This window comes from Saimiri boliviensis, chromosome 15 (genome assembly GCF_048565385.1).
Source record: "Saimiri boliviensis isolate mSaiBol1 chromosome 15, mSaiBol1.pri, whole genome shotgun sequence".
Classification (NCBI taxonomy): Eukaryota; Metazoa; Chordata; class Mammalia; order Primates; family Cebidae; genus Saimiri; species Saimiri boliviensis.
In genome coordinates, this window is record NC_133463.1 from 89,266,422 (window position 1) to 89,405,622 (window position 139,201).

Sequence of the window (139,201 nt, forward strand, 5' to 3'; positions counted from 1 at the left end):
CCTGTCCCTCCCTCTCCCCCTCCCTCCCTCCCTGTCCCTCCCTCTCCCCCTCCCTCCCTCTCCCTCCCTCTCCCCCTTCTTTCCACCTCCTTCTCTCCTTCCCTCCCTCCCTCCCCCCTCCCCCCTTTCCCTTCCCCTCCCTCACCCTCCTCCCCTTCTTCCTTCTGTCCCTTAGTCTCCTCCCCCTGTCCCCTCTCTGCCTTCCTCATCTCTCCTCTCTCCTCAGCTCAGGGAGCTTCACCGAATCTGGAAAGAACAGGGGAAAACAGCCGCATCACAAACGCTCCAAGTTGTTCTTGGATTGAGGGTTGGGAACTTCAATGCCAGAAGCAGGGAGGTTTTCCTGGTTTAGTGGCGGTCTCTGAGCCCTGTGGGCCCCTCCAGGGTCTACGAGGTCCCCAGAAAATGCAGCTGGATGAGAGCTCTGTCAGTGCCCTCGCACAGAAGTACACACAACGGGCTTCAGGACGGGCCAGAGACCCACGCCCAGGGTACAGGGGACAGGAGTGTTCTGAGCCTGGGTGGGTGGGTTGGACAGGCCCAGGTGGAAGGCCACTCCCCAGTCCCCTGGAGACCTCCCGTGGGGCCTGCCCTCTGCAGACTCAGGTTTGCCTAGGTCACATGGAGGGGCCGGCTTGCTGAGACCCAGCCGGGGGTCTTCCTGCAGACCAGCCGTCGCTCCCCGCTTGCCAGTGGTCTGGGCTGCACCTGCCGAGGGGTCTCGTCCTCCCTCTTGGGGACTCGGGGGTGGGGAGCCGGACCCCAGCTGCGGCTCTGCCTCTCCCCCTCAATGGGGTGCTGCAGGACTGGCATGTGGGTGCTTTTTGCTGGCGTCTCCCTTGAACCCCAGCAGATGAGGAGGCCAGGCCCAGGTGGGGGCTGCAGGCAGGACACGATATGTAATTTTAGGGGCCTGGGGCAAAATGGAAAGGCAGGCCTCTCATTCAAAGATTAGCCTTGCCCTACATCAGCGGCAGAGCCTTAGACCTGGCTGAGGGCGGCGCCCGGGATCTGCGCCTAGGTGGCACCCGCGGCCCTGCCCACAGGCCCCACGAGGGGGCGCCCGTGTGACGTGCCTGAGGCCAAGGCCCTGAAAGCCGGCCCTCCCGCCCTGGCCCTCCGGGGCCTCCTCACAGGCGGGACCGCCTATGGGCGGTGGTCCTCTGGGAGCTGGGGGCCACCAGGTGCAATGGCAGGTGCCAGATGGGGCTGAGGCCACACAGGGCTGCGTGTGATGGGACATCTGACCATGGTCAACCCGAGGGAGGCCCCGTCATCCCCCGGAGACACCCCAGCTCTTGCCTGGGACCGGAGCACCAGGCCACAGAGTCCCTGCTGATGCCCCCCTCCTGCCTGCTGAGCGCCAGCCCCTTTCCTCTAGGAAGCACGCTTGGCCGGCAGATCCCTGCTCAGATGCAGTGCCTGGGACATGCTTCCTGTGTACCCCGCTACAGTAGCTGGGGCCCTGTCCTCGGGGCTCCTGCCGCAGGTCCCAGGGATGCCTGGCACAGGTGCTCAGTGAAAGTTTGCCAAGCATGGGCAGTGGGAGCCAGGAGTGTTTTCAGCTGGCAAGGGGCCACACGGCTGGAGCATCCAGGCTTAGGGGAGCCCCACCGGTGCAGGGGTCCCAGCCCTGTCCCATCCAGCTCCCACACCCTCCCTCATTGCTGGTCTAAGAAGTCCGAGTCAGGACTGCCCCACCTTCACCCTAGCCGCAGGGCCCAAGCTCAGCCTGCAATGACCTCATCCTTGTAGGCTCAGGAAGTGCTCCTATCCCGCCCATGCCAAGTCAAGGCAGGCCTGGGTGCCCCACAGAACACAGCAAGGTGGCGCTGGGTGGCTTCTGAGGCCAGATTACATGTACCTGGCTCTCCTGAGGAGGACACCCAAGCATCCCTACAGAGGGGCATCTAGAGAAAGACATGGAGGAGGCACCTAAGAACCCGCACGGCCTGCCCGGCTGGGATGGTGAGCGGGCTCTGCAGGGGATCCCCCAGCCACAGTTGGGCCCTTGCATGCCTGGGACCCCAGCCATGTGACTGTGTCTCATGAGACCCCAGCCAGAACTGCCCGGCCCAGCCACTCAGAACTCCCGACCACACACACACACACACACACACACACACACACACACACACACACACAGAGCAAGCTTCACAGGTGCAACTAATACACAGTGAAGATGTCATCACAGTAGCGTGGCCGCATTCATGGAACTGGGGGAATGAGGGAAGTGAAAATGACCCTCACAGCTCCTGCACGCCATTGCCCCAGGTCCAGCTTCCTCTCTGCACGGGTGTGGGGCACGGCTGCTTCCACTGGCTCCCTCGAAAGCAGAGCCTGAGACAAGGACATGGTGCAGGTGGTTTGTTTGTGGTGACGCCAGGTGAGGGAGCCATCCAGGTGTGTTATCAAGGTCTCAGCTGGTTTCAGGACCTCCTGGGGCTTGTGCTGGACACCTGAGGGCGGTCCTTCTGCAGATGAGGGCGGGTGCATCCACCAGCGCCCTGCCACGCCTTGGAGGGCTGGCCTGGGCTGCTCCCTCCTCTGCCCTTTGGGGCTTAGTACACACGGAAGGCGGGCACTGTTGGGTAAGGAGGAGGGTCCAACTCCCCCTCAGCATGGGCCACCGCCACTGAAATCGGGGCACAGAGGGGATGTGAGGTGGTCCCGAGAGCATCATCCCCCACACTTACTCTCTTCCTAGACGTATACTGCTGCACCCTGCTGTTTACCTAACTTCCCACCACATGACACGCTCGTTTTTCTCGTTTGACCCTCAGGGCTGGAGGAGGATTCGGAAGGACAGTGCTCTGTACAGGCAGAAGCAACCCAGCCCTTGACAGGCACCATCTTACGGGGCCTTCCCAAGAGCCCCATGAGGTTGGAGCTACTGTGACATTTACAGATGGGGAAACTGAGACCAGGAGTGGTGGAAGGGTGCAGCCCAGTGATGGGGGCTCAGGAGCTGCTGCTGGTGCCATGAACCCACCCATGCCCTCCGTGGCTGGATGTAGGTCCCCCAGCCTGGGCCCCTCCTGTAGGATCCTTCTGGGCTGGAGGAGGCTTTCCAGAAATCCACTTAGCACTGACCTCATCTTTCTCCTCCCTGGAGCTAATCTGCTAATCTCGCCAGCCCCACTGGGCCCCACCACCGTCTAGACTGTCCTGCGCCGTCCGCACCCCACCCCCAATCTTCTACCCGCTGGGGGCCTCCTCCGGGCCATGCCTCCAGGCCTGGGCAGGTCCAGTGACCGGCGTAGGTGGAGCTGGGATTCATTCTGTGGAACGTACCTCAGTCCCAGTGGGGGGAAGATTCTGGAGTCTGGAATCCAGGAGCCTGGGCCTGAATTCTGACCCCACCTTTTCGTGGCTCAGCCATCATTACCGAGGCCCCATTTTCTCCTCTATAAAACACGATCACTGAGCTCTCTTCAGCTGTGAAATCCCAGGATGCTCCCTATACCCCTTCATGCCCGGCCCATTCCACTCACAGCAGCTGGACGGCTCTGGCTTCACCAGGCCTGGGTTTGAATCTCAACGCCTTCGCTTAGCTTCTGCTTCCTAATCTGCAAAATGGGGGTGTCGGGGACTCCTCTGCAGGGCTCCGTGTGGACCTGGTGGGATGGCAGGTGGGTGGCAGTCCCTGGCGCATGGTCAGCACTCGGTGAGGGTCTGAGAACTGAAATGAATCCAGCGAGGAGGAGCCTCCTTTGCTCCTGACTCCCTGCAGGATGACAGGAGTGTGAGGAGGAAGGAGGCTGCAGCTCTCAGGAGCCCCCACTCACCCCAGCAAATTTAGGTGGCCGGGATAGAAACCTCTCTGAGATTCTGGGCAGGGGAGGAGAAAAGGCACGGAACAGGCAGGGGTGTTGCTGCTGCTCAGGCTAGGTGAAGCCAAGCATGCATTTATTAATGCTTTTCTTTATTTTTTTGAGACAGGGTCTCACTGTTTCGCTTAGGATGGGGTGTGGCGGTGAAATCAGGGCTGACTTTAGCCTTGACCTCTCGGGCTGAGGCGATCCTCCCACCTCAGCCTCCCGAGTAGCTGGGACTACAGGTGCATGCCACCATGCCTGGCTAATTTTTTATTTTTTGTAGAGATGGGGTCTCACTATGTGCCCCAGGCTGGTCTTGAACTCCTGGGTTCAACCGATCCTCCTGCCTCAGCCTCCCAAAGTGCTGGGATTATAGGTGTGGGTCACTGTGCCCAGCCTGAAGCTAAATACTTAAGAAGTAATAATTACAATGGACCCACAATGAAATGGGAAGCAGCTGCTTTTACAGGTGCCGAACTTCCTAGCAATAGAAGCATTGAATGGGAGGCTCCCTTTTTCCTAGGACCTCAAAGCTGGAGCACCAGGGATGTTGCCTCCACCTTCCCGTGCATGCTTGAACACACCAAGTAGACACCCGGTTTAGCAGCTAAATGTGGGCATTGTACCAGCTGTACTCCCAACTTGCTGGGCAATCTTCGGGACTTGCTGACCTTGTCTCCGTCTCATCAGTAAAACAGGGAGAACACAAGCTCTCCCAGCATGGGCTGTGTGAGGACCGAATGAGCTGATGAGCTCAGATTTGAACCCGGGTCTTCCAGGTTCTGTCCCCCAAGCCACCTCCACCCCTGCCCTTAGGAAGGACCAGGGCCCTCTGGACACCATCAGCTCACCCACCTGTCCAGGATTTGCCATCTCCACCCCTGCCCTTAGGAAGGACCAGGGCTCTCTGGACACCATCGGCTTGCCCACCTGCCCAGGATTTGTACGCGCCTGCTCTGCGCCAGATGCTGGGCACTGGGGACTGGCCCATGACGTGTGTTGTCTCTGATCGGGGGATTTTCTGGCAGAGTCGAGACTGCAGTGGGGCTGAGAGACTGGAGGGCCAGCAGAGGCTGAGCCCTCAGAGGCGGCGGCAGCTGATGGGGACCATGCAATTCGAAGGAGGGAGCCCCTGGGATAGTCTGGGGTGAACTTCCAGGCAGAAGGCACAGCAGGTGCAAAGGCCCTTAGGCGGGAAGGAAGCTTTGGGCTGGAAGAATAGCTTGCAGGCGCTCTCAGAGAGGCTGGCAACCAGGTGGCCGGGAGGGAGCCCAGTCAGGTGCTCTTGGGACACTTTAGGGTCTCCGGCCTTTCCCAGTGAGGTGGTGCCTGGAGGCTTTGTAGAGGAAGGTGGCTCTCGCTCCCATCTTCCCGGGGTCTCTCTGGCTGCTGAGGGTGAACAGGTGGAAGGGCATCTTTAGGGGAAGTGGAGGCAGGACTCGAGCAGTTGAACATCCGCCTGGGCCAAGAGTCCAGGGACTGGCATGCAACAGGGCCGGGTGGGTGAGGCCCCCTGGGAGACCCCAGCTTGCCTCTGTTTCCTCTTTTCTTGGGCCTCCTACACGAACCAGTGCCAGTTTTTTTCCAGTAACTGGAGTCACAAGCCTCACTAGGAAGGGGGTGACCCAGAAGAGGACGTCCTCAAGGTCCCCAAGGGAGCCCCCTGAGAGCTCCCCATGGGCAGGCTGGAGGCTGAGAGGCGGCCCTCACCTGGGCGGGCCTCGCCGCCTGCGGGCACGGGGCGGGGCGCCTCCTGCCCTTCCGAGCATCACGTGTCTGGTGGGCGCCCCACCTGCTCTGATAACACGGGGGTCGGGGGTCCTGAAGCCGGTCTGACCCCAAGTACCCGGACCGGGTGGCTTCTGTCTTGTCGCCCCAGCCCATCCCCCTCAGCTAGCCCCCGTCAACTGAGGGGGAAACTGAGAACTCCAGAAGTTTCGTGAACTCCCTGGCCTCCGCCGCATCCCACCCTCTTCCTCTTCACTCGAGCTTCAGAACTGCCCCTCCGACGCCCGCCCGTCCCAGGCCGACCCGGCCTAGGCGTCCGCCATGCCCGGGAGCCAAGGTCAGCCCCCGCGGCCGCCTCCTCCCGGCCCGTGGCGGTCGCGGGGGCGGCGGGCGCGCGGCCGCGGCCTGGGGTGCGCTCCCATTGGGCCGTGCCCCCACGTGACCCGGCGCGCGCTCCGAGCCGGCGGAGCGGCGGCCGCGCCTGTGCGCCAGGGCGCGCGCGTCCCGAGCCCTCCGCCCGTCGTGCCGGCGCCGCCCGGACCGCCAGGTCAGTCTCCTCCGCGCCCGCTCGGGGCGGGGGCGCGCGGCGCTTTGTGCAGGCGCGTGGGGGGCCGTGCGCGCGCGAGCCCGCTGCCTGCTCCGGGCACGGCTTCGGGGCGCGCAGGGGGGAGGGCCGCCGCCTTCCCCCTGCCCGCGCGTCCCGGGACCCTGCGCCTGGCGGCCGCTCCGCGGACAACGAACGTGGGCCTGGAGGCTGCCACGTGCCGGGCCCGAGCCCCGGGAGGCCGCCCTTTCCCCAGGCGAGCCACGGGACACCCCTGGCTGGAAGGGGTGACCCGCTCCTGTTTCTGGGGGCGCGGAAGACCTCCTGCTCTGAGTTCATCCTGCCCAGGGTCCCGCCCAGGATCTGGCTCTGCCCCTGTTCACGCACGGCTCAGTTCTTTCCTCAGCTGCACAGTTTGGGGGGCTGGAACCCCCACAGCCTTCCCTGCCTCCAGGGTGGGTCGTGGATGTCCGTGGAGTTACGGGGAAGCGGAGCGTCAGATCTCGGCCGGGTGGAGTCCGGCTCAGACCATCCAGTGTTGGGACTCGGGCGGCGCCTCAGCCCTCCAAGCAGCCCAGGGTAGAATCAGGTCAGCAGCCGCTGTCCACGTGCCGCAGGAATTAAACGGGTGACTCCTCACATGCCCCTGGGATCTCCTGGGCAGTTGGTGGCCGCAGGGGTGGATGGTGGGGTGCTTAGCTCCAAGTGGGCAGAGCAGTTTTGCCCTGGCCTGCTGCTTCCTGGAGGGAAAGCCCTGACAGCCCCTTAGCGAGGGGGCTTCCCTGACCCTCTCTGATAGCAGCTTTAAGGGCAGTGTGGGTCCAGGCCAGCTGCTCACAGTGTGCCCGGGCACCCCCAGCCAAGGCAGAAAGGCAAGTACTGCACCTCCTCTCTCTGCCTGTGGGCTCTGGGGTGTGCCCCGCACGTGATGGTGGGTGCTGGGCATCCTTGTAGTCTGCTCTGACTGCTGGAGCAGTGTCTGCGGCTCCAGACCAGATGGAGGTCACTGAACACAGGGTTCCCATGGCCTTGCACAAACAGCAGCCCCTCGGCAGCCCTAAGCAGAGCCATGCTTCATGGAGCTCCTGAAATCCTCCCAGGAAGTTTGCTAACTCCATATCTCAGATGAGGAGACTGAGGCCCAGAGAGGAGGAGTCTGTGCAGCCCCTAACCCGCAGGGCTAAGCAGAGCCTTGGCATTCCCATCTGCAGAGGGGCGGCTGGTTGGCCACTCTAGAGGCTGCTGTAAACGGGGGGCCCGAGCCTGTCGCCTGAGTGGAATTAGGCAATTGGGGGTCTCCCCATTGTCACACTGGCTCCCTTCACTGTTGTAAGGAGGAGAAGCTGCCCTGTGTAGTAACTCCTGGGCTGTTTCCAAATACCCCCACTAGGGATCTGGTCACCCCTCAACACCCTCAACGTGTTTGCCAAGCACTTACTCTGTGCCACGCCCAGCGCTGGACCTGGAGGGTGGGCGTGGCTGGCTGGCGGAGCTGGCAGGTCACTGGCAGGCTCCCACAGGCAGCTGGTGAGATGGGAGAAGATGCAGGCGGGATGACACGTGCCCTCCAGGCGGTTTCCTCACTGGCCTCCTCCTGTCTGCCTTTGCCCTCCTCCCGGAAGCCTGCCCTGACCACTGGAGTAAGGCTGGGGGCCTCATCTGCTCCTTCTCTGCAGTGCCAGCCCAGGACGTGGTGAGGGTGGCTGGCTAATGCAGTTAGGCACTGGACTCGAGAGGCCGGAGGAAGGCGGGGCGGGTGGCCTTCTCTCAGACGGGTAGGCAGTTTGGATGGTGAGAGGTCTTGGAGTCGTCATGGGTGGCTGGGCTCAAAAGTGACGGGAGGGCACACCTGAGAAATGCCAAACCAAATCCTGACTTGGAGTGTTGGTCAGTTTCTGTGGCATACCTCCTTCCAAGCCATACAGACATGGCTTTACTGCCCCAGGACTCGGGAACAGGTGCACACAGTCAGCCTGAGAGGGGCATAAGCTGGCATGAGCCCTCCCGCTCACCGCTAGGGTGGGCAGTGTCCGCTGGTGCCCAGTGCCTGGGCACGTGACCTCCTTGGGGACTTATGTCCAGATGGCAGTGGTGTAGCTTGGGGAGGCCCTTCCTTGGTTGGCAGGTCCTGGTGAAAGGGTGAGTTAAGTGGAAAGGGTACCAGGCTGGTTTCCAGGTGGCATTTGGCCAGAGGGGCTGAGCCGGGCGCTCCTGGGCCTGGGGCTGGCGGAGAGCAGTGATTTTTCCCCCCAAGACCTTGGGCTTGCCTTGGTCCATGGAGGTCCCAAACCTGAGCAAAGGCTGTAAGCGGATGTTTGCCTCTCCGACCACCGCAGGGCACTTTGTCACCTCTGCCCTGGCCACCCTTGCTGGCAGCTCCTCCCTCTGGTCCCTGGCACCTCCCCTGCCCGCAGTGGCGTTTCCTAGCAAGTGCAGCGGGGAGGCGGAGCTGGCAGCAGGAGGCGGCTTCCCAGTTGCTTGCTGGAAACTGGGCTTCTTCCCACTCCGTTTCCGCACCTGTGAAATGGGAGCAATGACAGGTCTTCCTGGCAGGACAGGTGTGACGCTCAGTCACATGGGTGAACAGCCATGAGGTATAAAAGATTTCCCATCCCTCCCTCCGACCTGGACCTGCCCGCAGGACCCCTAGGCAGGGACCTGGGTGGGGTCCAGGGGCCGATAAGACCCGTCCTGTCCACGTGGTTCGGGGTTGGGTGGGAGTGGCCGAGGCTGCAGGTGGGGCACCGCACTTCACACAGGGACGTGGCCGAGGCTGCAGGTGGGGCACCGCACTTCACACAGGGACGTGGCCGAGGCTGCAGGTGGGGCACCGCACTTCACACAGGGACGTGGTCGGTGTGGCGTCGCTGCCGCCTGACTTTGGTGCCCTGTGAGTGGGGTGAGTGCGATTGCGGGGTGGCCCAGGGGGCGAGGTACCTGCCCCACGCCCGCCAATCGGGTAGGCTGGCCTCCTGGGGCCGGTGGGATGGGAACAGGGATGGGCGCTTCCTTCCACCCCCGAGCCTGAGCAGAGGGCGGAGGGTCCTGGCGGCCACCTACTTGGCTGCCTCAGTGGCAGCCTCATGGTTTGGAAGTGGAACTGAGTCAGGGATGACCACATGGCTCAGGGCTCAGCTGGGGTCCTGAGAGTGGGCCCTCAGGTCTACCTTCCTCCTGGAGAGGAACTGGGGGCGCTGGGGACCGTCATCCAGTGCACCCCCGCTTCTCCTTAGGTGCATGCGCCACCCCGCCGTCCTGCAGCCCCCATTCATCTGCCCCCATGTCCACCAGCTCCTCTCCTGGCATCTTCTCCAGGTGTAGGGATGCCCCCATGTCCCTGGCTCCTCTCCTGGCATCTTCCCCGGATGTAGGGGTGCCCCTGTGCCCCCGGCTCCTCTCTTGGCATCTTCCCTTAATGTAGGGGTGCCCCTGGGCCTCCTGGTACCTCCTTGGCATCTTCTCCAGGTGTAGGGGTGCCCCCATGCTCCTGGCCCCTCTCCTGGCATCTTCCCTGGATGCAGGGGTGCCTCCGTGTCTGGGTCGATGCTTCTGGAAGGAATGGAAATGCAGTGTAGTTATTGCTGTTGCCCCCAAGGGCATCCTGGCAGGGGACAGATGGGGCTCCCTCCCCTCACCCACCCTGGCCTGGCCCTCGCTCCCCGGCCCCCTGAACCCTGCCACTGGCTCAGAGGAAGCAGGCCTAACCCAATGTGTAGCCCCCGCCCCCCCCGTGACTGTAACCCCGTGCCATGTGAAGGTGGGGCTTCCCGGCAGTGCTTGGTGGTCAAGGTACAGCCAGGACCGACCCCATTATCTGAGCTGCGGTGCCACCGGTCAGGACCACGATCGACTCATACGTAGCACTTGATGCGTTTCACCTCCCTTAATGCTAGAGGACTGAGACCACTGGGGTAAGTGTTCATAATCCGTCCTGCCCTAGAGCCAGAGAAGGACCCTCGGGGAGAAGTGACGTGCCAGGGTCCCTGCTGGGAGGAGGGCAGGAATTTGAACACTAGCTGTGCCTCTCTTTTGGGGAAAGGTCAGTTAATGGGCAGGGGAGGGGTCTTGTCATCTGGGCAGCAGTGCCAGTGGGGTGGGCAGCTCAGGTCATCAGGTGGCGTGGATTCTGGCCCCGGGAGGGTCGTCAGGTGGCGTGGATTCTGGCCCCGGGCAGCCAGTCCAGCATTCCTCTCTTACTGAGCTGGCTAGCCCTGGAGCATCTACTGTGTGTGCCTGCTCTGGCCTACTGGAAACAGGATGGCACCGAGTGGGGCAGCTGTGCCACAGGCCCATGTGGGACAAAGGGCGCCTGCTGAGGAGTGGGCCTGGAAGAGATAAGGTGGGGATGGGGGTTACAGGATGGGAAGAAGGTGGACTCAGGAAAGGGCTAGCTTGGCGGTGCCAGCTTGGCCATGTCAGCTTCTGAGCCTCAGTGTACTCTTCTCTCATGTGGGACGAGACCATGCCGACAGGCTGCGTGTGCGGAGCTGACGAGCTGAAGTGCGGATCCTGAGCCTGCCGAGCTGCTGGGGTTCCAGGCACAGTGGACGAAGGATCCAGGGAACGCAGCCGGCTGGGCTGTGCTCTCTGGGACACGCCCTTGAGCCAGGTGCTCCTGTGGGAGGGTGGCCGAACTGGCTAGGGACCTGGAGCAAGCCTTTCCCGCCTTGCTGTTTTCCTAGCCAGGAGGGTGCCAGGCTGGAAGGCCCTGGAAGGCTTAGGGGGAAGAACGCAGGTTGATTTGTGTTGAAGGTGGCTCCAGCTGCCTCCTGAGGGCCAGAGCGGTGCCTGGAGCAGGACAGAGAGCTGTGTTACAGGCGGGGAAGCCAGGGCTGGGGAAGGTGGTTGCCAGGGTGTTCAGGGCTGTGCCAACCCCATCCTGGTGGGTCCCTGTGGCGGTAGGACAGACCATCTGCCCATTGTACAGTGAGAGGCTGAAGCTTTGTCAGTTCGTGAGGTCACACAGGCTCCAGACAGTGGGGGCTCTTGGAAGGAGGTCCCAGTGACCTGCATGGAGCCCCCTGGGTGGGCTGGGGTGTCTTCCTGTAAGGCCTGTCCCGGGTTGGGGTTGTGGTTGGGTGGGAGAGGGTGGGGGTCCTGCTGGGAAGTGCCTCTGCCATGCCCAGCTCCTACCCCAAGCGCAGAAGGAGGACCTCTGCCGCCTGGCTGCTGGGCGGACGCTCCCTGCTGGCCCCAGTCGGGAGTCCAGTGAGCCGAAGGTGAAGGTGGGGCACGCATCCCCCGCAAACCCTCACGAGGCACGTGGTAGGGTGACATGCTACACGTGAGGACCCTGCCTCCCGGCCCGAGTGCCTCAGTGGCTGTGGAGCCTGGTTCTGGCCTCTTCGGCACCAGCGTGCTCGTCTGTAAAAGGCAGTGATCTTTTTTTTTTTTTTTTTTGAGACGGAGTTTCGCTCTTGTTACCCAGGCTGGAGTGCAATGGCGCGATCTCGGCTCACCGCAACCTCCGCCTCCTGGGTTCAAGCAATTCTCCTGCCTCAGCCTCCTGAGTAGCTGGGATGACAGGCATGCGCCACCACGCCCAGCTAATTTTTTGTATTTTTAGTAGAGACGGGGTTTCACCATGTTGACCAGGATGGTCTTGATCTCATGAGCTTGTGATCCGCCCGCCTCGGCCTCCCAAAGTGCTGGGATTACAGGCGTGAGCCACCGCGCCCGGCCTTAAAGGCAGTGATCTTTCTGGATAGCTTCAGTGAGACTCTGTTATCCTTGCTCATCAGCTGTGAGGGAGTTTCACAAAATGTTTAACGGAAATTGGACCTGAGTTGGGCATTGCCCTCCTGCTGCCCCTGGTTCTGAGGCCTTGGCACCACTGACCCTCTGTGCAGGGTCTGCAGGCTGCTGCTGTTATGATGTGTGAGACCGGCTGTCCTGGACGGGCCGAGACCTGGATGCAGGACCCTGGCTGGTCAGCGCAGGCGGAACAGGGAGGGAGGCATCTGCCTGAGGCTTGCCTGGAGGTGGCCAGGCGGGAGCCTTGGCCCTGGAAGATGTAGTCAGGGTCCGTTGGAGCTGGGATGGCCTAGAAGAGGGCCCCTGTGCCCTCTGCCCGGGGCCTGGCATAGCCAGGGCTCAGGGTTTATTTGATGTGTGAGAGGTGGAGTGGGCCAGTGGGGCCCAAGTCTCCTGCTAGGTGACCCTAGCATAATCGGGGGTGGGCATAACCCCGTGGGGTCTCTGCTCTGTACTTGCAAATAAGAGGCTGGACCTGATGAATGGTTATAAGTTGAATGGTTATAATGGTATAAGGGGACCGCATCTCAGTCCCCTTCCCACGGGACTGATCCCCTGATTGCTTGGTTCTGTTTGAGGCACACCCCAATTCCTGGAGCTTCCAACACCCCTGCAGGAGCCACCGGTACTTACTTGGGCAGACGGGGGTCTGGGAACCCCCCCACTGCAGCTTGCTGGGGTTCAAGTCCCTGACTCCCATCCTGGGGCATGGAGTGGCAGGAGCCAGGGAATGTTCTAGAGTGAGGTGGTACGGTGGAGCAGGGCCTGCAGGGATCAGGTTTCCCTGGCGTGAGGTCCTGGAAATGGGTATCAGGAGGAAGCCTCTACACCTGGGCGTTGGAGGGTCTCGGGTCTGTGGCTGAGGGCGGATGTGCTAGAACTGGACTCGGGAAGCTGAGGACCCCAGGGTGAGGGTGCTCAGGGCCTGGCTGAGGAGACTCCTGCCTTGGTCTCCCCAGTGTCCGGGCCTGGGCTGCCCGGGGCACGCTTTAGTTGATGATGTCATTGTCCAGGAGGCTCTTCTCTTGGACCTCAGTTTCCCCTTCTGGAGGATGGGCTGGACCCACTCTCTAGCTCCACCACCCGCCTCCCTCTGGGGAGCTGCAGGAGCCTGTTCCCACGGCCTCATCCTCACCCTCCACGGAGACCTCAAAGCCAGGCCTAGCCCAGCTGGAGGAGGTGATGGGTGGCCCTGCCCTATCCCTGTCCCCATCTCGGTCCCCTTCCCACGGGACTGGTGCTCCCGGCTGCTCTCCTGGGCTTGGGGCCCTCCTGTGACTCAGGCTTCCTGGAAGAGGCTCCGGAGGGCTCGGAGGATTCCCTGCCACCCCACCCGGGGTTTCTCCCGGCCTGTCTCCTGTCCCCATCACCACCACTGCTGTGGCACACGGTATGCTGTACCTGCACACCCATTCTGCCCCCTGAGAGGGTGCCTCTTCCTCCTGGCACCACCAGTCTGGCATCTTCTGCTGGTGCCTGGAACGCTGGCCCCCTCCTCTCTGGCTCGCCTGGACCTGGGGCCCGTGCCAAGGCAAACATCTCCTTTAATCTCTCCGTCCTGGGTCAGCCTCGGAGGCCCTTCCTCCCGGGCTTTGCTTCCCTCTGGCCGGCTGCCCAGAGGCCCATCTGCTGGGAATTGCCGTATGGAGCTCAGGGGGTCCCTGGGGGTGCCCGGGGCTCCCAGCTGCCCCTCCCTCGGTGGCCTCCCTGTCCCCTCTGCATGGCCCTAAGGATCTACAAGTTCTGGCCCTGGCTCTGCCAGCTCTCTGTGCTCCTGCCCTTTCTGGGCCTCAGTTTTTGTAGCTGGAGAATAGGGAGCTTGCGGGAGACCCCAGAGTCTGCAGCAGATGAGTGGGGATTAGGACAGAGGTCTAGCAGCTGAGCCCCCACCACCCGCGCCAGGCTGCCTGCTCCTGAGCTGGTGACTGGATGGACCGGGTTGTGGTGGCATGCACTTCCTCTCTTCCAGGCCTTCCACCTGGGGGAGGGCCGTCCATGGTGCCTCAGTTTCCCTACCTGCCAGGTTGTGTTCTTGGGGCAGGCTGGGGACCTGCCATGGCAGCACTGCTAGGATGCACGAGGAGTTCCCATGGGGGAGAGGCAACATTTGAACATATACTTGTTTTCCTTTTTTGAGACAGTGTCTCGCTCTGTCCACGCTGAGTGCCGTGGCCCGATCTCGGCTCACTGCAGCCTCCGCCTCCCAGGCACAGGCGGTTCTCCTGACTCAGCCTCTGGAGTAGCTGGGACCACAGGCTTGTGCCACCATGCCTGGCTTTTTTTTGTAGAGGTGGCATTTCACCATGTTGGCCGGGCTGGTCTCCCTGCCTTGGGCTCCCACAGTGCCGCGATTACAGCGTGAGCCAGGGTCCGGCGCAAACACGTAGATAGTAGTTTAGTCACACGCTTGGTACCGTTCGTCATGCGGATTCCAACAGCCGGGAAGTACACAGCTGCCGTGTCCGGGCTCGGCTTCACCTCGCAAGGACGGGGCCGGCCTCGTGTGCGCTCTGCCGTCTCACCTGAAATTTCCCTTGGTGGTGACTGTGGTCCTTTCCCAGCGGCACCCTTGGACCCTGGTCTCTGGGTCTGGCAGGATGTTTGTTTATTAACTAGCCATGCTCCCACCCCCCGATGGGCTCTCCTGAGTGAGGCCGTGGACAGCCAGGACGTGTCAGATGGGAGGGTTGTTGGTGCCCGGCTGTGTGCCCTGCCACCCCCTTCATCCTTATTCTGGCTGCTGTGTAGCTCCTGTTGCCTCCTAGGGGGGCTGCCCAGGCCCACACTGGCCCCGTGAGGATGGCAGTAGGCAGAGGGGTGGTCCTGACCCTCGAGAGATCCCACAGTGAGTAGGATTTGTAGGAGATGACAGTCACCTTCCTGGAGCATGTGTCCCCAAGACTTTGAGGTCTTGTTGGGGCAGGATGAGGATCCCCTTGCCAGGTAGTCAGGGTGGACTTTTGGGAGGAGGTGGCATCACCATACCGAGGGGGTCGTGGATGAGGCTCCAGGAAGGGGCAAGCTGGGTGAGGACGGGCTCCTCCTGGGGACCCAGGACCTGATGAAACGGCGTCACTCTCAACAGCACCGTTGAGAGCCTCTTCTGGGCTGGCAGCAGGAGCTCACCCAGGGCACATCTTTAAACCTCAGGGTCCTCTGGTGGCAGCTGCCGTGGTCACCCTGTTTCCCAGCCTGCTAGGTAGCACAGTTGGGGAGTGGCTGGGATGGAACAGATGTGCTGGTACCTTCACATCTGCATGTCCTGTCGTGATGGGGGCCTCCAGCCAGCTCATCCGCCCCTTTGCAGATGAGGCCAGGGAGATGGAAGGGAGGAGGGGAGGGCACTGGGTTTGATGGGCTTGGGGCCCCGCGGCTGGCCCTGGGGTAACTGTGCCTCAGTGGCCTCCTCTGTAGACAGGGTGTGACATCCCCCCGGCCATGTTGGAGGCTCCGAGAGGGCAGCGGGTCCATCTCAGCAGATGTTCTGCTGACGGATGCTGCTGGCCAGCCCCTGCTCCCACCCTCCCTTCCCTTGGTGGCCTCCCCAGGCTGGGCTGTTCCCACGGCTGCCCAGCCACAGGAAGCCATCTGGAGGCCTTGTTTAGCCCTCCCCCTGGCCTCCCTGGCAGGAAGTCACCGGAAGGGCTGTCCCGAGGGGCCCTGGGCCTGTGAGGACAGCCAGCGGCTCAGAGGTCTGTGCCGTGGAGTCCCAGGATAGCATATGGGGGCAGGGATCTGAGAGAGCAGCAGGTGGAGCGGAGCTCCCGGGCGCTGGGGCACGTGGGCCGGAGCGTGGACTGAGACATTCACCGAGCGTGACCATCTGTCCATCCACACAGCCACCTCCCCTCCCCCATCGTGAACCCCCGCAGGGCCCAGGCCCACAAAGCTCACAGCCTGGGCATGGACGAGGCCACTCAGCTTCAGCCCAGGGTGGCCTGTGTGATGCCAGGGGCTGATCCTCCAGCTCCTGGGATCCCACTCCCGCACTGACATCACACAGGCCACCGTGGGTGGGGCTGGAGGAAGAGACCTGGGGCAGCAGCTGAGGTCCGGGAGAAGGGAGTTGGGGGGGGTTGCTGGCAGAGGGTGCAGCCTCTGGGAACTTTGGAGGCCACCCCTGGTGGCGGGTCTGAGGCTGCAAGGCGTAGGTGGGGCAGGTGGAGGGAGCGGTGGAAGGTGCAGCTGGCAGGGACTGGCGTGGCCAGCAGGGGCCGAGGGCATGGATGGTACCAGTCAGGGTGCCTGTGGCGCTGTAGAAGCCCTTCCACCACCTCCCGCAGCCCTCTGTGCCCTGCTCAGGCCCCCAGATCACCCTGTAGGTCTGGACCTTCCTGGAGTGGGCTCGGGCCTGGATTTCCACCCCATGGGATGGTGCAGCTGCCCTGGCATTTGTGGCAGCCCCCAGTGCCCACTGACAGGCCTGAGTGTGGCTGGCTGGGCCCAGGGCCTTTCCCACGGACACTGCCAGCGGGGCCTGCCTGGCCCTAGGGGGAACTTTGAGCCTTGTGGGGCCTCGTGCCTGTCCCAGCCTCCTGCCTTCAGGAGTCCCCGCCCACATGGGGAGGCTGGGGAATGGCCCCTCCCGCTCCGGCTACCCCTTCCCCTCCCCCTACGCCCTGCTCCCCTCCCTCCTGACTTTCCCCATCCCTTCCCCTCCTGCTTCCCCTTCCTCACGCCTTTTGAAGGCGCTACTCATGATCTGCATGGGGGAAGCCCTCCCTGAGACTGTGTTGGGGTTTCAGGCTTTGTCCCCAGCCCTCTCTGAGGAGCAAGTGAGCGTGAGAACCGGGGCTTTGGCAGATCCAGGTGCCTGTGGGTGGCCGGGAGGTTTGTTCTTCAGGGGCCTGGCCACCGGGGCCTGTCCAGAGCAGGAATCGATGTCTCTGGAGGGTCCCTGGCTGCTCCCAGGCACCTCCTGTATGCACCAGACCTGCCGTTGTCCGGTCCAGCCTCCCAGCAGCCCTGGGGTGTGGGTGCCGCTGCTTTGGAGGCAGTGGTAGGACTTAGGGTTCGCCACCTCCCTGGGTCAGGCAGGCAGAGCCCTGTCAGCTTCTCCTGCGTCCTGACTTGTTACACAGATAGTGAAGAGCGCATGCAGCCAGCACGCTGCCCGGAAGAAAGCCTGCAGTGGCCTCTCGTGTAGCCAAGGAGGCCGGGCACCATGTGTGCGGTGGCCCTGCTCTCACCAGCATTGCCGATGCTGCTGAGAGGGGTATACCTGGAGTGTAGCCACGGTATTCAGTAGGCGCCCAGTAAGTGTGTTGTGGGATGTTGGGGGAAGCTCTGGTCTGAGAGTGCTGAGCCTGGGGAAGACCGCCTTGCTGGGCCTGGGCTGGCCCAGACTTTTCTCCTGGGCGCAGTGTGCAGTAAGCCTCACGCAACGTCATCCGTAGTTTCTTGTAAGCTGTGACTTTAAGCCGTTTTTGTTTTGTTTTGTTTTGTTTTTTTTGAGACGGAGTTTTGCTCTTGTTACCCAGGCCGGAGTGCAATGGCGCGATCTTGGCTCATCGCAACCTCCGCCTCCTGGGTTCAGGCAATTCTCCTGCCTCAGCCTCCTGAGTAGCTGGAATTACAGGCACATGCTACCATGCCCAGCTAATTTTTTGCACCTTTAGTAGAGACGGGGTTTCACCATGTTGACCAGGATGGCCTTGATCTCTTGACCTCGTGATCCACCCGCCTCGGCCTCCCAAAGTGCTGGGATTACAGGCTTGAGCCACCGTGCCCGGCCAAGCTGGTTTTAAGTGCAATTTGGTTTAAGGAAACTAGTGTTACCATAGGTTGATAGATATAAGAGTTAAGTTCCTACCAGATATTTCTGGTCACAGCAACGTCACCAAGCTTCCAATGAGGATCCCAAACACTTCTAATATTAAACACTGAGGTAAATGTGAGCTACACATACATGTAAGAAAGCTGAATTACACAGGAGAACTGCTCCCCAGCCTTCGGTGGGCCAGTGAGTGGTGGTGGAACAACGCATCTGAGTCACAAACGTGGTTGGGGCACCTTCTGCCACCATGCACTTCAAAATCAAACCATCACAAACGCCACAGCGTATTCTCATGCGTTCGTCTATGTCTATTAGACGAGTTTTTATTTTGCAATAATTTTTATTTATTGATTCATTCATTTTCCCACCCAGTGGAAATTCTAGTTCAGGGTCACGAGTGGCTGAGCCTATGTCAGCAGCTCCAGGCACAAGGTGGGACCCGACCCGGCTCAGGACTGTCCCGTCGTAGGGCACACCCACATGCACAACTACAGCCAGTCAGGACCCTGTCCCCTCTCATGTGCACAGCCACACCCACTCAGGACCCCTTCCTCTCTCACATGCACAGCCACACCCACTCAGGACCCCGTCCCCTCTCACATGTGCAGCTACACCCACTCAGGACCCTGTCCTCCTCACATGCACAGCCACACCCACTCAGGACCCTGTCCCCTCTCACATGCACAGCCACACCCACTCAGGACCCCTTCCCCTCTCACATGCACAGCCACACCCACTCAGGACCCTGTCCCCTCTCACATGCACAGCCACACCCACTCAGGACCCCTTCCCCTCTCACATGCACAGCCACACCCACTCAGGACCCTGTCCCCCTCACATGCACAGCCACACCCACTCAGGACCCTGTCCCCTCTCACATGTGCAGCCACACCCACTCAGGACCCTGTCCCCCTCACATGCACAGCCACACCCACTCAGGACCCCATCCCCTCTCACATGCACAGCCACACCCACTCAGGACCCCTTCCCCTGTCACATGCACAGCCACACCCACTCAGGACCCCTTCCCCTCTCACATGTGCAGCCACACCCACTCAGGACCCCTTCCCCTCTCACATGCACAGCCACACCCACTCAGGACCCTGTCCCCCTCACATGCACAGCCACACCCACTCAGGATCCTATCCCCTCTCACATGCGCAGCCACACCCACTCAGGACCCCTTCCCCTCTCACATGCGCAGCCACACCCACTCAGGACCCCTTCCCCTCTCACATGTGCAGCCACACCCACTCAGGACCCCTTCCCCTCTCACATGCACAGCCACACCCACTCAGGACCCTGTCCCCCTCACATGCACAGCCACACCCACTCAGGATCCTGTCCCCTCTCACATGCGCAGCCACACCCACTCAGGACCCCTTCCCCTCTCACATGCGCAGCCACACCCACTCAGGACCCCTTCACCTCTCACATGTGCAGCCACACCCACTCAGGACCCCGTTCCGTGGCAGGACACTCACATGCACAGTCACGCCCACTCAGCCGGCTTGTCGATACACCTGTTCACCTGATGTGCACAGCTCTGGGGTGTGGGGGAGCCAGAGGATGGGGAGAAAACCCACGAGGACCCGGAGGGCACGTGCACACGCCGCACAATGGCCCTGAACGGGAAGCGATTTTTTTACTCATCAGTATTTTCCCGAAACCATGTTGAAAGCAATGGTGTTACTTGAGGTGCTGTTGCACTTGTCGGGTGCTGCGGGGACAAGGTGGACCCTCTTCGGAGCGTCCGTGCTTCTCCTCCTTTCAGGGAGTTGGGGCAGAAACTGGGTCAAGGGTAGGAGATTCTCATGGGGTAAGAGGGTCTGTTGGGGCAGGGCCCCCCAGCAGCTGAGGGCCTCTCTCCTCTGTCCTGCGCAGGGGTGCTTCGGGTCCTGGGGTCTCTGGCCCCCATGAGTCTGGCTCCTGGTTGCTCTGGCAAGTTTGCTGTCATGTTAGGAACTGAGCCTTTCCCCCCGTGAGCTCCCTTGGACCCAGAGTATAGCCATGGTATTCAGCAGGTGCCCAGTAAGTACGGGCTGGTGAGTTGGTCTCCAGGAAGGTAGGACTTGCATGGACAGAGTGGACAGACCCTCTCGAGGTGGTACTGAGTCAGCAGGGGCTTGGGGGCAGAGCATCTCCGTAGAGGCAGGGCTGTATCCTCAAGGACCCCCTGAGGGCCTCCAGGAGGAGGCGGCTGTGGGACAGGCATGGAGGCAGGAACAGCAGCTCTGAGTCGGCTTGTCCCAGCCCTAAGCTGCCTCCCACACCTCCTGTCAACACTGGGGGTGGGGGGGCACACAGCCTTTACATGTAAAGGGCATGGAACAGCACCTGGCACTCAGGAAGCACCACCAACTGGCAGCACTTACTGGGTACCAACTGTCTGCGTTGCCAGGAGTGTTCAACAAGTAATTTAAACTGCCAGAAATCCTCATCCCACAGCGTTAACTGACACCTGCTTTGGGCCTGACCCTGTGCTGATCCTGGGGACCCCACATGGATTAATCAGCACTTCCTGTCTGCTGCCCACAATCCATGACAGGGACAGTCAAGACACCCCCAGGGCTGCAGGGGCTGCCGCAGGAATGAGCAGGACCTCTCTGGTGCTGTTTCGAGCCCTGGCCCCCTGGTGAGGGAGCAGCGGGGATGTGGGGACCCTGGTCCCTTGGGCTCTGTGGGCCTGGCTCCTGGTCCTGTGGGTCCCATGCAGAAGTGGCCCCAGTTCTTTCTGGGTGCTTGGCCATATCCTGTCTTCCTTGGGGGATCCCCAGGCAATTTTGGCTAGACACCCAGCAGACACTCCTTCCTCTAGGGCCCCCAGTCTCCAGGCGCCTTTGGTGGGAGCCTGTTTTCCACAAGACCACCCAAGCAGGGACTTTGGGCCCGCTCACAGGTGCCCTGGTGACTGTGCTGCTGGGAGTCCTTGGGTGGGAAGGAATGGCTGGCAGGCCCTCCTTCCTCTGTCCTCAGCGTCCTCAGCCATCTCTAGGGGCGCTTGACACTGCCTTCCTCCTGCTCACGGGACAGTTGAATGCATTCACACCCCCACTGAGCCAGCACCTGCTTCGTGCGGTCGGTGCCCACTGAGAACCAGGCAGCCAAGGGTGGGGCTGTGGCCGGGCTCTCATCCTGTGTGGGGTGAGAGGCTGACAAGCTTTGCCAGGAGGGGGACAGATGATTCCTGCTGTGGTTGGGGGATGGAGGACAGGTCTCGGTGGCTAGCAGGGGGCACAGGAGGACGTTGAACCTGAGATCCCAGTGATAGGAAGGGGACCAGCACCGGATGGCGTGGGGACAGAGTGGGTTCCTGGCTGCCAGCACAGCCAGGACAAGAGCTCGGAGGCAGGACTGTGCTTGGCAAGTTGCAGGAAGAGCTGGAAGGCAGGTGAGGCTGCAGGAGGTGAGGAGCGGGGAGTGGCAGAGGGCAGAGGGCAGAGGGCAGAGGGCAGGGAACAGGTCGCATGGGGCCTTTAGGGCCATAGGATTTCAGGCTTTCCTTCTGAGTGATGTGGGTGCCATTGGAGGCTTTGAGCAGAGGGGCTATGATCTGACGTAGGGTGGGGGCAGGGGTGAGGATACCCAGGATGCCAGATGGGTATCCCAGATTCTTGGTGACCCTTGGTGGCCCCACTGGGCGGTGGCTTTAGGCTTCTGGGCTTGGTTGTCCCCAGTGCACTTGTCAGCCACCCAAGGCTGCTATTCTGCCCCGTCTTCGGATTCCGGGACTTTCTACTTCCTCACCTTGCACTTGATTCTGTGACATGCCTGGACTGGGACCGTGAGGACCTGTCCCCGCCCTGAAGTACTTCTGAGAAGCTGGGGAGCAGTTTCCCAAGGCATCCCCCTGGGAAGCCCTGCCTTCCTCTCTCTACTGCCCCCCAGAGCCCACCCCTGGGAAGGCCGGCCTGCCCTCCTGCCTCTGGCCCTTGCTCAAGCCGCGCCCCCGCCTGGATGCCTCCTTCTGCTTTGCGGTGTTGGATTGATTAGGCCAACTCTGTGGATGTCCACGTCCACTGTGATCAAACAGGGCCCAGACTCATTGACACCCTGCGTGAACTGCGGAGTTTCGGTAGAGGTGCCAGTGGCTTCTGTGTGGCAGAGAAGATGGTGAGTGGTGGGGGCCGCGCCGTCTGCAGTCAGGGACAGCCTGCCTCTTCCCCATCTTAATCCATTGTGCGGTCTCTCGAGGGCTGCAGGCACTTAGCCCTGAATCCTCCTTTGAGCCGGCTTTGCCTCCTGCTGTTCCCGCCGAGTGAATTAAATAAGTCCTTGCCCTGTGCTCCTTGTCTGCTCGAGGTCATGCAGGTTATGCGTTTAGCTTCCAAAAACATCTTCATCTATCTTTTCCGCCCTCTAAGGCCCGTCTCTGATGCCACCTTCATCTTCTGGGTTCTCTCCAGGGGAGTGGGCGGGCCCTTGGGGGGCACCGTTTGCCCTCTCTGCCAGGGACCCTGGAGGGCCCTTCCCCAAGTTCCCCGGCCACTGGGACCTCCATCCCACCCTGACCTGCCCAGCGACCTCCCCAGCAGCCTGGCACAGCCCCGAAAGGTGCTGGAAGGTTGCCCTGTGTCCCCCCAACCTCCACGTGCCGGCCTGGACTCCCAGGCCCCCCCACTCGCAGTCCTCCTGTTCCCTCCGTTCCTTCACACACGTGGGCACGCTGTCGGGACTCCCACAGGGTGCATCTGGTAGGACCTCAGCCTCCTGTACTCGACAGGTCTTGGCAGGACAGGAATTGTGGGTGATGGTTAAGGTATAGCCCTCCCCCAGCCTCACAGTGCCCCGCACAGCCCCTGGCTCGGTCCCTGAGAATAAAATTAAGACAGACCTGGAAATGACCCAAATGTCCATCCGCGGAGGGATGGATGAATAAAACATGGCAGGCACATACAGTAAACAAGCTTGCCCAACCCTCAGCCCAACACAAATCTGTAAACTATTTTTTGAGATGCAGTGTTACTCTGTTGCCCAGACTGGAGCACAGTGATACCATCTTGGCTCACTGCAACCTCCGACTCCCGGATTCAAGTGATTCTCCTGCCTCAGCCTCCCGAGTAGCTGGGATCACAGGCGCCCGCCACCCACGCCTGGCTAATTTTTGTATTTTTATTAGAGATGGGATTTTGCCATGTTACCTGGTTCTCAAAGTGCTGGGATTAAAGGCATGAGTCACCGCACCTGGCCAAATTCATAAACTTTCTTAAAACATGAGGGTTTTTTTTTTTTTTTTTAAATAATCAGCTATCATTGGTGTTAGTGTGTTTTATTTGTGGTGCAAGACAGTTCTTTTTCCAGTGTGGCCCAGGGAAGCCAGAAGATTGCACATCCTTGCAGTAGAATGTGGGCAGCCAACAGGAGGAGCAGGCATGGACCCGGGCTGTGCTGTGGCGGAGCCTTTAGATCGCCAGGAGAAGCAAAAGGAGCCAGGTGCAGAGGGGCCACATGGTATGTGAGGCCATTCATAGACAATGTCCCCACCAGGCAAGTCCTTAGAGACAGAAAGCAGACTTGTGGTTGCCAGGGGCTGGGGGAGGAGGGATGGAGTGACTGCTGAGTGGGGGTGGTGGGGTGGGGGAGTGGGGGTAGGGGGTGGGGAGGTGGGGTGGTGGGGTGGGGGGTGGGGGAGTTGGGGGGTGGGAGGGTGATGGGGGTCGGGGGGTGGAGGTTGATGGGGGTGTTCTGGAGTTAGTGGTGATGAGCACACAGCACTGTGAGTATATTAAAACATTGAAGGGGACACTTGAAGATGGTTCCAATGGCCAGGCATGGTGGCTCACACCTGTCATCCCAGTACTTTGGGAGGCCGGGGTGGGTGGGTCTCTTGAGGTCAGGACTTTGGGACCAGCTTGGCCAACATATCGAAACGCTGTTTCTACTAAAAATATAAAAAAATCACTGGGTGTGGCGGTGGGCATCCCCAGCTACTCAGGAGGCTGAGTCAGGAGCATTGCTTGAACCTGTGAGGCGGATGTTCAGTGAGCCGAGATCGTACCATAGCACCCCAGCCTGGGTAACAGTGAGATTTAACAAAAAAGGCTAAAATAGTGGATTCATGTTTTATGAATTTTATCTAAAAAACCCAAAAATTAGACAGCACCCCGCCTACACTGGCTCTGTCCTGAGCAGCTGTCAGAAGTTTGTAAAATAGGGTGAAAGGGCCCTTGCCCTGCCCCTGGGTTCCCGGTGCTGTTGGGAACAGGGATGCTGGCACCCGCCCAGGGCTCAGGGCAGGGTGGGAGCGTGGTGGGCGCTAGAGACTAGAATGAGAAGCCCCTCCCCGGCCCTCACGAGTGCCTTGCTGCTGGGGAGGAGGTGAAGACGTGGGCAGGGCTGTGAAGTGCCCACCTACCTCGCGTTTTCTTCACCCGTCGGAGTGGTCTGCCGCAGCATTTGATTCTGGAGGGTGGTGTTCCAGGCTGCATGGTTCCCTGGGGATCCCTGGCCTCAACGTGAGGGCAGTTTGCCCCGAGGGCCTCCCAGTCCCCGAGGTGCTGAGCCGCCACCGCCTGCCTGAGTCGTCCGTGGGCCCCGCTGGGGGAGGCCTGGGGAGCTGCAGCATCCGACAGGCCCGTGTGAGTGGCCTGGCCACAGCACTGCGAGACAGGGCCGAGTTCCTGGCCGGGGCTGTCTCTGAGCCCTGGAGCTGGAGGGTAGGGACCAGCTCCTCTGAGCTCCTTCCACCCCCAGATCCACCCCTCAGGTCCAGGGCTGTTTGGTGGCAGCCCCTGGTGGGGCAGGGAATGGGAGGGATGTGAGCTTCCATCCCTGGACGTGGCGCCTAGTCAACCTGCGGGCCTGAGTGTGGCCTGGACTCCTGCACACCCGTGCTGGGCACCGCGGTGATGCCCAGAGCCCCTGAGGGGCTGTGCAGGGAGGGCATAAGATGGCACAGGGCTCCAAGTAGCCCCTAGGCTGGCAGGATGTGTTCTGAGCTGAGGGCCTTTGGAGTGTCTGTAGGTTTCTGCCCCTCCCTGGGGTGCGGGCTCCCCACCTGCCTGGAGTCTTCAGATGCCTGGGAGGGCAGGTCTCCCTTGGGTCTGCTGGTTGTGATGGTCCCGTCCTCTCCTGGGAGCTGGGCAGGTGCTCACAGAGGGCAGTGCAGGCCGCTCAGCATGCCCGGCTCCCAGGATGCACCACGTGACCCCGGCCGCCGCCTGCCCTGGCTGGGCTGGCGAGGGGCGGTGACTGGGTGCCCAGTGGTGCTTGCTAACAAGAGCCCCTCCTTGGGCAGTGCCTGCCTGCTGCCCACCTGGGCTAGGCATCCAGTCTAGCCTTGCCTGTTGCCATGGCAGCCAGTGCCTGCAGCTGGAAGCTAAACTTGCTACCCTCCAGCCACTGTCACCATGGCTGTGACAAACGTCGAGACATACAGGCTGGGTTGGGGAGGTGACCAGGCCTGCTTCTGCCCAGCCCCTGCTACTGATGGTCACGGAGGTCACCACCCACATGGCCTGCCTGCCTTCCCTTCATGCCACAGCCTGGGCTGTCATGGATGAGGCCCCAGGACCGCAGAGCTGCCCACAGTCACGTGATGGGCAGGAGTCGGGAGGCCCTGGCCCCTAGGCTCCCAGCCAGACTGGGGAAATGGGGCTGGCCCAATCCAGCGTTACCAAGGTAGAGTTCTTTGAGGTATCATTGTTGCTAGTGCCTGGTTTCAAAAACATTCCAGAAATGTCCTGCTGGCCACCCGCCTGGCTCCGAGGTCCCTACATCTGTGGAGGAACAGGGCTTTAAGAAGCCCTGCGGGAAGAAGCCGCATTCACCCAGGTTCCCCTGAGGGTCCGGGTCCTGAGGTGCCTGCTGGGAACTGTCCTCCAGGTGGCGGCCCTCCCAGGGCACTCAGTGTCCTCTCAGAGCCCCGGTGGGCACCTGGCACAGTGCCAGTGTTCTGGGGACTCAGGCGAGGCCTCTTGGAAAGGGGAATGTCCCTCCGATCCCAGAACACCAAGGGCAGGTCCATGAAGGGCAGCCTTCCAGTGACCCATCTTACAGATTAGTAAACTGAGGCACAGCAAGGATGAGGGATGTGACCATCACACAGCTCACAATGGAACCAGGAGGGGAACCAGGTCACACTCCCAAGCTGGCAGCCCTCTGTGAGGACAGTGGCCATGGGCTGAGCAATGGCCTGGCCTCCAGGATGGGAAGGAGCTGTCCCCTCCCTTGGGCCCCAGGGAACCCACCTACCTTGGCTTTGAGCTGAGGCTCTACCTGGGGGTCACCAGCGGGGTCTTGACTCTCAGTCTCAGGTTCCCCATTTGTCAGATGGGGAAGACCAAGACCCAGAGTACCCAGGGTAGATGGAGCCTGGCCAGTGCTGGCAGCTCTGGCGCTGTGGGCCGGCGAGGCGTGGGTGCCTCTGTGGGCCACGGGTGGACTCGCTTGTGCTCAGTGGCCTTCCTGCCACAGACCACTCTCCTGCGTGCTAGGGTCACAGCAGCTGAAGTCAGTGGCTGAGCCCCGCTTTTTGTGCCCCTCTTGATTGTTTCAGGTACCAGGTGTGATTCTTTGTCTACCTAGGTGCCCAGCACAGGGCTTGGCATGTGGTGGTGACCTGTGAAAGCCAGTGGTGTGTATGAAACTCATCCACTCAGCACAGCATGTGCTTTTTGGGAGGGAGACGGCTCAGAGAGGAAAGGCCATCAGCACTGGCCCCCCCAGCAGGATCTAGGCACCGTGGGGAGCCTGCGGGGCCCCCCAGCCCCCCCCCACCCTGTGTCCTGGGGGTAGCCCCATCCTGCTGGGCCTCGCTGGCGCCGTGTGCACTGGCTCTGGGAGTACCAGGCTGCGTCTCACCATTGGGCCGGCCCAGAAATAGCTGTGACCTTCCACAGCCAGCTTGGCAGCGCCCGGGGCCGAGAGACCTACGTGCACACAGGCTGAGTCCCCTCACCGTGCGGAGCTGGCTATTTTGGACGTGGCCTCCCGAGGCCAGGTCAGAGCTCTTTCCCGCGGCTCCACAGGCCCCTCTGACGTGCGTCCACCAGGGCCTTGGCCAGTGGCCCTGGCCAGCTCCATGATCTCAAGCCCCCTTCCTGCCCCCCCTGACCTCACAGGCCCTGGGTGGCATAGAGGAGGGGATTCTGGGGACTGAAGTGCAGGGTGACTGTGCCTGCCGGGGCGCTGACGTGGAGTGTAGGGCTTGGCTGCTTTAAGAAGAAAGTGCAGAGAAAATGCCTGCCTTGGGTAGGGCCCTGAATCCCTTCTCAGCCCCTCAGACCTCTCACCCACTGCACAGTCTGAGCCTTAGTTTACTCATCCATAAAGTGGGGTGATGGCTGCCTTCCAGGACTGCTCTAGGCTGGATGTGGGCATGGCCTGTGCTGAGGTCACCATGCAAGGCCACTACACAGAGGGGGCCCTTGGGCCTTCTCTGCCTTCCGTGGGACTGGACACTGGGATCAGGGAGGGGATGTTGGGGTGTGGGGGTGGTGTGCTGAGCAGCGGCTGAGCAAGGGTTCTTCCTGTTCTGTGACACAGCAGGGGTGTACATGCCTGCCGCCCTGCCCACGGCTTCTGCGTATAGTGGAAGTGGCCCCACGGTCCAGCCACCCTCAGGGACCACAAGCCTCCTGGACACCCTGCTGACAGGGGCCTACTGTGGAGGAACAGGCCGGCCCAGCTCCCCACCTCCCAAGTGAGCGCAGGTGGCTGGGTGGGCAGGGGGACTGGCTCCCTTGCTAGAGGGCAGACCGCCCCTTGCCATGAAGGTGCTGGGTGGAGTGGGACCCTACTCCTGGATTTGGAGTTGGGCATACAAGGAACAGCGGGAGTGGGGGTGCTGCCTGCCTGCCTAGTGCTGGCCGCGTGCTCATGGCCCTCAGGGCCCTGTCCCTGGGATGGTCCAGGGGACCCTGGAGGAGCCATGGCATCTTCTCCATGGAGAGGGCCCGTGGGCCCAAGGCCTGGCTCTCTCCAGACAGGCACATGGTACTCACCCGAACCCTGGAACCTTTCTGCAGAGTGGGCTTAGCTTGAGCCCTCCCATAGCCAGTGTGCCCACTGCCCACCCCTGCCCTCTCAGCCTCTGGGACAGCTCTGTGGGCACTACCAGGTACAGTTCCTGTGTGTTCTCACCTTGTGATGCGCTTACAATTCCCACGTTGTGCTGGTGACTAACGAGGTTTGGGGAGCTCGGGAGAGGGGCCCCGAGGCATGCAGCACGCACAGGAGGGTTTCAGAGTTCCCAGGGGGCATCTGGGGTGGGGCTCAGCCAGGCCCAGTGGGCTCAGTGCTGGCCTCATGCCCTTCCCCCACTGAGGCCGCTTTGGGGCCTCTGGATGATGCTGGTGGATGAGGACCTTCTGGGACAGCCTCCTCAGGCCAGTAGGAGGGACCATCAGGCGACGTAGACCTGTGGAGTGCTTGGGGGTCAGTTCCCACCCTGGGGTCAGCTGTGTCTGTGGAGGGTCCACTGGTGTGTGGCACAAGAGAGTTAGGGGTTGTGCCTGGTGCGCCAGAGAGGCCCTGAGCTCTCCTGGGGGCCAGATCAGGGGCCTTTTCTGGGGCTGCTGGAGTCTGTATTCTTGGCAGGGCTCAGGCGCTGGGGTGGGGAGAGGCTCCCTCTCAGAGGCCATGAGCGCCGAATGGAACTCCATGCCCTCTGGGACACCATGCCTACTGCTGGGTACTGGCCTGTAGGGGCTTTGGAGACGTGGGTGGCATGGCACCAGGAATCAGCAGGGCTAAATGGGGCCCAGGAGTAAGGCAGCAGGACCGTGGGCATAAAGGCCTGACGCCCGGGCCAGGGCAGGCTTCCGTGCCGGCTTCCTCCCATCTAGAATCCTGGAGCCACAGGATGCCTGACCCAGCACCCCGTACTCCAGAGTGACTGGCTCTTGACAGTAGCTGCTGCTGGCAGATGTGTTATAACCAAGGTCTGTGTCGGGAGGCTGGGGGCAGGGAGGGATAGGGCCAGCAGAACATGGCTCCTACCTGCCCAGGGCCAGGTGGGGCCATGTGTGCGCATGTGAGTGGGGCACCTGGTCTGGGTGTGGCCTGGGAACCTGGATTTAACAAAGGCCATGGTTTTGGAAACACCCAGTTGTCCAGCTGCGTCTGTTCCAGGATGGGTCAGGGTTGGCGCAGGGAGGGCAGTGGCTGGTCCACAGCAGGTGTGGCTGTGGGAGAGGGCCTCCTGTGCCATCCTCCTTCCAGCCTGGGCAGAGGCCTTCCAGGCAAGACGAAAGATGGGGCATACATGGGGGACTCGGGGCTCATGGTGTCCCTGGAGGCTCTGGTGGGTCTTGTAGGGCTGGGCTGCTGCGGGGTAGGGGGGTCCCATCTTCCTGGCAGGGGCGTCTCATCTGGTCGTCTGTCTGTGGCCCTGTGTGTGCGCATGAGCACATGTGTCGCTGTATGCAGGTCATGTGTGCTGGCAGAGGTCCCCGCTGGGCGGCTTCCACACGGGGTTCTCAGTCACACCGGAGGGGCATGAGCACCGGCCTGGGAGTCCTATCTGAGCCACAACTTGGCCTGTGTGCGGAGCTGTCCTGTCCACTCGCTGGCCATTAGGCCACTTGTGAACAATGACCCCTGAGGTGTGTATCCTCTCATGGGGAGGTCAAAAGGGGCCGGGGGCCCAGCGTGGTGGGTGACTCCAGGTAGACCTGGCCCCTGGGACTGTAGTGGCAGAAGGTGGCTGGGGCAGGGGAGGTTCACTCACGGGGAGGCTGGAAGCGGTGGCCTGGCAGGGAGAGAGAAGGGTAGCCAGGCAGAGGGTGAGTGGGAGCAGAGGCCCGGTGGCAGGTGTGTGAGTACCTGTGCCTGGCAGGGGTCTTGAGGAGCAGGAGAGGCAGATGGGCAGGCGGCCGAAGAGAGCTTGGGCACTGAGCTTGGGAAGAGCCTTGGGCTGGGGGTTGGTGACTCGAGGGCAGCCCCAGACTGGCACAGGTGGGTGGGGTGCCTGGGCAGGGAGTGGTGAGTTATGGGGCAGCTGTCTGGGTGGCTGGGGGTAGCAGCGATAAGCGTGGACTTCTTAGTGGGGGCTGGGCTGGCCTGAGAGATACCCACTCATCCTTTCCAGGGTGAGGGATGAGGGCTCCACCCCTCCTGATAGCACCGGGGTTGGGGCAGCATCCTGATGGGGGAGGGGCCCGTGACCCTGGCCCTGGACTGCAGGAACAGCCCCTCCTCCACTGGTGGAGTTCCCACTTCCTGCGGAAGGAACTATGTTAGAGCTTGTGTGTATGGGGTGGGCGGTGGGGGGCCTGGGTGGTGGGGGGCCTGGGTGGTGGGGGGCCTGGGTGGGGCCCACTAAATCGCCTCCCCTGTCTCCCTGCACTTCCTTCTGGAGGAAATGGGGCCAACAGGATGAGACGAGGGCCTGCTGAGCCCGCGGCTGCCACCTGGGGGGGAGAGGAGCGGGGGCTGCGCAGTGGGAGCAGGCAGCGGGGGCCCAGACCCTTGTGTGTGGGCAGCTGGGAGTGGTAGGGGTCAGTGAGGCTCCCTCTAGTGCAGCAAGGACTGGGCCCAGGGCCCCTTTCTCCAGCCTGCAGCAGGCAGTGAGCGGACCGGCCGGAGCCCTGGGCAGAGCAGAGTCTTTCGCTAGCCCAGCTGCAGGGTCTGGGTCTCTGTGCATCGCCAGCGCACCCCCCCGCTCCCACCCCCTCCCGCTGGCTCCTGCTATTACAGGGCCCTGGGGACCGCCCTCGCCCCCGCCTCCCCTACTTGGGCCCCACAGCCCAGGCCAGCGTGGGAGGAGCCCACCTGCCCTCTGCCCCGGACCAGGGTGCCCGATGCTGCCCTGGGACCCTGTGGCTCCGGTCCCTACTCCAGGCCCCAGCCGGAGCCTTCCGGGATCCTTGAGGGGGACGGCTTAGCCCCACGCCCCCAGCATGATTCTGGGTGGGACCTTTTGACGTACACGGAGGGCAGGGGGCCAGGGGTGGGGCAGGGAGAGGGGGTGGGAGGCAGGGGGCGGGGCTGGGTGGAGAGCAGGGGGCGGGGAAGGGGGCGGGGCTGGGTGGAGAGCAGGGGGCGGGGCTGGGGTGGAGAGCAGGGGGCGGGGTGGGAGAGAGGTAGGGGCAGAGGATTAGAGGGTTGGGGAGGGTGGGGGTGTGGGGAGGGGAGTGGCAGTCGCGGAGTGGGGGAAGCGAGTAGAGTGGTGTGGGCAGGGGAGGGGGGCGCGGGGGCGGGGAGGGCCTGCACAGGCGGATAAAGCCCGCGGCGGGGCTGGGTGCGTCGGACTGGGAGCGTGGAGGACCAGCCTGCTGGGTGAGTGGCTGCTCCGGCCTCAGCGGGCCGTGAGGGGGACAGACTCCAGGGAGAGGGGCCGGAGGTGGGGGGAAGGGTTCTGCCTTCTGCGCATGCGCACTGCTCCTGAGCCTGCAGCCAGCCGGGTGGGCGAGGGCGCCGCCCTGGTGGCGGAAGCGCCTCGCCCCAGACCCCCCCGCAACAACGGCGCTGGGACCCCGCTCTCCTCGGGCTCTTTGCCCCAGACCCCACGTGGTGATGTCCTAGAGGCCAGCCCTGTGCGCTGCGTCCCGAGGTCACTGACCTCTGACCTCGACTCCCGGCTGCACCATCTGGAGGCAGGGGCGGGTGGGAGTCAGCCTGGTTCTTGTGCCGAGGAGAAACCTCCCGATTCCCTCTGCTCGTGGCGGGTCTTATTGGCGGAGGGTCATCAAGCCGTGGCTGCGTGGTTTGCCCCTTATCACCACTCTATCACTAAAGGAGGTGCTGTGAGCTGTCACTCCAGGACGGCGGGGTGCACCAGGGCTGTCTGGGTCACCCAGTCACACAGGTGCCCTTCAAGGTGCAGTGGGACCAGAACCGGCCTGGCCATGCGGCCCTGTGGTTGGCATGGCCATTAGAGCAGATGCCACTCTCGCTTGCACTGAGTGTGGACTGACTTCACCGCCTCATCCTCACAGCAGCCTGGGAGGCTCCTGCACCCCGCTGTGCGGGGCGAGTCAGCTGGGGGTTCAGAGCCGCAGAGGCTCCCCGGCTAATAAACAGAGGAGCCTCAGGACCTGACACCGACAATCATCAGACTCTCAAAAATCAGGTGCCCGGTATGTGGCAAACGTCACGATTATTGTTAACAAATGGCAGAGGTGGTCCTCTGCTCTTATCTTGGTTTTTAATCAGCCCTGTGAGGTCTGAAGTTTCAGTGGCTTTCTGGCTTGGTTGGCCAGTCCCTGGCTGAGTTGAGGATCTGAGAAGCTGGCCTGGGGTGCGGTGGCTGAGTCAGGCGGGAGCCTCCTGCCATCTGCTCGGCTGCTCGGCAGGCTGCTCCCGTGTCCTCAGCCTCCCGTGGGCTCTGAACAGATGAGGCTCTCATGATTTGCTGGGGTGGAAGAGAAGGAGCCCTGGGCTTAGTGCTGGGATTTCCGGTGGCTCTGCTCTGCCCGGTCCGGCGAGCCTCTGTGTAAAATGGGACTCATAAGGCTTGAGCCTCTGGTGGCGGTAACAGTGCGCTTAGGGATGGAGGTGATGGAACAGGGGACATGAAAGGGCTCTGAGCTGCCAGCAGGGACGGACTTGATGTGTGCTGTGCTTGCGGGGATCAGTGGAGAGTCTGCTACATTCCCTACCTTGGTAGCCCATGCCACCCTCAGGGAGGATCCCAACCCTGAAGGCTGCCTCCTCAGAGAGGCCTCCGTGATTGCTCTCCCCCAGCCATCATGAGGGATGGGAATCAGCGGTTCTGTGGGTCTCATGCTGCTTCCCATTGCTGCAGTCCTTCGCCTGGGTAGTGCCTCCCCCCACTGACCTCCACCCACCCAGTGACTCCTGAGGGTGGATTGTGGGGTTTGCTCACCCCAAACCCCACCCAGCACCTACCATGGCACCTGGAGCCCAGATGGTGTTTGGCAGGTGCATATATGAATGGAAATGTGGTGAGGGAGACCCAGGCACTGAGAGCACCTGCAGGCTTCCTGGAGGAGGGACTCTGGTCTGGTCTTGAGCATGAGGATGTATGTCCAGGGACATTCTGGGCAGAGAGAAGAGGGTCCGTGGAGGTGTGACTCTAACCCCTCTCCCTCCTCCTCCCCCTCCCCACCTGTGAGGGAAGCAAGAGCAGGGGGCCAGGCTGAAAAGCCAGAACTTGGTTTTGTAGGCCATAGGGAGCCATGGAAGGTATGTGAGCAGCAGCAGGGTGGGGACCACCATCCTGTCTCCAGTCCTGTGCCAGGCCTTGCTGTAGGGGGTGGCTTGCTGGGTGGGTGGGTAGATGACATGGGCTCTTGACCCCAAGTGTAGTCTGGGCTGAAAGTGGGCCGCACACTTCAGCAAACCTGAATGGAGCTGCCCCCAGAGGCAGGGACACACGTACCTTCCGTGAAACCTGCCCTGGTGGGGAGGCTGGGCTGGCTGGCTGGGGAGGGGTGGGGGGTGGGAGGGGTGGCAGACTAGAGACCCTAACCGGGTGGGGAGACCCATGGGCCCCTGGGTGCGTGAGATTCCTTTCCTTTGATGGTGGGGAAAGCAGGGCTGGCCGGTGGTGGCCCTCTAGAGCAGATCTGTGCTTCCCCATGGTTCTCTGGTTGGGGTCCTGAGCTGCCTGGGAGTGTCAGGGATATTGATAAGGAGAAGGCATAATGACAGGGGTGAGAGGTCCTGAGACCTGGGTCCCAGGGAGGCAGGGGGCAGGGAGGCGGCGGTCAGGGGCTCACTGTGGCCTCGGAGGATGCCCAGGCCTGGGTGGCTCATTCCTTGCTGGACTCACATCAAGACCGGCAGAGAAGGGGTGGCGTCCTCGCTGGGATCTGGGGATACAGGGGTCACAGAGGCAGCACCAGGCACTGAGCACTTTTCGTGACCCGATTCATTTGTTTCCAGTCACTCTGTAAGGGAGTGATGGCTGCTGTCCCTCTTGACAGAGGAGTCCGGGACATGGGGAGTGGGTAGTGAAGGTTCCCTGAGAGGCAGTGTCTGTGCAGAGCATGAGCCATGCCAGGAGGTGGGGAGGGGGCTTGTGGGGGTGGGCTGGGAGGCGAGGTGGGTACAGCCCTGTGGAGGCCTTGGCTGCGTCGATGGCTGGGGACAGTAGGGCGATTGGAGGCCTGACGGCCCTGGGACCTGACCTGCCAGCCTTGGCAGTATCTCTGCTGTGAGCCAGGCAGCCTTTCCCTGTTTGTGACAGCCTGGGAAACTGAGGCATAGGTTGGCATGGCGTCTCTTTGAAGAAACAAGTTGCTTAGCTCCAGGAAGGAAGTGATCCTCGACTCAGTAGAGATGCCGGCACGTGGGCACCCCAAACCTCTTCCTGGAAACCCACGATATTGTCATTACCTGGCCCACCTGCCCAGGGAGTCTGGGAGGTGGCTTGGCAGGCCAAGGGGTGGAGGGGCGGCTGGGCAGGCCCACCTGTGAGGGCGGGAGAAGGTGAGCAGGCTGCGTGCTGTTTCTGTCCATTTCTTTTCCAAATCTCCCACGCTTAGCCCAGCACCTGGGCCTTGAAGGTGCTCAGTATGTATTTGTCAATTGCGCGAATGAATGAATGGGCAGATGAATGCCTGGCCCCCATTCCTTATTGGTGGGAGTCCTGTGGTCCTGGGTGGGAGTAGGGAGGCTCAGAGGCACTGCCGAGCCTCAGGAGGGTGCAGGGCAGTGCAGAGGGTGGGGTGCCCTTCGGGGATGGGTGGTGGTGGTGGGCTTTGTGCTGGGCTGGTAGTGGCTGCTGGGATGCTTTCCAAGCCACTGACACCCCCATCCCTGCCCCCAGGAAGGGCAGGTGGGGGGCTGGGATGCTGGGGGAGCAACAAGGGTAGGGCGGGGGGAGCTAGGAGGGGGCCTCGCAGTGTTTCACGCCCAGGCAGGGAAGCTGTCCTGACTGCTCTGCCACCAGGTGAGCTTCGAGGGTGGCAGAAGGGGCACCTGGAGGATTTTCGTGACCACATTTGGGAGTCGCACTTCCCCTCACCATGCCTCAGTTTCCTCATCTGAGCTGTTGCCAGAGGCCCTGTCTTCCAGCTGTCAGTGCCCACTGTCCCCTCGTCCCCTGCAGACCCCGCGGAGGCAGGGCTTGCCATACCTTTTACAGGTGGGGAAGCAGGGCTCACAGGGCAGAAGCAGTCATGGGCAGCACTGGGCTTGACCCCAGGCCCTGTGCGTCCAGAGCCCAGCCCTGGCCAACGTGGTGTATGCCGCCCTGTGAGTGGGTCAGAACCCCTCCCTGTGACCGTCCCCTCCTCCTGTCTCCCCTGCCGCTTGTCCTCCCAGGCCCACAGGGGTGAGGCTGGCTGAGCTGAGCCCAGGTGGGGAAGGCTGGGGCTTGGCGCTGGGCTGTGGAGGAAGGGGTCGGAGTCCTGGGATGGGATTGGGCATCGAAGCAGCCCACACACAGGGTGATATTAAGACCTCCTGGGGTCAGATTTCTGCCCATTACCTGGGTGGTTCTCTGGTGCCACTGGAGGTTGGGAGGCTCTGGGCAGGCCTGGGAGGGCCTGAGTGGCCACAGGTTTGGGGGGCTCCTGGTGCCTGGGGGGCGTCGCCTGCTGCCTGCCCAATGCTGGGTGCCTGTGGCCCAGTGGCAGCCTGAGTGGGGCCCTGTGGCCTCGCCAATGCTCTCGCTGGGTGCCTCCCCGTGGCCCCGCCCGCCTGTGGAAGCTGTGGTGGAGCTGTAGCAACCTGGGCACCACTGGTGGTAGGCAGCACTTGAGCGGCTTCAGGAGGAGCAGGGCAGGCCTCCCAGTTGGCAAGTCAGCGCCATGCCTCAGAAGGCACTATTAAAGCCACGTGTGGCCCGGAGGGGCAGTGGCTGAGCGCAGGGGCCTGTCCCCGCAGCCCAGTGGGTAGAACCTGAGCCAGTGCCCAACAGCTCTGCTCCCAGGCTGCAGCCAGGCACCCCATGACTGGCTGGGTGCTGGCACCACCTCGGAAGGTGGCTTTTCTTTCTGGCAGCGTGTCTATTTGTAACGGCAGCCATGGGCCCCAGAGGGCTAGCACTGGCTCAGGGTCACGCAGGGAGTCAGGGTAGGGTGTGAGACTCCAGGCATCAGGAGCGTGCCTGCTTCCCCTCTGGCCAGTTCCTCCAGGAAGCCTTCCCTGACCTCCCGCCCTCCGGATCACCTGCCACCCTGGGCTGCTGCTGCTCAGGGGCGTTCCTCCTGCTGGTCCCCATCCCTGCAGTGAGTGCTCAGGAAGCACCAGAGAAGGGGACTGAGACCGACAGCTTGGGAGGCTGCCTGGGGTGAGGGGCATAAGGGATGCTAAGGAGTAGTGAGCTCCCTTTCACCGGAGGTGTGCAAGCTGGGGCGTGGGTGACCGTCTGAGTTTCCTTTAGACCTCGGGTCGAGATCCCATGATGGGCTCTGCCCATTTCCCAGGTCTGGACCTCTGCCCAGAACATTGGGTCATTTGTTCTTCCACAAACAAGTGGGAGCCCTCTTGGTGCCAGGGCCTGTGCGGGAGGTGGGTGAAACTGACGACCTCTCAGTCCTCCTGCAGTCAGGACGCCTTCCCTGGGGCCCGGGACACTCTGCTCTAAGGACACATAGCAAGGGGAGAGGGGATGGGATGGGGCGGGGGACTCTGGGAAGGTGTCTTAGCGCATCAGGCGTGGGCTTGGCCTGCTTGGCTCTCTCCTCCTGGGCCCCCTAGCAATGGGCAGACTTGGGCTCGCTCTGGTAGGGTTCCAGGAACGGCTCCTGCCTGGATATAAATAGACTTCTCCGAAAGGTCTGGGGCTGTGCCAGCTGCAGCAGGTGCCCCCCAGGCCCGGCCAGAGGGCCCCAGGCGAGGGGGTGGAGCCTGGGTGGGGGTGCTGAGGATGCTGGGGTCCACCTTTGTAGCCACAGAGGCATGACGGGCTCTGTCTGCTTGTAGCACCACAGAGCTTGATGGGAACTTTGACTCAGATCCCTCTCATGGATAAGAAAACAGGCTGGGGTGGCAGGAGCAGTTTACCCCAGAGGCCCTCTCTACCAAAGGGCTAGGGTCGAGATAAGTAGGGTCTCTGGGGATCAGCAAGACCAGCTCCAGCTGTGGTTCCTCTGCCTCCTGGTTGTGTGACTCAAGCGGGTGGCTCAGCTTCTCTGAGCCGACATCGTTTGTCACTGCAGTGTGGCGGGTGTTAGCGCCTTGCTCGTGGAATGCAGCGTCTAGCCTGGTGTCCTTAGAAAGCGGGTGAGGTTGGTTGGTGGGGCAGAGGCCCTGAAGCCGACCCATTCCTGACTTGGACCTTCAGGGAGACACTGCTGGAAGTGGCGAGCTGAGAGCACTGGGTGGAGTCAGAGCCTCGCGTCTTCCTGCGGTGCTGGGTGAACCTACACCAGTGGGTGTCCTTGCCAGGGATCTCATGCCCTCGGGGGCCCATGAGCCGGCAGCCAGGCCTACCTGGCTTGGCGTGCCTGTGGGTGGGGGCTCCTGCAGGGCCCTTCAGACTGGGCACAGCCCTCCTGTCCTCATCTACCCTGCCTGCCTGCCCACCTGGGGGTGGGAGGAGGTGAGGGTTGCAGGCGCAGCTGGGCCAGGCTGCTGGTGATGCTGTCTGGAAGTGTGGGTGGGCAGAGCCTGGTGGGGGCATGCTCTCAGCAGGGCCCTTTGATTACCCCAGATTGCAGGGACCGGGTTGAGAGCTGCAGGCAAGGCCAGGCCTCCAGGGACCCTGAGCTGGGGATGCCATGTGTACTGCTCCACCTTGCTCTGAGGGCCCTGGGTGGCCAGGGCAGGCTGAGTGGACTGTGATGCCGGCTGCACTCTTGGGGCTCACAGTTCCCGGGGAACAGTGCTCCCAGGAGGCAGAGCCAGGAGTCCCAGGGAGGCGTTTGCCTGAGAGTGTCTGGGAGGGCTTCCTGGAAGAGGGGGCATCAGTGTGTAGCCTCGGAGTTTGTGGAGACAGCTCCCTGGCCAAGTCCTGCCTGCCGGTGTGACCTGAGGGTGTTCCTCATTTCAATGCCTCAGTTTCCTCACCAGTATGCTAGGGGAGGTGTAGCCAGTCACAGTGGGATCATGAGGATTGAGGGGACAGTGTCGGGCACACGGTGAGTGCGCAGTAACTACAGAGGAGTGCCTGGGTGGGGGCTGGTGAGCTGGGCAGGGGTCTGAACGGGGCGACTCGGGCGCCCTACTTCTCTGGGTGCAGGCCAGCACCGGCACCAGGGACCGCATGTCCATTATCTACAGCTAGGCGCGCTCCCTCCAGGCGTCCCCCGCAGGAGCTCCCCTGCCCTACGGCCCCTTCAGCCCATAGTTCAGTGAAGCCCCAGGAGTTGGGCGGGGGGAGCCCTGACGTTCTAGGGAGTGCGGCCAGCGGGAGAGGCGCAGCGGGAGGATCAGGGGTCCGGGCCCTGCCCTTGCCGCACCCCACGCTTCCCCTTCCTGGCCGGGCTTCCTCTTCCTTGCGCTCGCCCTGCGCGGCCCCTTTGTTTCCCGGGCAGGGCGCGGCTATATTTAGGCGGCAGGTGTGGGAGCCCCTGGCAGCCAGGTCGCCCGCCGGTCACGCCCCCCACGTGACGCCTGGGCACTATAAATAGCCGCAGGCGGCAGCGGCAGCAGCGGCTGGAGCCGGCTCTGCTGTGGAGGGGCGGCGCCCTGCCCAGGGCCCAGCGCCACGGGCACCCCTCAGCCAGGCGCACATGGAAACGGCGGGATGCCTGCAGCGCGGGTGAGCCTAGTGGGTGGGGACGCTGCCTTCCGGGCCCCCAGCCCCGCGGGGGAGGAGGTGGTGCCCCCCAGAGGGCTGGGCGGGAGCCCCGCTGGTGCCGATGGAGGGGGCTGTGCCCCTTACCAGGACGTCGTCTGTGACCGGTCCCCTGGAACTCCCCAGAGCACCCACCTCAGCCCTGCCTACCTGCAGCCTTACTTCTCCTGCGACCCACTGATCCCCGGGCCTCCAGCCTCTTCCCCAGCATCACAGGGGGGCCCTCTCTGAAGGGCGCTGGATTCACACTGGATTCAAACTTCTTAACCTGCTGTGCCATCTGGAAGGAGCGGGGTAGCCTCCCTGAACCTTGGTTTCCTCTTTTGTGAGGGGCTCCGTGTTGCTCCTGCCTCCTAGCCTGGAGCCAGAGAGAACCCACTTAACTGGACACTTGGTCTGGCCTGGGCCCAGAGAATTGTCCTCTCCTCTCCCTGGCCTCTTTCCTCATCTGGCAAACATGGACCCTCGCTTAAAGGGTCTTGAGAAGATACTGGTTCTGAAAGTAGCCGAAGGCTCTGGGCCTGCCGGTGAGAGGAGACTGAGCCAGATCTTGGGACAGGGGCTGCGGGGCTTGGTGGCAGGAGGGGAGGAGGGGCCGAGGCTGCCTGTGGGCCCTGCGCTGTGGCCTCGGGCTAGGCAGGGGTGGTAGAGACTCATAACACATGGAGGCTGGGGCAGCCTGTCCCCATTTCGCTGAGTGCTGGTCCCTGGGGATCCTTAACCCTTGCTCTCTGGGCCCTCCCCAGTGACCTCAGCGGGGGCATGTGGTTAGGGAAGGGTGCCCTCTCTGGGGAGCAGCCGCTGGGCAGGGCAGAGCCCCGCAGTAGTGCTGGGGGCTCACTGCTTTACTCTCACCTGGGGCAGGGGTGGGGGCCCCAGGCTGCAGAGCCAAGTAGGGTGTGTGGCAAGACCCCAGCGCAGTCCAACCTCTCCCTGGACCCCTGATGCCATTCTCTCCTGGGCTGTGACCCCTGCAGACGCGTGGCATCCTCAGGCCTCAGGTGGGCAGTCGTGTGGGGTGGTTCAGAGCCATCTCCCTGCCCAGCCACCTACAGCCCTGAGGACCTGTCCATGGCCACTGGGCAGTGGGGCCAGGCCATGTGCTGTTGTCTGTGGGGTCTGCCGGGGTGGGTCCCTGGCAGCTGTGGGCATGAGAGCTGAGTGGGCCCCTCGGGAGCGGCCCCCAGTACCGTGGTTTCTTGGACACTTTTCCTCCTCTCTTTCTGTAAACATGAGCTTGTCCCGGCGTGCACGCACAAGGGGACATCCTGCTGCCCCAGGAGGGACCCAGGTGTTTGTGTGCTGTCGGCGCTTGGAGGCTTCCCTCACCTGCACTCAGAGACTGTGCTAGCTGGGCTGGGTGGGGGCTGGCGGGACCAGGGACAGGATCCTTGTCTCCACCCTTACTTCCTTGTGGGGGTCCCATGCCACTGCCTATTTTAACCTTCCCTGAACCAGGCAACGGAAGAACATGAGATGTGGCGCCTGCTCTGAGCCCGCTAGCACTGGCTGCCACGCAGAGTGTGGAGGGCAGGCAAGGTGGAGCCCACTGTCCCCGCCGGCCGCCCTCTGAGTCTGGGGGCCCAGGCCTTGCGCCCTCCCTGCACCTGGGCTGAGGCTCCAGTGACCCAACCTGCCTGGCGGGCAGCTGGGAAGGGGTGCTGGGCAGGGGCACAGGTGAGAGGGGTGGGCTGGGGGGGATGGAGGCCTGAAGTGCCTTTCCTTGAGTGGCAGGCAGTAGCGACAGGGCTGGGCTTGGGTTGAGTCCAGTGGGCTGGAGGGTCTGCTAACAGCTGGGTCACCGCTGGAGGGATCTTGGGGGCACTTGTGTTCCATCATTGTGCTAATGGGGTAACAAAGAGGCCAGCACCTCGCACGAGGTCTCCGAGCCCTTCGGTAGAGAGAGAGGTGGCTGCGTGCTCCTGGGACTCCCTTGCCTGGGAGCTTTGGGGCCATGAGACCCAGAGAGGGGTAGAGGCAGGTGTGGAGTTGCTTTGAGCTGCTCGCGGTGCCCCTGCAGCTTCCCTCTTAGGGCTGTGCATGGTGTGAACCCGCTCCTGGCTACCTGTGGTGTCACCACCCTGGCATGTGTGCCTGACAGCTGGCCTGTTGGTGTGGTCTGTCCCTGCTTCCCTGAGCTCCTGGAAGGGAGGGCTGGCCTGTTTATCCCCTGAGCCTGGCTGAGCCCTGTGTGAGCGGTGGAGACACGGGGGCTGGGGGACACTGGTGGCAGGGTGCTGCTGACAGGCAGGAGACTTTCTACAGAAAGCAAGAGGCGATTAGGGTGGCCCTTGGCCACGTGCAGGTCCAGACCCCTCACCTCCTTGTGCTGGCAGCACTGACTGTCTGGGCCCCGTTCCCTGAGGATGGGCCACCCAGAGAGACCTGGGCTCAGATGTTGGCAGTGGCCAAGGGTCGGAGGAGGGGAGGGCAGCAGCCCTGCGTGGGTTTTCCGCAGGTCACAGCGGGCTGGCGGGGGCCAGGCTCAGGCTTCTTAGGGGAGCTTGACCTCTGTCGCCAGAGAGGGACCCGTCCCCTGTGTGCTGGGGTTCAGCATGTCCTGGGGGTGTGTGTGTGTCTGAAATCCCTGTTCCCTGTGTCCTCCGTCACGCGCTGCTGGCTGCGTGCTAGCTGCCCTGTCGCCTGCAGGCCCGGGTCAGTCCTGGTAGGAGCCATTCTTCCTTGTGCTCCCATGTAGGGAAACTGAGGCCTAAGAGAGTTTCTCAGCATGGTCAGGAGGAGGCCCCAGGAGAAGTATTGCCTGTGACTGTGGGCTCAGGGCAGGCTTGAACCCCTCATGGGAGGGTGGGGCCCCTTGTGACCCTTTCTGTTCATTCTCTTCGTCTCTGCCCCCAGATGCTGTGTGCCGTGGAGCCGCCTGGGATTCATGGAGTGCGCCGTGGGGTCCAGCCCTGAGCACCGCTGCCCCCGACGTCCCCGAGCCTGCTGCTGAGCGTCCCCGCACTGCTGGCTGTCACCATTGCCCTCGACTGCCGATGGCCTCTGCTGTCCAGCCTGGGGCCAGCTCTACTGCCTGAGCCGCCCGCCCCCCTCCAGGACTCACCGTACCCCGATGGGGTAACGTGACAGGGGCCCCGCACATCAGAGGCCACTGTCCCCACGGCCGCTGCCCGTGACCCCTGGCCCAAGGGTGCTGGAGTTGATTCAGTTCAAGTTCATTCTTCCTCTGGCCGCTGGGGGCTTGGGGCCCGCCTCTGAGTGAAGAAGGCTGTCTGCCCGTCCACCGATGTGGAGGGCGCGCGCCCGGCGTGGGGTCCGGCTCTGGGCACCGTGTGGCGGCTGGATTTACTTCGGGTTTTTACGTTTTCTTTGCTGAGTTCCTTTGGTAGTTCTTTTTATTTTTTGCCCCTTTAGGACCATCCAGCTCTGAGAGACGGGAGTTTGGAGTTGCCCACAGTACTTTGGGGGCTGTTTTGTTCTTTGCTTTTTTAAGGGTTGGATTTTCTTTTTTAATTATCCAAACTCTGGGCAGCTTCCTCCCCCACGCCCAAGTTATTTGCACAATATTTGTGCGGGGTGTGGGGGTGGGTTTTTAAAAAGATCTCTTTCTGTCGGACAAGCACAGGGATCTCGTTCTCCTCATTTTTGAGGGGTCGTGGGGACTCTCAGGTCTGTGTCCCCAGCCTTCTCTGCAGCCCCTTTCCGCCCTGTGCGGCCGGCGTCGGGAGGCGCCATGGCTCGGATGAACCGCCCGGCCCCCGTGGAGGTGAGCTACAAACACATGCGCTTCCTCATCACCCACAACCCCACCAACGCCACCCTCAGCGCCTTCATTGAGGTGAGTGCAGGTGGAGGCGGGGCGGGCAGGTCCAGCCACGGTGGCAGGGAAGCCTGGCTGAACTGCGCTCAGGCCTCTCGAGAGGGGTCCACTGGCCTGGCTGGCTAGACAGGGCTCAGTCCCCCATTACAGGGTCCGGGAGGAGGGATGTGGGGATGCCCTGGGGCCTCGGGGGTGAGGGTGTTGGGGGATCAACTGGGTCCCCTACGGGGCCTGCAGGGGGCTGGCGTATGACAGGAGGGACTCCATGCCACGTGGATAGAGGCAAGTGGGGAAGCTGGGGTACTCGGGCCAGGCTGCGTGCGCTCAGCTGTGGCCTGGGCTGGGGCCCTCCTGAGCCCTTTGCTGTCCTTTTGGCCTCTGTGCCTAGACTGAGCGGGCAGGAGGTGCCCTGGTGTGAGAAGTGGCTGCTTATGGGGAAGCAGGTGGATGGGGACACGTGGGCAGGTCGACTCCGTGGCCGGCCAGGCTTCCGGGCGTTGCCCTGCTCTGCATTGCCGGGCTCCGGGTGAGGCCTCAGGCTAGACCAGGCTGGGCTGGGGGCTTCAGGGCCTGGATATCTGTGTGAGGAGGGACAGGGCAAGTGTCAGTGCTGACTGCAGGAGGGAGGGACCACCGTGCCCTGGGGAGATGGGAGGCAGCAATGCCTGCCACTGGCCCCCCGGCACACGGGACCAGATGCGTTTGCAGAAGCCGTGTTGGGCGTGGAGACTGCAGCGATCTGCCTCACCTCCTGGAGGAGCCTGGCCTCTGCGGAGTGCCCTGCTGCCTGCAGACCTGGGCCCATTTGCAGCGTCTGCAGCGGTGTGTGGGCTGTTGACAGAGCCTCTGGCTGTGCCAGGCTGAGTCAGAGGCCGCAGCTGTGTGCAGGGTCATTTGTGGCTGAGTCCGCTGCCACATGAGACAGACCTTCACGGCCTTGTCATAATGAAACAGGGATTTGGGTGTGAGAGGGCATTGAGAACTGTGGAGCAGGAGGCATTGGGCACCCTGCCATTAGGGAGCCTGGACCCTGGACACTGAGCCAGGTACCCTACAGAAGATGGCTGTCACCTGCACAGCTGAGACCTCTGAGGTAACAGCAGAACCTACAGAAAGATTGGTGAGAACAGCATGATGAGCGGCCAGGCTCAGGCCTCAGAATGTGACTGGGATCAGGGTTAAGCCTGTAACCAAGGGCAGGTCTCAGGTGTGACCAGGACCAGGGCTCAGTATGTGACCAGGAACAGGGCTCAGTGTGTGACCAGGATCAGGGCTCAGCGTGCGACCAGGATCGGGGCCCAGTATGTGACCAGGATCGGGGCTCAGTGTGTGACCAGGATCGGGGCTCAGTGTGTGACCAGGATCAGGACTCAGTGTGACCAGGATCGGGGCTCAGTATGTGACCAGGATCGGGGCTCAGTGTGTGACCAGGATCGGGGCTCAGTGTGTGATCAGGATCAGGACTCAGTGTGACCAGGATCAGGGCTCAGTATGTGACCAGGATCGGGGCTCAGTGTGTGATCAGGATCGGGGCTCAGTGTGTGACCAGGATCAGGACTCAGTGTGACCAGGATCGGGGCTCAGTATGTGACCAGGATCGGGGCCCAGTATGTGACCAGGATCGGGGCTCAGTGTGTGACCAGGATCAGGACTCAGTGTGACCAGGATCAGGGCTCAGTATGTGACCAGGATCGCGGCTCAGTGTGTGACCAAGGTTGGGGCTCAGTGTGTGATCCGGATTGGGGCTCAGTGTGTGACCCAGATGGGGGCTCAGTGTGTGACCCAGATCGGGGCTCAGTGTGTGACCTGGATCGGAGCTCAGTGTGTGTAACCAGGATCGGTGCTCAATCTGTGACCAGAATCAGGGTTCAGTGTGTGACCAAGATTGGGGCTCAATCTGTGACCAGGATCAGGGCTCAGTGTGTGACCAGGGTCGGGGCCCAGCATATGACCAGGATTAGGGCTCAGTGTGTGACTGTCAAGGCTCAGTATGTGACCAGGATCAGGGAGGGCTCAGCCTGTGACCAGGGCTAGGGCTAAGTCCTGGGCTTGGTGGCTGTTCCCTCTGCTGAGGGTACAGAGGGACTCTGAGGTACCCCACAGTCACAGAGCCCAGCATCTTTACCTGCACCCTGCATTCTCGGATAGTTGGGTGCTGGCCTCTCTTGTGTTCCATGTCCCTGTCCCGTGACTAGCAAGGCCCAGCAGCTGATTCCTTACCACTCCCAAAATAGCTGCAAGAGCAGATGGGGTGGGAACAGCCCCCGCACGTGACTCCCGTGGAGTGGAACCCCCCGAACTGGGGGTATAAATATCGGCCTGGCTGTGAACTGCTGTGACCTTTTCCCTGGTTGTGTGGGTTTTCCCTGCTGGCGTACAGGGCCCAGCTCCCTCCTGGCTGCCATCTGAGAGGTGCCTGCCCTCCCTGGTCTGAGGCACCACAGCTGATGCCCACCCTTCTTAGACCCCAAAGCCCCTCTGGACTGGACCCATCTGTGCGGCTCAGCCTGGGGAGCTGCTGGGATGCAGGGGCTCACATGTGGGCTGGGGGGTCTGGTTCCTGCTGCAGGGACCCGGTAGCTTTTCTGGAAGAAATGTTGTTCCTGGTCGATCTGGGGTCCTGAGCACCCCAGAGGAGGGGGTGATGTGCTGGGAAGCTGGATCCCAGCCGCTGAGCTGTGGGTGACTGTGAATGTGGGCGGGGACACCTTTGCTGCTTCTGGGTGGCCCGAGGGACCTAGGATAGGCTCTTCCACATCCAGATGCCACCTCCACCACCACGGATCCCAAGTCCACTCTTGGTGGGCCCCGCTGCATCAGGGTCTGCCTGGCTAGAGGGTGACATGCCCTTCACTGGCTTCTTCAAGGGCCATGACCCTGCCCTGTAGGCCTGAGGGGACAGGGCTTCACCCTGGGAGGTCTGAGGGGACATGTTCAAGTCCTGGGGGACTGGGGGGAAACGGCTGTGCCCTGGGAGCCCTGGTGAGTGGGGCCCACCCCCCAGCCCGCAGCCCAGCCCAGCCCTGCCTCCTCCGTCTTCCCACGCCCAGGACCTGAAGAAATACGGGGCCACCACCGTGGTGCGCGTGTGCGAAGTGACGTACGACAAAGCGCCGCTGGAGAAGGACGGCATCACAGTTGTGGTGAGGCGTGGCTTGGGGACCCTGGTGGCTGCTGCCACTGGGTGAGGGTGGGGCGGGGGCTCTGGGCCTGCCAGGGTGGCTTGGCGCCCCTCCTGTGGCAGTCCCGGGCCTGTTCGTGCCTGGGCCGTGTGTGTGTCTGGGAACATCAGGGGAAGGCCAGGGTGTTGGGCTGTGTGACCTCAAGAAAGTCACCCTAGTGCACCCCATCTTTCTGTCTAGAATGGACCAGGCTGGCTTGCGAGGCAGGGGTGGCACATGCTTGGTGCCTCTGCCAAGAGGCGGGCGGGCTCCTCTGCCTGTCTGGCCCTCCTCGGTCTTGCTGCCTGAGTGGCTGGGGCCCTGTTGCCAGGCTGTGGGCTCCTGGGGAGGATCCTTGGATAGTTTCCTTGGCTCCCTTGGCCCTGGGGACCCAGGTCTAGGAGGGGCGGGGCCGTTCTGCTGCCGTACCCTTCGGGGGTGGGGGGGGCCACAGCAGCTGCAGCCCCAGAGCCAGCCCCAGGGGAGTCCATCCCCAGCTGGTGGATGACTGGCCCCCGGCTCGAGCCTGTCCAGCTGCGCCTGGGCCTCAGGTTCCCCAGCGTGGAGGGGACCCCAGGACCCCAATTTTGGCAGGGGCTGCTGTTTCCTAACCTCGGCTTGGTGGTTTGGAGTGGTGGCTGCCCCGGCGTGTGGGGTCAGACAGGTGCCCCGCCTCTGCCCTCCCCAGCCTGTGACCCTGCAGGTCACTCCAGGCCTTGGGTTCCTCCCCTCAAAGCGGGCTGCTTGGAAGAATGGAGACGGGGTGCGCCCACGTCCTCCCTCCCCTTCCACAGCAGTGGGAGGGATTGGGGTCACATGTAAGTTGCTGTAATGTAGGTGAATGTAGGTGGGGACATCTACACTCAGACCAGTTGCCTCTAGGAGTCACCCTGCCTGGTGGCTGGGGAGGGGCAAGATGCCCCCAAAGGCTGCATGTCTGCCTCATTGGGCCCAGCGGGCTCTCCCTGGCACCAGACAGCCCCAGGTCTGGCACTGAAACGTGTCCGTCCCCACTGCAGCGCCCAGGCCCTCCTCTGGGAAGAGTCCCGCCGCCCGCCTGTCCGGGCTGCTGGGGGATGGGACCAAGGCAGGCGCAGGCCATCTTCCAAGACCAAATTAATCCCCAGCAGCAGTGGGCCAGGCCCCGGTGGAAACGCCTGTTGAGGGTCCTGCTCTCAGAAACGGGGCCTGCTTGTCCCACAGCCCCGTCTTCAGTCCTTCCTGGCACCTGGGCTGTGTGTGGCACGTGCCAGCCGTCTTCGCATGCTGCCACAGGGGACAGGATCCCTTGCACCAGCCGACCCAAAACCTCTCAGGCTGCCACCGGCACACAGGTGTGAGTGATTGTGACCCCAGAACCAGAGCTCGGGCTGACAGGTGTGGGGATTAGGATTTGTGCGACTCTGAAGGAGGGCTGGTCCAGGAAGGCTTCCTGGAGGGGACAGCTGACGTGAGCAGGGAATGATGAGTCTGAGGCACCCACTATGGGGTGTGCCCATGGCCATGCTGTGCCCTCCCTGTGTGTCCTCTGGGGTCTGCCACCCTCACCCTAGTGGGCTCCTGGCATCCTCTACCTGGCAGAGCTCCCTGCCCTACCGAGGTCAGGGGTCCTCATGTGTGCTTCCCTCCGCAGGACTGGCCGTTTGACGACGGGGCGCCCCCACCCGGCAAGGTCGTGGAAGATTGGTTGAGTCTGGTGAAGGCCAAGTTCTGTGAGGCCCCGGGCAGCTGCGTGGCTGTGCACTGCGTGGCGGGCCTGGGCCGGTGAGCATCCGGGCAGGGCGGGATTGGCTATGCCAGGGCTTGGGCATCTCGTGGTCTGACAGCCGCATTTTTGGATGTGGGTGCTAAGCACATGTTCACGAGACTTCCAGGAGACCCGGGCCCCAAGATCTAGGGCTCCCAGGCTGGTCCTCTCCCAGCATTGCAGAGTTTGCTTCCCATAGTCTCACCCAGCTTCCTCCTGCTATGGTGGAAACTATCCCGACACCTTGTGCTGGAAAGGGCTGCCATCCCTGTCCCCAGACCCAGAGATACCCCCACACACAGCTGGGGCTCAGACCTTCTGCTTGGAGGAAGAACAGCTGTGATTGGATGAGATGACCAGTGGGACACCCCCATCTGCAGAGGACAATCCGGGCGAGCGGGGTTGATGGCAGGCCTGGATCCAGCCCTTAGCACGTCACCCGCCAGCCCTGTTAACCCTCCCCAGCAGCTCCCAGAGAGGCTGCCCGGGAGGGAGCCGGGATTTGGACTCAGCTCTCAGGCTGGGCTCCGAGGTGTGACATGCCTCTGTGGGGGAGCTTCAGGCAGTGGGGCGTCTGGGCCCCTCTGGCCCCGGTGCCCTGCCAAGGGGACAGGTGTGTGGGCTCCGATGACCCCGGCCCTCCTGTTTGCCCCCAGGGCTCCAGTCCTTGTGGCGCTGGCCCTTATCGAGAGCGGGATGAAGTACGAGGACGCCATCCAGTTCATCCGTCAGTGAGTGGCCGAGGTGGTGGTGGGGGCTGTGAGCACTGGGGGAGGGGCACCAGCTGCCCACGCAGGGCAGGGCCTGGCTTTCGCGGTGGTGTTGGCTGTGTGGTTCTGTCACCCTGAGGCTTTGATGATCCACACAAGCCGGGCCTTTCTGCAGAAACAGGGAAGCCTGGGGTGTTTCCTGTGGTGGGGACAGTGGTCCCCAAGGGGACCGTGCAGCCACACAGGGACACAGTGAGGCCACTCGACACGCTGTCCTGCCTCCCCTCGACAGCACAGCTCCTTCAGGCCCAGCCGTCCTGACTGGGGTGGAAGGACCCGCAGAGCCAGCCAGGTCACCCCCTCCATGAAAAGCAAGAACCTGAAACCCCATACTGCACCGTGTCCGCCCCCAGGGACACTGACTCTGGGCTAGTGTCTCAGAGCTGCCCTGAGTCCAGCTGCTCACTGCCGCTCCCCCTCCACCCCGCACACTCCAGCTCAGCCCTCCCCGCCCTCCTGGGAGGCTTCCCGGCCAGCTTGCCTGCCCGTCCCTGCCGACTGGGGGCCTCCCTGGGGGGTGGGCTGCCATCTGCCCACTGCCCAGGGGGTCCTGGGGAAGTCTGGCCGGGACAGCAGCACTGGCCAACTCTGGGGGAATGTAAAGGGCACCTGCAGTCTGCCCCTGCCCAGCCTGCCATGTGCGTGCCTGTGAGTGTGGCACCCACACCTGCAGGGCTGAGGGCCCCACGGGGTCGTGCGGTGAGCCTGATGCTGTGCTGAGGCGCAGGATCCGAGAAATAAAGAGACAGGACACAGAAGTACAAAGAAAACGCAGCTGGGCTCGGGGGGCCACGTCACCCATGAGCGGAGTCAGGCGAGGCCCCGAGTGTCCAGAAGCCTGAGTATTTATTGTGTATAGGTCAGGGGGCAGGGCAGTGAGCGAAGTCATCTTTAAAGATAGTGATAGGGTCGTGAGCAATAAAACAAGCGTCCACCCCCATTAGGTCGCCGAGGCTCGAAGGTGGGCCGTGCACAGGGAAGAGGCTGCCGTGTGCGATACTTCTATCTATGGGAAAACTACTTCGAAGATTTACGGGGGGGATGCTTTAAGTCACACAGCAGTGACAGAGCTGTCAGGGTTACCGCCACCTTCTGGCAGCTTCCAGTGGGTTCTATGGGAAGATGCTTTTCCAGCAGCACAGTAGCAAGAGCTGATAAAGTTCACAGTCCCCAAGGTGGATTGCCGGTCTGAGGGCAGCCTTCCACGAGAACTGGAGCAGGGTCCTACAGCTCCTTCATCAGGAGGAGTGGCTCTTGCCCCAAGCCTGCCATACAGTGGGTATCTTTACGACATTGAACGCTGCCGCCTGGGCCGTGGAGTCTTGTCCTGGTCTAACTGTTTCTCCCTTGATTCATGCTCTGCACTGTGTCCGCTCTAGGCATTCCTCCGATTATGAACTAAGATGTAATTATAGGTATATATGTAGGGAAATATTCTTCAGGCACTCATGCTATCAATGATTATATGATTATGTAGAGAGGATTATATAAAGGGACTCTTCCAGCCCTGTTTCTATAACTAATATATGATTATGTAAAGGGTTATATAAAAGGAAATAGGTGAGTAGTAACACTGTAAAGTGAGATATTCCTCAGGCTCTAACTGTGCCAGGGCTCTGCTTAGCTCTCATTCCTCGGTGCCTATGTGGGGGTTACCCACACACACCTGTGCTGCTCCTCAGACAGGCTTGGCTGGCGGGGCCTCTTCCCGTCAGAGGCAGGCTTGCTCCTGGCCGTGCCGGCTGGCCCTGTGGGTTGGGTCCGTGTGAGAGCCTGGCCTGCCCTGCGGGTCCATGTGAGAGTGGCCTGCAGGTGCTCGGGTCTCCTTGGGGAGACTGGGGCTTCCACGGGCACACACAGACACGCTCACATACACAGACACACATGGGGGACATGCAGGCACATGTTCACACAGAAGCATGTGTGCACACACAGACCCAGACACGCAGGCACACACTCAGGTGCAGGCAGGCGTGTGAACTCAGGCACATACACACAAGTGGGTGTTTGCTCACACGGACGCACTAAGGCAGGTACACACGTGCGCACATACATGACCTGCACACTCACACATGCGCATGTGCACAGGAGCACCTTCCCCGGGCCCCGCCCCACGCCCTGCCCCATGCCCCGCCCCACACCCTGCTCCACCCCCTGCCCCGCCCCATCCCACACCTGCCCCACGCCTCTCCCCACCCCGCCCCACGCCCTGCCCTGGGCCTCGCGCCTGGCACCTCTCGGACCAGGGGCTTGTCGCTTCCTCGTGGCTTGGCTGCCCCCTGCCTGATGCTGCGCTGGGCAGGACAGGCCGGGCCGTGCTGCGGATGGAGGCAGGTCCAGACCCCAGTAGCCTGGAACAGCACGGGGGCTTCTCGCACCTGTCGCTGCCTGTTGGCTGGGGTCCTACGCTGAGGCCTGGCTGAGGGCCGCACCTTCCCCGGTGTGCCGTGGGGCAGAGGAAGCCACCATGGAGCAGGAAGGCGCCTGCAGCTTTGCTGGGCAGAGACTCTTCGGGTTACTTCCGCCCCCACTTCCTTGGCCTGGGCCGGCCTGTGGCCTGAGGTCATGGCAGGTGGGGATGGATGAGCCTCTAGAGGGGCTGAGTGGGCAGCCCTAGGCCCCCCATGCCTGTCTCCTCAGGGCCTCTCAGGCAGGCATGGCTCCAGCATCCTTCCCTCCAGGAAGCCCTTCTGTCCACTCCAGCCAGGAACATGCAGTCAAGGACCAGGTGGCGGGGATCGGGTGAATGCACAGCCCAGGTCTCTGCTATAGGGAGCAGATGGCAGGGACAGGGAGTGCATGCAGCTCAGGTCCCCGCTGTACTGGGAGGCCACACAGCTGGGTGGGAATTCTGGGCACGGCCCCTTCCTTCCTGACAGGGCTCCCCTCCCTGGATGGTGGAGGTGCCCAGGTTCATGGCCTTGGGGTAGGTCCTACGCTGCTGGGGAATCCTGGGGGCCGTAGGGAGCTCAGGGAGTCAGCCTGAGCTTGAGGCTTTGGTGCGTGTGGAAGGCCAGCAGGGCGAGCTGCAGGGGTCAGGAAAGGGTGACTGTGACTCTGGAACAGCCCTGGGCGGGGACGGGCTTGGCCCGCCGCAAGGCCTCGCTGCGGCCCACTGCACTCTCAGCTTCCGGCCCCCTGGGGCAGGCAGGGTGGGCGAGCCAGGGCCTTGGATGATCCCTGCCCTGTTCCTTCCTCCCAGGAAGCGCCGTGGAGCCATCAACAGCAAGCAGCTGACCTACCTGGAGAAATACCGACCTAAACAGAGGCTGCGGTTCAAAGACCCACAGACGCACAAGACCCGCTGCTGTGTCATGTAGCTCAGGACCTCGGCTGGGCCTGGCTTCCGGGCCTGGGGCCCATGGTGGCCCTGCCGTGCCGTGCCCTGCCCAGCCCAGCCCAGCCCAGCCCAGCAGGGGCTCCGTGCCTTGGCCGGCCCCACCTGCCTTTCCGCCCCCCGATGCCCCCCATTCCCCCCATCCCCTTATCCCCCCGCACCCCCTCCCCACTCCTGGATCTTTGTCCTGTCCCTGCAGTTTCCATTGGTGGCGCTGCCCCTGGCTCTGTCTCTCCGCGGTGGGTGGGGTGCCCTCTTCCCCAGCCCCCCGGCCCGCCCCCTCCCACGCCAGCCGGGGCTGGGCTCCTCCGGCCTGTTTGTTGCAGGGCGGGGGTGTATTTTGTGACCACTGGGCCCAGCCCCTCCTCTGCAGCCCCTTGCCCTGACCTGTTCTCGGCACCTTAAGTTATTAGACCCCGGGACAGTCAGGTGCTCCGGATGCTCGAAGGCAATAAAACAGGAGCCGTGCCGTGTGTGTGGAGTGGGCTGTGGGGTTAGGTGGGATGGGCCCTGGCCTGGGGGCCCCCGGAGGCCGCAGTCGGGACACTGGGCTGCTGCCCAGGATGGGGCTTCTGTGTGCTCCCATGCTGCCCTCTGGTGGCTGCGCTGGGTCCCTGCACCCCGACGCAGGGGCCAGCCTGCCCTGTCCTGCTAACCAAGGCTGGAGCCCAACTTTGGCCGGGGTGGCCGTGTTGACCGTTCTTGGGGCTGTGGCGTTAGAGGGTGAGGCCAGGTCGTCAGCATTGTCCTCTGCAGGATGGATGGGGCTTCATTTGGCAATTCTTCAGGGCCTGAGTCTGGTGAGTCGGCCTCCCCGTCCCGCCCTGCCCCGTCCCGCCCTGCCCTGTCCCAACCAGGTGTCCACATTTCAGGATTTGAGGCCCGGAGAACGGCACAGGCGGTGGCTGGGGTGGAGGAGGGTGCCGCCCATCAGCCCAGGGAGCAGGGTGCCGCCTGGGCACCTGAGGGTGGAGGAAGGCGCCGCCCATCAGCCCAGGGAGCAGGGTGCCGCCTGGGCACCTGAGGGTGGAGGAAGGCGCCGCCCATCAGCCCAGGGAGCAGGGTGCTGCCTGGGCACCTGAGGGTGGAGGAAGGCTTCGTCCATCAGCCCAGGGAGCAGGGTGCCACCTGGGCACCCGAGGGTGGAGGAAGGCACTGCCCATCAGCCCAGGGAGCAGGGTGCTGCCTGGGCACCTGAGGGTGGAGGAAGGCTTCGTCCATCAGCCCAGGGAGCAGGGTGCCACCTGGGCACCCGAGGGTGGAGGAAGGCACCGCCCATCAGCCCAGGGAGCAGGGTGCTGCCTGGGCACCTGAGGGTGGTGACTGCCAGAGGGTGTGGATGTTTGCGCATGTGTCTCTGTTGGGGGGCTGGCCCCACCCTAGGCTGAGGTACATGGAGGGCATGGCCCCAGGTGGAGGAAAGTGGGCCTGGGCTGGCCCAGGGTGTGGCGAGCCAGGGAGTGGTCTCTGCCCTGGGGCCCCAGGAGGTTTCAGCAAGGAGTGATGGGAGCAGGCGCTGCAGGAGGTCAGTGGACAAGGTGGGGCTTGTCCCCTGACAAGGTGGGGACAAGCCCCTTCTCAGGCGGCCCTGCCTCTGAAGCCGACAGATGGCTACGGGGGCACAGACCTGCCCCCCCAGCTCCTATGTGGAGAAAGGGCAACAGCTGTCCCGGATGGCCACTCCCTCCTGTCCTCAAACACATCTGGAACAAGTAAATCTGACAGGTGTTGGGTGAAGTTTGCTCTATTTTTTCAATCCATCAACCAAGTTTTGGGGTCAGCGCTGCTGGCCCTGTGTAACCATGTCCCTGCTGGGAAGTTCACAGTCTAGCAGGGTTGGGGGAAGACAGGCTGATGAGCCTCCCAGTATAGCTGGGGTGCTCCACCTCGGGGCAGGGGAGGTGGGGCCTCAGGGTGCTCTACCTGGGGGGTGGAGGGGCATGGAGGACATGGAAGTGGGGCCGCGGCGGGCTCCACCCTGGTGGGGGCGGGGGGAATGGGAGTATGGAGGAGGGCCTTGGGGTGCTCTACCTCAGGGGGGCAGGGGGCTTGGAGGCAGGGCTGGGGGGGTGCAGTGCAGAGTACCAGGCAGGGAGGTGGGGGAGATGCTCCAGGTGGAAGGACCACCTGGCTGAGAATGGAGTGGGGGTCAGTGCTGGCCAGGAGGGGAAAGGGGGTACAGGCTGGATCATCCCATTGGTGGGATGGTGGCTGGCCTGGCAGGGTCCTGAGGGAGGTGCAGGCTGGGATGAGACCCCAGGCAGAGGGGCTCTCCAGGGCTGTGTGGACCCCAGGCCAGGGGGACCCCAGGGCAAGGCTGCAGCTTGGGTAGGTCCCCAGGTGGCTCTCTGGGAGTCTAGGGTATCTGCCTCTGGACTCATCCCTCCAAGCTTCTTGGGAGGAAGGTGTTACTGCCCATTTTGCAGATGGAACGGCCGAGGCTCAGAGAGCCAAGACTCCTGCTTCAGGCCACAGTGTATCCCAGGTGGGCCAGGCCGGTTCTGCTGCTCACCATGAATGAACTGAGAAGGATGTAGGTGGGGGTGGGGGGAGACCCTGGGGGCTCGAGGTTGGGGGTCACGACTGAGGGGACCCCATCCCACTGTCAGCTCCAGCCACTGTGGCACTCGCAGCTGGAGACAAACTGAATACTGCCGTGGAGGCTGCCCTCAAGCACCCACCCAGCCCTCAGGACCCAGGACCCTGGATTCTGGCAGGCTGTAACTTGGGCTGAGGTCCCAATCAAGGTGACCCTGTCTCCAGGAGTGGACAGGCATCCACTCGCAGGGCGCTTCACAGACTTCACAGTTTGACCCCTGGCCTGACCCTGAGCTTGTCCCCAAGCCCCGCCAGCGTCTCCTGGGGCGAGTGGGCAGGGAGCTGACACGCATAGTCCTTCTCTGTTGAGTCTAGATCTTCCTTTCAAGTGGAAAATCATTATGCAATCAAGCTCTGCGTGGGGGGCAGGTGGGGAATGGCTGGCCAGGTGGGCACAGGGGAGGGGAAGGCAGTGGGGGAAGACAGCTGGAGGTCACTGCTTGGGCCTGGCCAACACGTCCTGGTGGCGATTCCCGGATGCTCAGCTCTGGGTCACTTTTGAGATCCTCAAAAGCTCCAGGAGAGGAGGAGCAGGTCAGAGGTGACCCCAGCCCAGGGGCAGCCCCTTCACTCCAGCCTGGGTGGGGTTGTGGGGTGGGTGGTGGGTGAGGCCAGCTCAGAGCCCACCTGTGATTCCAGGCCTGGGTACTTCCCTCCACACTCACCCGCCACTGCCATTCCCCGGTCCCTCGTTTTATTGGTGCCATGAGGCAGCTGTGTGAGCCCAGGCCCCAGGTGCCCTGATGGGAGCCTGGGGGAGATCTCGGCCTCCAGATATGAAGGTGGGGTGGGGGCTGGGTGCTGCTCAGGAGGCCTGAGTCTTTCTCCTGATGCTGGGCTGGGGGAGGGTCCCCTCTGGGGCCTTAGTCTTGCTGTCTGCAGTAGGTCTTAGTCTGCTTGGGTGGTGTGGGGTGGAGGCTGCGGGAGCTCTGGAGGGAGGGCCACTTACTGTGGAACAGCAGGTTGGTGTCCACGGCATTCAGCATCTGGGACACGGCCTTGGGGTGGTAGCAGATGGTATAGCCTGGCAACAGCCGGGCAGCTGGCGGCTCGGGGTTCCCTGTCTCCTGGGGGGCTCCAGCCCACCCTTGCCCCCTCTTCAGCCCAAAGCCCCTCCTCATCCGCCCCTTTCCTCTCTTGTGGGTATGTGGGTCAGGGCGGGTCAAGGGTGCTTGGGTGGGGGCAGGCCTGGGGGTCTCCAAGCCCGGCTCTTCGCCCTCCCACTTATGAAGAGCGCTGCCCAGGTCTTGATGTAGCAGGAGTGGCTGTGCGGGTAGCTGAGCGCCTGGGACAAGTGGATGCTGAATTCCTCCTGGCTTCGGGGCATCTGGCAGGAGAGCATGCCTGGGTGGGACAGGGGTTGGGGGGCCGTGGGGGTACCATGGACCTCCAGGCCCAGCCTGCCTTGCCCAGCCCCCGGGGCTGCCACAGCAGCTGTGTGTGAGGCAGGAGGGAACTGGGAGCCGCAAGCCTGGCCCTTCCACTCCTGGCCCTGTTCCTCCTCACCGATCCCAGGCCCCTCACCAGGCAGGTCCAGAGGAAGTGGCCGGTGCTGAGGCCCCTCTCCCAGGCCAGCGTGCAGAAGAGGGTGTGCCGCAGCCGCCAGCGGAGCGGGAGAAGGCGAACTTGGCTTGCTGTGGGGTTAGGCTCGGAGGACTCGCCCGCCGCCCGTGTCTGAGCCCCTTGCCCTGGAGACCACAGGCCTCGGTGGGCACTGGAGGCAGCCTGCTGTGCAGGTATCCTTGGCTCCGTCCTGCTTGTGCCCCTCGGCAAGCCTCCTGCACCCTGGCAATGCCACCTGGTGCCCCCCCGCCCTGAGAGCCCAGGCTGGCCTGCCCGCGGCTCTGGCTGTTCATTCCACGGCTGCTGCATTTCCTCTTTTTCCCCCTGGCAGGGAGACCCACGAGGCCAAGCTGTGACCTTGTGGGCTGGGCACAGGGCGTGTGCTGGCGCCCCAGGCGGGGTGCAGTCCATATTCCAAAAAGCTCCTCGAGCTGCTGGATCCCCCACCCCGTGCCAGGCCCTGGGGACACAGCAGTGGGCAGAAAAGGCCGGTTCCTGCCACATCGACACGACAGCAAGCCTTGCTCGCATGTGTGCGCGCAGTGGGGTAGTGGGCAGGCCGACTGTGGTCAGAGGAACCAGTCAGGCGACCAGACCCTCTGCCTGCCACTTGCTGCTCTGTGGGACCCCTCCCTACTCTCAGGCAGCCCTGCTGCCATCTGTCTGCCCTGTGCCCTGGCCTTCTGTGGGCCCCAGCCCTGGCCGAGACAAAGGCCTACTACCTGCTTTGCCTGGGGTGGGCACTGACCATGGCGACAGCTGGGCATCGATCCTTCAGGTGCAGGAGCAGGGGTACCATGCTCTGGTGCACCTGGGTCCGCAGACCACTCGGCTCCCTGCCTGCCTTCACCGCCACCAGGTCCCCAAACAGTGCCATGGCTGCTGCCCGAGTCCCGTCCCGCTTCTGCAAGGCGGAGGCTCAGGCCTGTCTAGGGGCCGCGGCTTTGGTCCAAGTGGGACCCCACACCTCGTTGTAGGGGTGCAACTCAGTTCCTTCCACCGGATTCCTTCACCCAGGCACTCGGCTCCTGGGGCAGGGCTGGGTCTCCCTCCCCCTCACACAGGGCTGTGTCTCTGAGGACATAAAAATCACATCTCCCTTCTACCCAGAAGTGCATATTGGCAGCCAGGGATGCCTATCCCCCAATTTTCCAGTGAAAGAGAAGCAGCCACACGAACCATGCTGGTGTGTCGGAGTTACATCCAGGCAGCCTGCTGTGGGGCTGGAGTCCAGTGGAGTTGGGGACTGGACGTGAGAGCTAGTTCAGCCCCGTGGAGAAGGGGTACGCGCCAGGGGCCCACCGCCACCGAGGGCTGCTAGTGGGCAGCTCCCCTGGGCCCGGGCCTTCCTGCTGTAGCTCGGGGTCCCCCTGTGGCAAAGAAAGGGAGCTGCGTTGGGAGGAGGGTCCTGCTGTGCCCCAGTGCTCACATCGTCAAAGAAGGAGCGTGTGTTGACGGCGACACGGAGGCTCTGGAACCCCACGCCCTGCGCGCCCAGGCGGTGCAGCGTGTCTGACACGGTGTTCATGATGCACACGACCACCTGCTTGCTGCTCTGGAAGAAGCCGTTGAGGAAGGGCCGCAGCTGTCCCCGCAGCAGGCTTCCCTGGGGGCGGTGGGGGCTGGTGGGCAGAGGGCACCAGGACCTGCTGGCCCTGCACCTCGCCTCGCCCTCCCACTTGCCCCCCTCACCCCATCCGCACCGGAGGGTGACTCAGAGCTGTGGATTCTGGCCTGGCCCTGCCCACCATGGAGAGCTGTGCTCCCACCTGGGCTTTGCCCACTAGGAGCTGCATGGCCTGGACAGGGTGGCCTCTTTTCTTTTTGAGACAGGGTCTCACTCTGTCGCCCAGGCTTGAGTACAGTGGTGTGATCATAGCTCACGGCAGCCTTGACCTCCCAGGCTCAAGCAATCCTCCCACCACAGCCTCCTGAATAGCTGGGGCTAAAGGTGGGTGCCACCACGCCTGGCTATTTTTTTTTTTTTGGTAGAGATGGGGTCTCACTGTGTTGCCCAGGCTGGTCTCAAATTCCTGGGCTTGAGCAGTCCACCTGCCTTGGCCTCCCAAAATGCTGGGATTACAGCTGTAAGCCAACACATTCGACTTGTATTTTTTTTTTTTTTTTTTTTTTTTTTTTTTTTTTTGCGTGTTTGCAGTGAGTTCCTGAGTTATTGGGATATTGGGATGAATGGTCAGCAGTGTGTCCACCAATGGATGTTTCTTGCCATTGGGACCCTCATCAATGCCTTTCGTACAAACCAGGGTGATTAGTGCAACCTTTAGACAAGTTTAATGCAATGTTGTTAGCTGTCTAAGCTGTTTGCTTTGAAAATATTTATGTTCAGCAAGTGAGTCATTCAACAGACAGTTTCTGAGCATCTGTGTTTGCAGCCAGTGTTTGAAGACCAGGGTTCTGGCTGGGTCAGAACAGGACAAAAGAATGGAATGTTAATGGAAATGGCTGGAAAAGAAAATGGAAATGCATGGCATGGCTTATTGCTGCTCAGAGTGGAGAGGGGTGCCCAGCGCCAGCCACGCCTCGTCCTGCCTGCCCATCCCCACGCTGGCAGTCCTCCCTGGCTGGCAGTGCTCTCGGGGCCTGTCTCTCTGGGCCTTCTGTGGCTGCTCTCCCACACCCCACTTGATGCCAGGCAGGGAAGCATCCCTCCTCTCTGGACCTGGTCCTTCTGGTCTAGTGGGGCCCTTCCTTCCCTTTCTCTCTTCCCTGTGTTCAGTGCATGGTTCAGAGGAGGCACATGGAAACTTCCTCCTGATATCTCCCTGTCTGGGATAACATATGGTACAGAGACAAACAAACACTGAATGAGTGAATGAATGAATGAATGAATGGAGGAGCAAACATGAATAACTAATTGAATGAATAGATACATAAAGAATGAGCAAAATAAATAATGCAAGAATGACTCATAGATGAAGGACCCAAGGACCAAGTGGGTAGGTGGAGGGATGGATATGTGGGTGCATGGGGGGGATCAATGGACGGATGAATGGAGGAATTAATGAATGGGTAGATGGATGGGGGCATGCCTGGAGAAATGAATGGGTGGGTGGATGGTTGGATGGATGGAGGGATGAATGGGTGAGTGGATGGATAGGTAGGTGAATAGTTGGATGGGTGGCTGGATGGGTGGAGACATGGATGCAGAGATGAATGGATGGGTAGGTGAATAGCTGGATGAATGGGTGAGTGGATGGTTGGATGGATGGGTGGGTGGGTGGCGGGATGGATGGTTGGGTGTATGGGATCAATGGATAGATGGAAGGATGAATGGCTGGGTGGGTGGTAGAGGCATAGAAGGAGAGATGAATGGGTGAGTGAATGGACAGGCAGGTGAAGAGTTGGAAGAATGGATGAAGAGCTGAGTGGACTGGATGACTGGGTGGGTGGGTGGATGGATGGATGCATGGAGAGATCAATGGACTGGATGAATGCGTGGATGCGTGGGTGGAGAGATGAGTGGACTGGATGAATGGGTGGGTGGATGGATGGATGCATGCATGGAGAGATGAGTGGACTGGATGCATGGAGAGATCAGTGGACCAGATGAATGGATGGATGCGTGGGTGAATGGATGCATGGAGAGATGAGGGGACTAGATGCATGGGTGGGTGGCTGGGTGGATGGATGCATGGATGGAGAGAGGAGTGGACTGGGTGGCTGGGTGGGTGGCTGGCTGGCTGGATGGATGGATGAAGGATAGAGGGATGAACAGATTAATGAGGAGGTGCTATCTAGTCTCCATCTTCCATTAAGCACCTACTATGCATCATGCACAATGCAACAGGCTTTGCCAGCTGTGACCCTAATGGAGGTCTCTTCTGAACCATGTGGAGACCTGTGAGTGGAACAGAATTAGCGTGAACTAGTCTGCTGGGCAAATGACTTTGGGATCTGTTTGGAAACTGTCCCTTCTGCCTTTCCATGATCTTACTTTCTCTCACAAGCCCTGAAAATGTTTATGTTCATAACTGCCTCCTCCAACAGCAACAGAAATGGGGCTGGGCATGTCCCTCCCCTCTGGGGTCTTAACACAGCCCCTGGGGTGGATGAGGGGAGACTAAGGCTCCACACTTCCTGATCAGGTGAGAAAATCTCTGCCTCTAACCTGGCATTTTCATTTTGCAGTCAGCCAGGCAGGAAGGTTGCTGCCGCCGCCGCCAGGGCCTCTAGGGCTGACCTGCCTACCATAGGAGGCAGGTGCCATTACTGCTCCCATTTTACAGATGTGGTCGCTGAGGCCCGGAGAACTGACAAAGCCTGCCAGCTAGAAGGTGCTGGGGCCTGGACCCTTCACCACTGGTGCCCTGGGCCCCCACAGCAAGGGCAGTGTCAGTAAGTTGGGGGCTGTAGCTGGGTAAGACCAGATCTCCCGAAGGTGGCATCACAGGCCTTCCCTCCCACAGCTGTTCACGATGATGGTGGTGAGGTAGAACGGGTTGGGACTGGAGACGTCAGCAGGGGGTCGGGAGGACCCATTCTTCAGGTTCTCAGAGGGCGTTCTCCTCTCCGGCTGAGCCTTGGGATGCTACCTGGCCGGCTTCACAGTGGCCACCTGGAGGTCTGCAACACGGTCCCCCTCTGTGGGTGTCAGGAGACAGTCCCCGGGGAATAGACACTTCACCCCTCCCACAGCCTGCCCCGTTCTACAGATGCGGAAACAGGCCCAAGAGGTGGAGTCAGGTGCCGCAAGCCACACCACCTTAAGTGACAGAGCCGGGATTCCAACCCAGTGGCCCTTGCCGCACGGTGCACCGGCTGTTCTGTGGGGTCAGGGGTGTGCCAGCCACGGTGCCCGACTGCCCTTACCTTAGCTGGGTGGAAGAGGATGTTCCCCAGGCCCTGCAGACTTGACACGCGGACCTCGGTGCTGGGGTCCCAGAGGCCGTGCGCCCCGGTCAAGGCAGCCGGTTTGGGAAGCACCTCGAGCAGGGCAGGGCCGTAGAGGAACTGGGGTGGCCCCCGGGAGGTCAGGCAGGTCACTCTTGTGAGGTGCCCACTTCTGTGTTGAGGGGAGGGGCTCTAGGTCCAGGGTCCGGTTGGGAGTTTCAGGGAGGGAAGCTGACCAGTACCCTTTGGGTATCTTAGTTAACAAGTATTTGAAACCTACCTGGTTCAACCCCTTCACATATAGCTGGGGAAACTGAGCCCCAGAAAGGGAAAGGGCCTCGCCTGAAGTCACACAGCCAGGTGAGGCCTCACTTGTATCATGGGCCAGGCTTGTGGGGTACCTGGGGGTAGAGCTCCCATGGAGGGCAGCCCAGGCGGCTGGTGGGAGCTGGCATGAGGCTTTCGCTTGGGTTCCCCTACTGGTGTTATTTATGGAAACAGCACGCTCCTCGCCCCAGCCCCCCACCCTCTGCCTGAGCTTGCAGCTGCAAAGCATGCCACCCCCAGTGCTGTCTGCTTCTACCCATCCATTCCCCTTTGGCTTCACCGTGAGTGGCACAGGCAGGACAGGGCTGGTTGGAGCCTGAGTCTGCACCCAGTGCCCCTTCAACTCTGCAGGGATTGTGCCGGGGAGGGCCGAGTGGGAACACAGGTCCCCAAAGGCTGCAGCCCCCTCCAAGGGCTGGGAGTGGGAAGGCAAGGGGCGCAAGGGGGTCTGTCTGGGCAGCCGCCCTGGTCAGGGCGAGCTTTGGTGTGTGTTCTGCTGGGGTGTCAAGGAGGCTGGAGGAATTAGAGTGAACAGGCTCAGGCATCTGAGGTGCTCCCTGCCCGAATGCACCCTACCTCGGTGAGGATGAGGATGGCCACCTTCCTCTCCCGATCCTCTGGGCTCTGCAGCCTGGGCAGCAGCTGGTACAGCACCGCCGTGAGCTGCCTGCAGTGGTTCTGCACCATGGCCCTGCCGGGGAGGGCCTGGGCTGGGGGTCACTGCCTGGATCCCACCCTCCTGCCCCCACCCATCCCATTGGGCCCAGCGTCTAGAAGAGTCCTGATGGGCATGTTCCCACCCCCTTTGCATCCACTGGCTGCCCACTGCATGCCAGGCCTGGGCTGCACACGGGGGAGAAGGAGGTGCAGGCACAACCCTTGTCCCCTACACGGCCTCGGGCCAGGGTGAGGGCTGGGGGAATCAACAGGCTCTGGGTGTGTGCCTGTGACGGGGGGCAGGGGGCTGTGTCCCATGTCCCGTGTCCCTTCACTGCGGTCCAAATGCTGCAGTCCAGATACCCAGACCCCCGGATGGGCGTGGCCTGAAGCAGGCTGCCTCCACCTGCCCTGGCCCCACCGTACCTGGCGAGGAGGCCCACGCCCTTCGGGTAGGTGTGGATGGTGGTGAAGAGCTCCCAGGAACTCTGCAGCCCCAGGTGGGCAAAGACATGCCAGTGCCCCGTGGTGGACAGCAGGCTTTTCAGCGCCTCCAGGGATGTGCTGCAGCTGAGCAGAGGGGGTTCAGGGCCTTGGCCAAGTGGCCACCTGGGCCACCCCCTGCCCTGGGAAGGGTGCCCGGCTGACCCAGATAGAAAGCACATTCTGGTTCCTATGCCTGACGTCACTGAGGGCCCCAGGGCTGCCCTCTCCTGCCCTGCTTTGCACAGAAGTGCTGGGGCCTAGGATTGGCAGGGCTGGGATAGGCACGGGGAGGCAGCATGTGCTCACTCAGACCTGGGCCTTGCTTGAGCAGGAGACCGGGGGTGTCCTTCTAGGGAGGGGCAGGGTTCAGCTCGAGGATGGCAGCTTTAACTATGGGCGAAGAGTTCGGAGGGTGGCAGCAGGTGAGGGTGTGGGAGAGCTCGGAAGTGCGGCGTGGTGGAGCACAGGGAAGTGGTCATCTTCCCCTCCCAAGACTCCACTGCCCTCAGTGGACACGGAGAAGCTGGTGGCATCGCCCTTGCTTGTCTGTGATGGAGAAAGATGCCGCGTGTGGCTTGTGGTGTTGTCGTGTGCTTGGTGACTGCCAGGTGTCATGGGCGGTGCCTCACCTGCCCAGCCTGAGGTAGGACTCTACTGTCACTCTCCTTTAGCAGAGGAGGGAGTGGTCCAGAGAGGTGACATATCCTGTCACACAGCCTGGCCAGGGACACAGAGGTGGGGGCCCTGGCTCCAAACCTGCCAGTGATGTGACTGTCACAGGATGTCACTGTCACGGAATGCAGTCCCTGGGGCACAGATAGGAAGCCCCAGCATGCAGGCCTATGACACATGAGATGGCCCTGGCTTGCTGGCCTGTCTGTCTGTTCCAGCCACCTCCCCAGCTCGGTCAGTGTGAGGGCATCACCCTGGATGTGTGAGCACGCCCGGGTGGACGAGGCCGTCAGCTTGAACCACGCACGTTTCTGAGCAGATTTGCAAAACCAAGTGTCAAATGATGAAATGCCATCCGTGAAAGTTCTGATGGTGCCAATCCAAATGCCAGCTGGCTTGTCCTCTTGCCCCAAGCTGTGTCATAAAAAGAGGCAGCATTTTCCAGGTCACTGGTCTCAGCCTCAAAGTGACAATTGTTTTCAGAAGAAGGGGACTTGGTGGGGGGAGTGGCATTTTGTTTGCTCCGGGAGGATTCCAGAAGCTTCTGGTCCTGTGGCTTCTTGGGCACTGGATGGTTTGTTCTTTGAGATTGCCTTGTCCCTGCAGCCACAGGAGGACTTCTGGAAAGATGGGCTGATTTCAGCATTCTTGGGAATCCATATCCAACTCCCCTGCCTGTCCGTAAAACCGCAAACCACCTCCAGCCCAGGACCCCCGGCCATGCTCACCGACAGGTGTCTCCTGAAAGCCATGTGTAGCACCAAGGCCAATGAAGGCGGAGGCCCTCGAATCTATGCCTGGCCACAGACTCAGGGAAACATCTCCGTTCCTCTGGTCCCAGCGTCGTTGCCTGCCTTCAGCCTCTTTGGACACTTGGCTTCCCAGTGATGCCTGCCCCATACCCGACCAACCCCTTTCCCCACTCTGCTCCCAGAGGGCAAAGGCACCTGAGAAAGAGGAGGCAAAGCCCCTCTGCTTTCCACACCCCTCCCCAGCCTGGGGGTCCCTGAGACCCCTTCCCTCTCCCACTCTTTCCTCTTCTGGTTTTATTTTTCATTGTGGTAAAATACACATCTCATAAAAGTTACCATTTTAAGTGTACAGGTCAGGGCATTGAGCACATTCAAATATTGGGCAACCATCACCCCCATCCATCCTCAGAATGTTCTCATCTGCTCACACTGAAAGTTTGTCCCCATTAAACTCCCCACTCTCCCTTTGCCCAGTCCCTGGCACCCAGCATTCTACTTTCTGTCTCTATAGATTTGGCAACTCATGGACCTCCAGTAAGTGGACTCATACGGTATTTGACTGGCTTATTTCACTCAGCAGAGTGTACTCAAGATTCATCCATATTGTAGCGTCAGAATTTCCTTCCTTTTCAAGGCTGAATAGTATTCCATGGTTTGGGTGGACCTCCCTGCTTATCTGTTCACCCACTAATGAACAGTCGTGTTGCTTCTATCTTTGGGTTATTGTGAAAAGCACTGCTGTGAGCAGGGTGTACAAATATCTGTCCCAGGTGCCTGCTTTCCTTGTGGGTGTAAACTCATTAGTGGAATTCCTGGGCCATATGGTAATTCCACATGTAAGTTTTTGAGGAACTTCCATACTCTATTCCAAAGGGGCTGCACTGTTTTACTTTCCCACCGGCAGTGCACAAGGCTTCCAGTGTCTCCACATCCTCGCCAACATTCATTTTCTGATTTTTTTTTTTTTGGATGGTAGTCAACCTAATGAGTGTGAAGTTCCTCTTCTTCTTCTGATCACAAGCTTTTGCCCCCAAATCCCTGGCGGACAGATGGAAAGATGAAGATGAGATGAGGGTGAGGATGATGAAAGTCTTCCAAATAAAGAGAAACGATGTAGCCCACTAGAATTAACTAGCGTTGGCCCACATGGATGGCATGTGAGCGCAATGAGAATTCCTTCGTGGAGCAGGGCGGAGACTGGCTGGAGGTGGACCAGCTGAGAACTGGCCGACTTAGGAAACGTCTCTAAGGAAAAGGCTTTGTGAGTGGGAGGGGCAGGGGAGACGAAGGCCCCTCCGGCCAGCTTGGCAGCCCCTGTCACACGCCGCCCTGCCCGGGGAAGGGTGACTTGCCCGACCCCGCTTGCCGCTCGCTGGTCCCAGAGGCCCGTCCATCTCAGCAGGACACGAGACCTTCAGAGGCCCAGGACTAGCCCCACCAGGCCTCAAGACTCGCTTGCTGCCCCCCAGTGCCCTGTGCTGGGCACGCAGAGACATGCTACTCAGCACTGCACATCCAGATGCCCTTCTGGGCCCCTGTCCCCACCTCGACGGTGCCAGCAGCCTGGCAGGGACCTCAGACCCCTGGCCACGGGGATACCCCAGGGTGAGACTGTGCTCTCAGGCCTCCCAGGCTCCATGGTGGCGCGGCAGCTGATTGGGCAACCGGAGCCCGGCCCCCCAGGTTCCGCTTCCCAGGCCAGTCAGAGAGGCCGTGGGAGCCGGGCCTGGCCAATCAGAGCCGCACAGGCCCCTGTGGCCAGAGTGATTGGTTCAGGGGTGGGCATGGGGCCCAAACTAGGCCAATCAGAGCCAAGGACTGTGCACGTGGTGAGAGTTTCTCCTCTTGGGGCTGCGGGGGCCACCCCCAGGGTTCCGGGAGAACCTGCCCGGAGAGCGGCCGGCCGGTAGGGCGGAGCAGCCTGAGCGGAAACCACCGTGGCTCCGCGGGAGGCAGATATCCCTGCTGTATGGGGAGCCCCCAGTGAGACGGACAGACCGACATCCCAGCTCTATGCCTCAGCCAGTGAGACGGACAGAGGTTCAGCACTGGTGGTGGTGGTGGGGGGCCCAGTGAGACAGACAGACAGACAGACATCCCTGCTCTATGCCTCAGCCAGTGAGTCGGACAGACGTCCAGCTGTATGGAGGCCCCCAGTGAGACGTCCAGCTGTGTGTGTTTGGGGGGACCCAGTGAGACAGACAGACAGACAGACAGACAGACAGACAGACAGACATCCCTGCTGTGTGGGGGAACCTGCGAGAGACAGATGTCCCTGGCTCTTCAGGGTCTTCCAGTCTATGGGTTCGGGCAGGTAACAGGCACAGAGCACAGATGGCAGCTGATGGCGGGGCTGGGAGGCGCCACGGGGCTGCTATTTTAGAGGGTGGTGGAGGAGGCCTCAGCGGGGTGCGGGTGAGCAGAGCCTGCAGAGGCAGGGTGGCTGGGGGAAGAACATTCCAGCAGGGGGAGGAGCAGACGGGTGAGGCTTGCTCCCAACCCCGACACGTTCCGGGAGGAGAACGTTTTATTAGCTTATTAGGGGAGATTCATGCATTTTGCATGGTTGAACTGAATAAAAAGGAACTTCACGCACATTCAAATTCAGAGGCAAGATGAGAAGAAGTGGCATTTTTAAAATGACTTGCCTTGGGGAGAGCCGGTAAAACGGACAAACTGCGTGACGCACATCATAATACAAGCAAATGAAAAGTGTCAGCCCCAGCGGTTTTTAAAGACTTGCTTATTGGAGTTTTGAAAATACGAGCTGGGGCAGAGTGAGGTTGAAGGCAGCCAGCCCTACTGGGGCCAGAATATGGCGGATGGGTGGGGGTGGGCGACAGGGGAGCAGGCGAGGGCCAGTGAGATGCCTAAGAGGGCCTGGAGAGGCATTGCCCAGATGGGTGAGCCCAGGTCGCCTCTGCACGGACATGCTGTGTGGCCCAGGGGAAGCCTCTGACCCTCTCTGAGCCTCGGTTGCCTCATCTGTAAAGCAGGGAAGATGACATTCATCTCGAGCCCTCGTGGGAAGCCCACTGGGGTAAGATGTGGCTCACTGCATGGGTGCTCTTGGTAATGCTGTCCCTGTGGAGTCCTGTATGGCAGCGACACTGAGTGTCTCTACTGCCAAGTACCCTCAGGTGACGGGTAAGCAGGACGAACACCTGCCTGTGGGTGCCGGCCACAGTCCCTGTGGTCCCGGCTGTGGATGGTGCTCGGGCTCATGACTGTTGTGGGTTGAATTGTGTCCCCCCAGAAAGAGATATGAAGTCAACCATCAGTACCTGTGAATGCGACCTTATTTGGAAATAGGTATTTGCAGCTGTCATTAAGTTGAGGTCGCTAGGGTGGGGCCCTAACCCAATGACTGGCATCCTTATAAGAAGGGGAAATGTATTCAGATGCTGAACTTAACTGTTCAACTGCTGAACCACTCAACAGACATGAACTAAAACTTACTTGACAGCAGGGAAAAATATAAGGGGGAATTTAGACCCTGGCACAGAAAGGAAAACGTCAGGTGACCACAGGGGCAGAGCTGAGCGCGGTGCAGTCTCAGGCCCGGGAGCATCCCGCGTCGCCATGAGACACTGGGAACCAGAAGCAGTGAGGAGGGACCTGCGGGTTTCAGGGGAGCACGCCCTGGCGACACCTGGGGTTTGGATTTCTGGCCTCTAGCACTGGGAGATGAAACATTCCTGTTGCTTTGAGCCCCTGGGGCATGCAGGCTGGTTACTGTGCCCTAGGAGGCTGACACTGTCTGTGCCCTGGATGCCTGCAGAACCCTGTGTACCGAGACCAGCTCGGCCGCAGAGACCCTCCCCCCACAGGCGGCGTGGAAGGCATGGAGAAGCAGACACCCAGGCAGAACAGCAAAGCGGGACTCTCCGGGGCCAGCAGCCTTCCGGGCGAGGGCCTCAGGGGCTGACAGCGTTCGGAGCTGAGGGCCTCGAGCAGACGCAGACCCAGGCATTTATTCTCTCTGAACAGGTGATAATTATTAACAAGCAGGTGTTCTGGGTGTGCTCACTAGGGAGGCAGCTGGTGCCTGCTCACCACTGATCACAGACAAACCAGAAAGCATTCTCCACGAGGGAGCCCCGGGGGCAGGTCACGTGTCCCCGCCGAAAGAATTGTTTTCACCGTGTATGGAATCCACGGACTGTTTTGCTGCTTTAGAACGCCCCAAGCAGGTTTCCACTTGTGGCGGTGGTGGTAGCAGTCGCAGTGGCCAGAGGGGCTGGGGCTGGGGGTGGGGGAGTGGGTGGCTAGGTTTTCCTTGCCACTGTGCTGCTTAGCAAACAATATAATTCTATCATACACTCAGCGTTTCTCAGCACCTGTATGTGGCCAGGCCAGCAGGCCTGGGAGGCTTAGTCTTACCTTTGGGGGCTGAGCACGGCCGCCTCTTGGGCCTGCTGCTTGGGCTGAGGCTCCCCGGGCAGGTTCAGCTCCAGGACATAGTGCACCTGGGTGAGGAGGGCCGGGAGGATCTCGGGGTAGGCCTCCTGCGTGGCCTGCTTGAACTCCTGGGCAGACTGCAGCTCATGCAGCGTGTTCATGGCCTGTCAGGGGCAGGCGTGCAGTGAGACTCCCAGGCCCAGGATCCCGGGACCAGGGGTTTTGACCCACAAAAGCCACATCTGAGCATGCTCGTCCCTCCCTGCTCCAAGCTCTTCAGGACCAAGTCCAAGTGTCCAGATGCTGTCCCTCCCTGTGGGGCCTGCCCTGTGCCTCCGCAGCCTCAGTCCAGCCCTCTCCTGCACCTTCTGCAGCCACTGCTCGGGTCTCACTGCTGCTGGAGGGCCTGGTAGTCCCCAGCCTCCCCCAGCTGTCTGCCTGGATGCTGTCCACCCTGCACCCCTGCAGACCTTGACACAGGGGGTCCCCCGACTGCACACTGGACACTGCCATCTGCCCTCCGCACTTTGCTCCTGTCTGAGGGTGACCTGCTGGCATCTGGGCCCTCCGCTCTGTTGCCTTGAGGGCAAGGTCCTGTGCTGTGTGGTCCCACGGTACCCTCAGCTCTGCGTCTGGCACACAGCAGGGCCTGATGCCTGGGAGTTGGGGAACCCATGGTCCTGCCAGGCAGAGGTAGCTGGCAGCAGCCTTAGCTCCCAGTCCACAAGGCCTACTGTGCCTGCAGGGCACTCAGTCCAGAACGTTCTCAGGGTGGGGGTCAGCACTGAGCAGTAATGACCGGCGGAGGGCAGGAATTGGCGGCACGGTGGGGTGCAGGGAAGGGTGCCCACTACGCCTGGGTGGGTCTCACCCGGGCTGCTGTGTGGTTCTCCGGCAGGGGACAGTATCAGGGCTGGGGAGTGTTGGGGATGGCCAGCTGACAGAGCTTGGGACCCAGGGGGTGCTCTCTCATCAGCCACCACTGTGAAACCACAGCCCTGCTGCAGACAGCAGCTTGTCTGGGGGGCTCCGGGTGGCAGGGGACTGCTGTGAGCTCTGGGCCACTGGTAGGGGGCACTTGGGGCAGGGACTCGGCATGGAGAGCTCTCACAGGAACAGCTGTGGCCTCATCAGGCTCCAGGCAAGGCACACAGGTATGGTCATGCCAGGAAGGGAGCTCCTGGCTCCTGGGAGTATGAGGCAGTGCTGGGCTTATGAGAAAAGCTGGGGACTTCCTACGGAGCGGGGTGGACGATGGCAGCTACAGAAGGCAGCCTCTAAGATTCTTCCAAAATCTATGACTGCCCAGAACCCAAGCATGGGGAGGGCCATCAAGTCGCTCCACACCCTCCCCCTCTGCCTAAAGCCCCTCTCCAAGGCTCCCCTTGACAGCCCGGGGCACTGACATGGCTGTCCTCATTCACAGACAGGAGCCCACAGCCCTTGGCCAGGAGGTGGGAGCTGGGCTTGTGCAGCCCTGGGCGGCTTTCCTCCAGGCTGGGGCTGGAGTGGGTGCAGCAGCCCGGATGTGGGGTGCCCCCCACAGCCTGGCACACAGCGAGTGCCCGAGGTGTGGCCAGCATCTGACAGGGCGGTGGCAGAGACTCACGGCCAGTGAACGCAGGGAGGTCCTCTCCTTGGGGTGGGGGCTGCTGTCGCTGGCATCAGTGGGCAGGGGTCGCTCCTGTAGCCAGCCCAGCAGTGTGGCCAGCACCAGGTGGCTCATGGGCAGCTTGGCCCCCAGGGTCCTCCACAGCAGGAAGGTGTGGCTGTGGACAGAGAGGGCACAGGAGGGCAGTGCTGCCACCCGGGCCTGGCCGGGCTCAGCCACACCAGCAGGCCACCGTTGCCAGGGCCTGCGTGCCTGGAACAGCAAACCTAGGCTGGGTCCTGAGCTGGACCCTAGTGGGGTGGGCCCAGAGCAGATAAGAGCATTGCAGGTCAGTGAGGGAGGGGCCCGAGGCGGCTGGACACGCGCCCCTGGTCCTTGCTTGTGGTCTCATATCCACACTGGCCTCCTCCTGGGTCTCCCCACTTTCAGGGTCTCCCCGCCAGCTGCTCACCCATGCTGGAGGTTTCCTAATGTATCCCCGTCTCCCAATTGCTTGTCACCTTCCTTGGCTCCCAGGTCCTGCAGACCAGAGCCCCAGCCGGCACTCAAAGGCATGGCCCCCAAGCCCTCTGGTCTCTGACCTCCAGCCCCTGCCTGCCCTTCCCTTCCTCTCCTTCCCGTCCTCTGGGGCTCCCGCCTGTTCAGTCCTGGTGTTTAGAGCACTCCTCATCTCAGGCTAACTCCCCTCAGCCCTTAGGGCTCACCACAAAGTCACCTCCCTCTGGAAGCCTTCCGTGACTATGCCCTCCTAGTTCTGGGTTTGCGGGGTCCCAGCTCCTCAGGTCCCAAGCCCAACCTGCTTCAGGTTACAGGTCATCACGAGCATGAGCACAGTGCTTCACAGTTTGTGCAGTGCCCATTCTGCAGACTGGAGAGAGGAGGCCTGCCCTGACAGGGCCCTGCCTCGTAGCTGGGAAACCAGGCCTGTCCAGCTGGTAGCCCTACCATGAATCCATGGGGCATGGCCCGGTGAGGCCTGGAGGGAAGGAAGGGACAGCTGGGTTGCCCTGGGAGGCTGGTGACCTCGATGACCCTGTTTACTCCCCTAAATGATCTTTGGGTCTGAGTGTTGAGTGGAAGGGGTTTGAGGGGGCGGGGAGCCCCTGGCATGAGGAGCTGGGGCTGGGAGGGTGGCCCTGTGTGCCCCCCACCCCTGCTTTAAGACACTCAAGGGCAGCTGCCCTTCAAACCTGGGGAAGCCACGCCAGGCCCCTCTGGCCTTTGGCTGGGTGGGCACAGCGGCTCGGAGGACTCCAGGAGTTGCTACCCAGCTGGAAAGAGCCGGGCCTTTGGAGTCAGAAGGGTCTAGGCTCAGACCCCCACTCTGCCCAATGCTGGCTGTGTGACCCTGGGGGAGTCACTTAGCCCCTCTGAGCCTTGGATTCCCTACTGCAGAGTAGTGGGCAGTGCCAGCCTTACCAGGCTTAAACAGGAGGATTCTCCTGAGTCAGCGTGTGTGCCCAGAGGGCAGCTGTTTCTATTTTGCTCCCTGCGGGCCTGTCTCCCAGTCAGCAGGTGTGAGCCCAGTGCCATCACGTGCAGACAGTGTCCCAGGGGACAAAGCAGTGGTGGAATTGGCAGGAATCTCAACCTCTTGTGCGTGACAACCTTGTGGGGACACAGCAGGAATCGTGGTGTGCCAGATGCTCAGTGCTGCTCCAGAGAAAAAAGCAGCATGGGGGCAGGGGGGCGAGTCTGAGTGCCTTCAGTTTCAGATAGGGCAGTCAGGGACACGTCCCCTGAGAAGGGGACACTTGAGCAAAGCCCTGAGGATATTGGGAGGGAGTCGGGCAGCAATGCAGGGGGAGGGGACAGAAGCTTCCAGCCAGCCAGCCAGGGGGGCAGAAAGAAAGGCCCGTGTCACTGGGGTGGAGTGGAAAGGGGAGGGAGGAGGAGGAGAGGAAGGTAGTGAGGTCACTGGGGCCACAGCACGAACTTGCTGGCTGTTGTGGAGGCTTTGCCACTGGGTTTGAGTGAGATGGGACCACTGGAGGATTTTACAGAGACGTGGCATGACCTGCGTGTGTTCTTTGAGGATGGGGGGGGGTGACTGGAAGCGGGCAGGCCACTGGAGGTGAGCGCCGGTAGTGTCCTGGACCAAGGTGATGGCAGCGGGGCAGGACACAGGCAGAGGTGGAGCTGGCAGGGTTTCCCAGTGGGTGGGACGTGGGTGTGGAGAAGAGTCCGGACGGCACCAGGAATTCCAGCCTGAGCCACTGGGAGAACGGAGTCACCAGGTGGGACCTGGGGAAGCCTGCAGGAGGGGCGGGTTGGGGGAGGCCAGGGGTGGGGCCCGGCTGGGTCAGTGGGAGACACCTGTGTGACACCCAAGCACTGCTGTCAGGGGGCCGGGGAGGGGCCTGGGCCAGAGGGGTCAGTGTTTAGGGGATATATGAAGCCATGGGATGGATGTGGCTGCCGTGGAGGTGAGTGTAGCTAAGGAGGAGGATCAAGGGTCAGCCCTGTGGCCAGGGCTACGAAATCAGGGAGATGAGCCGGTAGAGGAGGCTGAGCGGGAGTGGCCGGGGAGGGAGGAGGAGAGCTGGGGAGGGCATTGTTCCCAGGAGGAGAGAGTCACTGGCTGAGTCAAATTCTGCTGACGGGCCACATAAGGTAGGGACAGAGAATGGACCACTGGACTTAGTGACGTGAAGTTACTGCTGACCTTGACGACAACCATTCTATCGGAGCAGCAGTGGACAAAGTCTGGTTCATGTGGATTTAAGAAGGAATGGGAGCTACAACTCACAACCCAAAGACAACCCAATTCAAAAGCGGAGAAGGGGCTTGAATAGACACTTCTCCAAAAACAATATACAAACGGCCAATAAGCACACGAGGAGATGCTCAGTGTCATTCATCCTAAAACCACAATAAGTCACTTCACACCTACTAGGGTGGCTACAGCCCCAAGATGAAAAACACTAAGTGTGGCGACTGTGTGGAGAGACAGAACCCCTGGAACCTTGCTGGTGAAGGTAGAAAGTGGTGTAGTTGCTGTGGGAAACGGTATGGCCATTCCTCGGAAAGCTGAACAGGACTGCCACGTGGCCGAGGGACTTCACTGCTAGGGGCACACCCGAAGTCACTGAGAGAAGGGACTCAGACATGCTTGGATGCCAATGTTGACAGCACCGTTATTCATGGCAGCCCAAAGGCAGAGGAAACCCAGGTGTCCATGTCATCGACCCGCGCAGTGGATTACTAGTTAGCAATGAAAAGAAATGAAGGGCCAACACGTGCCACATACAGCATGGACAGACCTGGAAAACGTCAGGCAGAGGGAAACAGTCCAGACCTGAGAGGACAAACATGCCATTCCACTGACATGAAATGTCTAGAATAGCCACACATAAGGCAGAAAATAGATTAGAGGTTACCAGGGGCTTTGGGGAGGGGGAGATGGGGAATTATTATTTAATAGTTACAGAGTTTATTTTTGGAGTGATAAAAATGTTTTCGAATTAGGCAGTGGTGGTAGCTGTGCAACAATTGCAAATATAATTAATGCCTGAATCATACACTTAAAAATGAGTAGCATAGTTTATATAATACATATTTAATACAATTAAAAAATAACATGCCAAACCCATTGAATTGTACACTTTAAATGGCCAAATTGCATAGTATGTGAGTTATATCTCAATAGATCTGTTTTTTGAAAAAATGAATGAGAAGACTTCCTCTTCCAGTAGTGGGGCACTAAGCTACTTGAATCACCTCCCTTGAAAACAGCTCCAAAGGATGGAGAAAAACATAAATAATTAGTCTGGGCGTGGTGGGCTAACACCTGTAATCCCAGCACTTTGGAAGGATGAGGTGGGCAGATCACTTGAGGTCAGGAGTTTGAGACCAGCCTGGCCAATGTGGTGAAACCCCATGTCTACCAAAAATACAAAAATCAGGTGTGTGGCATATGCCTATAAATCCAGCTACTTGGGAGGCTGAGGCATGAGAATTGCTTCAATCTGGGAGGCAGAGACTGCAGTGAGTCAACATTGTGCCACAGCACTCTAGCCTGGGTGATGAAGTGAGACCCTGTTTCAAAAAAAAAAAAAAAAAGAAAGAAAATATAAACAAGGGTCCTGGGAGTATTAAAGAGATGACAAGACTGTAGTCAACGTGGGGAATATGATGACCCTCGGGTTGGGAGCAGGAAAGCTGATGCTTTGGGGGCATCTGACAATTCTAGACAATTAGATCCTTAGTTTTGACAGCTTTGTGGGATAAAAGAACAGAGACTGAAGCTGAGAGATGGCACAACGTGGTTAATCTCATAGGAGACCCTCTGCCACTTCCAGGCTGGTGCTTAAGTGGGTGTGAAAAAACCCAAGCAAATTTCAGCCAGGTTTGAATTGTGTGGGGGGCATTCAGGGAATCTCAAGCACTGGATTTGTCTTAAGGTAAGCATGGGCTGCAGTATCCTTAGGTGATTGGCAGAGACAAAGACACATTGTCTTAGTTGGAAGAAAATATCTTAATTGTGGGCCTCAAATTATTCCTACATTTTTTCTTTCAAAAACAACATTTAGTATGTAGTCAAAGATAATCCAACACATGAGGAAGACAGACTCCATCGGTGACATACAGCAAGAATAACAAAGTAGACCCGAAAACTTAGAATTATCAGGCATGAACTATAAAACAAATATTATGAATAAAGAAATAAAAGACAAGCTTAAAAATGTCTCCAGGGACTAGGAACCTATAAGTGATAGAGCTGGTGAGACAAAGAACCAAAATGGCTTTTAGAAATAAAAAAAAATCCAAATCTGAAATTTAAAAAAATGCAGTGAAAAACTTTAACATCAGAATGACATGGTTAAAGGAGAATCAGTGAACTAGAAGATAACTCAAAATAAATTATACAGAATTCAGCAATGAGGGACACAAATATGGGGAAGCAGAAGGGAAGTAAGAAATTGTGCTGCGTGTCTTCTCCTTACTCCTGCAGATCTAATCTCTGCTGTTCCCCGTCCTGCCTCATGCCCCAGGAAGCTGACCTGTATAGATTGCATCAAGAGACTCTCTTGATCTTTGGCTTCCAGTTGACTTGGCTAATGGTAAGCACTAGCGGGAAGTCAGAAGGTGGGTGTGGAGGAAGTGAGGGCATTTATACTCCAGTCTCTCCCCATGAGTGGCCCCAGGATTGCTCTGTCCATCTGTCCTGTGGTCTATCCATACTGACATCCTTGATTCTGAGAGCATGCCCATTCCCTGCCCCTTTAGGTCTAGAAGGTGGCAATGACTGAGCATTGTTGCTATTCCTGGGGCACTGTCCCTTCCCGTCAGTCACATTAAACTCTACCCTTGTCCAATAGTTCTTTTATTACATTTTCCACCTTGGCCAATTTGAGTGTGTTATCTGTTCCTGACAGCACTCTGAGTGATCTAGTGAAACAGAGAATACGGCGAGATATTGATGTGTGCCTAATCAGTGCCCTAGAAAGAAAGTGAGAGAGGATGCAGGAGAAGCACTATGTGGAGTGATAATGGCTGGGATTCTTCCAGAACCAGAATATTCCGGAACAGGAATTCAAGTCAGAATTAAAAAAAAAAAAAAATCCATTCCTAGACACACTGTGGTGACTTGTCAGACAAATAAAAACAAAACAACAAACTCCCTAAAGCAGAAAAAAACTGAGTACTGTAAAACCAGTCACAGGATAAAGCACATAGCACCATTAAAAAAAAAAAAAAAAAAAAAAACAACAACAAAACAGCAGTCCCACTCACAGCTGACTTCTCAACAGCAGCAATGGAAGCCAGTTGATAATGGAATGTTAGCTTGGTGTGCAGAAAGAAAATAACTGCGAACATAGAATTCTATACCCAGTGAAGTGTTGATGAAGATTGAAGAGGAAATACATTTTCACATAAAAACTGAAAGCATTTGCTAACAGCACACCCAAACTAAAGGAGGTTCTAAAGGACTTGCTTTAGGTTGGAGGAAAATGGCCTCAAGTAAGGGGTATGAGGCTTAAAAAGAAACGAAGAGCAAAGAAAATAGTGAAAATATGGGGAACTCTAAGTAAATGTTGACTTGTGAGATTTAAAAATATACAGAATTAAACAAGGAGGGTATCAAAATTGGGAGTGTATTAAGTCAGTTGAAGATTTTGAAGGTTCTTTTTTTTTTTGGTCTGGAAAGAAAGTAAAGACAGTAAATTCAATCTCAAATATATAAACAGTTACAGTAAATGTAAACTGAGTAAGTGCTTCAGTTAAAGACAAAGGTCATCAGGCTATAAAACCCAACTAAATATTGTTTACAAAAGACACGTCTAAAACAAAAGAATGTAGAAATATCAAAAGTAAAAGTCTGGAAAGAGGCATACTATGCAATATCCATAAACGAAAACTGGTGTTGTTATATTACTAGAGACTTAATATTAGACAATATAAACTCTAAAAAACTATAGTAATATTAGGCAAATGGAAATCTCCAACAAGTATATGCAACATAATGCCCTTCATATGAGTGTAAAAATTATAACCTACATGAAATTATAATTTATATGAAATTTAAAAAAGTAAAATACTTTTAGGAATATGTTTAGGTGCAATAAAACTAAAGAAAAAGAAAGCAATAGAATGATGAACCTTAGGGGGAGCCAGGGGAATGCAAATCAGCAATGGCAGACGACACAACAGAGACACGTGCAGCATGTTTGAATAGGCATATCGCCAAAGAGGCCAAAAAGAGATGTAAAGATGTCCAGCTTCTTTATTTAAACATGCAAGTGAAAGTAAACACCACAACACTGATTAATAACACCACCAGATTGGCTAAAACTTTGATTACTAGCTAAAAAGTGAATGCTAAGTGTTAGTAAACTGCAGAGCAACAGGGACTCTTAAAAAAATACTGCTGAGAGTGTAAATCAGTACAAGCTCTTTGGAAACATTTTGCATTATGTATTAGAGTTGGATATATACGTAGCTTTATGATACAGGCATTTCCATCCTAGATGCATACACATTGGAAACTGAGCACTTCTGTACATCCAGGCACACGTATAAGCAAGTTCGCCACAGCACTGCTAACCATGGTACCAAATAGGAAATGACCCAAATGTCCATCTATAGTAAAAAGAATAACTGGCATTCATAAAATGGAACATGATATAGCAACAAAAATGAATGAACTACAATATGTTAAAACGAATCTCAGACACATAATATTGGAGGAAAAAAAAAAAAAAGGCCAGACAGGCTGGGCATGGTGGCTCATGCTTATAATCTCGGCACTTTCGGAGGCCAAGGTGGAAGGACGGTTTGAGGCCAGGAGTTTGAGATCAGCCTGTGCAACATAGTGAGACTCCATCTCCAGAAAAAAGTAAATAAATTAGCCAGGTGTGGCAATGCATACCTGTAGTCCTAGCCAGTCAGAGGCTAAGGTGGGAGGATCACTTGAGCCCAGGAGTTTGAGGTTACAGTGAGCTACAATTGCATCACTACACTCCAGCCTGGGCAGCTAAGCAAGACCTTGTCTTGACAAACCAACAAATGAACAAACAAAACCCCAAAGCCCAAGCCAGACAACAGAAGAATACTGGAAGAGTACATATTGTATAATTCTGTTTATACTTTTAGGACACACCTCACCCTTATTTCATGTACCTCTAAGAAAGAAAAATTGGCCAAGATGGGAGTCTTATAGGAGACCCCAACATGGAGCTGGGACCCAAAGGTCTGCAGGTGCAGTTTAAGTGTGATCCAAAGAAACACAACTCTGTCTGGCAGAAGAAAAATCGAGCAAACCTCCATGCTTCAATCAGCACAGCAGGTAAAAGTGGGAAGGGGTACAGATATCCTGAGAATTTGAACCCAAACCTGTTTGGATGTCTGAATTCACACCACCCATGTGGCCCAATAAAATCTCAAGCAGAGACTTAAATTGAAAGTGTTCTCAAACTAACAGTGTCCCCAGGTGACTGGCAGAAAACTACATAAATCCAGGTGTAAGGGACCATCAATGTAACATGCACTCTGATTTCATAAATGTTAAAATGTAAACAAAATACTTCTTAGAATTGAAGAAATAAGATAAACATTCCAATACGATAAAATAGAACTGCACACTTCTAAGTAGCTGAAGATGATGCCCATTGCCTAGGTCTCTACCTCCCCAAATTTCTTTGACATATGACAAAAAACAAGAAGAGAAATAAAACTCCACAAAAACTATGACTCCAGCGCAATTCCAGAGAATTCCCAAACTTCAAAATTACTGTAAGCAGAAACAGAAGAGTGTCAACCTTAGCACAAAACCTCTATCACTCCTACCTCATCTCATTCTCCCATAAGGCTTTGATAAAGGCAGGCTGAGAGAGCCTGTGGGGAAGGAGAGAGGGGAGGAGCTAGCAACAGGGCTTAAGATCGATCTAAAGCATCTTCTGGAAGACTACGTCCGCCCTAAGTCTTAAAAAAGAAAAAATGTCCAAGTAGGTCAGAGCCCCAACCACAGAAAAGTGACTTAAAGGTATGCCTGATGTGAAGGTCAGCCTTCAAAATGCACAGATTTTGGGAGAGAAAAGGGCAAAAAAGAAAGGAAAGTATTTTTTGGAGATTAGGTAGTGACAGGGAAAGAGGTGAAAGGGAAAAATGCAATAGAAATGGAACAACAACAACAAAAAAAGGGAGGATCCATAATCCTTTTGCTTATCGCTGCCTATTAAATTGTCTGGACTTTGCTGTATTGACAGAAGAGGGTGCCATTGAACTTAAAATCCTATAAAGCACTCAAAGAATATAAACATGAACAGAAACAAAATGATGAGCAGATCCATAGAGTTATTGTAAAAAATGAGAAAACAAAAATCGGCACACACAAAATAAGACACTCTCCCTGGAAAAAATCATGATGCTGGAAAAGACCCTAAGATCACATTAATTTTACATGTCATTAAATATGCTCAAATAAGCATTTAAAGATATGAAAACTACCTTGAATTATGAATTCAGAAAAGGACAAAAAATATCCAATAGGAGCTGAAAAGAGAGTTGACTGCAGGAAAGAAATGGATGAGATGAAAAAATGATCTCAGAAATGAAGAAAAATTACAAGGTATCCAAAAGAGATAAGACTCAAATGATAATTTAATAAGGGGCATTTAGGAAAACAAGAGAGAAATCAAGAGAATGAAAGTGAATTTAATAAAGAGTAAAAGGGGTCAGAGAGAAAATTGTGGAAATGGAAGACAGGAGGAATAGCAATTGTATTATCTGAGTCCCTGAGGAAGAAAAACAGCAAGGGAACATGACTAATACTGAACACAGTAACCAAGAAAACTTTCTCGAAACGACAACATCAAAAAGATCTCAATCTACATAATCAGGGGATGTACCAGGTGCCTGGGAACATTAATCACGAATGATCAACTCTGAGACATTTCCTAAGTCAATGATTAGATTTCGAAAATTAAAAATCTCTTAAAGTCTCTGGGCAATAAGATCCAATAACGTACAAATGCCAAAAACAACAACAAACAAACTCTGTTGGCATTCACTTTTAGAAAACAATGCAAAGCAACAGTGAAACAGCATTTTAAAAAGACTTAGAAAATATCAACAAAGAATTTTATATCCAGCCAAGCCATTCTTCAAATAAACAACTTTCAACATAAAAGAACTTAAAGAATTCTGAATCTTTTGGAGGATGAGCTTGTTTAGACTCAGGGCTGACTGGAAAACTTCAGCCTAGGAACTGACGGTGTGTGTGTGTAAACACTCAGTATGGAGATGAGGGTGGGGCACCAGAGTGTGAATGTTAAATGCTTTGACAGAGTACAAATATGTAACTGAAAAATGGGAGAAGAAAGGAGATAGAGGCAAATAGAATAATCTCACTGATTGTTGTGCACAAAACAGGTGGGAATTAAGAGTACTGGGGTAGGAGCGGGGTCATGGACACAGGAACAAACTGAGGAATAGCTCTCCTAGGGACAAGGCAGAGCACCTTTCCATGAGGCACACCCACTGGCGTGCCAGGCCAGCTTACCATTGCCATGGCAACACCACACTGTTACCACCCCTTTCCATAGCAATGACCTGACGACCCAGAAGTTATCACCCTTTTTCTAAAAGTTTCTGCATCACCTGCCCTGTAATCTGCACATAACTGCAGAGGTGCCTCTGAGCTGCTCCTCTGGATTCACTGCCTCTGGGTGTCCCTGCTCTGTAAGGAACAGCCCCTCTGCTGCTGCTGTGCATGGCTGCTTTGATCCAAGTTGCTGTCTAACACCATGGGCTTGCTCTTGAGTGTTTTCCTGGACAAAACCAAGAACCTTCCTGGGGAAAGCCCCACTTTTGGGGTTTACCTGCCCTGGAACAGTATCAAATAAAAAGGACAAAGCTGGCCGGGTACAGTGGCTCCTCTCTGGAATCCCAGCACTTTGGGAGGCTGAGGTGGGTGGATCACCTGAGGTCAGGAGTTCAAGACCAGCCTGGCCAACATGGCAAAACCCTGTCTCTACTAAAAACACAAAAATCAGCTGGTTGTGGTGGTGCACACCTGTAGTCCCAGCTACTTGGGAGGCTGAGGCAGGAGAATTGCTTCAACCCAGGAGGCAGAGGTTACAGTTAGCTGAGATTGCACCACTGCACTCCAGCCTGGGTGGGTGATAGAGTGAGACTCCATCTCAAAAAAAAAAAAAAAAAAAAAAAAAAAAAAAAAAAGATAAACCTGATATTAAAGGGCTGAATAATAAAAATGGGGATTAAGGGCATTAAAATAGGTTAGGAGCACAAAGATAAAAACTAGGACAAAAATACACTTCCCAGATTAAAACAAAATTGAAGTTAAAGAGCAAAAAATGCACATCTTGTAGAAAAAGAAACATAGCAATGTAGTGAAATACACACAGCTACAAAATGTTGTGATAGGCCAAACATATCAATGGTGTCAATATCAAGAGGCTTCACTCACCTGTTACAACGGATTTTCAGTTTGCATCACAAATCAGGACGAACTTTGTGTCGTATGTAAGAGGCGGACCTAAAACAAAGGCTACAATAAAGAAGTGGACAAATGCATACTGGGCAAATGGGAACAATGACAAGCAGGGTTAACGCTTCTGAACACAGAAGGTAGATTTCGAGTCCCCGAAGCATCACGCATGACAAAGCAGGGCATCTCAATGCTAAAAGTCATGGTTCAGGAAGATAGAATACTTAGGAATATGTGTGTGCTGACTAACATGGCCACCATCTTCATGAAGTAAAACTCCAGGGGTTGAAATTATACATAGAGACACACTATCATTTCTTTCCTGAGACTTTAACACGCACTCAGCCCAAGACAAATCGAGAGGACAGAAATCAAGTATGTGGAAAACCTTGACAACACAGTCAAGGTCAGCCTTGCGCACGGAGACACTCCTCTTCCAGCGCTTCCCTTTAGTGTACTTTGCGGATATTGCGGTTTTTACAAGTTGAGGGTTTGTGACAACCCAGCATTGAGCAAGTCTGTTGGTGCCATTTTTCCAGTCACGTGTGCTCACTTCACGTCTCTGTGTGATATTTTGCTAATTCTCACAATATATTAAACATCATTACTGTTAATTTGCTACGGTGGGTGGGGAGGTGGGGAGAGAGAGCATGGGGAGAGATGCCAGATACAGGTGATGGGGCGGAAGGCAGCAAATCACACTGCCACGTGTGTACCTATGCAACAATCTTGCATGTTCTTCACATGTACCCCAAAACCTAAAATGCAATAAAATAAATTAAAAAAAGAAAGGAAAAAAATCTGCTATGGTGATCTGCGATTAGCGATCTTTGCTGTTACTATTGTAATTAAGGTACCATGAGCCGTGCCCATATAAGCTGCCAAATGGAATCCATAGATTCGGTGTGTTCTGACGGCTCCTTGGGCCTCCCTATTTCCCAAGGCAAAACAACACCGAAATTAAGTCAGTTAATAACATAACATGGCCTCTAAGTAAGTGTTCAAGGGAGAGGAAGCGTCCCATTTCTCTCACTTTAAATCAAAAGCTAGAAATGAGGAAGCTCAGCGAAGAAGTCATGTTGAAAACCGAGACAGGCCAAAGGCAAGGACTCTCGTGCCAGTTAGCCAGGTTGTGAGTGCCCAGGAACAACTATTGAGGGCAATGAAAAGTGCTACTCCAGTGAACACACAAACGTGAAGAGAGTGAAACGGCCTTATTGCTGATACGGATAAAACGTTTTCCTGGTTCAAAGAGAAGATCAAACCAACTACAACATTCTGTTAAGCCAAAGCCCAATCCAGAGAAGCACTAACTCTTCAGTCCTATGAAGGCTGAGAGGGGTGAGGAAGCTGCAAAAGAAGAGTCTGAAGCTAGCAGAAGCTGGTACACGAGGTTGGAGGAAAAAAGCCATCTCCATAGCAAAAAAGTGCAAAAGAAAGCAGTAAGTGCTGGTCAAGAAGCTGCAGCAAGTTCTCCAGAAGATCTAGCTAAGATCAGCGATGAAGGTGGCTACACAACACATTTTCAGTGAAGAAACCATCTTCTATTGGAAGATGCCATCTAGGACTTCCATAGCTAGAGAGGTAAAGTCAAAGCCTGGCTTCAAAGCTTCAGAGGACAGGTGGACACTCTTGTTAGGGGCTAATGCAGCTGGCAACTTTAAGTTGAAGCCCATGCTCATTTCCCATTCTGAAAATCCTAGGGCCCTTAAGAATGATGCCAAATCCACTCTGCCTGTGCTCTGGACATGGAACAACAAAGCCTGGATGACAGCTTTGGTTTACTGAATATTTTAAGCCCACTGATGAGACCTACTGCTCAGAACTAAAGATTCCTTTCAAAATATGACTGCATATCGACAACGCGCCTGTCACCCAAGAGCTCTGATGGAGATGTGTAAGGTGATTGACGTTGCTTCCCTGCTGTGAACATAACCACCATTCTGGAGCCTACGGATCAAGAAGTCCTTTTGACTTTCAGGTCTTATTATTTAAGAAATACACTTTGTGAGAGGGTAGCTGCCATAGATAGTGATTCCTCTGATGGACCTGGGCACAAAGCACATTGAAAACCTTCTGGAAAGGATTCACCATGCTATATGCCATTAATGACACTGGTGATTCATGGGGAGGAGGGCAAAACAGAAGCATGAACAGGAGTGTGGAAGAAGTTGATTCCAACCCTCTCGGATGACTTTGAGGGGCTCAAGACTTCAGTGGAGGAAGTCACTGCAGATGCGGTAGAAATAGCAGAACTAGAATTAGAAGTGGAGCCGGAAACTGTGACTGAATTGCTGCCATCTCACGATCAAACTGGAACAGATGAGGAGCTGCTTCTTACGGATGAGCAAAGGAAGTGTTTTCTCAGATGGAATCTACTCCTGGTGAAGATGCTGGTGAAATGACAACAAAAGATTGCGAATATTCCATAAACTGATTTGATAAAGCAGTGGCAGGGGTTGAGAGAATTCACTCTGAATCTGAAAGAAGTTCTACTGTGGGTAAAATACTCTTAAGTAGCATCAAGTGCTGCAGAGAAATCGTTTGGGAAGGGAAGAGTCCATCGATGCTACAAACTCCATTGTTGTCTTACTTTTAAGAACTTTCTAGATGCCCGAACCTTCAGCAACCACCACCCCGATCAGTCAGCCGTCCTCACCACCCACCAGCAAGAAGATTATGACTTGCTGAAGGCTCAGATGGTCATTAGCATCTTTTAGAATGAAAGCATTTTTAAATTAAGGTCGGTACATTGTTCTTTAAAAAGACATAATGCTGTTGCCACTGAACAGACCACAGTGTGGTACAAACAGAACTTCTATGTGCACTGGGAAACGCAAATGCACATGGGACTTGCTCTATTGTGGTGGTCTGGAACCGAATCCGTAATGTCCCAAGACAGGCCGGTATCTCAAACTCTGCGCCCTGACAGCAGAAAATATACCTCCTTCTTGAGTGCCGGTGGGACATTCACAAAAAGCCTTTAAAAGATTAGTAAATTCCATAAGCTAAAATCATGACAGACCGCACTCCCTGACCACAGTGCGGTGGAACTAGGAGTGACCCACAGAACCACAGGTGTGTTTCCACATGGGAATTAAGAGACCTCCCTGGGAACAACTCTTGGGCTCTGGGAGCTTGTGGCAGCCCTGTTCTGGTGGCTTCGAAGTGTTCGGTGAAATGGGAGCAAGGTCAGTAGCTGGGGCCAGGGACCTGTGTGTGTGTGGGAGTCACTGTCTGCCTGCCAGGTGTGCCCAGGCCGGAAGGAGGGAGACAGTGGGGACAGGTGAGCAAGAGCAAGACGGGCACAGGGCAGTGCATGGTGGGTCCAGGGACAAGGCTCACTGGGTCTGTGGGGGGGAGCTGTAAAGATGGAAGTGCCTAAAGCTGGTGACGGTCACACCAAGGGATGGCTGGGGCAGTGGGTGGCTGCAGGGTTGGGGGACAAGGTTCTTTGGAGAGACGAGATCCGGGCCTTGAGAAGTCAGAGTGAGGGGCAGACAGGGAAATCCCTGGGAGTCAGGTTGGGGGAGTGAGCGAGAGGGTATCCCTGACCGCAGCGAGGGGCCATCCAGGGCAGGTGCGTGGTAGGTGGGTAGCAGGGGGTGTGGACTGAGGACTTGGGGTCCAGAGCTGGGATTTTGCGAAGGAAGGACCTTGAGCAGACAAGGACCCTAGCCCACCTCCAGGCCCAGGGCTCTGAGAGCTGTGAGAAAAGCCAGCCCCACCTGAGAGGGCTGTGGTGGCCTCTGGGGGACATAGTGGGCGGTCTCTGGAAGGGCAGGAAGGAGAAGAGAGTGTCTGTGGATGAGGAGAGACAGAGGGCTTTGCTGCTGGGCGGTAGGGCTTTGGTGTGGGCTGGGGTCTTGCCAGGAGCACCCAGGGTCCTGTGGCCTCTCCCTCAGGACAGGGTGGCTGGGCTGGGGCAGGTGTTTCATGTGGAGCCGGGACGGGAGATGGTGGGCAGTGCCTCCCCTGTGCCCACCCAGGAGGCGTGCTATGATGAACAGATGTGGGTTACCTTCATACACCCAGCCCTGTGGGGGTCCATGTGGGCCGTGATAGGGGCAGACGGGAGGGCAGAGGTCACCACCCTGCCTGGGGGAGGCTGGGGGGTGGGCAGTGAGGGAAGAGGGGCAGGTACCTGTCCAAGGGCATGGAGATGTCCAGGAAGGTGGCCACCAGCTCGGGGGTGTGGCTCCGAGCCAGCAGGGTGATGGCGTGCAGGGTGTCTTCCTTGGCTTGGGGAATGCAGAGGGAGCACAGGTGGAGGCGGATGGCCCGGCCCATGCTGGCAACCTGTGCAGAGGGAGAGGTCTGGCAGGGAGGCGCGGCCCCGCCCTGGGTGCCTGGAGGCAGAGGGAGGTCTCGCCCTGATGAGCACAGAGGCCCTTCAGATACGGCCCTGTCCTGAGCCATGTGAGTGGGGGCACAGCCCTGCTCTGGATGCTTGGTCTAAAGGGAAGTCCCAGTCTGGGGGCGCCGGTCCCACCATGTTCTGCATGGCATTTGAGGTCTTTGTATGCTGTCCGTGCTGCCCAGGCAGGCACTGGAAGGTCCAGGCCCCCCGCCTCCCATCTCATTCCTGAACATGCCACTTTGCACATGTGGTGCCCTGTGCCTGGGGTACCCTGCCTTCTCCTTGGGGGTCTCACCTGCTTGCCCCTAATGCCCAGTGCCAATCTCCCTGCCTGAGCTCACCCACATGCAAGACTTGGCACTGGGCATCCTCTCTCTGGGATGCACCCCTCACCCCGTGTGTGGTCCCCCTCCCCCACCAATAAATCCCATATGCTGTCTGGGCAACATCTGCCTGTGTGTCCCTGACCTCCCCGAGACCTCAGCTCCCCGAGGGCTGGGCCGTGCTGTTCCCATCCTTTCCCACCATTCCCATATTAGGGCACACAGCAGCTGCTCAGACCCTGAAGTCACCACCCAGGACCCAGGGGACTTTCTTGGGCCATTCATTCATTCATTCATTCGTTCATCAGACTAGTTGCTGCCCAGGATGGGATCTGTGTCTCCCCCATCAGGCCCAAGGACCTGAGCCCGGATGCTGAGCGCTGGGCCCACCCTCCGCCCCCTGGCCCTTCCTGGCCTGGCTCCAATGCCCTCACAGTCTTCTGCTTGGCCCCGTGCTGCTGGATGACTGCAAGCAGCATCTCAGAGGCCGCCTGCACGCGGAAGGGGCTGGTGGAGCCCAGGCCGTCGATGGCTGTCCAGACGAGGTCATTCAGCTCCTCCAGCGTGAGCTGCTGCATGATCTCCTGTACAGCAGGGGTGGAGAGAGGCCGTCACCTTGGGCCACCTGTGCCAGGGCACCTGCCTCCCCACTTCCACTTTTACTCCTTCTCCTTTGTCCCAGGCTCTCCCAAGTCTCTGAGCATATCCGGCCTCCTCAGCCCCTCTCCTCCGGGTTCCAAGCACCTGCAGGCGATTTGCAGTCTAGACGTGCGAATTTCCACATCTGTCAGAGCCAACCACGGCCTGGGCTCTTTTCCACACTCAGAACCTGTGCCTGCTGCAGGACCGTGTGGCCGGGCCAGTCTCCCCGACCTCCTGGCTGTGCTCTGCCCATAGGACTTCCTCATCTGCCAGCCTCAGCCCTGTGGGGTCCTCCCCTGCAGCCAGGGCCCAGTCCTCCTTATGAGCATTTATCAAAGAGAAAGTGAACTTCCAGGTTGTGAAGGAGCTTCAAGGTCACCTGTGCCAAGCCTCAGGCCCAGAAGGGTGCGTGGGCTGCCCTCAGCCTCGGAGTAGGTGGGGGTGGGTGTGGCCGGGACCCAGCTCCTGTTCCCATGGCGGTGCTGTCCCAGGACCCTGCCACCCTGTGTCCATCTCCTCCCAGGAGTGGCTCTAAAGGTGCAGGAATGTGGGTCTCACCTCCACAAGCAGCCGTGAGCTCAGAGATAAGGAAAGGGCTCTCGAGAAATGCACGATGGTAGGTGTGACCCCTGCCTCATAATCTTAGACTGTAGCCTCCTGGAGGGGGGACCGGGGTTCGGTCACTGCTGCACAGGTAGAACTTTCTGGAAAGACTTCGGGCAGTGCTACTAGCTACACACAGCTCTTTACATTTCAATGTAAGTAAAATTAAAAATTCAGTTCCACAGTGGTACTAGCCACATTTCAAGTGCTTGCTGGCTCCCTGTGGCCAGTGGCTACCATGGGAAGCGCTGAGATAGAATATGGCCATTCTCACAGAGGGATCTCTGCACAGTGGGGACGCACAGCATTCAACCAAAGGAAGTTAGAAGCTGGTGAAGGAGTGATAGGAGGGCTGTCTTGTAAGGCTGGTGGCCTTGCTGGGAGCTACACGCCCACTTCTGCACTTCGCATCTAACCGGCCTTGGAAAACCCCTCTGCACTCAGCACTAAGCTCTGCACTCAGCACCTAGCCCACCATTGGAAAATCCCGCCTACCTACCAATAGCAGCCTGCCCCGACCACACCCTGTTTCCCTGCAACCAATCAAATGCCTTCACTCCCTATAAAAGCCCATGCCCAGAAGCGTTGGGTGTGACTTCCCTGGCCTCTTTCCCCGGGACCATGGAACCTTGCCCGGGAGCCGAATAAATTGGCATCTAATTGTTCTCATGCAGGCCTCAGTTTCCTCATTTTAAACTCAGCAATAGACCTCACAGAGAATAAAGCTTACAAGTCTGATAGAAAATCAGGGCGTTTGCAAGGATGTCAGGATGGCAATGCTTCTTTGCATGTTAGGATATTTGTTGGAGTGCTTGCAAGTCTGTTAGGTTGTTTCTAAGTATATTAGAACATAAAAATAAGTGTTAATACTGGATGTTAGAATTTTTTTTTTTTTTTTGAGATGGAGTTTTGCTTTTGTTGCCCAGGCTGAAGTACAATGGCATGATCTCAGCTCACAACAACCTCTGCCTCCTGAGTTCAAGGGATTCTTTTGCCTCAGCCTCCCAAGTAGCTGGGGTTATAGGCATGAGCCACCACACCCAGCTAATTTTGTGTTTTTAGTAGAGACGGGGTTTCTACAAGTTTGTCAGGCTGGTATCAAACTCCCAACCTCAGGTGATCTGCCTGCCTCGGCCTCCCAAAGTCCTGGGATTACAGGTGTTAGCCACCATGCCCAGTGGATGCTGGAATATTTATTAGAATCTTTTAATTCTAAAATGTTGATACAGTGTTTGTGAGAATGTTAGAGTATTAGTGTGATAGTTAGAATGTTAAAATAATTTTAGTGGAAGATTTATGGTAAGAACTTTTTAAAAGAATATTATGTTATTATACACCTGGCTAGAATATTTGTTAGATGATTAAAATCATTTGCTAGAATGTTAACCTTTGGGTTAAAGTTAGCATTTAGAATGTGAAGAAATTCAACTTGGAATGGTGGTTAGATTCTCAGAATACTACAATCTCAGGATTGGCAAATACATTGGAGGCATCTTAGTTCAATCAAGGGCAGGAATAAATGTGAGATGGCAGTGGCAGTGATGGTAGAAGCAGTGATGGTGGTGATAATTGTGGTGCAGGCCATAGACATGCAGATGGTGATGTGGTTGTAGTCATGTTGATGTGGTATTGGTGGTGATGGTGGTTGTGGTGATAGTGGTGATGGTGTTGGTAATGTTAGTGGTGACAGTGATAGTGATTATAGTGGTGGTGATGGTGTGATTATGGGGATGGTGATGGTGACGATGGTGCTGTTGGTGAGGGTGATGATGGTTATGGTGATTGTGATGGTGGTGGTGACAGTGATCATGGTGGTGATGATTGTGATGGTGGAAATGGTGGTGGTGATGGTGTGGTGACAGTGACAATAATCATGATGGTGGTGATAATAATGTTGATGATTGTGGTGGTGGTGATGGTAGTAATGATTATGGTGGAGATGGTGGTGGTGGTGGTGATGATGGTGTTGGTGATGGTGGTGGTGATAATGGTGATGGTGGTGATGGTGGTAGTGTGGTGATGATGGTGATGGTGGTGATGATGGTGATGTGATGCTGGTGGTGGTGGTGGTAGTGTGGTGATGGTGGTGGTGATGGTGGTGATGGTGGTATGGTGATGCTGGTGGCGGTGGTGGTGGTGGTAGTGTGGTGATGATGGTGATGGTGGTGGTCATGATTCTGATGGCGATGGTGGTGGTAGTGTGGTGATGATGGTCATGGTGGTAGTGATGATGGTGATGGTGATGCTGGTGGTGGTGGTGGTGGTTGTGGTAGTGTGGTGATGATGGTGATGGTGGTGTTGATGGTGGTGATGGTGATGCTGGTGGTGATGGTAGTGGTGGTGATGATGGTGATGGTGATGCCGGTGGTGGTGGTAGTGTGGTGATGATGATGATGGTGGTAGTGATGATGGTGATGGTGATGCTAGTGATGATGGTGGTGGCAGTGGTGGTAGTGATGGTGGTGATAATGTTGGTGGTGATGACGACAGTGGAGGTGGTAATAAAGGTGTCCTGTATCCAAAACCACGTGAGGAGTCAGGGACAAACTCGGGACCAGAACCGAGACCCAAAGTGCCTGCTCTGCAGCTGACACCTTCTCAGCTCTGCGGTTCTAGGATGGTTCTATGATTAGCAGACCCTCCTGTCCTCTCCCTTCTCCTTCTCCTGTCTGTCTGGGGAGAGCCAGAGCTGGATGCCCACGGTCTGTGTGCAGGCACCACATGGGGAGAAGCAGCCACCCCTTCCCAGGTCCTGGACATGGTAGTCCTCGTCTTGCAGCCCGCCTGGGGGCCTGGGTGGTCGGGGGCCCTTCACTGCTGACCCCACCAAGCTGGCTGCCCATGAAACTCTTCCTTGCCAGCCCTGCCTCTGCCTCCAGGGCAGCTTCTTCAGGGTCAACTGCAGCCAAGTGAGGCATTCTCCTTTCTGGACACAGACAGTGAGTTGGCCCTAGGGCTTTAGATTTTCCACAAGGAACTTCTAACTGGCCTCAGCACAACAGTGGTTTGCAACAGATGCCAAGAGCACAAGTTCTGGAGTAGCTAGGGCTGGGTCAGATTCCACTGGGGCACTGACCAACCATGTGCCACCATTTCTTCACCATTGGCTTCAACGCGGTTCATAAAATTTGAGGAAGGGATGTAATGTCTGTGAGGCCCCTGATATAGGTAATAAGTAGGCATCTAATGTGTGCTGGCCCCTTGAACCCTCCTGGTGCCACCTCAACAACACGGGAGAGAAAGAGCACGTTTACCTGCCACTCCCCCATACGTGGCGTGCTCTGGTCATGCCCCTGCCCTGCCCTCCACTCTAAGCCTTTGACTTCGATGACTTGGGAGCTGCCAAGCTGCAAGAAGTGGTTCTTCGCCATCTCCTGGGGGCCCAGGGGAGTGGCTTTCTGGTCTCCACTGCTCCAGAGTGGGGCTTCATCCGAATGGGCCTGGGAGAGCTCCTTAGGGGACTGCAATTCTGCCTGCAAGCCTTCTCCTGCTGGCTAGGGGCAGGGTGGGGTAAGGGCAGGGCGAAGGTGGGCTTAGGGTCTAGTTTGGGACAGGGCAGGGTTAGGATAGGGTCATTTGTAATCAGGGTCAGGCCTGTGCCCAGTTTAGGAACTGGGGTCAGAATGGTGGGGGTTAGGGTGAGGCCATTACAGGGTTATGGTTCAGATCAGAGTTGGGTTTTGGAGCAAATTTGGGGCAAGGTTGAGGTCAGAGGTGTGGGCATGGGTCCGCCAGAGGTTGCAGTTGGGGCAGAAGTTGGTATGCCACAGAGCTCACCTTTGTGGCACATCAAGAGCTGGTAGAGATGGCTCGCCCCTTCCAGGCTGTAGCGCTGGGTGACCCTGTCTGGGATCTGGCACAGCATCCGCAGTATGCCCACCAGTTGCCCAATGTGTTTGTAGTTCTCCTCTGGCTGTGTTGAGAGTAAGGGAATCACTGATGGCAGAGTCTCCCTGCAGAGCTCTGCTAGGCACTCACCCAGCGCAGCCTATGTCAGAGGTGACCCCTCCAATGATGTGGCAGGGCCAGGCCTGGGGACTGGGCAAGACATTCAGTAATCCAAAGAAATAATATTTTAATGCAATACTTAGAAAAATCAGAATAAATGCAAAAAACTTCATGATGGACAAAGTCTCAAAACTGTCAGGGAAGTCAGGATCCGACCCTGTCACCTCGCCTGTCCTACCCTCATCTGGGTCCTGGTTTAACAAGACTTTATTTACAAAAGCAGGTGGTCAGCCCATGGGCCATAGCTTGGCAAATTGATCTTTAAAAACATCACATGAAAATGTGATTGCTCTTGATTACAGAGTTTTTGTTGCCATGGTAAATTTTGTGTGCAAGATGAGTACCTTTCTTGCCTTACTCTGGTCCAGTCCTGCGATGTTGAAATGGATTTTGGGTAAATTGAAGCCACTTTAATTGTCCTCCTCCTCCTAGGAGCGCAGGGTCTTTCCCTTGGCAGAACAGCCCCTCTCCCTCCAGCACTTCTGCCTCCTGCCCTGATTCGGCCAGGCAGCCTCCAGGCATTAGGGCAAAGGACTAAATTCCCCATCCCCCCAGTCTGCCTAGGGAGTTAATGCAGTTCGGGTGGATACTCGCCCAGCGCACTCTCTGACCACATGTTGATGCAGCCCGGGGCAGTAGCTACAGGTGGGGGCTGTGAGCCACGTGACGATGAGGGCTGCACTGGTGCGGGGTGGGGGGGTGGCCACTCCATGCAGCAAGGAACCCTACTCTCGCACAGGGCCGCGCAGTTTACCAGCCTTCTCACAGCCTCCACCTCATCCGAGCCCCACCATATCCCTCTGGGGAGGGGCCATTTCCATCCACTTTGCAGGTGAGGCGGGGCTTGTGGAAGAGAAACACCTGTACAAGGCCTCAGGTGCATGGGCAGGCGGCTAGCTCCAGGGTCAGGGGTCAGAGGTCAGCGTGACCTGCCTTCAGATCCCAGCTGTAAAGCCTCGGGCAGGTCCTGCCCCTCCCCACCCGTTCCCTCACTTGCAAGGAGGGAGATTGCCTGGGCCGCCTGTCAATATGGAGCCCGGCCGGGATGCAGGGGACTCAGGGGTCCAGCCTGTCCTGGAGGCAGGTGTTCAGGGGGCCTTGAACCCTACGAACTCTGGCAGGACAGCGGCTCTGGCTGGGCCCCAGTGATTCAGGGCAGGAGGCCCAGCCAGCAAAGTGGGTGCGGGGCGTGGGACCCGCGGGCCCCGTACTCACGTCCAAGTAGCCACCGTGGTTCAAGAATTTGAGGATCATGCAGTTGTGCACAGCCCGCTGCCGCTCGTGCGCCTTCTCCGATGCCAGCCAGACGTACAGGTGCTGCGGGGCGCGCAGGGTAAGGGAGAGGGTTCTGCAGGGCCGTCGGCCCAGGCCCCGCCCACCACGTGCCCAGGTACCGCCCACTGGGCCCAGGCCCGCCCGCCCCGGCTCCGCCCCTCCGCAAGGCTCCGCCCCTCCCTCCGCAAGGCTCCGTCCGTCCAAGGCAACGCTCTGCCTCTGGGTTTCAGATGCTTACAAAGGCATCTCGAAACAGACACGTTCAATAGCTTCAGGCCAAATCTGAGCTCTTTATCGAGGTGATATAGGATGACATGTATAATTAGTGACTCTGAAGTAGGATGAAGGTACATGGTATTTGGAGATTCTGTGATCCACTGGTGTCCCAGAAACATATCTGTGACTTCCCCAGGACCCGCTGGGCTCCTCCGCACTGCTCACCTTTGCCCCGTGTGCCCTCTGCCTGCTGGGCCCTGCCCTTCGCTTCTCTGCCCATGACTGCCTTAGTCCTCATCCAGGGCTGCAAGAAGCGCCACCCTTCTGGAGGGCTGTGTTGCCCTGGGCCCAGGGTACCCTCGTTCGCTCACCACCCCACCCCAAGTGTCTGCCTGTCTAGTTCCAGCCTGGACTCAGCCTTGGGGGCACAGGCAGGGTTCAAACCCTGCCTCTTCCCCCAGACAGCCTCATTTCTCTGAGCGTTTCTTTACCTTGGGCTGCTGCGGGGAAGGTGAGATAAGGGAGCTAGGGCCTGGCACCCAGCAGGGGCTTTGTTAACTCTGGCTCTGGCCACATTCCGAGGACCGCGCACCCTCAGGAGGCCAGGTGCGGTGACTGTGTCCAGGAGCCACACATGTACCAGCTGGTGGCCATAAGCAATGGCTGGCATCTCCCTGCAGGGGTGGCTTCTACTGAACAGGACCCAGGAAGGGGTGGGCACTGGCCAGGCCTGGAGAGCAATCCTGGAGCTCCTTCCTCCGGCCTCCTGGGGTGGCAGAGTGGGCTGGGTACACCCTGGGCACAGCACCACCACTTAGTAGCTATGTGGTGAGACTGGGCCCACCCTGCAGGGAAGGAGACTCACTCCAGGTGTTGCAGGGACCCCTACAAGGTTGGGGAGCTCATCTCCCTTCATCTCTGCTTCCCTTGGGCTGCTGGGGAGCTCAGTGGAAACTCAGACCGGACCCTGCCACGTAGCATGGCGGCCAGGCCTGCAGGGCTGGACAGCCCGAACCTGCTGGCCTCCTCTCTCTCGCTCTCAGGGTCGGCAGGCAGGGAGGGAGGCCACACACACCACTGTCTACAGAGCGCTCCTCTGCGCCACTGCTCACCGTGTCTCAGTTCAGTCCCCAAGCACTAAGTACCATTGGCTCTGTTAGTATCATCCCCATTGGACAGGTGGGCAGACATCGCGGCATATAGCACTCAGCTGACCTGCAGGTGCTCAGAGCAGCGAGGCAGCTGCCCGGGTCCCCAGCCCCGGTGTGTCCAGCCTGCCCGCCCTTGAGCCGTGGACCACACCTGGATGTTGGGTGGCTCCAGGAAGAGGCAGGTGTGCTTCTCCAGAGCGTCCAGCAGCGGCAGGCCAAACGTGCTGCGGGAGCAGGTGGACAGCTGGGACTTCCTTTCTGAGGCTATGGGAGGCCTCAGCTTGCTGTTGGGAAGACAGAGGGCAGTGAGCATGGGGCTGGGGCCTGGGGATGTCCCTGAGTGGCATCTGCCTTCATCCCTACAGACTCCTGGCCTTCTGCTGTTCACAGAGACTCTTGCGCACACATCTGCCTCCCTGGCCCGCCTGCCTCTGCAGGGCCTTGCACTGGGGCGTCCTGGCCAGGTGATGTCCTGGTCCATCTCTCTCTCAGGCCCCGGCTCTAAATGCTGTCCTGATGCTGATGCTCCCAACTGTGTACCTCCAGCCTGGGCTTCTTCCCTGAACCCCAGATCCATGCCGCCAATGGCCCACCGCCCTTCAGCTTCTGTCTCAGGAGCATCTCCAGCTTGGCGCGTTCCCCCAGGGCAGCCACATCCGCAGCCCGCCCGTCACGGGGGAATGCAGGGCCGTCCTGCATCCTCCTTGCTGCTTGGGTGAAGCCTCGGCACGTTCTCCGTTCGTTTCCCTCCCTGGCGAGCCGCACCCGGCCTCCGGCAGCTCCCGACGGCTCTGCCGTCACAGTGTGCTCGGCCTTTAAGGACTTCCTGCTGTTAATCGGACCGCCTGTGACTTTTCCCCTGGATTTCTCTTGGAAGCTGCATCAACTCCCCACCCTGGATCCAGACATTCCTTCCCAAATGTAACTCCCCCAAGGCCCCACCCCGCTCAGCCAAGAGGCAGTGCTCTGCAGTAGCCTGGATGACCTTCCCCGTGACTCCGGGGCCCTCACCCATTCCAGCCCTGCCCGGGCCCCTGCGGGTCCTCCAGCAAGCCTGCTGCATGCCGGCCTCGGGGCCTTTGCACCTGCTGTCCCTTCAGCTGGGCACTGCAGAGCTACTCTCGCAGACTTCCAGGTCTTTGCCCAAAAGTCCCCTTTTCGGGCTGCCTAACCCAGCCTCAGGCTGTGCTGGAGCCTAGAAGAGCATGGGGCCCGTGTGGGCGCCCAGTCCACCAAAATCGGTAAATCAGTTCTCCTCCCAGAGTCTCCCATAGCGCTCAGGCCGTGAGGATCTTACCTCGCTCCCCAAGCCCCTCTGTGTGGTTTGCTCACGGTTTGTCCCCACCCACCAAGTGCCAGCTCTTAGAGAACAGGGCTGTTCCCTGCTGGCCCACAGCTAGGTCCTCAGACCCCAGAATGGAGCCTGGCACACAGAACGGAGCTCTATTTCTGACCTCCCCAAGTCGCCGCCTGCTGGCTCCAAACGCAAGTGGAGAGGCTGTTGTGTGGTGCCCAGGAAGCCCTGCAGGAGGCAGGGGACCTACCAGAGGCTGGATGCGACGTGCATGGCCTTTGTGTGCATGGCGACTTTGTGTGCACAGAGTGTCCTGGGGCTCCTTCTGCATCAAAACCTGCAAGTCCCAGGTGACACCAAGCCACTCACGCCTGGCCCGTCCCACCTACAACGTCAGGTCTCCCCCACCCCAGGAAGACCTCAGTGCCTGGCACCCCCTAGAGCCACAGGATTGGGCTCTGGCGTTCCCTTGCCCGGAGAGGCCTCTGGGCTGCCCCACCTGGAGACCAGGGCTCCAGAGCAAAGCCACTGGAGTCAGGGCATGCCCTAGAAACCCACTCCACCCCTTCCCCAGGGGGTAAACTGAGGGAGGCTCGCCCAGGGCCTGGGACGCACCATCAGACACTGGAGGAGCTCAGAGGTCTGGGAGAACTTGTAGCTGTGAGCCCCCTCGCTCCGGCTCAGTGCACCCGTCAGCATCAGGGAGGCTGTGAGGAAGCTCTGCCTCAGGGTCTCGTCCTGGCACAGGGGACAGGGTCGGGCTCAGGGCTCGGGAGTGCGTGAGGGACAGGGTCAGGGCCCAGAGTGTGGGAGTGTGCAGGGGGAGAGGAGCGTGAGCCTGTGATCTAAGGGGCATGTGTCATGGTTGAAGGGGGCAGCAGAGACCACCCACTGGGGCCCGCACCTGGGGGGCTTCTTAAGGAGTGGGCTGCATGTTTTTGTTTCAGACCAGAAGTTGACAATGTTTAAGCCCTGGGAGAGTGCCTGCAAGCCTCCTGAGATTGGGGCAACCCCACGCCCCAGGGCCACATTAGTGGTGACCCGGGGCAGCGATGTGGCCACTTTGGCGTGGGGGCGGCTCTGCAGGGCCTCTCACAGAGCCCTGGGTTGGAGACCCCGATATGGAGTGTGAGTCAGGGGCTGTCCTCATGGCATGGTGGACGCCAGCCTGGCCTCTCCGTACCCGTGACCCCCAGCCCCCAAAAGAAAACCCAGGGTTTGCTTTAAGAGGAGAAGTGAGGGCAGGGATATCATGAAGCCCAGAGAACTTTCGGTGGGACGGACGGATGAAACCATGGGGCCACCAGGAAGCCGGGCCTGGTTCCTCATGATTCCAGGCTGGGGTGGGGCGTGGGGTGGGGCTCCAAGGATGGCCTAGAATTCTCGGCTCTGAGAGGCTGGGCTGGGGTCCAGGACTGGGTCTTGGTTGGGAGGGCAGGTGCTGGAACCCTGTAGGCGCCGTGGGGCCGTACCCAGGAGCAGTGGTGGAAGAAGACGATATATCCTGGACACGATGCTGTCCACCCACGGGAGGATGTGGGCGTGGGCCTTGGCCGCCACTGGCCGTGTGCCAGGAGGATGGTGCTGCTGGCCCATTTCCAGTGCAGGTCCTTCGAGTCCTGGCCAAGGGTGGCAGGCAGGTGAGGGTGTCGGCGCCCTGCCCGACCCTCCTCTGGGGCGCTGTGGAGGTGGTTGCCCAGCTCTAGCAGGGCCCTGGAGTCAGGCGTCCGTCTTAAGGGGACAGTGGGCCTCCGTGGACTTCAATCAGAAAGCAGGGGGAATGGGATCGGCTCCTTGGGGGACGGCTTGGGCCTTGTTAGGGCCACAGTTTGGGCGGGGTGTTAGGGCGGGGTGTGTGCGGGGTGCTCAGCTCTGCTGGGGCTGGCTGGAGTCCAGGCTCCTCACCTTCCCCTCCTTGTGGGGGCCCCTCCCACACCTACCTCCTTCCCTCCTGCTGGATGGGGCAGTGTCCTGGGAGTCCCCAGAGGCTGGGCTTCATGGAGGGTGGGGGTTCTGGTATTGGCGCAGGGGTCCCAGCCCCTGCTGATCCCTGAGGACCTCTGAGCCAACACCTTTGAGGGGAAGCTGTGCAGGCTCCATCTGATGGGTCTGCTTTGGCCAAACTGGTCCAGGACGGCCCAGACGCCATCCAGGTGGTGGGCAGCCACCAGCCCCATGGTCAGAGCCATGCCTTGTGTGTGGGGACCAGGGTCACTCATGAGGGGATCCCAAAATCCAGGACTGGACCTGGTTCTTCCCCTGGCAGGAGTGAAAACCGAGGGGGAATGGGATCCCTAGAGGGGGTTGGGGCTCACTCAGGGCTCCAGGGCAGCCAGTGCCCACCCCATGCTGTCAGGACCTGTGACTGAGCCACCCCGGGGGACATGGCTTATGGGGTCTGGTGGGAGGAGTGAGGGGCTCAGGAGGCAGAGGTGAGTGAGGCCCATTATCCCTCGCTGCCGGCTATGAGCAGGCCTCTTCCAGGGTGGGATGACAAGCTCGGTGTGGGAGGGCTGAGATCAGGGCGGTGACTGGGGTCAGGGGTGAACCTGTGATCTGTGTCAAGGCTCAGCCATAGACCAAGGTCAGAGCTTAGTGTGTGTCCAGGGTCAAGGCTGGGGTGAGAACAGAAGGCTCAGGCTGTCATCAGTGTTCGGGCATGGTGTGACTAGCCATCAGGCCCAGCCTGTGGTCAGGGTCAGGGGGTGGTGGGACAGGGTGGGGCCTGGGTCTTCACCTCCCTCTGCGTGGGCCGCTGGTGTGACATTTCCAGGAGGGCTTGCAGGTGTCTCTTGACTGTGGCACAGTTTTTTTTGGCTTGAAGGATCAGCCCGTAGTAGGTGAACAGGAAGACCTGCGGGAGGGGCAGCATCTTGTCCACCTCCTCTGAACAGCCGCCCCGACCACGCTCGCTTGGCCTCCCTGGGCCCCTGCAGCCACCGCACCACCTGGCTCTGGACGGTCCAAGCCTCTGCCTGTGGCCACAGCGCATGCGGCTCAAGTCCTGTCCAGTCCCCACCCCTGCTTCAAGTCCACCAGCTGCTTTCTAGGGCCCTGGGAGTCCTGTGGACAGAGCCCCTGGGCCTGTGTAGGGGCAGGCAGGGGCTGCTCCTGGAGGCGGGGTGGGGGCTCACCTTCTCGGGGGACTGCTCCTGTTGGGTCTGGCTGGGCGTGGTGAGTGCCCACAGCACTTTGGACCACACATCCATGTTCAGGAACGGGACCGACTTGATGGCTTTCTGTGCAGAGGTACATGGGGGGGCTGGAGCCATCTCTCCCTCTATCTGAGAGCAGGGCCTGGGATTCTAGCTGCCCCGGCCCACCCTGGCCACCCTGAACCCTGACTTCATCACCGCCTTGACCCTCCCCTCTTTTGAGTCCTCAAGGCCCAGCTTTCTTCTTTGTTCAATGGCTCTCAGGGCAGGGAACGCATTCCCCAGGATTCTTTCTGTGGAGGGGTTCCAGGTGAGGCTGGAAAACCAGGAAGCTGGGCGGCTGGAGAGTGGAGTCCCGACTGTGTCCCCGGCACCGCCCAGGAGTCTCCGACGAAGCAGATGCTTAGTGAGTGTCAGCTGAAGGCAGCCCTCTGCGGTGGGTGCCAGGAGGGCAGGGCCTTGTCCGGTTATTCACGGCTAGATCCCAGCACCCTCTGTGGTACCCGGCACACAGCACATAGGTCATTAATTTTTTAAACCAATGAATGAGAAATCAGATGAATGAATGAACTGTCCCTTCAAAATATAACGTCCTGAAAGTTCTGTTTCTAAGATCACATGATTTTATAACGATGATTACAATATTTCTCAATTTCAAGTGTTTCTAGGTCTGTGATTCAACAATTCCAAGACTTTTGATCCAAGGATTCTTTGGGGGTAGGTGATAATCCCCCCCCTCCCAAATTATCATTCCAAACCCAAAAACCTTAAAAGCAAAGATTGACAAACGTGAAGATAAACATTTTAAAAAGCTTGTTTGGCAAAATTGCTGTCAATTAAGCTGAAAGATGAGGCGAAGTTTTGTTTTGAGTTTGTTGCTGTCTACTGCCAAGGGTTAACATCCAGATCAATAGTCCGCACTTTATAAATCAATAAGACGACGACCAAAAAGACATGGTAAAATGATCAGGACATACGCACACGATGAAGATACTGTGCGTGCAACCTCGCTAATACTTACGGAATGAAAACGGATGTAATGCTTTGACTAAGACTGGCAAAAGGTCGAACACTGACTATCAGCAAGCAGGTGTCCTGTGGTGGGAGAATGAATAGATCTGCAGTTGTGGAAGGTTCTGTTAATCTCAATTAAAAGGCAGTATCGATACCAAAGTTTAAGATACACACAATTTTCCCAAGCAACTCCATTTCTAGCAGTTTTTCCTAAAGGAATACTAAATTTGTGATGCCAGGAGCATGAGGGGCATCTGGTGGGGCAGAAGACATAGGTGGGACTGTTGGCATCCTCCTTGGGGTTGATCCCCTGGTCCCTGGAATGGAAATGCCCCCTCCCCACTTACGGCAGAAGCTGGATGAGCTTGTCTGCCCAGGATGTACCTCCTCCTGGCCATTTGTAAAGCACTGGGGTACAGCAGGCCCTGGAGGGGCTCTGTCACCCATAAGATAGGTCTCAGCAGAATCTCCATGAAACCCCAGACCCCAGAAAGCCTCCCGGTCCCCCAGAAGTTCCCTCCCCCAAAGTTCACTCTTTGTTCACTGTTGCATTTAACAGCATCAGAGTTCCTTGGCTAAAATTCAAATTCCCAAACTCAGAAAATTAAACATTTTCCCCCCCGATAGCTCTGCAGCAACCTCACTGGATAGCAGACACTAAGCCACACTGACGTGTTGCAATTTGTGGGACCTGGTGTGACTATTTGTCTGCTTCTGTAGCCGGAATGCTAATCTATTTCATTCTGCATCTGCCCAGACCCTGCTAAAGGTGTTCTTGGAAGATGCAGTGTGTATATCATATTACTTTAAAAAATATAAAATATTCTAATTTTTGAAGAACATCTCTTCCCAAAACTTTTCATTTTTAACGTTTTAAGTATTAAAAAAACTCGAAGTATTTTAACTCACAATGAAGTGCGCAAATCTTTGCTGTAGAGCTTGTGGGAAGCAGAAAAGTTCCTTTTTAACGTTTCCTTTCTTGTTACAGAATAAGTGTGCTAATAACTCTTTGTTAAGCCCTATCCTATGTAGCTGTTAAACATGCCGTGCTTACAGGCACAGTACATTCTATGTCCTTGTGCTTTAACCAGGATATCCGTGCTGGACGTGCTCACAGGCAGGTTCCAGTTTAGAAACGTTTTTGCTTTTACCTGTTTAGAAAAGTTTTAAGTTGTTAACCAATTGGGTTTTAGTTTAAATTGTGAGATCTGGCTCCGGCCAATGGAGATCAGACACAGCAGTAAGAACAATCCCAAATGTGTAAGGGAGACATTGTGTGTTTTCCTTTGTTCATTGTACTCTTGTGGCAAGATGGCTAGCAAGAGTACCCTTCCTGAAGTCCAGGAAGTAAAATAAAAATCGCGTTGCTGAAAGATCCTTTGTCTCAGTGCTAATTTTTCTTCGCGGCACTGAGCATCTATTTCCAACAGGGCTCATGGTCCAGCCCGTGTAATTCACATCCTCTCAGGATAGGGAGCTTTTGCCACCACCCCAAAAAGCTCTCTCATGCCCCTTCCTGGTTAAGCTCCGTCACTACAAAACTGTTCTGATTTCACTGCAGATTAGTTTTGCCTTTTCTAGACTCACGTGACACTGGAAGCATGTAATTGGAAGCACGCAGTCTGTGATCTTCTGTGTCTGGTACTTTTTCACTCAGCATAAGGTTTCTGAGATTCATCCATGTCGTTGCATGTACTGAAAGTTCATTCCTCTTTTACTATTTTAACTTTTATGATTTCATTTGCTTTGCTTGGTTCGGGTTTCACTTGATCCTTCTCTGGTTTCCTGACATGGACACTTAGATGATTGACTTTAGATCTTTTCGTGTGGCTGTGCAGTATTCTGTCTGTCTGGGTTGTTTCCAGTTCAAGGCTAGAATGAATAAGCCTGCTATGACCATTTTTGGAGAAGTAATTTTGTGTATGTGTGTTTTCACATCTCTTGAGTAAAATACCGAAAAGTGGGATTGCTGAGTCATATGTTAACTTCAGAAGAAAATGTCAGTTTTCCTAAGAGGCTGTGCCATTTCCCATCCCACCTTCAACGTTCTTTGCGCCCCACGTCCTTGCCAATGTCTGCTGTGGTCCTTTTTTTCACCTGCGTGCCCTTGGCGCAGATGCGGAGGGGACTTCTTGTGTTTTTTTTTTTTTTTTTTTTTTTGAGACGGAGTTTCGCTCTTGTTACCCAGGCTGCAGTGCAATGGCGTGACCTCGGCTCACCGCAACCTCCGCCTCCTGGGTTCAGGCAATTCTCCTGCCTCAGCCTCCTGAGTAGCTGGGATTACAGGCACGTGCCACCATGCCCAGCTAATTTTTTGTATTTTTAGTAGAGACGGGGTTTCACCATGTTGACCAGAATGGTCTCGATCTCTTGACCTCGTGATCCACCTGCCTCGGCCTCCCAAAGTGCTGGGATTACAGGCGTGAGCCACCGCACCCGGACTTCTTGTGGTTCTAACTGGTGCTTCCCTGAGGATTAACAATGCTGATCATTTTTTCAGTTGCTTGTGGGTCATTCAGCTCTCTTCCTTCCTGAAGTGCTTTGTGGCTTTTTTGCTCATTCAGAAACTGACCTGTTTGTCTTCTGCTCACTGAGCTTTAGAAGTTCTGTATTTATCTGGATACAGTCTCTTGTCAGATACATAGATTGTGAGTATTTTCTCCATGTCTGTGGCTTTCCTTTTTGTTTTCTTAGTGATATCAGTTGATGAGATGTTTTAATTTTGATAAACTCTAACATATTTTTTTTTCTTTATGATGATTACTTTCTGATCCTGAAGAAATATCTGTCTACCTTAAGGCTGGCAAGAATTTCTCCCCTGTTTTCTTCTAGACACTTTTCAATTTTACCTTTTACATTTTAGGTCTTGGCTCCATCTCTATTTAATATTTGTGAATGGTTTGAACTAGGCGCTGTAGTTCATTTATTTTCTTATATATATGAAATTGTTTCAGAACTTTCTGTTCAAGACTTTCCCCACTGAACTGCTGTGATACCTTTTTTAAAAAAATCAATCAACTGTTTACATGTAGTTTGATATTGGATTTTCTATTCTGTTCAATTGATTTATTTGTTTAACCTATGCCAGTGCCTCCTGTCTTGTTTGCTGTAGCCCTGCAGTAATCTTGAAATCAAGTAGTGGATTTCTTGCAACTTTTTTCTTTTTCATAATTGTTTTGGCTATTCTAGGTTCTTCAGAATTTCTTTATAAAAATTTATTCCATAGCTTATATTTAATCCTACAATACAGTTTTCTGAGATGGATTGGCATTGCACTCAATCTATAAATCAATTTTGGGAGAACTGACATCATTATCGAATCATTTTGTCTACAAACATCATCTGTCTCCATTTTTAAGGGTTGTTTTAATTTCTCTTTGCAATGCTTTTAAAAATATTGCACATATTTTGTTGCATTTATCTTTTTTTGTATCTTTAATGCTGCTGAAAATGTCATTTTTAAGAAAAATTTTATTTTCTAATTGTTTGTTACCAGTACATAGAAGTTCAATTGATTTTTGTATATTGATCTTGTATCCTGAGATCTTGCTCGATCCAATTCTTAGTAATTATTAGTTCTAGTATTTTAAATATGATTCTGTAAGACCGTCTATGAATATAGTCACACTGTCTACACAAGAGATAGTTTGACGTTTTCAATTGCAGCCTGCATGTCTTTTTCCCCCTTCTCCTTCTTCTTACCTTATTGCCCTGGCTCGAAACTTCAGTGCAATGTTGACTGAAGTGGAGAGAAAGGACACCTTTGCCTTCTTCCTGATCTCAGTGGGAAAGTGTTTGGTCTTTGATTCTTAAGTGTGTTAACTGTAGCTTAAGACGTCCCCTGTCACACTGAGGCAGCTTCCTTCTATGCCTAGTTTGCTGAGAGCTTTTATCACGATCAGGTGTTGAATTCTGTTAGATGCCTTTTCCACATTATTTTTTATAAATACGATCAGGCTTTTTCTGCTTTATTCTGTTAATGTGTTGAATTGCACTTACTGTTTTTCAAATGGGAAATGGACCTTGTGTCCCTGGGATAAACCTCCTCAGTCATGCTGCACTATCCTTTGATTCAGTTTGCTAATATTTTGTTAAGATTTTTGAGTCTATTTTCATAAAATGTATTGGTCCGTAGTTTTTCTTTTTTGGTAATATCTTTGGTTGTGTTGCCCTTATAAAATGATTTAGGAAATTGTTCCTTCCTTCTCTATTTTCTTGAAGAAATTTGTATAGAATCAATATTACTTCTTTTTCAACTTTTTGATAGAATTCACAGAGAAGTGTCTGGGCTTGAAGTTTTCTAAGTGAGAATGTTTTAAATTATGATTTAAATTTCTTTAATATATATAGGACTATTCATTTTTTGTTTCTTCTTATGTCAGTTTGGTAATATGTGGTTTTTAGAGAATTTGTATATTCCATCTAAATTATCTAATTTATTGAATATTCATTGTAATTTTCTAATGTCCAAAGGATTAGTAGTGTCGTTCCTTATTCCTTTCTGAAATTGGTATTTCGTGTTTTCTCTCTTCTTGATCAGTCTAGTGAGGGGTCTATCTATCTATCTATCTATCTATCTATCTATCTATCTATCATAGAGATTGGTCTTGCTCTGCTCCCCAGGCTGGAGTGCAGTGGTTTGATCCTAGCTCACTGCAGCCTTGAACTGCTGGGCTTAAGCAATCCTTCTGCCTTAGCCTCATGAGTAGCTGGACTAGAGGTATAAGCTACTATGCCTGGCTAATTTTTAGAAGTTTTATTTTTTAAATCTCATATTCAACCCCAATATAAGTTTTTTTAGAGACAGGGTCTTACTACATTGCTCAGGTTGGTCTTGAACTCCTGGACTCAAGCAATTCATCTGCTCAGCTTCCAGAGGAGCTGGAATTACAGGCAGCAGCCACCGCATCTGGCTCAATGTATTGATCTTTTTGTTCTGGTCATTCTCTGTTTTTGTTCCTTTTTGTTTCTTTGATTTCTGCTCTAGTTTGTATTATTCCTTCCTTCTACTTACTCCGAGTTTATTATTTGCTCATTTTTTGGCTAACTTCTTAAAATGGAGTCTTAGATAATTGATTTTATATCTTTCCTCTTTTCTAATATAGGCATTAAATATAAATTTCCTTCTAAGTATTTTTATTGCATCCCACAGATTTTCATATGTCATGTTTCATTATCATCCAGTTCAAAATATTTTCTAATTTTCCTTGTGATTTCTTCTTCTTATTTAGAAATGTATTGTTTAATTTCCAAGGATGTGAAGTTTCTCCAGATATATTTTATATTGAACTCGAATTTGTGTTTTGGTTAGAGAATATACTGTTTGATTTCTGCCATTTTACATTTGTTGAAACCTGATATGTGGCCTGGCATATGGTCTCTCTTGGTGAATTTTTTTTAAATTTAATATTTTAAATTTTTGTGGGTGTATAGCACATATATAACTTATGGGATATATGGGATATTCTGCTACAGGCATGCAATGTGTAATAATCACATCAGGGTAAATGAGGTATCTGTCACCTCACAAGTATTTATCCTTTGTGTTACAATCCAATTGTACTCTTTTAGTTATTTTTTAATTTTATTATTTTTTAAGATGGGGTCTCACTCTGTTGCCCAGGCTGGAGTGCAATGACATGATCTCGGTTCACTGCAACCTCCACCTCCTGGGTTCAAGCAATTCTCTGCCTCAGCTTCCGAGTAGCTGGGACTACAGGCACGTGCCACCACACCCAGCTGATTTTTCTTATTTTTTAGTAGAGACAGGGTTTCACCATGTTGGGCCGGCTGGCCTCGAACTCCTGACCTCAGGTGATCCACCTGCCTCGGCCTCCCAAAGGGCTGGGATTATAGGTGTGAGCCACTGCACCCGGCCCTCTTTCCATTATTTTATTTTATTTTGAGATGGAGTTTCGTTCTGATGCCCAGGCTGGAATGCAGTGGTGCAATCTTGGCTCACTGCAACCTCTGCTTCCCGGTTTCAAGTGAGTCTCCCACATCAGCCTCCTGAGTAGCTGGGATTACAGATGCATATCACAACGCTGGGCTAGTTTTTGAATTTTTAGTAAAGATGGGGCTTCACCCTATGGGCCAGGCTGGTCTCGAACTCCTAACCTCAAGTGATCTGCTCATCTTGGCCTCCCAAAGTGCTGGAAAGACAGGGATGAGCCACCACGCCCAGCCTCTTTTAGTGATTTTAAAATCTGCTATTAAACAATGGACCACAGTCACCCTGCCGTGCTAGCCAACGGTCGATCTTATTCATTCTTCCTATTTTTGTAGCCATGAACCATCTCTGCTTCCCCCAACCACACCCTGGCGAATATTTTATCTGCACTTTGTTAGATGGGTCGGTTAACGTTTTGTTCAAGTTTTCTCTGTCCTCGGTGAGTTTTGTCTTCTTGTTCTGGGTTGCGTGTACTGCTGAGGTGCCGTTTCTACGGGATACTGTTCCAGGACGACTCTTCTCCTGCTGTCTCCGCTGCTCCTGTCACTACCACTACAGCTCTCACCAGAGGACAACGATGACATCAGCCAGGGTTTCCTGTGCCACCGGCATGGTGCCCGACGCTGCATGGATTACTTCCTGTCCTTGTCACAACCACCCTCTGAGTGAAGTGCTTGGATTCCCATTTGACGGATGAGGAAACCAAGGTGCCGAGAGGCGAAGTGGGTCCCCCAGGTCAGAGTGGTGACTGGTTGAATATGGACTTGGACCCAGGCGGCAGGGGTGTGGTGTCCCTTGTCCCTTCTCTCAGCCATGTCAGCCCCTCACTCACTTGGGTGTGTTCGGACAGGGGGCTGCACGGCCTGGTTCTTCTCGTCCGCCCGTCTGCTTCCTTCTTTCCGTGGTCACAGCTCTGGCCAAGGTGTGAACCCCGATGCCTCAGGCCTGTGACTGGTCCTCTCCCTTTCCCAGACTTGTGTGCTCATCTGCATAGTGGGGATCCTTCCTCCCTCCCTCCCTGCCCCCTCTTGCTCCCCCATCTTCCTCCCTCCCCTCCGCTTCTCTCCTTCCTTCCGCCTTCTCTTCCTCCTCCCTCCTTCTCCCTTCCCCTCCTCCCAGGCACCCATCCTGCCACCTCTCCCCTGCTGGCGCCACGGAAGGCCGGGTGGCCGGGAGCTGGGCCCCCTCCCTACCTGGCTCAGTTGCTCTTCCCAGCAGGCTTGTCTTCCCAGCCGAAGAGCTCCTTTGTGGGGAGAGGGGAGGGTCACAGGGGCCTGTCTGACCCCGTCACCTCTACGCATTAGTGCTGGCCTGGGCTGACACTACTGGCCTCTGCCCACCCTGGCTCTGTGGGTAGGGCATGGGAGCTGGAGGGACATGAGCCGGGTCGGCTCTGGGTTCAGAGAGCTGGGCTGGGCTTGCGGCCCTGCTGCCCTTACTGTGTGGCTTCAGGTGGGCTGGGCTCCCTCTCTGGGCCTTGGGCTCACTCATGGTGAATGGAGGGGCATCGCCAAGCATGGCCCCTCAAGAGTGGGAAAATAAGGCTTTGGGAGGGAGGCGTTGTGACAGTGGAGAGCTTTTTGGGAACTTTGGAACCCACCTTAGAGGGAGAGGCTGCTTTGGGGAGAGATCTGGGGTCCTCAGCAGTACCCCCGGGTGCAGAGGGACCTCTGCCCAGCCTGCCAATCCCGGGGCGGGGTGGGGGGCAAGGCCAAGCCAAGCAGGGTCCTGCTTCTCCCCAGCCTTAGAGTGCAGACACCCCTGCTGGACCTGGGCCTCCCTGCAGGTCACAGGCCCTGCCACACCCCAACCCCACCCCTCACAGTGGCTGCCCACCAATTCCTCCTGAAGGCTCTTGGCAGAGGGAACTTCCTTCCTCACCCTCCTATGCATATCTCTAGATGTGGCCTACACTGGCTGCCTCCTCCAGGAAGCCCTCCTTGATGGCTCCTGGGCAGCTGGTCCCTCTCCTCTCTGGGCTCCCCCAGCTGCTCTCAAGGCAGCCCTGGACCTCCCAGTGGGAAACACAGCAGCATGTGCTTGTGAATGAGTGAGTGAATTCTTGAAGGTTGGCCCTTGCCTCTGCGTGGCTGGGGGCCTGGCGCTGGGTGGGTGCTCAGTCAGTGTGCTTTTTTGTGTCAGCACCTCCCTGTATGTCCTTCCTCTGGGGTCCTCAGAGGCCCCACTGTCCAGGCTGGCCCTTCCCGTAGCTTGGAGGCTGCGGCTATGGTGGATGAAGGGCCCAGACACTGCAGGTGGTAAAGGCTGGGGGCGGCCCTGGCCTGCCATGTTGCCCAGCTGTGTGCCAGAGTCACACCTGTCCTAGGTCACCAACCGACCCTCCTCTGTCATCCTGGCTCCACCCAGGCCCAGCTGTTGCAATACTGACAGCAGGAGTGGGTGAGCCCTCGGAGGGGCTGGCACGGCTGGGCCTGGGTTGCTCTTTCCAGGGAGGTCCTGGGCACGGCCTGGGCCCCCTGAGGGGTGCGGGACAGTGGGGATCCTCGGGGCAGCATCCTGTTCCCGCTCGGCATGAAGCTACCTGACGTTGCATAAGTGACATGCAGCCCCTGTGCCCTGCCTGTGTGGGACCTCAAAGCCTCCCTCCTGGACCACTCTCTATGACCTGCCCCATCCTGTCCGCAGCCTCGCGCCCACATACCGCGGGGGGACAGGATGCCCCTCACATAGAGGAGGCTGCGGTGCGGGAAGATGCCCGTCAGGAGCTCCGTCTCCAGATGCTGCGCCACCACCCGCCACGAGTGCCTGCAGATGGCCACCCGCACGCTGCTGGCCTCGTCCTGGTGTATGTCTGCCAGTTCCTGGGTGAGGTGGGAGCAGGCAGGGTGGGAGGGACATCAGAGCAGCTTGTTCCGAGCCCTCGAGTCTTCCTATGCCAGGGCTGCTTTGAGGGGCAGGACCACAGCCCACGTTTCTTTTGCTGGAAAACTGAGGCTGAGGGAGCCTGAGGCCATCCTGGTCTGCGTCCATTTTTGGAGCCCCTCCTCCCCCTCCTCCCCCTGCCTCTGCGCCCCTCCTCCCCCTCCTCCCCCTCCTCCCCCTGCCTCTGCGCCCCTCCTCCCCCTCCTCCCCCTCCTCCCCTGCCTCTGCGCCCCTCCTCCCCCTCCTCCCCCTCCTGCCCCTCCTCCCCCTGCCTCTGCGCCCCTCCTCCCCCTCCTCCCCCTGCCTCTGCGCCCCTCCTCCCCCTCCTCCCCCTCCTCCCCCTGCCTCTGCGCCCCTCCTCCCCCTCCTCCCCCTCCTCCCCCTCCTCCCCCTGCCTCTGCGCCCCTCCTCCCCCTCCTCCCCCTCCTGCCCCTCCTCCCCCTGCCTCTGCGCCCCTCCTCCCCCTCCTCCCCCTCCTCCTCCCCCTCCTCCCCCTCCTCCCCCTGCCTCTGCGCCCCTCCTCCCCCTCCTCCCCCTCCTCCCCCTCCTCCCCCTCCTCCCCCTCCTCCCCCTCCTCCCCCTCCTCCCCCTCCTCCCCCTCCTCCCCCTCCTCCCCCTCCTCCTCCTGCCTCTGCACCCTGGCTCATGCTGTGTGCCTGCCTGGACCTCCACTCCCCTTAGAGCGTGCTCCGAGGCCTGGGTTCAGGCCCTCATCCTGATCCTCTAGCCCACATCACCTCTCCTCCTCCTGAGCTCCTGGCGGCCCACGACAATGTCACATCCTTTAATTCTTTCGCCATGAATTCAGAACCAGAGGCCATGTTCCCATCCAGGAGACCCAGGGCGTCAGCTGCTCGAGGGCAGAGCCCCGCCGCCCGGGCCCCTGGCCTCCCTGACCCTGGCCAAGCCCCCATTGTCCAGGGGAGGGGCTTCCTCAGCAGGAAGGACCTGAGTGGGCCCCGAGGCTCTGTGTGGTCACACCCAGGCCCTTTCTCAACAAGTGTGTGGTTCCCTCTGGATCTTGATACAGTTTTGAATTCCACTTTTCTCGGTCTTCATGGGAGCCATAGGCGGCTTCTGTGGCTCTGAGGCAGGTGAGCGGGAGGCCTGCCTGCACTTGGGGCGTCTGGAAGTGGGGGTTTCTGAGCCCTGCCATGCAGCTTGAATCATCTCATGAAATGGATATATCACTTCTAATTTATGCCAAGTATGTCTATGGGGGCTTCTCGTGAAGATGGTGATTGAATCTGATTTTGTTCTCTCAAAAAACCTACGTCAGCTAACACTCCATTTAGGAGATTTTTTAAAAGGGACAATAGCAGGCACACTGTGGAAGTGGGGAGCAGGCAGATGAGGGGCCTGACCTAGGTGCCAGAGCGCCTGACGCCCCTCTGTGTCCCAGGCGGGTGGGACCCACAGAACTGTGCGCTTCCTCTGGGTGCTGGGGCGGGGCTGCGTTACGTTCAGAAGCAGAAAATGTAGACCGGTCGCAGCCTTGTTCATGCGGGACTCCGTGCAGGGGCCCCCATCATGAAGCCGCAGGAGGGCCTTGTCTACCCTCGGGGAGGCTGAGGCCAGACCACGCCCCTGAGAGTGTCCCGAAGCCCTCGCCTTGCCGGGGGCACTGCTCCCTGACCGCAGCTCCCCAGGATCTTCAATCCGTAAACTGCAGAGGCGCCTGATGGACTTGGCAACAGTGAGTGTGAGAAACACATGCATAGGATTCCAGAGCCACAAGAAACAAGGTAGAAAAACCAGGTGGACGTGGCTGCCACGCCCCGTTCCCCGTCCTTCACACCTAGGGTGGCCTCACTCACTTCTCTGGGGAAGCTCAGGGGCTTGACCCACCTGCTGTCCGCCAGCTGGGTGGTGACTACAGGCCAGTCCCTAAGGCTCTGAGCCCCAGCCTCTCTATCTGTAAGTGGGGCCACAGATCCCTGTGTGGAGGGTGTGTTGGCCACGCTGGCAGGCCCTGTGCTCTTGGATGTCTTATTCCTAATACCCTCTCCCTGTTTGCTGAATTGAAGGGCTAGATGAGCAGCCGAAGCTGTGTAATCTCTGCGGGAGCGTGGAAGTCCCGTTACAATGCCCTGACCTGCCACTGTCCCCGTAGCTCCTAGGGGACGTCTCCACTTGCTTCCTTTCCGGCACCGTGGCCCTGAAGGCGTGTCCAGATTGGCCTCTGTCTGCTTCCTGACCCCTGTGTGGGGCAGGCCTGTGTGGCCCAGTGTGGTGTGCTGTGCCTCTCGTGTCGGGGGGAGCTGTGAGTATGAAGAACGTCTTGCAGTGGCGTTTGCCTCTGCATGACCACCGGAGTGAAGACTCAGCATCACACAGAGGGTAAGTGGTGCCTACTCCTGCTTCGTGGGGCACCCAAGTGTGTGCACGTATTGAGGCGTCCCCTGGGGCCGCCCTGGCCTAGTCAGTCTAAGCCACCTGCTCCCAAGCTTCTAGAGTGGAGACTGTTGGTGGCCGGGGCCAGATCTCAGACTGCAAGCTGGGGGCAGGGTGGGGTGGGTGGGGCAGTTCAGGTCCAGACCCCCAAGTCTCCATCGGCCAGGAAGCCAGAAGCGGGAGGCCAAGGGCGGAGGTACAGCCTGCGGACGGGGTTAGACGTGCAGAGGCCTCCCAGAAGCTGGGCTGCAGGCAGAACCACAGCCTGCTGTAGGGAGAGACCTCCTGAGGGGAGAGGGCTCCCCGACTTATGAGCCTCACCTTCCCGAAATGGGAAAGTGAGATGGAAAAGTGCTTGTCCGCTGAAGTGGCTGGGGGCAAGAACGCGAGTCACTGGATGGAATTGCTTGGTAAGCTACAAGGCTGGGCACACCTGGCATCACTTGGGTCCTTGGGGCAGCCACTGGCATTCCCAAAACCCGTGGGGGGTTGGCTCACTTGCTGGGGGAGGGGAGGCCCACCGTGGTCTTGGTCGTGTTCTCCAGGGCCAGCTGCGTGAAGGTTTTCTCCCAGGTCTCCTCTGGGATGTCACTGGCCCCGATGACCATCTCCAGAGTCTGGAACAGCCAGAACTTGTGCCTGCTGGAGATCTGTGGGTGACAGCAATGGTGGGTTGGGGACAGATCAGGTCAGATGGTTTGGGAGATGTGGGCAGAGGTGTGGACATGGAGGGTCCAAAGGAGCCATTTGTCTCTGCCACTTCATGGTCTGTGACTCCAGGCAAACCCCTTGGCTTCCGTATGCCTTAGGCTCCCACCCAGTGAGGGTCAGGTTAGCCACCTCATGCGCGCGTTCTGAGGGCGGTCAATGCATCTGGGTTCACTTTTCTCCCTCCCTACTTGGCCCATTTCACATGTGAGGAAACTGAGGCTTGCCCCAAGTCATGTGGTTGTTCTATGCAGGACCCCGGGTTAGAGCTCACCTCCGGGTCCCACCCTCCCCTCTGCCCCCTGTGCCTGCCCCAGTGGCCCAAGCTGCCCCCACCTCTGGGTTGTCTATGAAGCAGTGGTGGATGGTTTCCATCACCAGGCTGGGGGAGCCATGAGCCGTGTTCTTGACCTTCTTGATGATGTACTTCAGGCGGAAGGGATCTGCACTGCTCATGTCCTGCAGCATCTTGAAGCAGATGGCTAAGGTGGGCAGGAAGGCATGAGCGTGAACAGGCTGTGGGTGGGTCACATTGTGGCAGCAAGGCTGGGTGGGCAGGAGGGTGGGTCTGGGGATGGAAGGAGTGCTCTGAAAATGAGAACTGGGGAATGGATGCCTGAGAAGCCTGGGACCTCCTGACGGTCCAAATGGACTTTCCTGGGTTCAACCTAGGTAAGGAGCAGGAGCGCAGGTGTGTGAGCACGTCCTCTCACCATTCATACTCCATCCGCCCATTACCCACGCCTCCCTCACCCACCTGCCCATCCAGCCATCCGTCCATCCACACGCTCCGTCTGTCCATCCTTCCGTCTACGAATCCACCTGTTCATCTGTCTTTCCATTCATCTACCTGCCCACCCACCCAACATCCATCTGTTCATAAATGTCCACCCACCCACTCACGAATTCATCCCTCCCTCCCCGCATCCATTCTTCCTATATCCTTTCACCAACCACCCAGTCATCCAGCAGTCAATGGTGTTTGAATAACGTAGGAGCCAGGCTTGGACTGAGGTCCGAGCTGTGAAAGGGAATGGGGGGGATGGTGGAGGGTGGGGTGTAGGGTGAGCTGGGCATCGCTTGGGCTTTGGATGGTGCCTCACGAGGCATGACGAGGCCAAGCCGAGTGTGCAGGGCTCTCTGCTGAAAGCTTCACCATGTCCACACCGCTTGACACTCTCAAGGTCCTGGAGGGGAGACTCCTTCTGGCCGTCACCCTCAGGACTGCTTTTGTTGGAGGGACAGGGTGGGATCTGCTGGAGCCTGACCCCATCTGGGGCCAACTCACGCCTGTCCTGCCTGAGCCGGGGCTGACGGTCACCTGCACCGCTGGCCTCCTCCATGAACACCTGGTGCTTCTGTGGCAGGAGTGCGGCCTGGCTGCTTGCTCTGCGACTTGCGGAGCAGAATGGTGGTGGGGTGTGGGAGTCTGTCCCTGTGGACAGAGTCCTGGGGTGCCTCCATGCAAGACGACTCCTTTGGGGATGTGGAGACAGCGGGGGAGATTCTGAAATGGAGGAGGGGTCCTGGGAGTCGGCGTCTGGGTGGCGTGTTTCCGCATTAGTGCGGGGTGCTACGTGCTGCACTGGCTTCCACTGGGCTCAGCTACATCCTTCCATGTGTCTGTCCTTCCATTCAAGGGACTGGCTGGGCCCCGGGAGGAGGGTGGGGTCTCAAGGCCTCAGGGACACTGTTGAGTAGGCAGCATCACCTGCAGGCCTGGTGGGGCCTGGCCTCCCAGCAGGCGTCCGCTTCTGAGGTTGGGTTTGAGACAGACATGGCTGGTGGGACATGGCAGGGCTCAGGGTATGGCATCCCTCATTCAGACCACATGTGAGATTGCCCTGGTCACCCAGACATCGCTGAAGGAGTCCCCAAGGGAAGTGGGGAGAGCTATGGGAGCAGTGAGAACAGATCAAGGGAGATCCAGCCCCTCCAAGCCGGCCTCTGCCTTCTCTCCTCCCTTCAAGCCGGCCTCTGCCTTCTCTCCTTCCTCCAAGCCGGCCTCTGCCTTCTCTCCTCCCTCCAAGCCGGCCTCTGCCTTCTCCTCGTCTTCTTCCTCTTCTCCTGCAAATGTGGGGAAAGCACTGCCTCGGGCTGTGTTAGGGGCCATAAGGGGCCAAAAGAGACCATGTTGTTTTTTTGGAGGATGCTGCCCAAGCCTGGTCTCCTGCTGGGACAGGAAGAGCCTCCTGCTCCACCCACTTCCTGACCTTATTCATTTGTTCGCTCTCAGTACTCACTTCCCAGGTGACTGCCATGGGTGGGGCATGTTCTGGCATTCTCCTGGAATGCCTCAATGAATGAGATAAACAAAATCAGCAAATTAAATCCGTGAATTCTGTGGTGCATTAGAAGCCAGTTCATCTTTCAATATTTTACCCGTTCATTTCTCCCACCATGGGAGGGATGCATGTCAGGTGATGCCACTCAGAATCTGCCCTGCCTCCCATTTCACTCAGAGTAAAACTCAAAGGCCTGAAAATGACATGTAAGACACTGATACCTCCATCCATGAGGGCATGACAAGGACCAGCTTCACCCTCTTGTCTTAACAACTTGGAAATTGGAAAAAAAAAAAACAAAACCATGATTATCAGACATCAGACAACAGCAGCACAGGACGAAGATCCCTGAAAATGGAAAAGCAAGAAGGTGAGCCCAGCGTGGCCACAGCCAGCTACTGGGAAGTTTCCAGTTTGCAGCACAGGGAGAGGGAGTCCAATAAAGCCCAGTAGTCTCTCTGAGTTGAGGAAGTGGATGTGAAAGTCTGGGGGAGCCAACGTGGCTGGAGTTTGCTGGGAAGAGTGACAGGAGAGAGCGGCACGAGGAGGAGAGGGTTCTTGGGGTGTTTCAGGGGATCCCCTGTACCCCCCATCTTCATCTGAGCTCAGTGCACTTGGGAAAACCATGAAGCCCCAAAAGGAGTAGAGGGAACAATCTCTGGAGCTCACACAGGGCTAGCAAGAGTTCCTTTTCTCACCATCGAGAGTGGAAAAGCTGGTAATTCACAGGGGATTAGGTAGCATGCTCTGAATGGTATGAACCCAGTAATGGGGGAAAAATCTGCCCTAAACAACACTGTTTTGGCTCTTCCTACCACACTTTTAAAATCAAGCCTCAGAGGAACCAAACTTTTCAAGTAATCTAATTGTGTTCAAGAACAAACCTGAAGAATATTTACAAAGTACAGGAATATCCAGTACCCAACAAGGCAAAATTCACAATGTCTAGCATCCAATCAGAATTTTCTAGGCATGGAAAGGAGCAAAATATATGATCCATAATGAGGAGAAAAAAATCAATTAATTGAAACCAACACAGAAATAATATAATTAGTAGGCAAGGACAGTAAAACAGTTATAAGGTTGGTGCAAAAGTAATTGTGGTTTTTGCCATAATTTTTAATAATATATTTCTCATGTTCAACATGGTAGAGAAAAACATTAGCATGGTAAGGAGAGACCTGGAAAATATAAAAAGATGAAGGATACATAGTTTAGCAGCAGATTAGACAATGTAGAAGCACAGATGAGTGAACTTGAAGACACAGCAATTAGAAACTACCCCGAAATGAAACATGTAGAGAAAAAAGACTGGAAAAAATAAAACAGAGCATCAGTGAGCTGTGGACCAACATCACATGGCATTTTGTATGTGGAATTTGCCTCCCTACAGGAGAAGGAATGGGGAAAGAAAAAATATTTGAGGAAATAATACCTGAACATTTCATACCTTTGATGAAAGTTATAAATCCACAGATCCAGGAAATTCAATGAATTCCAAGCAAAAGACATACAAAGAAAACTACATGAAGTCACATCTTAAAAACATCCATAGAAAAAAAGACACATGAAAGGAATGAAAAATGAGAGCACAGTTCTTGTTGGAAACAATGTGAGCCGGAGACAGTGGACAACATTTTAAAGCCCTGAAAGAACAAAGCAAAACAAAACAGCAATCTGTCAGGCTAGAATTCCATCCTAGAGAAAATACCTGTAAAAACGGAAGGTGGTATAAAAATACTTTTCATATGTACAAAAGCCATAAGATGTTATCACCAGAAGTCCTGCACCATAAAAAATGTTTGAGAAAGTCTTCCAGACAGAAGTAAAATGACAACAGACGGAAAAAATGAAGCTCCACAAAAGAATAACGAGCACTGGAAATGGTAAAAACGTAGGTAAATAGAATTTTTACTTTTAAAATTTAAAGTAAAAATAATAATGCATTGTGGGTTTATGACAAATATAGAAGTAAAACATGTAACAATAATGGCACAAAAGCCAGGAGGGAGAAATGAAAACAAAATGTTGGAAGGTTCTTACACTCTAATTTCACTTGAAGGTAAACTGAGATCAGCTACCATGTATAACAGAAACCCAAAAGCAATGACTAGACAATAAAACAACACTAAACAAAATATGTGTGGCTAAGAATTCCACGAAGGAGATAAGGTGGATTCATAAAAATTACTCAATGCAAATAAAGGCAGAAGAAGAGAAAAAATTGCACAAAAAGAGATGAGACAAAGAGAAAATGAATTGCAAGATGGTCTAATAAAACCAAATCCGATCAATAGACATATTAAATATAAATAATAAAGGCACCAAAATTAAATAGCAGAGACTATTAAATTGAATAAAAAAGCAAGACCCACATGTACACTGCCTATGCAAAGTCCACTTGAAATATAGTACATACCAATCAATTAAAAGTAAAAGGATGGAAAACAATCTATCATGCTAACATAAATATAAAGAAAATTGTGTTATATTAATATCAGACAAAGTATATTTTAGAGTAAGTAATATAACAGGGATAAAGAGAATCACTTCATTTATCAAGGAGATATAAGAATCTTAAATGTTTGAATAAATATCATTTTCTTCTAGAGATCCCCTCTGTCTGTATTTTATTTTTGTTTTCTAGAAAGTCTTGATCTGTTGCCTAGCCTAGAGTGCAGTGGCACAAGCATAGGTCACTCACTGTAGCCTTGAACACTTGGGCTCAAAAGACGATCCTTCCTCCACCTCCCAAGTAGCTAGGGCTGCAGGTGCATGCCACCATGTCTGCCTCTTTTTTTTTTTTTTAAATAGAGACAGGGTATCTCTCTATTGCTTAGGCTGGTCTTGAACTCCTGGGCTCAAATGATCCTCTGGCTTCCGCCTCCCAAAGTGCTGGGATTACAGGCATGAGCCACTGCACCGCGTCCCCCTTTCTTTTATTTAAGGGATATCTACTAAAAAATGAAAAGAGAAGCCGCAGACTTGGAGGAAGTATTTGCGAATCACATATTTGATAAAGGACGATCTCCAGAATATATAAAGCACACTCGAAACAAAGGAAAACGAAAACAAAACAAAGCCCAGGCAGCCTAACACAACACGGAAAGACGCTGGGACAAAGCAGACGGGCGGCAAGGAAGCACCTGAAACGTGCTCAGCGTGATTCCTCACGAGGGACGCCGCTAACACCGCAGTGGGCTATCACTACACACCCACCAAAGTGGCCAAAATCAGAAACACGGGCAATACCCACTGCTGGTGAGGGCGCAGAACAGCTCTGAGCTTTCACGCGTTGCTGGTGGGAAGGCACAGTGGCACAGCCCTCTTGGAAGGTAGCCTGGTACTTGCTAATCAAGTTGAACGTACACTTGCATTCTCATGGCTCAGCTACCTGCCCCTAGGCATTCTCTCAGGCGAAGTGACTGCTGTCTGAAATCTATACACAAACATTTATCGTGGCTTTTGATGGAAATAATCCACGTGTCCTTCAACCTGGGAATGCACAAACCAACCACATCACATCCACAGTATGCTGAGTATGCTACTCAGCAGCAAAGGGGGCGAATTCCTGATAAACACAAAAACACGGATTCTTCAATGCATGATGCTGCATGCGGGAAACCAGACTCCAAAAGCTACATCTGGTGCCATTTCACTTTCATGACGTTCTGGAAAAGTGAAACTATACAGAGAGCAGGTCAGCGGTTCCCAGGGACAGGGACCTGGAGAAAGTTCACTGCAGAGGGCCGGAGGCGCTGTCTGGGAGATGGCGCTGTCTGGGAGTCGCGTGCCCACCACCATATTTTGTTTGTGGTGGTGAGTCCATGACTATATACATTTGTCAAAATTTGAGAGCTATATGCTAAAAATAGTGAATTTTATCATCTGTAAATCATACTGTAATAGAAAAGAAAGAAGGCACGTAAGAACAAAAATGGTCCCTCTGCCCTTATTTCCTTCCGCTCTCCCTTGTCGATTCTACTCCAGTCGGGAGGCGCTCACACCACCGGACGCACGTCTATCTCCAGACCTTGGTGGTGGCTGCTCCTTCCGTCTGGGAAACACCCTTCCGAACCCAGAGGGCCACCTGGCTCAGTCCCTCGCCGGATTTTAGTGTTGGCTCCATTGACCCCTTCGTGAAGCACTGATTGAAGACCCTGACCCCACACTTCCCACTCCCGCCCCTCTTCTTTCCATACGCCTTCTCCCCCTGTGCCGCCATGTCGTTTATTTCCTGCTTCTGTTCTCACTGGCAGTCTGGAATGTAAGGCATGTGGGCAAGGGTTTTATCTCTTTTGTTCCCAGCAGTATCCCCGACACCTAGAACACCTGGTCCATGTAGTAGGTGCTCAGCAAATGCTGGCGGAATGAATGGAGTGCTTCAGTGAATACGGCCCGACCTGACCTTAGACACAGCACTGTGATGGCCCTCCCACCTCTCCAGGATCCTGGCGGTCTGTCCCCCTCAACCATCACACCAGATACGGCTTCCCAAATGCCTTCCCGTGGACCCTGTTGGGCTCTTCTTCCCTGGCCCCTTTGCCCAGAGTTTGTCTCCTCCTTTCTCTTTGTCCCCTTGCCAGAGCTATAGGAGGATATCCGCCAGGCTGCCCCGCCCCGTAAGTGCATCATAGGGTGGGGTTGCCTGAGAAAGCGCATTTCTGCACATCTGAGCTCTGCTGTCCCAAGAGCTCCAGAGCCTGCCTCCTGGAGATCACACGTTCTGACACATCTTGGCGTCTCAGGGCCAGAGCAGCTCTGGGGAGACTCTGGAATTCTGCTCTCTTGACCTTGAGAGGTTCACGCACAGTTTGACTCTTCTGGAAAGCCGCCTCCTTCCTGTGGCCTCCCAGAAAACTAGCCAGTTCCCAGATCGTGGAAAGGGTGGCCTTCCAGACAAATGTGGTTGGGACCGACTCTGAGTGGGAGTGAGGGTCCTGTGGCAGTGGGAGTCCAGCTTCCCCAGGCATGGCAGCGGTCACAGCACGGGCCGCAGGCACCAGGGAGGCTCGTACCTTGCCCCTCCAAACCCACATCGCAGCCTCTGTGGCCTCCAGAGTTAAATGTGTTTTTAAAAATAGAAAAATGATGTGAACGCACTATTAGCAAACATCTGCAGAGGAGCGCTCTCAGCTTAGCAGCAGCAGAAGCTATGGCAGAGGAGGCAGGCCTGGCGACATTCAGACGGGGGACTGCGAGGGCCTGAAATTCCTGAGTTCACAGGCAGGTACCGAGACACTCCCAGAATAGCCACTGTGTCAGGGACTGCAGCCAGGAACCCTGCTCTGAACCCAGAGCCTGGCTGTGGCCCCAGTCCCGGTGGACGAGCACCTGGACAGCGGAGCCTGCTTTGGGTCCCCATAGAGGGGGCAGGCGGGACTCTGGGCTGGGGCCAGGCACCTCTGACCTGCCTGTCGGACACAGGAAGGTGGAGATATCCTTCATGTCTGCCCAGGGTCCCGGGACACTGGGGGGGCCCTGGGGACCCTGGAAAGCTGTGGTGGAACCTTCTGTTACTCATGCCCCTGAAATCTCTGCAGAAACACTGGCTGCGGTATCATCTCCGTCCTGCCGAATAGAAGCCAAGGCTCATCAGAGAAGCAGGCGGACAGTCTGTCCATCCTTTCACTTGCCCGTTCACACAGCAGGCCTGAAGGCCAGGGTCCCTCTCGCCATCACACAGGTGCAGGCTATGCGGGCAGGGCCCTGACTCTGGCTTACGGGTGCCCACTCCAACTGCTCCAGGCTGCTCCTGGGGGCAGGACCCTCCTTCCTCAGCACAGGAGCCCCTGGATGGTGTACAGGGAGGCTCCCAACAGGTGAGGAGGCTGATTACTGGTGGGGGTCGGGAGTCTCTGGTGGGGCTGAGCTGACCTGGGGTTTGGGGAAACGGCTGAGGATGTCCTACTCACCGGGGTGCGGCTGTGTGGTCATTTAGAACATTGCCTGTCCATGGTTGGGGCACTGTGCGGACTCACAGGCACCCACCACTAGTTCCGGCCTCACGACCGTGGGCTGGCCGTGTCCCCGGCACTGGCCCTCTCCCGCCCTGGCCGGCCTGACCTCATCCGTGAGGTCACGATGGTTCCAGCATCCAGCAACCTTTCTAAGGGCTGTCTGTGTTCTGGGGCAGCGGGTCTGCGTGTGTGCCTCTGTCTGTGCATGCGGGCTCGGACGTGTGTCCTCCAGGGTCCCCGGGCCTGCCCCTTCCTCCTCTGGGCCTCAGTTACCTCCTGGGAGACCCGTGGATGACCCAGCCTGGGCCATTTGTTCCCTAGGCCCAGGTCTCCGTGCGGGTGGCAGGTTCTGGGGCTGGAGCTGTGACTCCCCGTCTGGGCCTGAGTCTCTGCTCCTGCTTTGTGCCAGGCTCCGCTCCAGGTGCCGGTGCTCGCCACCTCCGGGGTCCTCTCCTGCCGAAGGAACCAGGAAGGGGACAGCTGGGAGCTCAGCCTGTGGGTCCGGACAGGCTGCCCCGAATCAAACCCAGGCCCGTCTCCGACCGTGCGCCCGGGAAGCTCGCTGCGCCTCACGCCTCAGGGTGCGCTCTCCCCACTGTAAGAGCGCGGCACCCCCCAGGGTCCCAGTGGCCCTTCCTCCTCTGCTCAGCGCCCTGGGAGCGGGGCGGAGCTCAGAGAGGGCCGGAGCCAGCGGCTGGTCGCACAGCAGTTGGTGGTGGAAACGGGTCTCAAACTCAGGGCCCCAGACCCAAGCCTAGGGTGAGGACGAGGCCCCTGGACCGGCGGCACCCCCTCCCCAGGGTGCCAGCATGTCTGGGTGGGCCCGGGGAAGGCCCCTCCCTCCCGCCGCCTGCTCCGCGACGCGCCCCCCGCGCGGCCGGCAGATGGCACTGCGGGCCCAGGCAGGACTCGCGCGGCGGGAGGGCAGCGGCCCCGACTGGGGGGCCTGTGAGCGGCACGCGTGCCACCCGCCCACGCGCCCGCGGTGATAGGACCCGCCCTCCGCTGCACCCTCCCTCCAGGGGCGACCCGCAGAAGGGGCGTCGTGGGTAGGTGCGTGGCATCCCACCGCCCACTGGGGGCAGGGAGCGCAGGAGGGGCCGCGGGGCTTTGCATAGGCGGTTTCCCTTCCTGCTGTTCGCCTGCAGTGAGGAAGGGGCCAGCCTCAAGGGCGGGGCAGCCCCCCCCCACCGGCCTCCTCCCAGGCTCCTTCTCTCTGCCCCTGCACGACTCCCTGGGGTTCCCAGGCTGCAGCCCGGTTTGAGGCTGTGGGCAGTGCCTTCTTCCTGGAATGCGCCCTGCCCCCAACTTTCCTAAGAAACTCCGTTGTGCACGGTACCTAGTTCCTATTTGTCCTTGGAGACCCCCGCCCAGGCCACCTCCTGGGGAAGCCACCCCTGATTTCTCTGGGCTCCCACAGCATTTATTCTCACTGTGGTTTGTTCAACCGTGCTGTGCCGGCCTGGGTGGTGGGACCAGGGGGATTGTGGTTTGACTGGAGGTGACGGGAGGGGCCAGGAGGACATTCATGCCCCTTGTCCAGCTGGGTCCCACCACCAGCTCCCCTGGCTGCTGCCCCAAGGCCTGACTCCCTGAGGTTTCCTTCCCAGGAGACAGTGGCCCCGTCTGACCAGTGGATACCCCCACAGAAGACTTAAACGTAAGACCTGAAGCTGTAAACTCCTAGAGGAAAACAGGGGAAGTGCTGTTTGACATGGCTCTTGGCAATAATTTTTTGGATATGAAGCCAAAAGCACAGGCGAAAAAGCAAAAATAGACAAGTGGGACTACACCAAACTCAAAAGCTTCTGCACAGCGAAGGAAACAACGCAATGAAAAGGCAGCCTGCGGAGCGGGAGGCAACGTTTGCAAACCCTCTCTCTGATAAGGGGTTAACATCCAAGATACAGAAGGAGCTGCTGTCACTCGATAGCAGAAAGTCAAATCATCCAATTAAAAAGTGGGCAATGGATCGGAATCGACCTGTAGCCAAAGAAGACAAATAACCGGTATATGAAAAGGTGCGCGACATCGCTGATCACCGGGACATGCAAATCAAAGCCACAGCGAGATCCCCTTGCACCTGTTAGGACGGCTGGCATCCAAAAGACAAGATGGCAAGTGTTGGCCGGGTGTGGAGAGAGGGAACCTTGTACTCTGTTGGTGGGAATGCAAAATGGTGCCGCCGATGAAGGAGACAGCATGGAGGTTCCTCGGAAAACTAAAGATAGACCTGCCATATGATCCAGCAGCCCCTCTCCTGGGCGCCATCCAGAGGAAACGGATTGAGGATCTTGAAGACGTGGCTGCACTCCCACGATGGCAGCCGCGTTTTTGAGGATAGCCAAGATACGGACACACCCTAAGTGTCTGTGGTCAGATGAAAGAAGAAAGAAAATGTGGTATATGCATACAATGGAATATTATCCAGCCTTTAAAAAGAAGGCGACCTGCTATATTTGACGACGTGAATGAACTTGGAGGATTTTATGCCAAGGGCAATGAAGCCAGACCCAGAAAGGCAAATTCTGCCTGATTTTGCTTCTACATGGAATCAGAAATAGTCAAAGTCAGAAGCAGAGAGTACAATGGTGGTTCCCAGGGCCGGGGGGCGGGGAGAGGGGAGAGGAGGCCTTGCTGTTGAATGGCGATACGTTTCAGCTAAGGTAAGTGTGGAAGTCTGCAGTCAACACCGCACCATAGTTAACGAGGCCGCACCGCACACTTCAACGTTTGTGAAGTTCGTAGATCTCACGTTAAGTGTTCTTACCACAGAAAAACAAAAGCAAAAAGCCCACCACTGAGTACATCAGACCCAGCCTCGGGTGGCAGCGCTGGGATCCCTGCCCCGGGCTGCCAGGCCTCGAGTCCTGCCCTCTCCTGGCAGCTGTGGCCTGGTGGGGCTGCGGGCTCTTGCTGGGGCCCTGTGCTCCCGGCGGAGGGAGGCCCTGTCCTCTCTGAGCCTGGCTGCCCTCAGGTGCACAGCGAGCATGGACTGAGGCCCCTTCTGGGGGGCAGCAAGAGTGCCCACTCCGGGCCCTGGGTGGATCCCCATCCTGCAAGTGGGTGATTCCCTATGCCAAGATTGCTCGGGGAGGGTCCCGCTTGCGGCTCTGGGGCCCATGAGGTGGGGCAGCCCCAGGTCAGCAGCAGGCCCGGGTCCCCAAGCTGGGACAGGGCCCAGGGCTCCTCTTTGCCTTCCAGGGCTCCCCTCCTCCTCCACACCCCCTCCTACGCTTTCACAGAATAAAGAGTGGAGAAAAGGCAAAAGAAAGAGGTTTTCTCCTCCGCTTTCTGAAAATGAGATTTTAAAAATAACTCCTGGGGCGGGAGTGCTGGGAGGGGCCTTTCTGGGGAGACCAGCCGAGCCTGCTCTCCCTCCTCCCTCGGCAGCCACCCCCGATCCCCGGCCAGGGCCTGGGGCCTGCTTGCCTCCACCCCAGGCTTCCTCTGCTGGGCCCCCTTTTCTGTCCCTCAGGGAGGCGGGGCCTTCCTGACCCCTGGAGGAGGCAACAGAGGCCAGTGTACAGGGAGGGGGCTGCTGGTGCTGATGGCACAGGAGGAAGGAATGTGGGGCCGTGGCCTGGTGGGAAAGGGAGCCGGCTCCCACACGTCTCCCCCATCTTGCCGGCACCCTCAGCTCCGCCTCGGCTCCCCCTCGGCTCCCTGCTCACAAGCCACAGGTGTCCTGGGCTGCTGCCTCCTGCTCCTCGGGGGCGGGCCTTTTTCCTGCCACAGGACCTTGGCACGTGCTCCTCGTCAGGCCCGCCGCCCCCTACTTCAGCGTCATTCCCGGAGAGGCCATCTCAGGTCACAGAATGGATACGGGGTGTCCCCTCCACCCCGACGCGGTCAGAGCTCCCTACACATTTCCTTTCCATGCCGGCATTTCCTTCTGGGTTTCTCTGTTCTCCCAGCTTTCAGTCCTGAGGCTCTGGAGGGTGGGCGGGGCGCAGCTGCTCTTGCCCCTGGCCCGGCCCTCGGGCTCTCACCCTCACTATCCCTCACCCGCCAGCACCCGTGTTTCTCTCCGGGGGGCTTTCTGGCCACTGCTGAAGATGCCGGGGAATCCAGCTTTCCCGGGAGCAGCCCTTGACCTGTGACTTGAGGACGGGGACAGACAGCTCAGCCCTACCCCTCGGATGGGCTGACCCAGTGGGGTCAAGCCCGGTGGCTTCCAGGATGCCGAGCGCTTGACAGCTCCATGCCGGCTTCCCTCCTTCTGAGTCTTTCTTCCTCCCACACCCTGCGGTGTTTCCTGGGATCGAGTCTTGAGAACGTGCCTGCCCTAAGTTGCTGCCTTGGGGTCTGTGTGGGGGGGCGGAAGAGTGGCCCCAAAAGTAGCGATGTTCTCCTGGCTGGAGCCTGTCATTGTTACTTCTTATGGCAAAAAAGGACTTTGCAGCTGTGATGAAATTTAGAATCTTTAGGGACGTTGTTACCCAGGTGGTCCGTCAGTGCGGTCCTGTGTGGCCTTACCAGAAGGAGGCAGAGGCAGGTTTGACTAGAGAGAAAGGAGGGCATGTGGCCGTGGAGACAGCGCTGGGGGGAGGTGGCCACCAGTGGCCCACAGAGACAAGGAATGCTCCCACCAGAGCCTCTGTGGTGGGTGTGGCCCTGCTGGCTCCTTGGTTTTGGCCCAGAGATGTGACTTGAACCCAGGATGCTGGTAATTAGCGACAGCAGCCCCAGGAAGTCCACGCTCTCCACCACAGGGAGCCCACACTAAGACGTGCCGGGTTGCCTTCATTCTTGCTGCCAAATGGAGGTTGTCCCTCCAGATACTGGGCACATGGCCACCTGGGAATGGATGGCACGCCCCAGCCTCTCTTGCAGGTAAGGGGGACCACAAGACCAAATTCTCAGCCCTGGAATTTGAGAAGTGGTGTGGGCAGTGTCTCCTTGTGTTCTCGATAGGAAGCTGCCAGCCCACCACTGCCCTCGCCCCTTCTGGGCTGGGATGTGGTCATGCTCATGAGGACACCTGCCCCGGGGGGGAGCCACAGGCTGAAGAGCCTGGGTCCCTGAGTGGCCCCATGGAGCAGAGCTGCCCTCGAGGCCTGCAGTGGCTGGACTGGTGCAGGAGGGGGACGGATGTTCTGTTTCGTTTTAGCCGCTATATTTGGGGGTGCTTTGTTACAACAGCTTAGATGTCTTGGTTTAAGGCTACTAGCCAGCTGGGGCCTGGTCACTAGGAGGTGCTCAGTGGCGGTCTGCAGAACGAGCGTGTCAGGACCACCTGTTTCTTCCTCTCACAGTCACACCGTGATAGTGATAGCTGAGCTGCCGTTTGGGACTGCGGCTCAGCCGGAGCCTGCCAGGTGGGGCTGGAGATGATCTGCACCTGCCTTGAGAGTTGGCGTTGGGGCCACCTAGCTGGAGAACAGGAAGGTGAAAAACATGCAGGTCACGTGAATACTCACCGTGGCTCACCGTGGCTGACTCAGGTCCGAGAGCCGGGGTGTTCCCGCCCATGGGTGCCTGGAGGGCTGGGCTTCAGCCTTCCCATCCTTCTCCATGCCCAGCTCAGACCCTGGCCTGGCCAGGGGCTTGGGAAAGGCTGGGGGGCGGAGGCTGGACGGGGCACAGGGATGCTGTTTCTCGGGACCTCAGATGGCACTCAGGGCCTGCAGGGAGGAAGTAGAGGGCGTAAACCCTATGGCTGGAGGCCAGATCCAGGCATGCTCCACTTTCCTGAGCACTGTGCCCATGGGGGTGATCCCAGCACTGTGGCCTCGTGGGGGGGGGTCACACAGGACGGTAATGAGAATGAACTGTGCAGGACCCACTCGCATGGCTCCAGGAATGCAGGGCACTCGACTTCCTGTCCCACCTCTGCCATTTTGTCAGTAAATGGGAGGTTCCAGGCCCAGCCCCGCCTCTCATAAGATCAGAGGGTCTTCAACCACAAAGGCCCCGTCACATGGTGACCAGGAAGTCAGCCCTCGGGAGTGAGGGGCTTCTCCAAGGGCTGGCTGAGCGCCAGCTTTGCTATTCTGTATCATCCTTTCTCAAAGGCCCATCATTTCTCTGTTCACCTCAGGTCTTCAGTCCCATGGAGGTGAGGAGGGTGCACAGCCCCAGGTCTGGAGCATCCGACTCAGAGCCTTGGTCGCTGCTGGGTCTCCTCAGCTGTACCCCAGCCCTGCTGGAGGTTGGGGAGGGCGGGGAGTGTGGCTCACCTGGGGAGAAGGGTTCCAGCTCATTCGCTGGGGCTGGGCAGGACTTTAAGTCTGGCCCAGAGGAGGTGACCCAGGCCTGTCCTGAGGGGTTCTCGGGGGGTGGGAAGACAAGAGTGGGTACAGGGTTTTACCATGACAACCCTGGTCTCCCATACCTCCTACATGCTCACCTTCCTAAGTCTGAGGCTGGCACTGACCTACAAATCTCAGCAGAGGGAGCTGGAGCCTGAGCTGCTCAAAGGGTGTGGCCCTGAGGGGCAGGGCCCTGGACATGGGACCATGTGCAGCCTGAGGTCCTTGCCAGGACACATGGGAGCCCACAGAAGGCAATGGAGGGACCGTATCCAAACAAGTGACTTCCAATGGGGGTGCCAGTCAGGCCTGAGAGGCTGTAAGGTGCAGAGCAGGCCAGGTGGGCTTCCTGGAGGAGGTGGTGTGAGCCAGAACCTGAAGGGGGAGCATGAGTTTGCTCCAGGGGCATTGACTGCTTGATCACATACATCCGAGTCTGTGGCTGGGGTTCTCCTTTTGGGGAGCCAGGCCCCAGCTCAGGCCCCTGGGAGCACTTACCCTTCTTTTCCCTGAGGCCATCTCTGGCTACCAAGCTGCCTGCAGGCCACACCTGCTGGGGACACAGCAGCCCACGGGCAGGCGGGGTAGGTCTGACGCCATCCCCAGTAAAACTGCTGGGATGTGTCTTCCCAGGCTTCACTCCCTTCTCTGTCTCATGTCCCCACCCCCACCAGCACTTGATCCCACTTTGGGGGAACCGAAACCTGCATGAGCTCTTTGTGGCTGGGGCCAGATCTGACCCGCTTCACAGGGTCTTCTGGAGTTGCTGAGCTGGGCTCTGAGGGTCTCGGGAATGCCTGTGGGAGCCCTGTGGCCTGGAGGGACAGGCCAGCCTGAGGCTGGTTCAAGGCCTGAGGCTGGTCACAGGCTGCAGCTGTGGACACCAGACTGACCTGAGGTGAGCCAGGAGGAAGAGTGTTGGTGGGAACAGGCCGGCGGTCTCTGGCTGCCGGGATCTCATGGTCCCTGAGCAGGGCGGGTGAGCAGATGTGACTGGGGATTGATCTCGGAGGGTTGCTGGGTGCAATGGGAAGGGTTAAGGATGGGAATCTGGCCCAGAGGGTGCCCCTGCAGGGGCCAGGCGAGAGGCAGGGTGCTGGGTGAGGGTTGTCGGGATGCCCACAGAGAGGCCAGTGCACAAGAGGCCACCGAGCCCACAGGTTCCCACTCCGCCTCCCCGCACAGCCCCAGCCTGCTCCTGAGAGGAGGCCCTTTAAATGCAAGGTTCCGTCCTCCTCTGGGAGGCCCCTCCCCGTTTCCTGGGCAGCCAAGTAAACAGAAGCTTGCCCCCAGGCTGCTGGCATGGCTTCCCCCTGTCCTGGGGCTCCCAGCCCGGCAGGTCTGACCCCTCCTTCTGTAGCCACTCCAGGTGAGACACTTGGTGAGGGAGAGGAGTAGAAGGGAAGGGTGAGAGGGGCACCTGGGGTACTGAACATGTGGGAGCAGGGAGCAGCCCTCTCACCCGCCTTCCAGAAGAAGATGCTCTGCCACGGTCATGAAGGAGAGTGGCAGTGGGGCCAGACCACGACGGGGGCATCAAAGCCTCCCCCAAAGGTCCTTCTCCTCCCTACTCTCCTCAATCCTCCGATGCTCTGAAGTTAACAGAGAAGGGGTTGGCTCTCTTCCCGAAGCCTTTGGATCTAAGGAGTTGGAGGTGTGCAGGGTCTTTCTTACTTTTTAGAGTCTCTTCTAGATCATTCTCTTGCCCTTGCCTCTTCTAAAACCCAGCTCTGGAACTCAGAGGCAGCAGTATGGGTAACCAGCCATCCATTCACTCAGCCACCCACCCACCCACCCATCCATCTATGCAGCCACCCACCCATTCATCCATCCATCCACTCACCCATCCACCTACCCATTCATCCACCCATCCACCCACCCATCCACCTACCCCTCCACCCTTCTATCCCTCGACCCACCCATTCACCCACCCACACATTCATCCACCCATCCATCCACCCAATCACCCATTTACCCACCCATCCATCCACCCATCCACGCATCCGCCCATTCACCCATTCACCCACCCACCCACACATTCATCCATCCACCCATCCATTCACCTACGCACCCATCTACCCACCCATCCATCTACCCAACCACCCACTAATTCATTCACCCATCCACCCCTCCACCCACCTACCCCTCCACCACTCCACCCACCCATTCACCCACCCACCCACACATTCATCCACACATCCATCCACACACCCACTCATCTACCCACCTATCCATCCACCCACCCACTCACTTACCCACTCACCTATCCACTCATTCATCCACCCACCGGCCCATCCATCCACCCATCCACCCACGCATTCACTCATCCAACCACCCATTCAGCCACCCACCCACACATCCACCTATCCACACATCCATCCATCCACCCATCCACCCATTTCCCCGTCCATCCATCTACCCACCCATTCACCCATCCATCCATCCATCCATCCATCCATGCATTGATCCATGCATCATCCATTCATCCATCCATCCATCCATGCATTGATCCATGCATCATCCATCCATCCATGTATCCATCCATCCACCCACTCACCCACCCACCCACCCATCCATCCACCCACCCCCCACCCACCTACACATCCATCCACAAATCCATCTACCCACCCACCTACTCACTCACCTATCTACCTACCTATCCATCCACTCATCAGCTCATTCACCCATTCACCTACCGATTCACCCATCCACCCATCCACCCACCCACCCACATATCCATTCACCCATCCACCCACCCACCCATCTATTCACCTATCCATCCATCCATCCACCCACCCATCCACCTATTCATCCACCCATCCACCCATACATCCACCCACCCCTCCACAACTCATGTGCCCACCCATCCATGTACCTTGCCCATAATCGCTGCCCTCGATCCTGAAGACCCTGGCCCCTGCCCTTCCCTCCCCAGCTTTCCTGTCATCACACTGGTGATTTCTCTCAGCCCCTTGGACTCCTCCAAGGATTTTGTTCTCCCACCCAGCCACCCAGTCCCCCAAACTGCACCCAAACTGTAGCCCCCCTGTCTTCACTGCACTCCAGGGATTCTTGCCCCAGCCCCTGCCCTCGAGGGCCAGCTTTAGCACTCCTTTCTCTCTGTCTCTGATGGCGACAGAAGCCCACACGTCTTCCATCTGTCTGGCCTCCTCGATCTTTAGGGCCCCTTCCATCCAACCCTGCTCACGGCTCTGCTGTGGCCAGCTCTCCCTCCACTCTTGCCGGCCCCTCTCCTATTTTCCTGTACTAGGCAGGTAGCTCCAACTCCCTGCTACCCTTGCCTGTGCCCTTGCAGCGGGCTGCAGCTGGGTGAGCTCTGCCTTGCTAATTCCTGCACTTGACCGGGCCTGCAGCAGCAAGGAGGATGGCTCCGCTGCCCTCCCTGGTCTGCCCAGCCTCTCCTTGCCTAGCAACCACCTCACACCTTCTCTCCCTCTAAGCCTCCATCCTTTCTCTCCTCATATTGTGCTGCTGGCCTTGTGCCCCTCTTCCCTGAGAAGCTGAAGCCATTGGAAGAGGACTCTGCAGGTGCCCACCCATCTGCCCTTGTGCTCCTGGGCACTGTTCACCCTGGCCTGCTCCTGTGAATGCCCCGACCCTCCTCCCAGCCAAAGCCAGCGTTCAGCTTCTCCCATTCCCTCCCTCCCACTTACGCTGTCACTCCAGCAACTCTTCACCCTCTCTTTCCTGCATCATGACACCGCTCTAGCCCAGATCCTTCCCACTGGCATGAAAGCATGCTGTGATTTATCCTGTCCCTTGACCCCACTTCCCTTCCAGCTCCTGCCCTACTTCTCTGCTCCTCATTCAGAGCCAAACCTCAGGAAGGTCATTTGTCTTTGCCGCCTCCACATTCTCACCTCCCGTTTGCTCTTGAACCCGCTCTCACCAGCCTTCAATTTCCAATGCTTCACTAAGGCAGCTCTGGCAAAGGTCCCCAGTGACCTCTGTGCTGGGGAGTCCGAGGTCACTCGCAGGGCCTCATTTGATGTGCAGCATTGGCAGCACGCGGCTTGGGTCACTGCCCCCACACTTGGCTTCCGGAGCCCCCACTATCATCACTGCCCGTTCCTTCTCGGGACCTTAACTGGCTCCTCATCTCCTTGACCTTGTCAGGAGGGAGGACCCTAGGCTCTGTGCTTGGGCATCTTCCCTTTCTAACCGCCCCCCTCAGTGATTCATCCAGTTTTGTGGCTTTAAACATCATCTCCCAGTGTCTATCTCCAGCTTCAACCCCTCCCCAACTCCAGAGTCATGCAGCCGCCTGCCCACTGCACCTCCCCCTAGCCCCTTCCCCTGCTCATCCAGAAGTCCACCTGCCCAAGATTAAACCCTTGACCCCCCAGCCCAGCCTGCCCCTCTCCCAGCTGTCCCTGCCTCAGTTAACATTACCTCCTTGCTTCCTGTTACTCAGGCCCAAACCCTCTTCCCCATGCTCCCACTCTACATCCCTCATCAAATCCTGCCCGTTCTATCTTCAAGTCATATTCAGAATCTGAGCATTTCTCACCCCTGCTCTGGCCCAAGCTACCAGCTTGTCCCCAACAATGACTGTCCTGGTGACCTCATGGTTCCCTTGCCCCCTTCCACCTGTCTGCAAGACAGTGATTAGACCCACCTGGTGAAATGCAGATCTTAGAAGGTCACTCTTCCCACGCCCTGGGGCCATGTGTAGTGGAACAGTGGCCTACTCTCTTTGGGGTTCCATGGACAATCAATCCCCTCTTCTCCAAAGCTTTTCCTTACTGCTCTACGTACGGCAACACCCTACAGCCTCTCCTCTGACTGCCTGCCCCGCCAGCAGGGACTGAGGGGAAGCCAGGCCAATGGGTGGGACGTCAGGGTAGCCTCCAGCCGCTTGCCCTGGAGGCCTGTAGGGGAAGGTGGCCAGGTGGCTGGGGCAGGCTGGCTGCCTCTGCAAGTCAGAGGCTACACTCCGAACAGTTCAGGCTCTGTGTGAACCAGACCCTTTCCAGGCTGGGGCGCCACTCCTACCCCCCAGCATGGCGCTGTCCACGGTGCTGATTTGGAAAAGTACTTCCCATTGCTCAGACAGGCTGGTCAATGTCATCTTATTTGCAAGGGCAGCTGAACAGAGGCTCATGGAAAGTGAAAGACTAGCCCAGGCTCTGACAGGTAGAAGGAAGGACCCCCCGAATCTGTGCTGCTCATGGCTGTAGCTCAGGCTCTGACAGGTAGAAGGAAGGACCCCCCAAGTCTGTGCTGCTCATGGCTATAGCTCAGGCTCTGACAGGTAGAAGGAAGGACCCCCCAAGTCTGTGCTGCTCATGGCTATAGCTCAGGCTCTGACAGGTAGAAGGAAGGACCCCCCAAGTCTGTGCTGCTCATGGCTATAGCTCAGGCTCTGACAGGTAGAAGGAAGGACCCCCCGAATCTGTGCTGCTCATGGCTGTAGCTCAGGCTCTGACAGGTAGAAGGAAGGACCCCCCGAGTCTGTGCTGCTCATGGCTGTAGCCCAGGCTCTGACAGGTAGAAGGAAGGATCCCCCAAATCTGTGCTGCTCATGGCTATAGCTCAGGCTCTGACAGGTAGAAGGAAGGACCCCCTGAATCTGTGCTGCTCATGGCTGTAGCTGATGGCTCAAACAGAGCCTGCCTGGCACACAGTAGGTGCTCAGTGAGTATTTGTCTGGAGGGAGGAGACTCTTAACCAGAAGTCTTTTGATCCAGGGGCATGGCATGGTGGAAAGTGATTGCCCAGCCCAGGGGCTTTGGCTCGGCATCTGTGTATGACTTCTCTGGGTCTGTATCTTCACCACTAAAACAGATTGAATATTGTTACCTCTCCCAGGGGTGTTGGGAGGAGGAACTGAGGATTCACGTTCCTCCATTCCCATCTCCATGCCTCCCAGTGTGGCCATTCCCCAGGGAGCTGCCTTGTCTATTTCCTGCATCCACCTGGGGCCTGACTACATTCCTCTCTGGACTGTGTGCCCAAGTGAGGTTCCATGGCTGCTTTTCTCACTTCAGGATCCCCAGAGCTAAGCACATTTGCTGAATGAATGAAATAAAAAAGAATGAAGGGATCTCTCCAGAGTGGAGGGCCTAGACTCGGGCACAGCAGCCTGGGCAGGGTGTGGACCTGGGTGCCTTCTGGGGACCATGGATAGGCTGCAAGGGCGGCATGACTGAGCCAAAACCAAACTCCCCTTCCACCTCCTCTTCCCCTTGGGTCTGCACCATCCTCTGCATCCCAGGGTGGCTGTGCCCAGGCAGGGAACCAGGCTGTCCCTGCACGCTCCTGCCCGCCTCGGTCCACGAGGCCTGTTGATTTGGCTCTGCAGCCTCTCCCCAGGTGGTGTTTCCCATCCTCATGTTCGTCTTTCCCTCCCCTGGATCTGACCAGACCTGGACGCTGGGCTCCCAAAGTCCATTCTCTGCCCAGCGGCCAGCATAAACTTCAACTGAGAGTGACAGCTTCACCACCTGCCCCAAGCTGGCCAGTCTTCAGGGTGAACCTCAACATCCTAAGCTCGCTCAGAGTCCCCACAGGGTCAGACTGGCCAAACTTTGCAGCCTCCTCCCCATGGGAACGCTCTGCCCAGAGTACTCAGTGACCATCCCCTTCCGTGCGCCCAGGACCTCCCACTCTTCCTGGCTTGCTGGCGCTGCTCCTTCAGAAATGCAGGGCCCGACCTCATCACCAGGTGGCCCTGGCGTTTCCCAGCTCTGCCTTTCCAGCGCATTCCCGGGCTCCTTCCAGACTCGCCACCTCTCTGCGCGCCCGGCCTCGGCCTCCTCGCCTCGGCCTGTCGCACGGTGGCCCCCTCCCGACCCTCCCCGCCATCCCCGCCCTGCCGGACGTTCACTGTCCCCTCCGCCCGCAGGCCCCGCAGCGCCCCCGGAGCCCGCCTTCCCCGACATCTACGGCGGGGACGCGCAGCTCTGGGAGGCGCACTTCCGCGGCATCGGGCGCGCCTACCGCGCGCTGGGCAAGCAGGACGACTTCTCCATCCGCGTGCTCACCGAGGACTTCACGCTGCCCTTCCCGTTCGCCTGGCCGCCGGGGCCCGACCCCGCCCGCGGGCCGCTCTTCTACGACCCCCGCGACCGCTCGGGCTTCGACTTCCTGCTGCGCGGCCCAGGCGCGTCGCCCCCAGCGCTGCTGCGGCCCCTGCACGCCACGGCACAGGCAGCCCTGCGCAAGCGGCACCTGGAGCGGCTGGCCCTGAGCTATGTCCGCGCGCGCGGCCCCGGGCCCGGCCTCGTTCTGCTGCCGCCCGGCCCCGCCGCCGCCGCCTTCCCGGGGCCCGAGGCCAGCGCGCCCCATGACGGCATCCCCAGACTGGCCCAGGCCCCGCCGCTGCCCCGAGAATGCACAGAATAAATAAAGAGTTATCCGCTCTCCCGAGCCCGGCCCGTTGCTGCGCACACCCAGGCAGACCTGGCCGGCTGGGCCTGGCCGGGACTGAGAAGCCGCGTGGGTCCGAAGGCGCGGGGAGCACATTCGCAATGGGAACCTCGAGGGAGGCTGGCCCTCTTCAGAGGGAAGAGGACCCGGGTAAGCTAGGTGGGGGCCCGGCTCCATCCTCAGTGCCCACGCCCTGGGATCTTCCCCACGGCTCTACAGTGGGGACTAGCGCCCCCATCCCACAGACCGGCAGAACAAGGCCCGACCCCTCCAGGGAACAGCTGGGATTGAGTTCCCCATGTGCAGACTCCAAGTCCAGCAGCTTTCCCGTTTCCCACGATAGAGGGGCAGCAGGATGGGGAGGGGGCCGGGAGAAGGGGCGAGGCTGCAGAGCACAGGAAGAGAAAAGAAAGAAGTGGAGAGCACGCGTGGGGCCGCGGGATGCCAAGGAGGGGGTGCCACGAGGGGGTGCCTGCCCCTCACTTGCAGCCTCCCCGTTCCCTGGCCCTGGGGAGGGGCTGCCTCCTGCTTCCCCATGTGGGGCTGAGAGAATTTGCTGAGCCCAGCGAGGCCAGCAGTGACCTGGCCTCTGGCCTGGGCCACCTCCTTCTGCAGGTGATAGACCCCGCCAGAGACCTGGCTCTGCTGTGGGACGGCTGGTGGTAAGGATGAATGACTGTAAGACCCGGCTGGCCGCCGCCGCCACCTCTGCCACCGCCGCCACCTTCTCCTCCTCCTCCTCTTCCTCCTCCTCCTCCTCCTCCTCCTCCTCCTCCTCCTCCTCCTCCTCCTCCTCCTCCTCCTCCCCATAGAACACCAAGCAGGGAGGCCCAGTGGCTTCAGGAAGGTGCCCTGGCTCATGCATGGGGAGCTTGGAACCCAGGCGTGCTGGGGAGACCACGTCTTTACTCAAGTGCAGGTGGAATCCGGGTGGTTTTTTTTTTTCTTTTATTCCTAATCCAGGAGTTGTTTATCACATCCCAGTCACGGGGACAAAAGGTTTTTCCAAATCCTGGCTTGATTTTGCTGAAGAACTAGTTGTGAGAAGGATCACTTACCTCTGGAGAAGGGAGCCTTGGTCTGGGAAGAGGTGTCTTCAGCTGCCCCTCCTCTGCTGCCACCGACCTCAACTGAGATGCCAGCCCCTGCTCCAGGCTCCTCCCACCCAGGGCCTGGTTTCTTCAGTTTTACAGATGCACAGTTACACTGCAATAATAACAACCATGCACTTGAATCCTGATGGGGCAACTGCGACAATGACATTAGGTACTATGTATCCTATATTATGTATGATTGGGGTCCCCAGAAGCAGTCCCCGAACATGGATTACGGTGCAAGTGGTTTGTCTGGGACGTGGTCCTTGGAAACAGAGGTAGGGAGTGAGGATGCCAGACAGGCAGGGAGGGAGGCCGGGAAGGGTGTGATGGGAGCAGGTTACCCCCGAGGGCATGGAGGTCAGTCCCACGGGGGTCCCCTGGGAGACAGCGCAGTGCATACCCAGAGGTACCCCGCCCAGGGACAGTGGCGCCAAGCACTGAGCCCTCCTCATCATCACTGGCAGTCTGGCTTGCCCGTGGGGGTATGCATCCATGTCCCCTGAAAACAGCAACTCACAGTTGACCACCAAAAAATGCTGATAACAATTTGACAGAGGAATTTTATGACTGCGGAGTGTGACAAGATCAGTGTGGGGTTTGCACTTTGTACTTTTTTGAACTACATTTTTCTAGAAGTTTATTTTTAAAGTAGTTTACAACAGTTCGGGGCTGTGACAGATTGGAAACGAAACCCGTGGTCCTTCACCGTCGCTAGCGTGAGAAACTTGGTCTGGGGACCCAGACCCAAGGCCAGCACTCAAGCCGGAAAGATCACGGTGAAGCAACACAGGAAGTGCTGTGAAGGAGATGAAGAGACTGACTGTACCTCACACGGGGTGGCCAGAGAGGCGACTCGCCCCTCAGAACGTGGTGTTGAAGCTGAAAGTGAGAGGATGAGGAGCAGCCGGTTATGTGGATACTGGGGGAGGACATTCCAGGCTGAGGGGACCGTGTGGGCAAAGGCTGGGGAATCAAACAGAGCTTCGAGGGTCAAAGAATGGGAACCAGGGCTGTTTGAGGCTGAAGCAGATGGAGCAGTATGTTATCTGAAGCTCTGACTGGCTTAAACCACAAAAGGGACTGAGGGGTTCATGTAATTGGAACATTCAGAAATAAGATGAGCTTCAGGGAAGGTTTGATCCAGGGGCTCAGTGTTGTCATGGAGGCCCTAGTCTTCTGTGATGCCAGTTCTGCCCTCAGACTGGCGTCCTCATTAGTGGCAACATGGTAGAGGCAGCTCCTGATGACACAGCCTGCCTGGCCACTGAGGAGGCCAGAGGCCACTGGCTTCCATGAGCTGTCTCAGAAGATGAGCTGCTGTCTCATGTCCTAGAAAGCCCTGGGAGCCTCCTCAAATGACCTGTTGGTCCAGTTGGGTCATGTGCCCAATCCTGAAGCATCCTTGTGGCCCGGGGAGTACCATGCCTTGATTGGCTTAGGCCTGTGTTGCCTGAGTCTGGGCAAGGGGGCAGGGTGACGTTGGCTGGATTATGACAGTAAGATCCAGAACACCACGTGGCCCACAGTGGGGGAGCTGACCGTGTGCAGCACAGCCAAGCGGCATGAGCTTGGGATTTGCTCCCAGGGCTGACTTCTGCTAACTCTCCTGCCTGCCTTCCAGTTAGACACGCTGCTCCCACAGAAAAGCATGATCAGAAATGGCCCCGGGCTGGAGTCTCTGTCTTTTGTGTAAAGGAGGCTCGATAATCTGTTTTCTCAGCATGTGTTCTGTGCTGTGCCCGGTGCTGAGGCTGGGTATTCACGGAGGGAAGATGCTTCCTGCTGCCAGGAGCTGGCAGATGGAGGGCTGGGAGGGCATTAAGACAAGACACTGCCCACATTGCCCCTTGAATGAGAGCCTGGGTAATGCCTCCTGGGACTCAGTTTCCCTGCTCCCCTCTGTCACAGAGAGAGAGCCAGATAGCCCTCACATTCCTCACATTGCCCTTTTTGCTATGGCTGCTGGGCTGCTCAAAGCACATTTGTGCCCTGTTGTTCAGACTTTCCTAAACATGCCATTTTGGGGAGATTGCCCCTTCGCTCTGGCTTTGTGGTCCCCTCCAGCTGCCTGGCTTTCCACATGTGGAAATATCATGGCTATTTCCTCGGGAGCCAGCCGCTGTCAGCGCAGCCTCTGTATGACAGAACTTGGCTTCGATTCCAGCCTGGCACAGTGAGAGCAGCTGTTTCCCCGTGATGGGCCACGCTCCCTGCCCCACATAACGGGCTGGCACAGACACCTTCCCCAGGGCTAAGGGGGCCATGGGCTTCTCCCCAGCACCAGCTGGCCCTTGTGTTTAGAGAGCTCTGGAGTCAGAAGCACACAGGTTCTCTCTCGGCAGCTGTGTGGCTTTGGACAAGCCTGTTGACGTCTCTGATGTACCACGTCCTCACCTGTAAAATGGGAGTCAGACGCAGGTCTGGTGTATGGCCTTGATGAGCTGGTGTGACCAGACGGACACCTGCCCATGCCATGTTCTGTAAATGTGGCTATTACTTGTCCCCTTGTATTTACCCAGGCTGGTTACACCCCTCTGCGCAGAGAACAGTGCTACCCTGCAGGGTGCCTCTTATCCTCCCTGGAGCCAGGGCTGCCTGCTATCTCTTCGGCTCAGCCCAGAACACACCAGCCTTGACAGGGAGCTGGAGTTGCCAAGGGCTCAGCAGCCGCAAGTCACGGTGCGGGACCTGCTCCCTTCCCTGGAAGGCCTTGCTCCGAGAACCATGGTGTTCGCAGGAGTCGCTCAGTCAGTATTTTCTGAATATGCCAACGTGACCTGGGATATAAGCTTGCTGAACAGAGGGGCTGGGGCTTCCTGGGGTCCTGCCCATTCTGTGCACAGGTGGAGCCCCAGAGGGAGGGCAGGAGTCTGGGGTGCTGGCTGGAATTGGGAGGCCGGGTTCTTTCCTCCTCCCCAGCTGCCCTCGGAGACCGCGTGCCCTTCGATATTCAAAGGAGACAGGTTCCCCCTTTGATTCCGGGGCCGCTGGAGACGGGGGTTGGGCACCCCCTCTCCCTACCCCTGCTCCGGTTTCCTGGGAATGGACTCTGAGGTGCAGCAAGGATGTTTAATTAATTGCAATTACAATCTTCAAAGGAAGCCCAGAGTTTGAAAGTTGTTCCTAATTACCGAGTTATGAGGTCGGCCAGCTCCTCAAATTGATTGTGTGAGAATTTCCGATGGAGGATTAACTGAGTTGCTGTGAGGACCCACTCTGTGTCCCTCCCCTTTAGATGTTCAGCCTCGGCAGAGGCATGAGGGGCTGACGTGACAACGAGGGCCGGGAGCCGGGCGGCAGCTGCCTGGATGAAGACCTCAATGCCAAGGTCGGGGCCGCGGGGTTGGTGTGACGGCCCGTGCAGTTCATCGCGCGTTCTGTACTGGCTTCTGGCACTTTGCAGGGCACGCCGCTCCTCCTGGCCCCTGCGATGGGGGAGGTCAGCAGGTGACCAGTGCTCGCCGATGGGTTGTGGGCACAGTGACGTCTGTCACTTCACTTCGGGGCCAAAGCGTTGATGGCCAGTGTGAGACCCTCTGAGCCCTCTTTCTGTCTGCCGCTGGTTGTGCTTGAGACAGTGGCTCTTGCTCAACCTGAGTCCTGGGCTGGCCCAAGGCAAGGGACCTGCTGTGTGGGTGAGAGGCAAGCCGTTGTGCCTCCCGCCCCTGAGAGTTTGGGAAGGCTTTCTCACAGTGTAGTCTAGGCTCTCCTGAGCAGCAGAGGATCCAGCAGGCAGGACCGGCTGTGTAACGTGCAGGCCCGGTGTGAAATGCAGTGCAAGGCCATTGCGGAAAAAAGAGTAAGATTTGCCTTGGCAGCGGCCGTGCGTCTGAGCACGGGCCCTCTGTGCCCTCTTAGGTTGCCACCTGCCCCGTCAGCTCTGCTGCAAACCCAGGTGTCTTTTGGGGGCTGCAGGTGTGGATGTGTGGCTTTGGCTGAGTGGTTTTCTTCCTCTGTGCCTCAGTTTCCTCATCTGTGAAATGGGACGCTGTGAGGCCCGGATGGGATGGGGTGGGGGTGTGACTCTGCATCAGGGGCCACAGGGAGGGTGGGTCGTGTGGCTCACTTTCCTCCTGCCTCTCTGCCTACAAGGAAGCTTCCTCTTTTAGCACGTGATCACCTGCTGCATTTCAGACGCTGGTCTCTGGCCCAGGACCCAGCAGGAGTCCTGGCCCTCCCAAAGATGGAGCCCATAGTACGAGGGAGTGCATGCCATCTTAGCGAGAAAAGTGCTTCCAAGGGCATCAAGCAGGCCTGAGGGTGGGGGAGGGGCATCCTTTCCCGCCGGACGGCAGGGAGGCCTTCCTGAGAAGGGGCGCTGAGCAGAAGCCCCAGGGACAGGAGGGCTCTGTGGAGACAGAGACAGCTGCTGGCGGGGAGCCCGGGAGGAGGGAACACACATGCAAGCATCTGGAGGCCAGAGGGAGGCCTGAGCCTCCAGCCCGTGAGGGCAGAATTGGAGGACTCAGCGGCTCCCAGGGCCCGGGCTGATGGAGGGAGCTTGGACCTGTCCCTTGGATGGGTCTGGAGCCAAGAAGTACCGTGATCTCATTCATCCATTAGAACAAGCATTCCCAAGGGGGTGGCTTCAGCCCCAAGGGGAGTGTTTGGTTCTTGGGGCGTGAAGAAATCTTACTCTTTATGTACAGAGCCCAGATACTCACACAGCACATAAACAGATGCGTAATTGTCTGTGGTTTGAAAATTCCGTGGGGGGCGGCGCAAATTCAAACAACTGTCTATGAAGGTTCCTCAGGTTAAGGGCAGCGGTAAGGAAAGGAAGCCTGAGACACGCTGCTCTGTAGGGATCGCTGCACTGCGGTGGGCTGGAAGGTTTGGGGGCAGAGGCGGGAGGCTGTCCTGCTGGGTGGGGCTGGTGGTGTCAGAGGCCGTGGAGATTCAGGGGTCCTCTGGCAGTGGAGCCAGTAGGGATTCCTGAAGGGCAGACACACTCGGAGAGAGGGTCAGGATGGTAAGGCTGGGGCCGGGGCGGTGGGAGGGGAGGGATTTCTGCGCATTGAGATGGGGGTGCTGGGGGCTGTCTGGGGAGTCCCAGGTGTCCAGGGACAGATGCTGGGCTCAGCACATAAATTCGGTGGGCAAACGGCACTCAGGGACACAGGCGGGGAGGGGATGGAGGACCTGCCTGCCGGTCACTGAGGTGCTTGAAGGGCCCCTGGGGAGGTGTGCCTGGGGCCCCCAATCATGGCAGGCCCTTGGGCTTCTCATCTGTGAAATGGGCCGGCTGACTCTTGGCCCAGGGTGGGTTCCTGTCGCTGGGGTGGGGCTGTCCTTGGCAGAAGTTGCTGAGGCCCATTTCAGGCCCGAGGGCCGGGTTGTTGCCGGGGGCCGGGTGGGGGTGATGAATGCCCCATAGCCCTTGATTACCGAGCCCTACCCAGCCCTGAAATGCAATCAAGAAGGGGTCCCTGACAGCCGGGGCACCCTGTCTTCTCTCTGAGCCCAGGAGGAATATCAGGGACAGATGGAGGCCCGGGAGGGGAGGCTTCCAGCAGGCCCTGCTGTGTGCCACTGAGGACTGTGGGAGTGCGGAGGCTTTCAGGGCATTCTGACATTCAGGCACCCTCTGGGTCTCATGTGGGCCCCATGAGAGGTGGGTAGATCAGCTGGCTCCAGGGTGATGGTGGGTCAGGGGCAGGCATGAGAGCACCCGAGCCCCAGACCCGGTGGATCCCACCATCCCCCCATTTCACAGTTGGAGAAACTAAGGCACACAGCAATGGCAGGCAGAGAGTGCCACTTCAGGTTTCTGGTTCCAATGTCCATGCTGCTAATGGCTGCCCTGTGGCCTGGCAGAATCCCCCAACTTCTCATCTGTGGAATGGGGTGACGGGCACCACCTCAGAAGATCTCTGCAGATTACAGAAGAAGATGTGCACCGTGTCTGTGCCCAGCCCAGGGCCCGGTTAGACCCCAGGACGGACCCGGGTTCCCCAGCCGACAGGGCTCGGGTCTGAGCCCCACGGTGCCTGTGTCCGTGACTGCGGGGCCACCCTGGGGCGGGCCTCAGCGCTCTGACCCCAGCCCTCCCCCGATCATTGGCCACCCTGTGCCCTCTGCCCAGTCCCAGGCCAAGGCTTTGGAAAACATCCCAGAAAACTCCTGCCTCCCTCATTCAACGTGTTTGTTCCAAACCCATGAATATGCAGTTGTCACCCAGCCCCACCACGGAACTTCCTCCGCTCTGCTCGGCTTCTACATTAATCACAGCTAATTGCTAGCGGGAGTCGTTTTTGTCAAGAGCCATTATTCCTGGGAATAAAGAGACATAAAAGACGGTTCCTTTTTGGAAGCCCGGTGTCGCCTGGGGAGGAACAATGCCAGACCCGGAAGA

At 57.7% G+C, this 139,201-nt stretch overlaps 3 protein-coding genes and 1 non-coding gene across 7 annotated transcripts; 3 read left to right on the top strand and 1 right to left on the bottom strand.

Annotated features, from left to right (window-relative positions):
* The first annotated feature begins 6,008 nt into the window (after positions 1-6,008).
* Positions 6,009-52,901, top strand: PTP4A3 (protein tyrosine phosphatase 4A3). 4 transcript variants are annotated; one of them, XM_074387222.1, is made up of 6 exons: positions 6,009-6,093; positions 41,073-42,015; positions 45,048-45,140; positions 46,792-46,922; positions 47,562-47,636; positions 50,878-52,886. In XM_074387222.1, exons 2-6 carry the CDS (start codon positions 41,911-41,913, stop codon positions 50,993-50,995), a joined length of 522 nt encoding a protein of 173 aa, XP_074243323.1. In that variant the 5' UTR covers positions 6,009-6,093; positions 41,073-41,910; the 3' UTR covers positions 50,996-52,886. The 4 variants fall into 4 exon arrangements, with proteins under 4 accessions (XP_074243323.1, XP_074243324.1, XP_039320747.1 ...); XM_074387223.1 differs by lacking the exon at positions 6,009-6,093 and adding an exon at positions 30,753-30,841; XM_039464813.2 differs by lacking the exon at positions 6,009-6,093 and adding an exon at positions 38,008-38,180.
* Positions 52,902-53,957: 1,056 nt separating this feature from the next.
* On the bottom strand, positions 53,958-118,100 carry LOC101050941 (maestro heat-like repeat family member 5). Its single transcript, XM_074386623.1, is given in 35 exon segments — positions 53,958-54,124; positions 54,560-54,634; positions 54,835-54,937; positions 55,135-55,220; positions 55,223-55,244; positions 55,922-56,077; positions 56,603-56,779; positions 60,004-60,144; positions 60,928-61,042; positions 61,435-61,578; positions 67,302-67,483; positions 68,929-69,088; positions 84,027-84,181; positions 85,000-85,149; positions 89,134-89,300; positions 89,588-89,723; positions 91,034-91,135; positions 92,193-92,215; positions 92,455-92,744; positions 94,005-94,033; positions 94,035-94,091; positions 94,370-94,492; positions 95,227-95,253; positions 95,255-95,313; positions 95,316-95,373; positions 95,827-95,948; positions 96,494-96,608; positions 96,889-96,993; positions 105,067-105,116; positions 106,536-106,695; positions 109,672-109,800; positions 110,195-110,340; positions 111,180-111,243; positions 111,245-111,365; positions 118,021-118,100. Coding segments are annotated over 35 exon segments (3,996 nt in total).
* LOC120362443 (small nucleolar RNA SNORD5) lies at positions 66,314-66,386 on the top strand. Its single transcript, XR_005578350.1, has one exon. It is a non-coding gene; the product is annotated as a small nucleolar RNA SNORD5 (small nucleolar RNA).
* Positions 118,101-125,659: 7,559 nt separating the features above from the next.
* On the top strand, positions 125,660-136,602 carry C15H8orf90 (chromosome 15 C8orf90 homolog). Its single transcript, XM_074387224.1, is given in 4 exon segments — positions 125,660-125,738; positions 131,226-131,590; positions 131,592-131,899; positions 132,713-136,602. Coding segments are annotated over 3 exon segments (582 nt in total). The 3' UTR covers positions 131,730-131,899; positions 132,713-136,602.
* Positions 136,603-139,201: the final 2,599 nt, after the last annotated feature.

What these genes read in the sequence shown, in the direction of transcription:
- PTP4A3 (XM_074387221.1), top strand. Translation starts at nt 45,911, where the DNA reads ATGGAGACGGGGTGCGCCCACGTCCTCCCTCCCCTTCCACAGCAGTGG. An exon ending in AGGCTGCCACCGGCACACAG is followed by an intron (nt 46,493 to 46,791) that starts GTGTGAGTGATT and finishes TTCCCTCCGCAG; the next exon opens with GACTGGCCGTTTGACGACGG. An exon ending in TGCGTGGCGGGCCTGGGCCG is followed by an intron (nt 46,923 to 47,561) that starts GTGAGCATCCGG and finishes GTTTGCCCCCAG; the next exon opens with GGCTCCAGTCCTTGTGGCGC.